This window comes from Cyprinus carpio, chromosome A8 (genome assembly GCF_018340385.1).
Source record: "Cyprinus carpio isolate SPL01 chromosome A8, ASM1834038v1, whole genome shotgun sequence".
Classification (NCBI taxonomy): domain Eukaryota; kingdom Metazoa; phylum Chordata; class Actinopteri; order Cypriniformes; family Cyprinidae; genus Cyprinus; species Cyprinus carpio.
The window spans coordinates 5,289,976-5,414,048 of NC_056579.1; the positions used below are offsets into that span (position 1 = coordinate 5,289,976).

Sequence of the window (124,073 nt, forward strand, 5' to 3'; positions counted from 1 at the left end):
AAATACTGTATCCCACAATGCAATGCGCTTGACCTGACCTTCTATTTCAAGTGTGATGAACAACCCTGGTGTCACGTAAGATCCTAACCAAACAGAATCCCATCCGCTTTACTAACAAAACTTTTTATAGATACTCTATATTCAGTGCCTAATTGGAAATTATTAAAAAGTACATATCATTTTATAGTAGTGATGCAAAATTGGTGCAGTTGATCATGTTCCTTTGTGCTTTCAGTTAGCAAGTTTAAAGTGCTAACAGGTTGGGAAACGCTCTGACAAAATGCTCTAAAAACTTAATAGTTAATAGCAACGATGATCTGAGTGAATTATTCAGTCATGTGATTCCAGGTATGACTTTAAGCGTGCATTTTCCAGGAATAAATGTGATTTTCATCAGTTTTTGTGTATGTTTTCTTATCAAATGAAAAAATTATATATATAATTTGGTGAAATGTAGTGCATTTGTGAAATTGTACAGGTTTTTTTTTTTCTTAATTTGCTTTAAAAATGCATGGATGGAAACCCAGCTCATGTGGGATACATATCATGGTCTGAAATGTTTACAGAACAATAATGCCTTCTGTTTTCACTTACTATTTTTGATAAACAGCAGGCATTATTCAGTATATATAGAGCTAGTATTGCATTCCAAACACAGCCAATGACTTCCTCTTTTTGTGAATACAGGAAACACAAGGTCGAGAGGATGAGAGGTCAGTGCAGGATGGGCCATTTTGATGATATACTACAGCTACCTTGAGGTCCTTTTAGCCGCTAAATAGACTGTACAATAAACCAACATAAAAGCACCCGATTAAGGATTCAATGGCAGACTCATACATCCATTTGTGCACATAACACAATGATATACATGCACACATTTGCCCACACTGCCGGCTCGGCAAAGGTGTTCCATAAAAAAAAAAAAAAAATTCCCTGACAACCTTGGGTTTATTTCCCAGCGGTCAGATTATCTCCTGGCCGTTTCTGCTAAGGTTGAGACTGCAGAATCCTCCGGCAGCCTCGCGGCTCTGTGAACAGCACAGGTGCAGGGGAAAATATCTGGCTGTATTTATTTTCATTTGCCTTTGCACTTGCTGCTAAATATCTCAGCCGGCCGGAAACGGTGCCAGGCTACTGGTTTAAACACCCGCATGTAAAAGTACATCAGGAGGGAGACAATTCCTGCTAGACCAGACATGGATTACTGCAGTCGAAGCCACAGGCACAAATACTGTGTGGTGTTTTGAACAAATGGGATGTAAAACTAAATCTTTACATTATAAGGAGAAAACATGATTTCTTGTGTATAAGACTTGCTGCCATGATACTAGACATAATAACTAGGGTTAGACATGAAGAGAAGGCCAGAGGCAAAAATACCACAGGAAGTCACCATTAAAATGAACAACTGACAATGAATTACAATTGTTGTGACAATTGAGTTCCTGTTTTTTAATTATTAAATATCACTGGTAACAGCAACAACGTGAAAATGTGTGTTAAAAAAGTGATTATAATGAAATAGTTTACATAAAATGGATACAATATATAGAATATTGTTAAATAAATAAATAAATAAATACCCCTTAAATAAATAAAAAATGGGGGGAGGGGGGGAATACAAAAAAATAAAAGTATTTGACAAAAATGGATGTTACTGTAAATATTTATATAGTTAGAAAATCAACCAGTCAATCAATAAATCAAAGCATGCATGACCCTAAAAATCTTAATCTTAATTTTTTAAGGCAAATAAATGCCCCTAAATAAGTTTCAGCTTTTTTTTAAATGATTAAATATTACTGGTAAATGATACAGTATATATATTATTTAAATAAATAAATACCCCTTAAATTATAAATGACGCATAAATTTTAAGTATTTGAGAGTATATATTTTATATGGCAAAAAAATAAATAAATATGCAAGCATGCTCCTAGAAATGTATGAAAAAGAAATGGCCCTAAATATGTGTCAGAGATTTTTTTAATGATTAAATATTACTGGCAAATGACACAGTATGTATTTTACAGGGAAATAATTAAATATCATTGAAAATGTTTTCCTATGGGCAAATATTGTTCTTTTTGGAAATTTTCATTTCTAACAGCGGTTGCTAACCATTGGTAAAGTGCTCTGAAAGGTTGCCAAGCTAAAGAATAAAGTAAAAGACACAAGTCTCTATGATACTATGGCTCTTCTTTTATAAGCAGAATGATTTAAAGAAACTAGAATATAACAAAACTCTATAATTTTGACTCAGGAGTCAAAACAACTGACTCGACTTGCAGCCAACTAGGGACAGGAAGCACTAAAGACTCATGGGTGATTTCCGTACAGCTTGAGAGAAGCGGCTTGCCGTCTCTTTTCTCCTGCCAAAACAAACAAGCCATTGCGAGGGGAGATATGGAGCAATTACCCAGCCTCCTCCTGTATTCTCTACACCACATTACAGCAGGTAGACCAACACTCTGAAAACCACTGTACATAATCACCAAAACAGGCCTTTCAGAGACCATTTACAGAGAGCTAACCCTAACCTGAATATTTAATAATAGAAAGAATAATTCCTTCAACACCAATTCAGCATATTAGACTGATTTCTGAAGGATCGTGGAGACTGGAGTAACGATACTGAAAATTCAGCTTTGCATCACAGGAATAAATTATATTTTAGCAGTAAATTTAAAAACAGAGAGAAATGATGCAAACCGTAATCCAGACAAATCTTAAACTTCCGGCTGTGTTCGGCTGTCTAACTCTGATGAGGAAATTTCAGTTTTCCCTGGAACATGAGCTAAAGCCATTCACGCTTCCTCCACATCTCCTGTTTATGCAGGAACAAACAATACATATATGAAACCATAACTACCAGCCTCTAAGCGAGTCTCTGCCTAACACCGACCAGATTCATGCACAACCCATTTAGCATTTCATCCTGACACAATGTTTGCGAGAAAACAAACATTACGATTTCCCCACATCTCTGTTTATTGTGATCTGTGGTCAATTATGAAGGCCATATGGATGAGGGAACGTTTCTGTAATATCATATAATCTCCATCAACAAACAGAGCTGCTTATTATCAGCACGATCACAAGTGCCGTATTCTGTTTATTAACAACGGACAATCCCAAGACTATCATCCAAAAACTCGAATTCAATCTCCGGATGTATCCCTGTTTCCAAACAGTTTGATCTGGAGCGGGGCTTCGAGAGGTATATCAGGACATGTTTAGACACGAACTCCCGTAAATAATCCAAAACAGGACGGCTCCCACAGGGTTGACCCCTGCTCCTTCATTCCGATAGGAGAATGGATGCGATCACATTTATATTCTCCAGCTGGGTCCTGGAACGGCGAACGCACACAAAACCGTAGCATATTTTCCTCCCTTCTACCTCATTTTAATTATGATGTCTGCTGAGAAAGAGCCAAGTCAGCTTCTCAGAGTGATTTCATCGGTCTCACATCTAAAATAATTCCTTTAATTCTCTCAATGAACAGTGACTTAAAGCCATCACGAATAAAAGTTCCTCATGATGACCTAATACAGGGCACGTATCAGGCCGGGAGGCTGCTGAGTAATATTAAACTTTAATGCCGACTGGGTATCTCTCTCTTTCTCTTTTCATACACAGCTTGAACTATTTACAAATGACTCCACCCTCTCACTTTGGCTCCCTCGAGATTCAATGTGCATATATGGGCCGAAATGTTAGCTATGAACGAGTCAAGCTGTTGTTTGAGGGAAAAAAAAAAAACCATAGTAACTTCTGTGCAGAACCATCAAAAACTCACCAGTGGGCATATTATTCTTTAAACATCCCCAGCTGTCACCTGTTCCGGGCTGTATGACTGAGTCATAAGGTGGTGCTTTTATTATGGCATTGTTGGTGATTTGTGTACGTGTTGGAATGAAGGAGAAAGTCCTTTCTTTAGGTTGCAGTATATGTGCAAAACATCATACTGTTGAGATCCAGTTAAACAGCTGAAAGTCGTGACATTTGCCAAGTATGGTAACCCATACTCGGAATTGGTGCTCTGCATTTAACCCATCCAAGTGCACACACACAGCAGTGAGAAGTGAACACAACGTGAACACACACTCGGAGCAGTGGGCAGCTGTATCCAGCGCCCGGGGAGCAACTGGGGGTTCAGTGCCTTGCTCAAGGACACTTCAGCCATGGGTATTACTGACCATTAGGCCACAGCTGCCCACAGCAGCTAATTGGTTAAGTAAGGGATAATGTACATCCAGACATGTGTTATCACAGAATAACCCCGACAGGGTGATCAGGACCCCAACGCGATTCTGCGATAACAACCGGCTGGATGTACATTATCCCACTTATTACACGGCTACTTGCCACATAAGTAAATAATTAGACACGAAATAATGATTTGAGTTGAAATATTTGGAAGCAAAGCTTCCGTGAACACAGTAGTTGCGAGCAAGCGGCAAGTTCAAACTAGACGGATATTTAAGGGATAAGGTGCAGTCAAACCACTTATTACAAAACATTTCACCCCATAAATAATTATGGCGATAAAAGATTTAAGACTAAAATGTTTTAAAATCTTGCCAGTTTGTTAGTTAGATCTTATAATCCATTACAGCGTACAAAACAAACTTAGCAAAATGGCAGCAGCTGCGTTTGTATGAAACAAGAAAGCGAGTCCGCGATACCAGGATAACATCATTAAATAATTGTGCACAATTTTAATTAAAGTTTTGATATTCTATTAGCTAAACAAATTCAAAGCTTCCACCAAGAAAAAACAGTTCCTAGCAAGAGTATATCGTCGACTTAAGTTACCCGGCTGAGCCTGTGTTATTAGTTTTTACAGGTTGTTATCGAGGGATAACATACCTCGGAATGTTGCGACGGACCAATCAGAATCAAGCAAGGAAACGCTGTATTGCTGCTGTTCCATAAGCGCCACCTGCTGTCAGAGAGTGATTTTGCGTTCTCATTAAGCCCATCTGCTGTTTTTGTCTCGTTCAGATGTTTTATGTAGCATAATTTCACGAAGTTAAAGTCAGACCATTCTGTTTCTGCTTCAAATTTTTAAATTATACAATCTAATTTAGATTAAAAACTGCTCATGCTGCATGTATGCAGCATCTTTGTTTGGATCATGATTAAAATCCAGTGGTTGCCTCTAACTGAATGAAAGGGCACAGGCAAAGCCTTAGTTTGTTTAATATGAAGAGATTTCTTTTATTTGGGTTTTTTATTTGGGTTGTTTTCAGTATTTTGTCCAAGCAATCATAAAAGGACATTTTTTCATTTATAATTTGTCTAAAATATCATTTTGTAAAAAACAAAACAAAAAAAAAAACAAGAGAAAATCGTATCATTAAATCAGTACCATGAACTGTATTGAATAATGAGTTGAGGTGAGAAAGACAAGATGAGGGAGGAAGATTTTCTTTAGAAAGTAAATACAAAAGCTCCTGATTGGCAATATTTCCATCACAGGAATAAATTACTTTTCAAATAGAAAACAGTGATTTTAAATTGTAATAATATTTCAGAATATTACTGTTTTGACTGTATTTCTAACCAAATAAAAGCAGCCATGGTGAGAATGAGAGATTTCTTTTAGAAATTGTAATGACCCCAAACATTTGAATGTATACATAAAACATTAACACATAGAACAATGTCTTCTGCCACTCTAAATCTAGTTAAAAATGTGAAAAAGCTAGTCAAAAAATTGACAAATCCCTAGCTTTTACATCAACATGAAATCAAAATTGTGCATTAAGAAGCTAAAGGGGGCATTCTTCTTCATAAGTCTACATTATTTTTTAACAAAAAAAAAAAATCATATAAAAAACATTAAAAAAACAAAAACAAAAAAACTTTCCAAATTGGCTGACTTCAGCAGTCCCTCTTACAAGTTCAAGTCCAACCATCTATCAGAGAAAACTATGCATGATTATGCAAGAAGCATAATCACCGCACATGATCACTAGTAAAATTATACTGCAGTCATGTGGTGTCAGAATAATCAGAAAAATAATTCCAAAATTTAGCAAATTCAAGTCAGAAAGCTCTGTTGATACAAATCTAACACATATTTAGAGTAACGTTAGTGTCCATGTTGTTTTCACATTTCGACTTAAAACACCACTCGGGAAATGAGAGCATCCGAGGAGCGCGTGAATGTAGCAATCACACTCTGATGGCAGCAGGTAGCCTACCGTTAGCTAGCTACATTACAACGTGCTTAAATTAAACTGCCTTAAGCTAAACTCCCCTTGTAATGACTTGCAATGAGAAGCGTTTTTTAAACCTGTTGTCCAACAAAAGAGAACATTATGACATGTTTTTCCTCCTCAACATCAGTCAGATAACATCCCTTTGTGATCTGATGTGGCTTCTTATCAGAGAATGAGGCAGAAAATATATTATATACTTTAATAAAGGCTATATCAATTAGCAATGGATTATAAATATACTTCATTATTATGAAAATACTTGAGATGGCTTGAAGAACACAGATAAACCATATATTGTCACAGTCAAGTGTTTATTATCTTTATGTTTCATCATTCAAAATGTTTCTATCTTCTTTTTTTCAGTCACAGAGATGCTGGATGCTTTTGTCCATATTAGGGATTTCCTTGAGCATCATGAGATCTATTACTTCTGTGATGCATATGTGGAGTTTCTGAATGAATGAAACTGATATTACATGTGTTTATAGCGCTCAATAACGGCCTCTCCATCCTATTTTGGGTAAAAATAGGAAACTATATTTTATTCCAATAAAAAAAGTCGTTCTTTAATGTCATCCACCATAAAAAATAAAATAAAATAAAAATACCCAACCCTAAATGCAGGTTGCACATGCTGTTGACTTTGAACTGATGTAGTACAGCATCACTGATGGACTGGAAGAATTTGATAACGGATAAGTCAGTCAATGCAGTCAATTATAACCAAACTCACTTGTCAACATCTTCACCATTTCACAATGACTTCCCAATCAACCAACACCAAGAACAAACCAAAAGCCCAGCCAGTGACAAGAGCTCCATAAAACTGGTTAGTTCTTACCTTCTTCAGGTGGCCACTGCGAGTCCCCACGAACACCACTGAATGATCTCCATAAGTGTACGCGGCCACGGACGCCATACCATCAGTGCGGTCGTCAAACAGAGGATTGCCCTCAATGACCCTCAGTCCTCCGAGAGGCTGGTTCAGAACCAGGCCACAGAAATCATCGCCAATCTGCTTAGGCTATAGGATGAAACGAGAAACAATGAAGCAAGTCAAGTCACCTTTATTTATATAGAGCTTTATACAATGCAGATTGTGTCAGAGCAGCTTTAAAGTGTTAAACAGGAAAATAGTGTTTCAATAATGCAAGAAGACAATAAAAAATAGTCAATTTTCCAGTTAAAGTCAGTTCATTGTTGATTCAGTGATGTCATCGTCCAGCTCAGTTCGGTTCTCTAAGCATAGAAGCACAATTCGTTAATATTCATAAGATTGTTTTCTGTTCATGTTTTAGGCCTAAAGAAAGTCATGTGTAAAAATAGACACTGTGGTCCAAAAGTCTGAGGCTACACTGAAAATATAATTTAAATAAAAGTAAATTAATAAATAATTTTTTAATAAAAAAAAAAAAAAAAAAAAAAAGAATAAGTAAAAACAAAAAAAAAAAAAAAAAAAAAAAAAAAAAAGTAAAACAAAAACAAAATATTTTATTTGTATTATTTGTGATTTAAATTGTGAAGGGAATTCCTCTTTTGCTGTGATATAAGCCAGACTTTGGATGCTTTCACTTCGAAATCAAGATCTCAGTGTCACGTTTTACAAGAAAAGATAATTGTCTGTTATGCTTATATCTATAAACTTTTCACTTTTTAAGACTAAAACAAAAGTTTGATTCATTGTTATGCTTAATTAAAAAGCACAACAACAATAAAACTGTAGGCTATAATGAGAAACTCGTTTATTAACAAAAACTATTAAGATCAGGCATAGCTCCATATGCTATTATATGCACAGACTAATAAATTACAGAATGTTTAGCAAACAGTAAGGAAATCAAATAAATAAAAAACAAACAAACAACAACAACAAAAAATAATAAAGAAAGCCTCCATGGCATAACGTGAGATAAACAGCAAAGATAACAAGCTTTTTGAAAACAAAAAGAAAAGTGAAACTAAACTGGCTGTCGCTGACAGGACTTGCATGTTTTTTGTTTGTTTGTTTGTTTGTTTTTCCACAAGAATACCAACAGGTTCACCTTCTCTGGTTTATGAAGCGGTCTTTTATTTTATTTTAGTGTGAAATCCAAATCCGCCGTCTTCCATCATTTCCTCAAAATCTGAACTTGCACGTTCTCCAAAAAAATTAAAATAAAAAATTGAACAATGCGACCATTTTGGTTGCTGTCTACTGTATATGCTGATGTTTGCAGTGTGCAGCTGTGACTGGAACAACAGCATTACGAAAAACAAAATATACTGAAATTTTGAATGAATTGGCCAAGAAAGCTCGCTCTGCGCTCCCTAATAATTATAAAGCTGTCATTAATTTCAGTTTATCACGATCTTATTCAACAAAAATCTGTTATAATCAATGAGTTTATGATCAACAGTTTAGGGATAGTGAATATTAGGGGTTTTTAGAGAATGTATTTTGGGAATGGTTTGGAATGTTGTTTTATTAAATGCATATTCTGAGAAAACGAAAGGGTTGTTTGACCTTGCATGCATGTAAACCTATTATAGAAGACTCCCAAAACAATACTACGAATCTTAGAAATGCCATAATAGGGGCACTTTAAGATCATAAAATATCGAAGCTAAAAGTTTTCATAAAGCAGTTATGGTGGCCACATCAGTAGCGCTAGAGGGCTCAAGCCTCTGTATAGAGACGCTAAAAAAAGTCTAAATTAAATTTAGCATTTATATACACGTTAAAAAACAAGCTTTATATAATTTTTCTGATTTTTAATGAAATAAGAATTTTGAATAATGAAAATTATTTTGTATCTGCTTATTTTATTCAAAAGTGTTTCAACCATTAAAGAAGATTTAACCGCATTTTCCGTATTTCATTTCTGGGTTAAAAAATGAAAAACGAATGGACGCAAAAGTACAGGGACCAATGATACGGTTGGCAAATCTGTTGAAGTGATTTAAAACAAAAACAAAACACCACCAAAAACACCCCCCAACAAAACAAAACAAAAAACAAAACAAAACAAAACAAAACAAAAACACCCCCCAACAAAACAAAACAAAACAAAACAAAACAGCTGTCTCATTAATATAAAATAATTACTTGTTGGTGCTTTGAAGACCCTCAACAACCAATGCTGAGTAGCCAGCATTATGTCATTGTTTAATAACATTTTCTGATATCTTTGGGACATTAAGTTCTATCAGAATGCATAAAGTAAAAATTAATTTGTGCAGCGATTTAAAGTTAAACACTTAAATGTATTTATATATCACAAAAATAAAAATACATCCACATAAGCAAACAAATACCCTGAAGACCTGACAATAGCTTTCTCCAGTTGTTGTCAAATCACAGCATCTCAGACAGGAAGTGCCAGCTAATAGATCAGACAGGGAAGAGCCACCCAAACAGAGACTGCAAAAGTGAGCCCATGGGGATCAGACCAGGAGCCGACGTGCACCGACCGGTGAGACATGACATCATCCTGCAATCTACCTCACTGTCAGTGCTTTATCACTTTAGATGTGCTCTCTCTTGAAAAAGGCACCATTTACCCTCTGAGTGTCTCTGAAAAGCATTATTTCAGCTGATTTTAATGGCTGTCCACTGACACAAAGGAGAGAAAAAAATACAAGAAAATCATGTCATTTCTCCTCAAGGAAATGTCAGAAGAGTTATTCAAAAATCAATTGCGCTAACTAACATCTGCAACATATCAACCGGCCGAGTGATGATGTCATCGAGCACCAAACCTAGTCCCCCAGGTTCATCCTGGAGGTGAACTATTGACTCATTACCAAGTTCACGGAGCTCGATGGAAACCACAAAGCTATTTAATCTCACTTCCTCTGGACCATGGCATCCAACGGCACATAAAAAACCTCTGTTAAGTGCAACGAGAGGTCAGCTTAGCCTGAGGATGAATGACATCAGCTCGAACAGCAAGACGTTTCACATCGGTAATGACAAATATGAAGGTGCAACAGCAACAGCTGAATTTTTTTGGCACCTTCCACCCAAATTCTTTGAGGCGATGGGGTGTCTTGAGAGCATGCCGTTGAATGATGATTGAGAAGGTGATGTTGGCTGGTGGAACGGCTTGTTTTTGTGCATACATATGAAGGCTAAATGTATTAAACGAAGCATGAGCTTGCGGCAGACATGCATGCTCTCATTATAAAGGCGGAGGGCCATTGCTGTGCATGAGAAAGAGCTAATAATACCCCGCCAGCCACGGCCCTGGAATCAGGAGCAGATTTGCATCAGTCATGGGGAACCCTGTTGTTGCTCATAAAAACAACCACAGCCACTCCCCCAAAAGGAACGAGGTCATCGGCACTCTCCATCTTCGCCCCATCTGTTCTAGCTGGGCCGCGAGGTGTTGGGCTATTGTTCCCAGCGCAATTGCAGCCACGGACACAAATTGTCCTTTCGTCTGTTTGTCCTCCAGGCAAATAAGAAGGAAAAACAAACTCTCCTGGTTTGCTAATACTTTCTGTTATTTTTTTGAGGGGGAAAACATTACTACTGTAACACGACGTCAGCTTCCGTTTACAAGCACAGAGTCACTAAATAACTACCAGACAACTAACATATCAAACAACATGCAGCAAAATGATTCAATATGTACACTAGGGTTGGTTCTAAACCAAAATTTTGGCTTCAGTACCTCAATACAAACTTTTTTATTGTTTTTATTATATCAGTATCGTCGCCTTCGATAATGAACGCAATATTGCAAAGCTTGTCAGTGATCTACAGCTGTCTATTAAATGCCGCTCCATTTGAAAGCAGGTGATGGTGATTTAGCGGTAATCAGGGAACCGGCTTTACTGACGAAATGCACGTGGCAATCGCATGCAATATATCGCCCAGCCCTACATGTAAATATACCGTTTTTGTACCATGGTACTTTTTGTCAACAACTCCACTGTATGCTAATTAGCTACAAAATTACAGTTTGCTTAACCCCTAAGAAATGAACAATACCTAACCCTTGGACAGAGTTGATGTTAACACACTTTTTAAGGTATTTGCAAATTTGCAAGCCTATAACTAGCTTCAAGGCAGATACATAACATAAAATCATGAGTGTGATTTGTCACTGCACACTGAATTACAGGAGACAAATATTAAAGATTCATAAATAAAGCATCAAGGGTTTCCAGAGGCAGACCATGTATGGTACACTTGAATGGTTCAGAGGCGTATTGATTTTGATGTCTAGCCATCACCTTCTTCATCTCTCACATAATAAGCTATTGCTTCCCACCCTGTCTGGTTTGAATAGATTTTTCATCAAAGATACATTACATCAGATTAAGATGTGTAATCATGTTAGACAGTTTCCCCTACACAGGCATTCCTGAAAAGTCTGCAACATGTCACAATTAGGTCAATGGGAATCATGTACAGTATAGCATCCACAAATTAGTTTTTCAGGATCAACAAAAGAAAAAAACAGAAAACAGACTGAAGGTCTATGATTATGTGAGCACAGAAAGCTGCAGGTACCTGTTGTGACATAAATCCACATTTTAAAAACATGATTTAAACAAGGAGGACATGTGTCCGGATCAACATTGCAATCAACCAATAAGATGAAGTAAGGGGCTTTAAAAACACCATAATTTGCCTCTTGGATATGTATAAGCTAATAGGTAGTGTGTAGAGATGCACCAATGTTACAATTCCGGGAATATCAATAACCAATAAATAGCCAATAATGTGAATCTATACTACTTTGTCAGGGGAAAAAAAGAAAATATTTTTTTCAAAGTAAAGAACGACTTAATAATCTATTGCATATGCAAAAAATATTTCTGCTGAAAATCCACTATAAAAAAGCATACTGTTTAAATTAGACACTTACACGCACTCTTAAAGGTGAAGTGCATGTCAAGAGATGGTGGACTCAAATAGTTATATCCTTGCCATAATCTACTGATGTTCCTTTAAAGGGGTCATGAACTGCCTTTTTTATTATTTTGCACTGTTCTCTGAGGTCCACTTATAATGTTATCAACATTTTTTGATTTTGTTTTTTTTTAATTTGTAATTTTTTGTGTTTTTTATAATGTTATAAAGAGTTTTAGATCAAAAAACATCATATTTTCAGGTAAATGCCCACTGCTATGATTGGCTAACAATTGTGTATGTTTTACAGCCTTCACAGACGGATGCTGCTGTGGTTTAGGTTAAAAATGCATAAATACCCAGTACATATCAAACGATTTGTAATAACAGATAACACAATAGTCACCACAAAATAAAAAAAGTTATTCACATTTGTTTGGTCCCACTTTACGGTCGGATCCACTATAATCGGCACAGCAACGTATTTTAGTTTCAGTCTTTCTGAAAAACCTGCATCAAATTGTGCCTTGTTTATAAACGAATCTGTGGTAAAATGAAGTAAATAAAGGAACAAGTTCTTACTGATGCAGTCTGGATCTTCATTAAAAATATCATCCACTCTTTCCTAATGTTGGGATCAGAAGGAAGGCAATGCAAAGACTGTTTCCACAACTTAGCACTGTATAGTGTCTTGTTGTCTCTGGAGCATCTTAATCGTTTGGTTTCTGCGTAGAGCTGCATTTGCATCGCTCGTTAATTACATGCGTGAATTGGTGGGCGGGGCTAAACAGACAGCGACGTAGAAGCAGGTGTTGATCTTCTGTGGAGGCGGTGTTTAGCTACTCTATTACATCATAAAGTTGCACATTCCACAACCTGCCGTTTTGGCAAATTGGCTTCAATATAAGCTATTTTTAGACTAACAAGAAAGTTTTGAGTTCTGAAACTTACAGCATGTTTTTATAGTACAATGACCTCTTATATGGCAAAAGATTTAGGGAATTTTTAATTTCTCAGTACAGGACCCCTTTAAATTAGCGCTAGATATCAGAAAAAAAACTTTTAAAATGGGCTGAAACCATTAAATATCCAATATAAGCTGATATAAATGAATTAATTAAAAACATATATATATAGCATATTATCATGGTGATGATTTGTCCATTGGGGCTTGGCCTATGATTGTTTGAAAAGAGTGTGATTGTTCCATAAGATAGTTGATAAAATAATGTTGATCCATGAACATGTCCTTTTCCAAGTTGGTCCTATTTCAAGATAAACTTAATTTTTTGATGCTGAAATAACATTCATGTCAAGTCTACATACCCCTAACTTAACCCCAAAAACCAGAAGGGAATAATAAGTTGATGAGAATAATAACATTGCTGTTGTTTATAACAAACACCAAAACAACCCTAACCGTAACCCTGAGCTTACACCTAAAATGTGGTTGGTAGATCAAGGATTTTGATCTACTTGGCAAAATCGTGATCACAAATGCTTGAAATAAAACAGATTTAGAGTGAAAATTAATTGAAAGACTTACCGTATTAATACAAAGCAGTTCCTTGTTGAGCAACCATGGCAGAGACAGCTTTCCTTCCCCGCGGTAACATGACTTGATCCTCTCTCGCATGGCCAGGTTGATCTGGTGCAGCGTGAAGAGGCACAGCACTGTTTCTCTCGGTGGGTTAGCCCTGTTCTTCTGACCCTGGGAAAAGATCACAAACAGGACATCCTCGTCCTCAGAAAGGCCGAGAGCCTGGGCCAGAATCTTCCCAGGACGGTGCTTGTAGGCAGCTTGGACAAGTCGATATTCCACCCCATCCTTGGTGCACCCAAGTGGGAACTCGACATAGGAGTAGAACTCTGTGTCATTGGAGCACATGCGGACAATTTTTGAGGTAAAGAACTTCTCGCCCGTCGCGTCCACCTGGGTGAGCTGGGTATCCAGTTGCAAAGTGAGAAAATAGATGTACGTGCGGCTGGAGAACCCATAAACGTAGTAGATGTCAAATGTGGGATATTGAGACAGGGTATCTGAAGGTATCTTGATTTGAGAGGACACAAACTCATCTTGGTAAACCAAGCTGAACATTTCCATTTTCTCCTCATCCGCCACCAGTTTACGGCTGGACAGGGTTGGGAAATACTCGGATTTGCCATCAATGGCGGCGCCGATGAAGAGGCGGCTGTCACCTTTCTTTTTCTTCTTCAAGTCTCCTTCGTCATCACCCACCACAACTCCAGCCATCCCATCTGGCTCTTTGGCTCCCGAGAGGTAGTGTTCTTTACGGTGTTGTGGTTCACCAAGCTTGAAGAGATCTTCCAGCCGCAGGAACTGGCACACGCCCTGCCAGATACTTCCACAAGCCACCAGACGGTTGCCAGCATAATCAACCAGCAGCAATTTGTTGACGTTGTCTGTGGATTCCAGTTTCTGCTTGCATGGTCGTACGTTGGGGGGCGGGTAGCACTTGGCGTTGTCCTCCACGGGACCCGTCTGGTGCGAGCGCAGTTCGGTCAGATTGGCGGAGAGTTTGTAGACTCTGTTTATTGCGCCGACGAATACCTCGCCAGTCTTGCGGTGCACAGTGAGGTGCGTAAGGCTCGTATCTTTAACCCTGAAGCTCCCAGAGACTTCAGGAGGTTCAGTAGGTGTCATGGGAAATGCCATGTTGGTCCCGGTCAAAACAGAGACAGAAAATACCAGCAGCCACAAGGACCTCATGATTCCAGACCTTCTAAATTGGAGGGGGAATGAGACGAAGCTCTTCCCTTAAGCGTATTCCAGGCTTTTTCTTCTTTTGCTGTCTCAGTGGTTCATGTCTACAATGAACGAGAGAGAAACAAGGAAAAAAATTAGTTCATCTGAAAATGGATTATGCAGGCAAAGCAATGTCTTATCTTTAAAAGTTTAATTGCATTAAAGGGGTCATCATACTTTACTATTTCAATACCCCCCCCCCCCACCAAGGCAATAATTTTGCAAAGAAAAACAGTCATAATTTAGTTTCTTAACCCACACTCTGACCCTTATAATCAGAGCCCATTTCTTGCCAGTTTGTAATAGAGTTTGCACTGCTTCATCCTTCAATAACAACCTCTTTCTAATTCTGCAATACTTATCAGCATCACAAATCCATCAAGAAACTGTTGATCATGCATCTAGTAGCAATACTACTTGTTTGCAATGCTGAGATTCTTTGGAAAGATATGCAAAGCAGCTAGTGCCATATAAAGCCATAAACAAGTTTGGCAGATTTTCTCGCATTTTACTGAGGATCCCTGAAGCTCAAACAATAAAGCACCAACAGCGCCAAGATCATGGGTTTGATTCCCTGGTAATGCATAAACTTGATAAACTTAAAATAAAATAAAATGCATACCTTGACTGCCATAAAATGCATCCAGTTTCCTTTGTATTACCTCACTGTGATTAATCAGGCCAAGATTCTGAACACTGAATAAATGTTGTTGGTGTGTACAGGTTGATAGCTAAGTGTTGCATATATTTATCCGTCTTGTACACATCCACAAAAGGCACTCTTGCAGATTCTTACCAGAAATGAACCTTTGAGTTCTAGCAAAATGAACTTTGACAATAACAGATTTTAAAACCCAACAATCAGAATTTCAGCACTTCTGCCTGAGACTCAATCCATCCCTGCCTGCTCTCCATTTGGAGGCATTAGTGACTCAGAGTGGACTGTGAGCCAGTGCGTGACAGCTGGGTGAGGGGATTTTGGGGGTATGTATTGATCAAGTGGCTTCTGCTGGTGCCAAGCCTTGTCACTCCCACTCCTTTCACTCAATGGATTGCTAATAAACCTTTATGGTCATTGCGAGCACTAATCCCAAGCGCTTTTGTTAATTAGGAAGCAGCCCTTAACCAGACAGCAAGAACAGGGATGGGAATCGTAAGGAATTTAACGATACTGATTCAAGTGATTCTGTATTTTCAAAAATTCTTTTTGATTTGGAGAAGAAAAGGACAGACAATAAAAACTATTCCACTGCCTCTCAAAGGCCTGTTTTCTAATGATGATTATTTTATACTCCTAAACAATAATGCAGGGTTCCCACACTTTGTGACAAATATATTTCCATGACCTTTTCAAATAATTCTGATTACTGAATAAAAACATTTAAAACCGATTCAATGTTTTACCATTTAATTGAACCAAACCAAATTTTGTGGTTACAATGAGACTGTGGCTTGAAAGTCAGTTTTCCGCAATTAAATATTTTAGAACATAACTAGAACAACTTTCAATGATTTTAGAAACTCCATGGCTTTTCCAGGCCATGAAAATGGAATTTGAAATTTCCTGATATAACCAGGTTTTCCTTGAATAACAGCAAAGAAATAAATGGCATAGTAGCACTTAATAAATGCATTCAAAGAAATGTTTCATATTTTAAAAATCTAAACATATAAACACACAACATGAAATGGTGCACTTTTCAGATGGCAAGAAATTATGAATCTCTCACACTCCGTCCAGAGCTGTTAACTGAATGCCACGAAAATCATTCGCTTTTATTTCAAATAAAAAAGGAACTAGTTCTGAATAAGAACCTTTCTCAATTTTTAAACCGGAGCAAGACGCAAGATCACAGAGAGAAGACAGAAAGGACACAAAAAACGCAGCGAGAGGTTATAGCACCATTTCATTCACTCTTGGAAAATTTAACACAAGCGGTTTGCAGATCAAACACATCGGTCGTTTGTTCAATCACTGCTTCCCCCCACTGGGCACAACAGCAGGAATGAAAGAGGTCTGCATGGCTCCTGTTGTCTGTCTCCCTTTCTTTCTATCTTTCTCTCTTTCCAAAGAGAAGGGAAGGGAAGGGTCGGGAAGGGCCACATTAAGCACACACGGGCGGAATAAGGCTTCACTTCAACCACAACCTAAGCACTACAGTTTTTCTGCATCTGGCAGGACTAAGGAGTCGTGCTTCAATTTGTCTCTGGAAACAAATGTGCTCAAGCTACTGCCACAACATTTTTATTCAATAATACATCACAATATTCAATTATGTCTATACTGAACAGCTACTTCAGATATTTGTATGAGTACTCTGACTATATTTGTGTGTTCAGTTGATGAAAAAGCAGGTATAAAATCACATAAATGATACATTTCAAACACAAATAATGTGTCGGCAGGCTTCAAACCTAAAAACTAATTTAAAAAGTGCATACAAATCACATTTTCAGGAGCATAATTAAATAGTGCACATGAAAACGAAGTATTAACAACACAGCCACTCATTAAATCAACTGAAATCTCCATGGTAAAAAAAAAAAAAAAACAAACAGAAAAAAGATTCCTGTAATTTAACGCTGCGAACAACCTGGAAAAAAATCACTGCAGACTTCAGGTTCCTAAAATCCGAAATCCTTGCTCATTGTGTTATAATGACGTATCGTAATACATTCCCTGATTTGCAGGAGAAGCTATTGAACAGCAATCACAGTAATTTCATTAGCACAGTAGAAGCCGGCTGGTCCCAGTGAAAAAGCTGAATGCCTAAGCAGAACGTTTTAACCCAGGAAAGACAGACAGAGAGAGATAGTCACACAAGCGTCAGGGGGTATCTGTTCAGATCTAAGCATTACTGTACTTGTCAATAGCAAATTAGGCTGATCTGACAGTTTTTATAGTGTTTCTAGCTGTTTTCATACCGGTAAACACACGATGGGTGGCCACGGAGCTCTGCAAATGCTAAATAATATCAAAATTAAATAATTTGCACTAAATTTCCCGTCAAAACAGAGAATAGATAAAGCACACAGATACAAGTCGACGAAAGCATTCGCGTCCATCAGTACATTAAAGCAGGGCTATTCAATTAGTTTCAATTGAGGGCCAGATTATCAAATTGAAAATTGGAAGGGGGCTGGGTAGAGGCGGTCACCCCAATGTTTTTTTTTGGGGGGGGGATTGATTAGCCTTTTTTTAATCGATTGATAGCACTAATGTTAACCTTTCAATGATGTTATTGTTGGTATAATATGTTTATTTTACAGCTGAATATGCTTTATGTTATTTATGTTATCATAATTTCACACTGAACCGCCAAATTAATGAAGAAACAACTTAAAGATAGTATATTTTAAATATGGCATATTTTTACTAAGTAGGATACTGTTAATGAAGGCCAGTATCATTGATACCAATAATGTTACTGATATCTCTATTAAATTCATTTTGCCTCAATTTTAGTCAATAATTATAGCCTTTCAACATTACAATATAATTGAAAGCCATTATTTTTAACACTTAACAGGCTCTGAAAAATGACAACTTTAAATTTTGACACACATTCGCTTTTCTCCAGGCATTTTACAGTCATCTAGGACTCATTTAAGACCGTGTTTATGAGGTAACTCGCCTTAACCACACATTTTCACATAATTGTGTGTGTTTTTGTCTGCTGAAGCGGCTCAGCAGCGTATGTGGAAAGTCGAACAAAACTCCATTTGACAATCAACTTTGTCCAGTCTCGGTGCTATATCTCGCTAGAAGATATGACGAATAGAACCGTCATTATACTCATTTAAACTAGAGTTCTGGATATCTCATAATCCCCTCACATAAGCGCTTGTAAGTGAGTGTCTTCCTTTTCTTTTTCGGTTGTGAAACAACGGCCCAGGCCGGTGTTGCCACCTTGTGGACAAACTAATTAGAGCAAAAACAATTTGAGGCGTGTGTGTGCCTCTTCTCTCGGATTGGGCCCACGGGCCGCCAACTGAATAGCCCTGCACTATTCTAGTGTCTATGCACCGACAGAGTTGGCAAATCTGCAACGACCCAAAACAAATATTTATTCGAGAAGGTGACAGACAGTTCGGGCGTTGTGCAATTTCTCAAGCTCGTCAATATTTTTGACAAACGCCCCCCTGTGACCTTTCTGCCCATCCTCAACTGTAAACAAGAAGCTGGGTTGAATCCTGATGAGACGAGCAGTGCTGAGCCCATAAAACCAACCACATCACATGCCAGTACATGTTTGCGTGTGTGTGTGTGTGTGTGTGCGTGTGTTTTAAAGCACCAAGGTGAAATGGACTCATCTATTAGCCTTGTTTTTCAACTAATTTTAGCTCACTGCTGCCCCTTTTCATCACTGGTGAATTAACACATCAATCAGTTTGGTCACTTGCTGGAAAAATAATGGACAGTTTCAGATTGAGGCTTCGAGTCCAACAGCACGGTTGAAACTCAGTGAAAGCAGGCAGAGAGGGTCACGATGGTTTTGTGCGATATGAAAGCTCGTGGTTTGTGGTTCAGAAAAGAATCACACGATCATCTGACACGCTACAGTCGGGGTGAATCAAGTGCCGTGAACTATCAATAACACCGAAAAGGTTCATTTATTTCCCTTCGCAGGGAAAACCTGAAACAAAACAAGTTCTGAAGCCTGTCTGCTGTGATTTGACGCATGCACTAAATGATTTTAAACAACACAGGCAGGTAATAACCCATAAAAATATTTACCATGGAAATCACAGTCTCTGTCTAAACAACATAAAAAATTACCAATGGACAAAAAATATATTGATGCAAGAATATAAAATTGGAGTAAGGGGACTCCAGAAAGATACATGGGGTCCGTGAAGAAAATTCATTAAAAATTACTTATGGGGAATATAAAAAATTACCAATGAGCTATAAAAAACTACTCTCTCTATATATATATATATATATATATATATATATATATATATATATATATATATATATATATATATATATATATGTTGTTTTTTACTATGCTTTTACAGTAGCAGCAATTGACTATGCTACTTTAGTGGAAAACATGTTCACCATGGTAAATCTTTGTATGGGAGAAAATTGATAAACTTACCAAAAATGATTACACAGAGAGAGAAAGAGAAATAGATCTAATCAAGGACTCACAACAGCATCCTCTTCTCCTCACTTCTCTAAAGAGGGTCAACAGCTCTTGATTAGAACAAAGACAATGGGGGGGGGAATCAAAATTGCTCTTTTCACAGGATTGGACTCATAATATCACACATGGATGAATTCACACTGAGACCCATCAGGCCGACAGGAAGCGTAAATATCTCAAATAAACTTCATAATGCTGCTGCCTCATCCGATTTAATCATCGTGACTGTGGTAATCAGGGGTGTCTGCTGAATCATAAATGCATAAACATAAATCTGTTATTCTTCCTTTTCTTTTTTTTTTTTAAATGGAAAAGAAGACGAGGAGAAAAAAGTTACATAAACATAGGACGCGCATGGGAAAATGCAAATGTATACAACGATCTGTAAAGCTATACATTAAACAATAAGTAATTTAATTTTAATAAGTAATAATTAATTAATTAATAAACTCAACTGCAAAACAAAACGCTGTTGACTCTGATAGAGTTATATGCAATGATATAGAAATAATCATTATATTGATTTCTAAATCCACTTTTTGTCTTGTCTATTCAATGCTTTCTTCTGCCAGAGTAACAATGTCTTTGAATGATCTTCATTTAGAGGGCTTTTCTCAGCAAATATTGATATATGTGATTAATCGTGATTTAATTTGACAAATTAACTGGCTTATCATGTAATTAGCTCAATTAGGGTTTTTAATTTATTGATAACCCAAATATAAAATAAAACCATTGTCAGAAATGGTTTCATACTAATGCAAACTGTTTAAACATTCTTCACATGCCTCTTTTTCTCTACAAAAAATATTGTTTCAAATAAAAAAAAAGAGCAAAGTAAAATAAAACCCAAGTCATTTGATATAACTGAGAGAGTATGAGGCAAATATCATCTGCTGTATCTGTTGGCAAGACGCTGCTTTGGCTATAAGAGGCTCTGTCCTCGAGTGACCACAATATTGAGTCAACAAAGGGCCGAACTCTCAATCCCCAAAAAATTCAGCATCTTATATATAGTGCGCTTCTCTTCTGAGGGTCATGACCCTGAGCTTTATGAGCTCTCAGGGTAACAAAAGGCGGCTGAGGAACCTCAACATGTCCTCCGATTCTTTCCTCTTTTTGTTGTTTTAGTTTCGAGTCTCATACCTTCTCTTTCACTCCTAAATGATTGCAGGGGGGGGGGGGAAAGAATAGCAAACACAATGAAATTAATTTGGTGTTGAAACAATATTCACTAGAATATTTCACAAATAATTACAAAGAAACTACTCTGATAATCTCTGCAACAATCTTTAAAACATTCTTACAGTGTATTTGTAGCACTAATGATATGATAAAGATGCAATGGTAAATAAAACTAAATTTACTGACTTACTAACCAAAGTCAAAACCGCTCAACTTCAAATTTCTATGATATTATGGTCCCTAAATATGACTCGGGTCACTCATTTGACTGCCAGGCACAAAACAAAGATACAAAAAGTTATAGACTTTATTAAGTGTAGGAAATATTACATTTTGAATGAAAAAGAGGCTGTGATAGACAGGATGTTCAATACTCTTTGCCACATCTAATAATTTAAGACATTTTTTACAGATTTTGTGTCACAAGAAAAGTCACATTCTTAAAAAAAACATTCAGGTACACAACAATAAAACCCATTTAAACAAGTCTCAGTCTCATTTTCCTTCACAAAATATTAAATATTGCATCTATATGACTAGGCACACTGTAAATTAAACTTAAAAACTTAAATTTGTAAGTATAATAAAACAGGTTGGTCAACTTCAATTATATCAAAGTGACTTTAAATAATTAGTTGGAATTGGTTAAATTTGATGAGCTGAAGTAATGAAAACCCCTCTTTCCATGACTTATTGGCTAAACAATTTTTTACATTAACAAAACTTGAACCACTGACTAGTCACCCAACACAAAAACATTAGGAATGCAATTTGAATCTGACATAAATTATTCATATTTAGAAGTAAATTACTACTCACACCAACACTACAATCAGAATCCATATACTTTATACATAATACTTTAGTTCTTCCCGTGGTCACCACAAGCTAATACGATCTCCACACCACTACTAATCAAAGACCAGGACGTTTACACTGTCTTTAGCATTTCGAATTAGACATTTAAACCTTAATCCAATATGACAAGACAAATCCAGCAGCCTAAACCACTGGGAAGGCAGCAGGCAGAGAGAAAGAGAGCGAGAGGGTTTGGGAACAGACAGTAGCTATTGTTCAGTGATTAGCACCAGCCCTGACTCCACATGGCAGTTGTACTCATGGCTTACTCACAGGATGAGAGCACAACGCTGCCGTTTTATTCTACACTCAAGGATATACGAAGCCGCTCGTTGACATCACAAGGCCAGAGTACGCAGGACAGTAACCTTGCTCTGAGGCGAGCCAATCACAGCACAAATTTACAGTTGAGATTTATCCTCAGGTGCTCGGCCGGCGGTAATCAAACAGACAACTAAATAGCATGTGCCCTGACAAAAGGGTTCAGGGGGCGACAGTCGCTGTGTTGATATAGAGATGATCACAGCCAGGACAAGGTCAGCAGAACTGTGCTTCAATTGATGAGAACGGGTTATTCATAAACCAGCACTGATCTCATCAACACAACATCATCTAATGATGCAGCAAGAAAAAAACACTAGTACTTAAGGCTGAAACACATTCAGCAGTCTTGCTTTTAATTCAACGGGCGTTCGTTTCAGTCCTGGGGGGTGAAACATGTGGCCTATAATTCATCTACACATGTACGTGACCAAAAATGCCAGGTAACTTGTGATGCTTAACGGTTCTACGTACTAGAGCCATAAAAGCAGACAGTTGTCTCCCTGCTTCCAAACAACTTTCTTTTTTTACATCAATGGCCAATTTGTCGGTTAATGCACTGATCGAATTTATTTATGGAGGTATTTCCAGAACAAATCAATCCATTTAGGTTCGCTACACTGCAGTTTCATCTATCCTAAAGAAAATTTCATTTCACATAGGAGCCAATCGAGCAAAACGCACCGAATCTATATGGAATCTCTATTATTGTTCAGTCTCCAAACAAATCAGATTACAAAATAAAATACAAAACTACTGGAAATACATAAATATTGACTGATTATGTGTATATCTATCTATATAAAATATTGTATAAATAGAGAGAGAGACATAAACACATACATAAAATGTATATATTTGTACATATAAACTATATCTATCCATCTATATACACACAAATATGTTATATATATATAAATAGGTAAAAATATAAAAAAAACACAAATATATTATAAAATAATATATATATATATATATATATATATATATATATATATATATATATATATATATATATATATACACACACACACACATATATATATATATGCATTATAAAATAAATTACATAAAAAAATAAAAAGTATAATAATAATGTATGCAATTATTATTATTATTTACAATGTTACAACTTAAATTCCATATTAAATATAAGTTTTATGTTTAGCGTTGGATGTAATTGTATGCATTTTTTTTTTCTCATGCAGATTGTAATTTCCCCCAAACGCATATACTGCGATATATATAGTGAGAGATGGAGAAAGATTGGAGATTTAGAGATTTGTTTTCTGTTTTAGGGGTAAAAAGCGTTTTGCTCGGTTCCCCTTCTCCACGGCACCGAACATCCTCCAGCGGAGCTCGTTCTAATCTCAGACCGGGTGAGAGCATCCCTGAGCCGGCTTCTGCAAGCAGCCACAGCCCCTCTCCTCTCCACCCATGCATGGATTAAACTGGCACTCAATGAACAGACCTTGTACAATCAACTGCATCTTATCGCGGGGATCTCAACGCATCAATTACCCATGCAAGGAAATAAACAAAACCAATGAGCAAATTAAGCAATACACTTGATTTAACTTTAGGCTTTAATGGGAGGAACAACATTTGGGTAATTTAGGAAACGAGATTTTTTAGTCATGTGACTGTTACAGATGTAACAGACAAACAGATTGATTTCACATTTTCCGTGTATCTACTAAAATCGGTTTGTCTTAATTAACTAAAGCAATGCTATTTTCTTGAATTATGACCCCTGATTGTGGTCTGTGAGGTTTATGCAAAGCAACTTTCCATCTGAAATGTCAATATGCATGTGTTAGATCCATGCACAACCACCAACAGACAAGACTGGAAAAAATATCCATTGTGTATTGACTACTAAAAAACAGTCAAGTCATTTCAATGCATTTTTTAATGCACAACACAAAAGCACGGATATTTTACCCCCTTTTCGCTAAACACTGCTTTTAATGCCCCCTTTGTTCTTGCTGGCTTTATTGACCACATCCATCAGGATCATTTCCACACAGCAGTTTAACTATCTATCCTCTCATCTACGAGATCGTGTTGTTCTTTTTGTTTTTTTGTGGAAAAAGAAGCATGCGTTACATCTCCAGATCATGCATTCACAATTTCGCTACAATAAAGCCATGCATCAGAATGAATCATTCATCACTCGTACCTGTGTTCAAAGTGCAACAGTTACATCCACAGTTGGGTTTTGTAGAGCCTCTCGGTGCTTATCGCGGACAGATTCGGAGATATCGCTTTATTGTCCTGTGCAAAACGCCCGTATGAAACCGTAAATGCGCTCAACGCGTAGATGGCATGGTATTCTCCAGTCCGTACCTCAAGAAAGCGTCGCGCTTTACTATAGAAGCGTGGACTCGCAGCTATCGCTTTAAAATGGAGCGTACCATTCGTATGGTAGGGGAGAGGCTAGACTCGTATGTAACGCGTATATGTTTTGCGGGGACTTAGTATAACTCAGACACACAATGATTGAGTTTAATATTTATTTTCATCTTAAGACAGAGCGGAATATCTTATCATAGTTTAAGAACCGCACAAAAGTTTTTACAATGTTGTTGTCAATCATCCCTGTCATATTGAATGGCATCATCCCGCCCTTCATCTAGGATTCTCTAGCAACCCAGATGTTGAGTAGACTGTAAAAACAGACGGATGGGTCTGGATTACAACAATTAAGGTCATAATGCTGGGAGATGAGAAATTGGTTCCATCTTTTTGCTAATAAATACAGACTAATCATTTAATCTTCCAGTCAACAAAAATTAATGCATCACCCAAAAAGGAAGATACCACCGTGAGGACATTAATTTAAGTTCCCCCTTCTATTCTTATGAAATCAAATTTGGACTTTTGTGGTTTTTAGTCAATGTTTATTCGTTTTAAAGTAATCTATATGCTAGTGTTCTCCTAAAAGTTGACCAAATATTTTATGCGTTTATGCATATTCTTTCTCTTATGGGAAAACGAACCGAAACTATTGATTAATGTCACACTTACCAGCGAATGCAAAAGTATTTAAACAAATGCGATCCAGAATGAAAACGTTCTTCTTTTTAATGGCACAAAACATCGTCTAACAATATATTTCTATTTTTGTGTCTGTGCCCATAAGACAACTATTTTGTTTCTGTCTAAAATATGCTAAATATGTCGTAAGCAGTGAAATTCAAGTAATGCATTCTTTAAAATGTAAAATATATTTAGTTTCAGCCTTCATATGGTAAAATATATAAAATATAATTTAAAAAAATATACAAAACAAATGGCCAAAATATATTGGTAGAAATATATTTATGTAAATATATCTTAGCCTTTTCTATTTATTTATTTATTTATTGTATATTTGAATATATATATATATATATATATATATATATATATATATATATATATATATATATATATATATAGATATATATATATATATACATGTGGTGTGTTTTGTGATTTATATATATATATATATATATATATATATATATATATATATATATATGGAAAATTTAAATAATAAGAATACTTAAGAATAATAAGAATAAGATTAAATGGAGAGCAAATTGAAACTCCTGCTTAAGTCTTCTGCATCTCAGTTGTTTCTACTGAGAAAAAGAACACTGTGTAATCTCACAAGTATCCTCTACAGTTTCAAAAGAGCTTAATACTGTCTCAAACTGTGCTCAGATTTGCCAATTTGCGATCAGAAGTTCAACAATGAACAATATGAGCCTATAAAGCCAAATGATCTGAGTTGTGTGAAAATGTGTTTTTTAAGACTTGCATCTGAGACGAATTTGATACCTCAATGAAGCATAACGGAGATCTCCAACAAGCCTCCTGAGCTATAAAAAAGCATCATCTGAGTATTAAAACATTCTTCTGGGAGCTCCTCACTAGGTCAGAAGTGTTCAAGCATCAGATTTGCTCTTTGATCTTCTATAACACTTTGATTTTGCAAGTAAAATGTTTCACAGAGGTCACACGGCAGAGGTCAAATGATATTTACGCTAAGCAAATGCATTCTGGATGTTTTATGATGTGGTTCAGAGTGTAATTTTTTGAATTATTTGTGCAGGAGATGCTACCAGGCAGCAGATCTGTCCTTTGCTATTTGCTTTTAATGAAGTTTGATGTAATCTTCGAGCAAATAGCCACGCAATCCTGTTATTCAAATCATGTGGCCCATTAAATGGCTGTTTAGGGAAAATGACACTCCACAGTAAACAAACACCAAAATTGCCTCATGTAAACACAGCAAATCTACAAATCCATGCCTATGGCATTTCAATCATAAGAGCTAATAGTCTTTAGAATGACTTCACTAATATGCGTTTTACAACCTCTGACTCTGGAAGGGAAATTTCAAGTAGTTTCCAGGAAAATAAGTCTCAAATCTCAGATGCAAAGACAAAGTTTAAATCTAATCCTAACTAATAAGTAAAGTCCAGTTAGTGTCTAAACTCTGAAACTAACAATATCCCAAAATAACCCGACGGCAGTTGGTTGGGATGGTAACGTTTGACTATCCTGCTCTACCCCTCCTTCTGCTCCTGTGATCCAGGCAGTGTTTGTGCTTGGCATGTTCTGCCCAACCCTGTTCTTTTCCTCTGTAATTGTGAGCATCTGTAATTGAAGCCACTTGATCCCAGCAGGCCGTAGTCATCGGTTCTCCAACCGCATCGGGATTTTGGAGGATGGTGCTGCTTGGTGCCATCGTGCACATGCAGTGGCCCAACAAGACGGGTTGGAAAATGCATGAAAAAGGAGAAGTATGTGGGAGGAAACTAACTTCCAGGGCCGATGAAAAAGTGTGGTTTGTCCTTGCAAACCTCATCAGAGCAAAACACTGTTACAGCATGACATTGCATGGATGCGTTGACGTTGGTTTCATTGTGAAATCAGATTTATAAACAGGTTTTTATCTACTAAGAGTGTCACTCATGTGATTCAGGTTCCCAAGTTTAGTCATGTTGAGTGACTGGTTTTCCCTGGAAAAAAGAACCTTTTTTCATGGAAAAGTACACAAGATATGCTTAAAATCAAACTCTGAAATTTATCAATCATGTGATTCAGGTTCCCATGTTCAATCTGATTCCACTTGGAAAAAAGAAGCGTTTTTCATGGAAAAGTACACAAGATAAGTTTAAAATCAAACTCTGAAATATATCAATCTTGTGATTCGGGTTCCCAAGTTCAATGATGGTGAGTTGTGACTGGTTTTGCTTAGAAAAGTGTGTGTGTTAAATAAGTTAGTTAAATATGTCTGAATTAAATCTAGGTAGTGCGTTGTGATTTAACATGTAATATGTTTTTTCTGGTATATACTTATTTTGACTTGCAGCTAACAAATGACAAACATAGCACAGCGAAGTTTGATTTGACACAGAGCTTGTGACATAGACAGCAAAAAAGCATATCTCTCCCTTTTAAAAGATTAAAGGAATTGTTCAACCAAAAAATACATTTTGCTGAAAAATTACTCTCTGGCCCTTCAAGAAAAAATAAAAACATCACAATAATCCATAAGTAATCCTCACTACACCATTCCATCAATTAATGTATTGTGAAGTGAAAAGCTCATCATCGAGACGTTTTTATCATCAAGCTATTGTTTCAGGCTAAAAATGCAAGTCCTCTATCCATAATATTGCTTTCTCCAGGGAACAAGTCATCGCGTCTGAATCAGGAGAGAAATATGCACAGATTACGCACTGTTTACAAGAAAAACAGTCCAAAACAGTTCTAATACGTCAGTGGATTTTGGAGGACAACAGGAGACTTTATTACATGTGGATTATTGTAATGTTTTTATCAGCTGCTTGGACTCTCATTCTGACGGCACCCATTCACTGCAGAGGAACTATAGGTGAGCAAGTGATGTAATGTTAAATTTCTCTAAATCTCTTCTAAAGAAGAAACAAATTCTTCTATATATTGGATGGCCTGAGGGTGAGTACATTTTCATTTTTGGGTGAACTATTCCTTTGATAACCCTTCTTATTTTGCCATCCTGACTACATATGATTACCCAGATATATTTTTATTACTTGCATTCAACATTGATTTAGCACAACCACCTACTGTTCTGAAAGATACCGCACATCATTTATGCACTTAACAGACACTTTTATCCAAAGCGATCAAATCAAATCATCAAAGTGACCACATCAAGTGAATGCATTTATGCACTTAAACACCTTGTAATGTTGCTTTAGTTAATGCTAAAACTATTTAGTCATCTTAAAGAGGGCTGCTTAGCTTAGCTAAACATTTTTTTTCCAAAAACATTAAAACATTTTAATTATTCCAAACGTGTGACCATATAAATGCCATATGAATACCATGTGAATAACCATATAAAAAAATTAAGTTCTATGAAGATCTTAACACTTTTTGACAGAACAACTTTTGTGATGGTTAATATATAAATGAAAATTAACTGAGAACTGGATATGGTAATTATCATGGTACATGCATGTCTGTTTATTCTTTAGACAAATTAAGAATAAAAAATCAGCAAAAGTGCATCATTTATCAGAATATATGCAAACAACAGCCCTGATGCGTGATCTTTAACCTCTTGTACCCCTCACTGCCCCCTGGTGGCTGGAGGAGCTCTGTCAACAGAAAACCTGCAGGTTATTTTATAATCTGTCTGGTAGAACCATGAAAACCATACAGCTGCAACACACAGACAGGCTCATGTGATTGCTATGAGAACGTAAATTTAAACATAGACCACAAAAGAAGTTGAATCAGCGATGCAACAGAGAGAGAGTCATGCAACACTTTCTTTCTTTTATCTCTTAATTGAATGTTGCGGGTTCAGTTCCAAAACCAGCATATGTGGCATAATGTCAATTACTTTTGTTTCGACCCACAGTCTTCTTAATCAAAAATTTTGAGAAAAAGTAAACGGGTCCAGGCAATCAAGCATTTAAAAGCACAAATCTGAAGCTCATATTTTGATCAAAGCACATATTAGTTTTTACAAGACTACATGCATTTCAGTATGGCATGCAAACAAACAAACAAGGTTAGTATCAAGGTACTCTGCATGTAATGTCTTGCTCTTCCTATGAAATGTCTTTTTAATTTCATCTAAAATCACTTAGATAATACTAACTATTGACAAATTAGCTAGTTAGGCTTTGTTAGGTTGCATTCATATATATAGTTTAACTGCTATAATAATACACATTTAGCCCATTTTTAGATGGTTTATTTTTGGTTCAAACTCAGATTTCATGTTTAAACACCATCCCCTTCTACTTATATTCTGTTGCCTCTCTTTAAAAATATACTTTTGTTTAAGTGCTCTCCACTTTTACCACTTAAGCTGATTCACTGAATTGCTGGAAAACTCAGCACAAAACTCAGCAGCAGAAGGTTTCGCTGGAGCTCATAAAGCAAGTGTAAATGGCGCAACGTTTTTGGAACACACACCCGTCCGTGGCGAAGCCCCATGTGAAAATTGATGCCTACATCCTTGTAATTTGCAGAAGTCACCATAAAAAGTGAGCAGCATGCATGACAATGGCTCTCTCTCATTTTACTGCTGGGCACTCGGGCCCCCTGACAGGGCCTGCTTTTCACCCCGAACCGCTCCGTTCGGCTTTTCTCTTTTCTCTTATATATTTGGCATCTGTAATCTACTGCAGCTGTTAGTCAAATTACGTGTGCACTTTGGAGGGTCTGAACCACAGAAGCCCCCCTCCCCGAAAGGTTGGGAAGGAACTGGCTGGATTCTGATGAGGGATCTTATTAAAGTGCCAGCAGTAGTCCTTCATTTGCCCCTGTCACAGTAAAGCAGTTTATTTCACCCCTTTCATCTAGCGCTGCACACTCACTTGAAAGTTATTTCCTTGTGCCATATGTGTAAACAGAAGACAACCTGCCACAGATAATTAAAGAGAGACTTTTACAGTGGAAATGAGATTTTTACATGAAATAAAAATGAACAGTGTTTGTCTGTATAGAAAGGCTTGAGTGTAGTTGTTAGTTGAAGGTTGCTAATGTGTTACAAAGTGGTTGCGAATGGGTCAAAAAAGGCAATTCCATCTTAAATTCTGGTTTTTGATATGACTTTGTTCATATTTTATCATCCACCAGATGAAAATCGTCATTTTGATCACCACACCTCTCCTTAAAAAGATAAATAAATTTTAGCACAGACGTTACAAGTTACAATTTTAAATAGAATATTTAAGAGTTTGGGGATTGTTAGATTTTAATAATAATGTGTAAGATATGCAGCAGTGTTATTTTAGTATCATTAATATGCTATTTTTTTTGTTAAATGCAATTTTATTATTATTTGTTAAATTAGATTTTAAATATATTTTTGTCGAATTAGATTTTATTTTTAGATGTCCTGTTTTTATTTAAATTTTATTTAACGTTTTGATAATTTTGTTGTGTACTTTTGTTATTTTTATTATTAGTTTTAATTTAGTTAAGGTTTTCATTCATTTTTTATTTATTTATTTATTCATTTTATTTTATATTTTTATTTCTTTTAGTATTTCAAGTTAAACTAAATGAAAAAAAGAAATGTCACGTTGGGAACTAGCTGAAATAAAATAAATAATTAAAGTTTTAGTAATTTTGTTGTGTGTTTCTTTTATTGTTTTATTTTTCTTAATATGTCTATTTACCTCTTATTATTTTTATTTACAATTTTTTTTATATTATTGGTTTTATTTTTTTCCATGTGCCTATATATATATATATATATATATCTATATATAGATATATATTAGTATATAGAATATCTAGTATATATATATATATATATATATATATATATGTATGTATGTATGTATGTTTATGTTATGTATAGTTATGTATAGTTTTGGGTTATTTTTGTATTATTTTTATTTATTAATTTTAGTTATTTTAGTAGTACTTCTTTTTGGTTTAGTTAAGATAATAACCCAGATGCAGTCAGACATTTTGTTGGACGGCGTGTTCTTGCTGTTTTATTATGCTGTAGTTTTCATGTGGCATTTCATGGCTTTTTGCCATCCTGCGGAAAACATTTGTAAAACTTCAAAGTGGAGCTCAAACAGTTGCCAAGCAACAATTCTTTTTGTACAGTACCCCAACAGCAGGTTGCACAGCGTTGTTGTCAGTGGGGTAGTCCTGTGGGAATTACTGGAGCTCAGTATTCAACAGAATATTGGGAAGAGAAAATCTCAAATCCACGTTTCAATAGTGATCATGATCATTAGGCTCCACACTGAAGTATTTATCGCATTACACAGGGTAATGTGTGGTTTACACATAGATTTTGGACAAAGTACTATGGTAATACTATGTTTTTTCAACACTACTATGATGTCAATATCCTTTAAAGCCCATTGGAGTGCTATTTAAATAACACAGGAATGTGTGTACCACAGTACACTATAAAAACAAAAGAAAAATAAATATTGCAGCACATTTGACAAGAGAATATTTCAGTCAATTTAGTGTGTTATATGCACTTTCTTTGTAATTTGTGAAATTTACTAGCAATTTCTGTGAATATTGTTTCAAAGTAAAAGTTAAAAAAATGATTGATTACAGTGTAATCCAAAATGTCATGTTTAATTCAATGTTACTTGCAGCTTCTTTATACTTAACTGTGAAATTTACTATCAGTTTCTGAGTGGAAATTGTTTCTACACCAAATTTCTTTCAGTATATATAGCTATCAAAAAACGTGCTTTCCATGTTCAATTATTATTCATTCATTTAAATAAATAGATTAAATTAATTTCATGTTTGTTTTTTTTGACAGTTTTCATTATCAAAGATTTTAGGTTAAAACTCATACAAGAAAGTGGGTATTTATGGTGCTTTCTTTTCATCATTATAATCACCTTTTTTCTTTTTTGTGGTTCACTCAAATAGCCTGCGGTGTGACAAATGAATTTTTTAAAAGAACAATTATTCCATGTGGTCTTTTAGTTAATTAACATGAGCTCCTAAAACCTGCAGGCATAATAATTGCAGACAAATTAGAAAAATGTTTTAGATGGAGTTTGAAATGTCATGTCAAACACTCATGTATAAAAGCATCATAATATTACTGTATTTACAATCACAGCACATTTTTGTAAGAGAAAAAAAGCTGGAAACTCACCTGGAAGAGAACTGCTGGCAAGTCAATTTTTACAAAAAAAAGTGCATTTTGAGTGATTTTGCCCAGTAAACTAGAGCTCCGCACTCCTTGAATTCAGCTCACGTCACACGTCTTTTCAATAACTTGTCCACCTGCTATGAGACAGATATTAGCTGAAAGCAGACACATAATATCCTTCTAGTCACAGATTTGGAACAACTGTTTTATGTGGGCTTTCCTATGCCCTTGTTAATTAAAACACATGCTGAAAATTACCTGTCACCTAGCAACGACGTGGAAGTCTATATTCAACAGAGTGAAAATGAATAATCACACAGTTAAGAGGGCCGTCATGGGGGAGTATGGGAAATCAGCCCATGTGACACGGGGAGAAATGATACGTCAGCCACCATCACTAAATCTAACAGTGTCACAGGTGATGTGTCTGCAACAGCAAGCATGCCAAAATAAGTATTGGCAAGTGCAGCACATCGAAAATCAGTGGAACACGCTGCACAGTGTACACAGTGTCAGCAGAACAAAGTCCAGCTATCGATTCCAACACTTACTGTAAAATAAGAACAGACACATCTATCTATCTATCTATCTATCTATCTATCTATCTATCTATCTATCTATCTATCTATCTATCTATCTATCTATCTATCTATCTATCTATCTATCTATCTATCTATCTATCTATCTATCTATCTATCATACAGGCTTGCATATTTTATATGTATGTATTTATGTATGTATGTATGTATATTATGCACATACAAACACATTGTGTCTGTGTGTATAAAGCAACAAAATGCACAACACAATTATATAATGTCAACACAGATTTATATACGTATGCACACACATTTATAGACAATTTATATTTGCATCCATGTAAAATCATTTTCAGAGGTGGTCACGGCTTTAATGAGATGCATTTGTTCTTCTTGTTTTAAAGGGGTTATGATGTGCATATTTTTATGTTTTTTTTTGGTGTTTTTTGAAAGTTTTTATAATATTTTTTTTTTAATTTTTCTATATATATATATTGGTGGGGGGGTGCTTTTTTTGTGACGTCACACAGACAGGCATCTGAGATCGGCTCGATCTGAGAAATGGTTAAGACTTTGGCAGATATATATATAAAAAAACACCTTTCATCGTTATAGGGTGGTTGTGTACACATACTGCCAACACACATTTCAGTTCAAACAACATGTAAAAGTGCATGTAACATCTGATGACCCCTTTTAACTCAACTTTTCTTTCCTTCAGATCAGCCTGTTCCAGTCACACGTTGTCGATTAAGCAGGAGACTGTGTGAGTGTGAACATGGAATACACAAATCGTTTGCACGTTTATCAGTGTGGATGAGTACAGATGCCCTTCCCTGGAGACGTGGACATCTGTACCGGAGAGAGTGAGAGCTGGCAGTGCCAGGGCCTGGCATCCCTTCCCTCGAGTCTGGATTGAAACAAGCTGCTGCTGGAGCTGACTGAAGGACTGCTTAAAGATAACTGAAAGCTTTTTATTAGTAGTTGTCGCTAAAGAAAGCATTACTATTACCGTCACTCATAATTAGTGATATAAACAAATCCTGAACTTGAATTATTAAAGTTCAGCTTGTAACTCATCCTGCATTATTTGTGCTACAGACATGAATGAAACCTCAAATCATGCTGCTTATTGAGAAGAGATTAATTTTCTAAGCGATATCATATTCACAATTTATGCTTGGAGGATGGTAAATCAGGAGAAAAAAATATTACACAGACTTACATTGAAGAAGAAAGCCGAGCCGTATCTATAGAAACCAGAATATAATGCATGGCTATTTTCAGGCAAAACACTGAAATGTCCTTAAATCAAGATGCATTTAGCAAAACTGCATGGGATATTATGGCTTGTTTTCAGTGAATGTTATCTTACATAAAGTTTATTTTCTTATGTGGCACTGGAAGATTCATATCATAAAAGTGAAACAAGAATAAAAAACTCTTCCAATGCAAGATATATTTTCTGAAGACAAACCATATCACTTCACACAGTTTTGCTTATCAGGTCAATTCATACTGTTTAAAAAAGATGGTTAGATATTTTACCTGGAAAACAAGACAGTATAATATGAATATGTTTTTTTCTGTGTACAAGAGTGTGCCATTTTGCCTTGTGCCATAAGCAACTACTAGGAAGACCCTAGAAACCACCTAGCAATGCCCTAGCAACTACCTAGCACTTGCCTAGCAACCCCAGAATACCCTAGCAACTACCTAGCAATTGCCTAGCAACCCCCAAAATGCCCTAGCAACTACCTGGCTACCAATCAGAACACCTTAGCAACTAATAGCAACCACCTAACAATGCTCTTGCAACTTCTTAGAACACCATAGCAACAACATAGTAATGGCAGCGACAGTACATTACGACAGCGACTTTTCCTTTCCTTCAGAAAAAACAAAATTGTTAATTTAGATCTATTATTGACTGTTACTGAGATGTTCACACTAGGTTTGTCTCTACTAAATGCTTGTTGCACTTGTATTCTGTTCCATTTGTGCATTTCTGCTGCTTTACGAATTTCAAAACCAATTCTCGTATGTATTATTGTCAGCTAGCAGTTGAAATGGGTACTATAGTCCAAATTCAAAATATTGAGGAGAGTTGTTTCTCCCGGCCCCTCCTTCTCACATTCGACTCACTTCTATGGCTGCAATATGGTGTATTTTCTGCCAACTGACAACCCGGGGTGCCGAAATACTATAGAGTAAAGTGGCAGTGGGCGGAATCACACAGACCAAAACAAAAACAGACATTCAGACACGGAACGCACAAAGTAGAATTAGTGTAATTTCATAACTGTCTGTAACCCCCCACCCCCACCCCCCTCGCCCACTCCAAAAAATGTTCAACTTTTCAAGTGGCAATGCAGGTGTCAGCCAATCAGATCGCATTTCTGCAAATACCCAAGTGCAGACGCTAGTCAATCACATTCGTGCAAGAGTTACAATAATCGAGTGGTGTGCTTACAGTACAAACATACTTTTTCTGGTGACGACACGCACTGTATGCAGTCCCTCACATTCACGTAAAAAAAAAAGTATACTTAGGGCTTTAACACAGTCAGCACCTTTAAATAATCGACCAATTGGCAATTGTGCAAATAATTGCTTTAATCAGCCAATACCGTATATCGGCTGGCACATCGATGGAACCCTAATTGTGATAGGAGAAAACATTTGAACATTAAAAAATTACCACCTTTCAGCTCATTTCGTGCTACATCACAGAATTCGTGCTCAGATACAGGGGTAACGATATTGACGGTTGACGGTGTGTGATTATGTCGAGTGTGTTGCCAGTATACATCACACAGCTTTCCCCCAGGCCCCGAACAGTGAGACAAGAACCGAATGAGTTTAGAGATCTCAGCATCAACACCAGCTGCTGTTCCCAGAAACACACACATACACACTCTCTCATGCCTGTGGTCTCTCTTCCAACCATTCAGCCAACCCCCAGAGCTCAGCCCACGCCACGCCGCACTCAAGCTCACGCTCACCACCGGCTGCCCTCCCTCTGTGCACGAAGAGAGACAGACGAGTAGGTTGGCTGCGCAGTATGCAGCTCACGGTCCCAGGGGGAGTATAATCTGTAGTTAACCACAGGTCTGAATATTCTCCCTACAGCCCCTCATAGAAGCATTTCACATGCTTGAAGCAGACACACACTTCAGCCCTGCATGAGGAACCAGCGTGAGAGATGCATTTAATTTTAAACTTGTTGAAAATATGATACTTTAATAATCTATTCTTAGCACAGTTCCATTAATGTGTATTAGAAAAACAAACATGCAGAACGCTTCCCTAAGGAAAAGGTTATTGCTCAGAGGTTGTGCATTCTTACCTAAGGACACTTAAGGGAGTTCTCAATTATGTCTCTTTTAAGTATTTTGTCTCATGTGGTTCTCCTCAAATTCCTTGGGAGAAATAAAAATAGATATGATTAAGACAAATATTGACATGCACAACTATATTTAAGCAATATCACATGGACAGGAAATCACACAATTGTTTATTTAAAATGCGTTATAAAATACTAAATAAAGATTTCATTTTAGTTTGTGTTTGTGTGTATTACTTTTTAAAAGTAATTTATTTTACATACGCAAAATCAATAATAAGACAAAATACATATTAAGATTGTAGCAATATCACATGGACAGAAAATGTTATTTATAATAAATACAACAAATAATTTATAATTAATTAAAATTAATTACTTTGAATTAATTACCTATTTATTTATTGTATGTAATAGAAAATATTATAATAAATGATTTAAACAAATATTGACAAACATAACTATTTTACTATTTTTTTTATAAAAAAAAATTAAAGTTTTTTTGTGTGTTTAAGTACACACACACACACACACACACACACACACACACACACACACACACACACACACACACACACACATATATATAATAGAAATTATACATGTAATATCATATTTTCTCATTACTTACATATATACAGCACATAGTATGTGTGTGTGACAAAAATATATCAAGACTATTTAATCATATAGACAGAAATTTTATTTAATAAATAAATAATTTATAATGAATTGTACTGAATGTTATCTTTAGTCCATAAAATATTCCATAATGATTATATTGTATTTCAAATAAAATTATACATATTATAAAAACAATCAACTTTGAGACACATGGAGATTACTGGTGTTTATTGCTGGAGAAAAATCATGACACATCAAAAGCCTCAACTTTCACAGTTTATCTTAATGCCAGCTAGGAATAACAATAGAGATATTAAAGAAAGTGTTCAGCAACTTGATCCGCCCTGATGAAGGGAAGTGTAAACAGAAGTTTCTAATGACACAAGTTCCTATTATTTTTATGCACTATAAGCATTCATGAATGATATGAATGGGTGTTATGCAGTCCATTTGGAGCATCAAATTAGATCGGTGATTCATTATAGAACAGTTTCGTGCAGCAAACACTACAAAAGGATATGCACACTAATGAATATGTAGACAGCAAAACACATCCCGACCTGTGGTAAATGAAGCAATATTCTGGCCCAAGCAAGCGGAAATTTGAGTGAGTCAGACACAAAAGCAAATGATGTCAGAGAAATCCGACAGGGCAGTTAAGACAAAGGCAGCCATAATTAAACAGGAAGTGCCTGCACGGGATTCTCCTGTGCTGCTGTAAAGCCTCCTTTTTAGTCCTGGAATACATCAGCAATCTTAAAAAGCCTGAAAAAGCCACATGGTGCATATATGTTGAGCGATGAGATTGTCATGTGTAGCTTTGCAGCGCTGGAGCTTTATGACAGATGCCTGCGAGTCCATTCATTATCTGGGTTTCATTACAGTTATTGAACTTTCGCTTCCATGTGTCAGAGCTGAACTACTGGGCCTTAAATCCTGCGAGGTTCTTAATCAAAACCAGCCTGAACCTCCTCTCTGCCTGTCTTACAGCAAAAATGTCATCTCTTCTCCAAACTTGCACCCTTCATCTCTATCTCCCTCTCCCCCTCGCTTCAGTGCTGCTCCTCTCTCTCTAATGCGCCTCCTCTTTCAGTCTTGGCCCTCGAACTTCTGGAAAAATGCACCCCCCTGAAGCGGCGCTCTCTAATCTGAGTCCAAAAGAAGTCATCAAAAACCCCGTGGTTGACTCGTTTCCCTCCCTCTCCTCAAACTCTCCAGTACCTCGGCGAGCACAGTCACCAGGAATGAAGCGAATAGATACAGTATGTGCACAATATAGAGCAGAATTAGACTTATATAGTGTTACGGGGAGGTTAAACAAGACTTGCTCAACTCCATTTATCAATATTTATTGAAGGGGGCATATAATAGGAAACAGGATACTCATTGCTGTGGTGAAATAAAGGCCAGTACATGGAAGCTTTGCTCAGCAAGTGCAATGATGCCTGCTACTGCTTCAGCTCAGTCATTAATGCAAATATTTTAATGCATGTAAGTTTCACTTCATATTGTAGCTAATGAAATGAAATATTTATTTCACTATAAAATTCATTGGATTTCATTTAAAAAAATATTTGAGAAATGCAAGTAAAATAGGTAAATGGCAAATAGCACTTAAATTATATATATATATATATATATATATAGATATATATATCTATATATTATCTTATATATATATTTATTTATTTAACTGTTCTTTTCCATCAGGTCAAAAGTTTGGAAGAAAGTTTTTTTTTTTTTTTTTTTTTTTTTTTATTTACTGCTTTTGAAAGATGGCTCTTGTCGTCTTCTGCATGTATTTGATCAAAAAACAAACAAACAAACAATAAATAAATAAATAAATAATATACAGTAAAAACTATTATTATTATTACTTTATTGTCACCTTTATATTAACTTAAAAGAACGGTTTTGTATTTGAATATATTTTAAAATATTTATTTCTGTGACTGCCTTCAGTGTCACTTAAATCATTCTAATATGATTTATGATAATAATAATAATATATTGTATACACACACACAAAACCAACTTCATTTTATTCAAAACCATTGACATTTATAAACACATTTCTTTATTTATTAAATACAGTTTTTTAAAAAGCTCTATTTGTTGTTGATTTATTTTATCTGCATATTACAAATAGTGGATTTATTTACATGAAAACCCATTTAAATTTAAAAAATGAATATAATTTTATTAACTAGAATGATAAAAAAAAATATTGTCCTCCCCTGCAAACAATATTTTAATTTTAATTAAAATTTTAATAATACATACAGAGAGAGAAAGAGAGAGAGAGCACAATTACAAACATCTCATGTTAATGTCTTTTCATGTGCATGTTTTTATAATGAGCTGATTTTCACTTATTTATGATAATGATTTATGATAAACACGTGTATATTCTTGTACTACTCCTCTCTTTAAGTCACTTTTGATAAAAGCATTTCTAAATGTATGCGAATATGGATTAATCAATAGAAGTCAAAGTTAAAAACCAGATTGACAATCAAAAAATGTTCACCAAGAAAAAAAAAAAAAAAAGTTGTCCGCTACTGTAATTCAGTGGGATAAATGGATTAGTCTCCATGGTGACGGCAGGCGGGAGTTGTAGTATGGAGGTATCGCAGTCTTCACCCAAACAGATGGGCGGTGAGACGGCAGGGAGCAGATCAATATCCATGTGCTCTACTGAACACAGGCCTCCCTTGTCTGCTGGAGCCAAACCAGCCTGAGGGCCGCCATGGCCTCCCTTCTCTCTCGCTCACTCACTCTCTGTCTTCCCTCAGAACTGACCGTTTTCTCACTGCGGACACTTACTGAAAGAGATACTTATGATCCCGAGGTCATGGAGGGACTAGAGGACACTAAACGCTTTCTAATAATTAATAATCTAACAGATGACTGTGAAGCCATCTTGAAACAACAATGAAAGAACCTCACAGAGTGTTAACTGACTTGCCTTCATGGGAGCTGGTGAATGTACCAACTGTTCTGGATGCGCTAAGCTTCGACACAGACTGTGACAGTAGGCTAAAATTACAATAATAAACAGTGAAAGGAATATTCTGGCGGTTTAAGTGCATTTACATGTACAACAAACAGAAAACATGCAGAGTAAAAAGGGGTTAAAGGGCAAAAATCTACATATTTATACTAGATAAAATAAAGTATTGCACTGGAATGAACATTAAAACCCACACTAGTGCATACTATATACAATATAGAACTACTATACTATACAATGCTATATACACACTTTATAACTAAATAAATAAAAAGATAACAGTAACTTTTAAATAAATAACTAGTAGTAGGCTATTTAATAAATGTTTACAAATGAATGCATATACGTATGATAAAAGAATATTGTATTTAACCAATGCATATGCCTATATAATAAAATATTATATTTTAATATAATAATAAAATATTAAATTATGTTCTTTAGAACTAATTATTAAAGAATCCTGAAAAAAAAGAAATCATGGTTTCCACAAAAATATTAAGCAACTCTTTTTAACATTGTTCATAATAATACATGTTTCTTGAGCAGCAAATCAGCATATTAGAATGATTTCAAAAGGATCATGTGACACCGAAGACTGGAGTAATGATGCTGAAAATTCAGCTTTGACATCACAGGAATAAATTATATTTTAAAGTATATTTTACTCTATTTTATCATACTTATGTAAGAAAATCTTACCAACCCCAACTTCTGAATACTAATGTATATACAGTATAATTAGACAAAAATATGGCTTTAAAAAAATTGGATCTAAAAGTATGCACTACTCCTCATCTTGCACACTAGATTCAGATTCAAACAAGTTCTGCTGGCATGACTGTTGTACACTATATAGAACTGATACTATGCAAATTGGGATGCTGCCAGAAACTGTGATTGTACTGTAGAATTACAATAATAATTCTCTCCAACCATAACGTCTGAACCGCTCTGCAGCTATCTGTGGATAAGGGAGATTTTATGGTAAGATGGTTTGTTCACTGGGATGCTTGTGTGCTACTGTGGGGGCGTTCTTGGAGAGATCATCTATGAGATGTTGCTGTGAGATTGCTCCAGGCCTGGGTTGAAAAGCCATGGCAGAAGGTCATTAGAATCTGGTTTCACATTAGCATGTGCTGAATGGGATTACCCAGCCAGAGGAGCTCAGAGGAGACCAACACACACACACACACACACACACACATGCATACTTACCCTACAGGCTTTACTGCTAACAGAGCAGCCATTAGCAGAACACTAGCAAACAGCCTCTCTCCTGTGTCTGTCTGTTGCTGTTTCATTGTTATTTTTTTTCCTATGAGTTTCCATCCGTCTGTGTGTCCTTAGACTCCTCTATCGGGCTCTTTCTCTGTCTCATCACACTCATAAACACACGTATGCACACACACACACACACACACACACACACACACACACACACACACACACACACACACACACACACACACACACACACACACAGACAGAGAGAGTTGGAGCAAGGCTGGAGTCAAAATATTCACTGCATGACTACAAATGGAGTCTCTGTTGACTGCAACACCTTTGGAGAAGAACTCCCTCAGGCTAAAAACACATCTACAGGGATTTTTTTGATATAATAATCATGTTGTTTTTGTTTTGGACAGTTCTTGTACAATCACAGCAATGATCAAAGGCCTATTACAAAGTTCACAATAATGTGATGGTTAAAAAAGAAATTAATTTCCCCATATTTTATACATATTAAAAATATTTATTTTTCATTTTCATTACATATCATCATGTGTTTGTGTGCACGTGAAAATGTATGTAAGGAAAATACATATTGCAAGTCACTTTGGATAAAACGTCTGCTAAATGAATGTAAAAGTAAATGTATACTAAATAATGAACAATTTTTAATATCATATTAATATATGATTATTAATAATATTTCATTATTATTATTATTTATGTATGTGTGTGTGTGTGTGTGTACACATATATGTGTGGGTGTTTATATGTATGTATATTAAATAAAAATGTATAAGTGTTTTTACATGTAGCATCTGGTCCAGTAACACCCTTCAAGGTTGTTACAAATTCCATTCAGATTCAACCCATATTATAATTTTAGCACAGCTGGAATGCTATACGGACTAATCAGCATCCAGGACCAGAACTATCTGTTTTAGAAGAATTCATCAGTGTCATCATGTGACTAAGTCTTTATGCCTCAGCCACATTAAACAGTCAGTCTTAACCAGGCGATGCATGTTTGATTTGGTGTAAAGAGCAGTAGAGAGCATCTCACAGCATTCTGCATGATATTCCTGTTACCATCCTGCAAGAATGATTCATCATCAAAAACACGCATCCAGGAACGCTGCCAACAGGCCGAGCATCTGGGAAAACGTGCTCCCTGCTTTAAGCACAACTTAAGTTTCCATTGATTTTCATGAGGGAAATAAAATCGCACTGGAGTTTAGAGGGCACATTTTATGGTCTTATCACTGGAACAGCACACAAAGTCATGTAATAAGATGTTCTTATGGCTAAATTCATAAATGACATGTAGCATCAATATTTATGCACATGTTATATTGTCTGTAAATGACTTTATTTTATGACCTGAGTGATCTTTATTTCTGGGGAGTAACATGAAGAGAAACAACACCTCAACACTGCCCTCTACTGACAAACACATCACATCACAACCACACGCCAGCTTTCCAGTTAAAGAGGTGGGGGGAGGGGTCGTATAGTGAGAAATCACATTTCCCTGATGGTTTAAAAACAAAACGGTTTAATGTACTATAAAAACACTGAAAAGTCAATTTACTGAAACTTAATGGCAACTTACTAATGTCAGATGAAGATATTAGAACAGATCACTACTCACATTTACATTGTAAACATCTATTAGGTGAAATTGGCGAATAAAAATGTGAATAACATAAGTGGACTAGAATGATTACAAAAACATTAAATGACCCCTTTAAATCACATGCATTCTTACATCAGTGTGCACTGAAATGTTTCAAAATTGCATTTTTGTAATTATTTTGAAATTATTTGCCACGCAAATACATCAATAAACTACATTACTGTACATAATCATAAACAGCTTCAGTAATTAAATCAGTAATATAAACAAAACTACCAGTGGAACCTCTGAAGGAAATAAATAAAGCTCTATTATTACCCGGTGTACTGGAACAGGCTATAGTACTGTAGGTTGGGTTATTTTTTATTTTTTATTTTTTTTTTGCAGTTTCATCTTTCTGCACGACTCCATTCAGCCGGTGGATCTCGAGGGCCTTTTGGTTTCTTTATGCGACAGTTAAAACCTAAATACAAATACAGACAATGTATAAAATCACCAGCGGAACTGAGAAACACAAAATAACAGAGCACAGGCCACAATGAATTAATATCAATCAGGACTGCATACATGTCTGCTTTTTAATTGAATTAATATCAATCAGGACTGCATACATGTCTGCTTTTTAATTGAATTAATATCAATCAGGACTGCTTTTTTTTTTTTGACACATTTTTACAAGAATGATGTTGCATTCTTCAGAACCTGGTTGCCAAGGCAATGTGACCGCTATGATGCTGTTTCTTGTGTGTTGTCAGGGTGTTATTTTATTCTGTAATTATTAACTCATCCTCACATGGTTCAAAACTCCCAAGACTTTCTTTCTTCTATGGAACAGAGATTTAGATATTTGGACGACAGTTATTTTCTAATAAATGACATCTCAAAGTAGCATGATATTTGTTCCACAGAACAAAGAAAGTCATACGGGTTTGAAAAGACATTGTTGGGTGAGCAAATGCTTGACTACTGAAGATTAAAGGTCTGTTTAAACCTCTAACTGTAAATATGAGCAATAATAGAAGTGATGTTTGCCTTTGCCGGATATGGGTGATGTTGAGGCGAAGAAACCACAATGACTTTTTGTGCTTGTAAGTCTGTGTGGTCCAAAAAGCTCAGTTAGATCAGTTTATCTATTGTAAGACAGCAGTTTATTTATTTTGATTTACTAAATGACAAGTTAGCAATTTACATGTGCACAGTTAGATTGATTTAGGCAGTCGTTCAACTTTTAGACAAACTAGAAAATGTAATAGCAATGCAGTTTGTTTTCCAAAGACTCATCAAAAACCCATCCAAACCTAAATGTTTATATGCTCAGTACTCTTGTTGTGTACAGAATTAAGATTTAGTGTGCATATGGCGTTACTCACCCAGGCCACCCGGGGCAAATGGGCTGCTGGTGTCCCTGACAACGCTAGACACATATTCATAATCATCATCTGTAGAAGATTGGCTCTCAGCTGCGAAAACATGTTTAACAACTTAAAAGCTCAGAGTAAGAGAGTGAAACCATCACTTGATCTTGTACTGCTTCCTGTTTACTGCTAGATAGTGTTTCACACATATTTGGTTGATAAGGAGTCTCTGGGGAAGTGAAGTAACTCCTGAATCACTAACAACACACCTTACTCTTTATGGACTGTATTTGAGTGCATTTATAGGTAGGTTATGGACATAATATAAAGTCATCCAACATCAGCATTGTGGGTTAAAATTTGCATATACCTATAAGGCAGATGCTCAAGGTCAGATTTCTGTTAACCATTGTATGCATAATAGTTTTTAATCAATCAATTAATTATTATTATTTTGTACTTTTTTTTGAGAATTATTAATTATTAAAATTATTAATAATAAATTTTTTTATGTGATGTTGTTGCAGAAAAAAAATTTTAATATTAACAAATAGCATAAAATAAACAAAATACATAATAAATAAATAATATAATTTGTTAATAAATTAAATCAGCTAAATAGTTACATGCATTTTTATTTTTTTATTATTTTAAAACTTTTTTTAATGTTCTTTTTACCTTCACTACTACATTTTAAAATGCCTGTGATGTGACCATTTTTAAAAGCACAAATAATAGACTTAATAGACAGTTAATAGTTCATAAATCACGTGCTGTGCTGTCAAATGATTAACTGCGATTAATCGCATCCAAAATAAAAGTTTTTGTTTACATAATATATGTATGTGAACTGTTTATTTATTATGTATATAATATATATGTACATAAATACACACACATACAGGTTATATTTTGAAAATATTTACATGTATATACATTTATATATTTGTATTATTATATTATATATAAACATATTTAATATATAAACATAACATATTTTTCTTAAATATATACATGCATGTGTTTGTATTTATATATACATAATAAATATAAACAGTACACTCACCTTATTTTGGATGCAATTAATCGCGATTAATCTTTTGACAGCACTAGTCATAACTATAGAAAAATAAGGATAATTTTTTTTTTATGTCAATCCCCCATTTTAATCATTTAAATGATGTGTAAATTCACACAGAAAAATCATTTTCCAGATCAGCTTGCATAAGAAATAAAACAGGTAACTGCACACTTACCTCTACTTGGGGATCGTGAAAGCAGACTCTGTGGCCAAGGAAAACACATTTCACTTAATTAGTTTTAATGAAGATCTTTGCAGATTGTAATCTGTGATTATCAGGGTTAAAAAAGTTTACATATAAAAATAGATTTTTACAGCAAATATTCAATCTATCAGGTTATTTTACTAAATGCACTGCCTGTAAGTGTGTGCTAAAGCTTGTTATCTTGTGAGTGTGATCTCAGCTAGAAGCCTCATATCACAGGAAGAGGCTGAATGTGATGTGAAACACAAACAAGAAAGTAATATGACACATCTCCAAGTGAGCAGACACGAATTACAGGCCAATAACTGCATATAAGTGCATCATATACGATTAATATGTACAGTACTTAGCATGAAAACCAAATGAACCCATCTGTCAAGCAAAAATGACTGCAAACATCTTATTACCAAGAGATCATTTACCTGCGAATCTCTATTCACAGACCTCAACTCCCCTGAGAAAAAAATAAAATAAAAAAAGATTTATTAAGAATGTATCATTAAAAATGTGTAATATTTATTATATTTTATGTTGTATGTTTTTGCATGTTTTTGTATGTTTTTGTATTGTTACAGTTATATCCAAGTATAGAAAATTACAAATTATAATTTATTTTTCTCTAAAACAATTTATTCATTTAAATTTGTTTAAATGAAGTATGCGCTCCGATTAAAAAAAAAAATACTTCCTCTTATCCCAATTTAAATATTAAAATGCAAACATAAAGCCATTCATTGGTATGTATCTGACGTGTAAACATGAGTGCGCTTTAAAAAACATCTAACCTTTTGCCTGAACAAATGGCGTGCATTTGGAGGCGGGACTATCTTTTGGTTGACCAATAGCAGACGGGGGAAGTTTATGATACCAGCTTGAAAACACTGGCTATGTTTGAAAAGGAAAACTAGCTTACTATTCAGTATGCACTGTATGGTGCCAACTATTTCCTTTTGGTGGCACCCCACTGGCATAAAAATGACACACTTCACCTGTTTGGACTCTGCCCATACTTATAAAGATCTACAGTGAAAAAAAAAAAAGAGATATGGAAATACAAGCTTTAAATAACGGAACCTTTAACAGATTAACACCAGACGAAAGGGTCTGAACACCCTGGTGATCACATGACAGAGAAGAACAGAGTCATGAGAGGATAGTGAAAGCAGCAAGCAGAAGTTTCCTAAAACAAGCAAGTTCCCATTCACTGAAGTGATCTTCCTTTTCGTGCGCAACTAAAGTCATGATTTTGCATTTTGTGTCTACTTTTATTTTCAGTACAGCAGACTTTATCCTAGCAGACTTCAGTTAGGGTTTTTAGGGTTCAAATTATACCAATCTATGTTTTTTTTATGTACCTGACTGAAACATTATAACCAGTCTTAGAGGGGAAAAAAATAAAATAAAAATAAAAAATTAGACGACTAAGACTAGTGTAAGCATTTTATGCAACTGGCAGTGTTGTTGTTATCTAAGGCTAAAACTGTAAAAAAAAAAATGTTTCTGTAAATATAAATAACACAAAAATTAAATGTATAAATAACAGAGGAAATCTTACATTTAAAAAACTTGGAAAATTAGAAATGTTGCCTTGGCAACTAGCTGAAATCAAATAAGTACTCAGGCTTAGACTGAGCCAGGATTAGGCCATAGTTCAATTAGGATATTTAAATAGTGTGACGAGTGGGGCGGGGCCGAGAGCCGTGGGAACGGAGCGAGGCCGGTGGAGTGATTGGGAAATGAGCGACACCTGCTCCATTCACCGGTCTCGAGTCCCACGGAGGAGATGGAGAAGAGGATACAAAAGAGGACGACGACAGTGAAGGACGAGCGAGGACCAGGCCTGGGTTTTTATTTTGTGGTCTGGTTTTTGTTTGTGCGCGGCAATCGCCCGTGAGGGGCTGTCGCCCTGTTTTGGGTTTATTTTGTAATTAAAGTTTTATTTGAGTGTTCGCCGGTTCCTGCCTCCTTCTTCCCGTAATTATGGAGTTTTTATATTGTTACAAATAGCTTTTACAGAAAAAAAATAAAAAGTACTGTGTGCATCTTGAGACAAATCATTGACAATTACATATTTTAAGATATGTCAATGCAAGTTTCTTTCAGTTAAAACAGCTCAGACATGTGTTTTAGTCTGGGACTAGGCTTAAGCCTTGTCTGTGAAACCAGGGTAAAAGTACTAAAAATTGTTTGAAAGTGTAAAAATAAATTAAAGCTAAATAAAAAAAAAGTATATATATTTTTTAAAAATGACTAAAACTTTAAATATTAATAGATACTACAGTAATAAATAAATAATACTAAACAAACACTGGATAAGCGTTGTTGCTACGTGGTTATTTACTGGCTACTGAATTTTTAACTCATTGTATCATTCGCCATTTAAAAAAATCTAAATGTCCTTTACCTGGCAATAGCTCATAACCATCATGATCTGTCTTTTTGGGTGCCAGTCCTCCTCTCTGATTGGCTGTTGTTGATCTGTCATAACCCGGTGAGGTGGGAGAGGGCAGGACTGACATGGGCCTGTTTTTAGGTTTGACTGCACTGTAGACTGCATTGTTATTGCTTTTCTCTAAATCAGCGTTGTCATAGTGATGGACAGTGATTGAATGAGGGGCAGAAGCAGGAGGCTGTAGTTTGGACTTGTTGACCACTGCATAAGTGTCATTCATCCTGGTCTGAGGAAGAGGATGAGAAAGCCTGGGCTTAAGAGGTGGATTTCTGAAACCAAACACAGACAAATACATATTTATTTACAAGTTATTTGTATTTTATTTTAGCAAATTATCTGACATATTTTATCCAGCATTAAATATAATTTGAAGATTTTAATCAGATTTTAAAATCAATATATATCATTAATTCAGTTTATATTAATTTTTACATAATATAAAGCAGCATAAAGTACACTTTTTAGAAGCAGTATGTGATCATTATCTGGAGGACTGTGGCTCAGTGGTAGAGCATTGTGTTAGCAGCACAAAAGGTTGTGGGTTCGATTCCCAGGGAGCACATGTTAGATAAAAAAATGTATAGCCTGAATGCACTGTAAGTCGCTTTGGATAAAAGCGTCTGCTAAATGCATAAATGTAAATAAATGTAAATGTAGGACAATAAAATGTACAAAAACCCCTTAAAGGAAGCACCAGGGACTTTTATAAAACATTTTCTTTTACTTGGATCAGCAAGAAAGCACCCTAGCAACACAGAAGAGAGTTGTGCGCAAACAAGCACCCACAGAAAACACAAGAATCCATACTTACAATTATCCACATTATTATCTACATTGGTGCATAGGACAAAAACGAGTATATGATCAAGACATGAGATCACTAGCTTGTCAATTACATTGCTAGTAAGCCAAATAGCCAATGGGTATTAGTGACAATGTTGATTGTATTAGATTACACAGTGACGTAAGATCTCACAGTAGCTCATTCACAGAAAATGGAAAGTTTACCTTCCACATTTTGCTCTGGGCAGCTTGACTACATTGGTGCTTTGTGAGACCACATCTACAGCAACGTCTAATGACTGTGTGTCACATTTGCATTCAGTGTTTCTTATGAAAAATGCTACTGACCCAAGGGGAACTGCAATGGCAGAACACGGCGACTTATAAATGATTAAATTGCTTGTTTGTTCTGTATAATCTGAGCCTTAGCGGAAACCGCATTCATCTTCAGATCAATCATCATTACAAAAATCACATTCATCTGTATGCAAAGCAGAAATGTCACCATGAACAAGTGCCTGTGCAGAGAAATGCGTATCCAGCTATACGTCGATGTCTCACAAGATCAACTCACATTAACTCTGGTTACATGTGGGATGAGAAAAGTTCAAATTGCTCCCTGTGGTGTGCAAGACAGAACCGACAATAACAGCTTGTAAGCGTCTTAGCGGAGTCCACCTGCGTGACGCACAGTGCCGTAGTTAGCAGATTTGCATATTTGTCCATCCAAAATTGGCCTCTGGTTGTGTTGCCACCGCTGGTTTTAATCACAGACACCGCAAACAGGGTTAGAAATGTGGAAATGAGGGTCTTTGTGGTCTTACCGTGTTCTAGGGGGTACGCTGATGCTGCTTAATGATCCTGATTTTAGTGAAGTCTTCGGTGAAACCGCATTGATGTAGAGAGAGGCTGAAGTCTTGTGTTTCCAATACAAAAAAAAAACAAACAAACTATGAAATAAGTACAAAGTGTGAAAGAGCAGCTACACAGAGCGTCTGTGTTCAACTGTTGAAAGATGCTCGAACATTTGCATAGAGGAAGCACACAGCAAGTGTGTTTCCTGCTAAACTGCTTTTTTAAAGCTCACGGTTCAATGTCTTGAGGAAGTAAAACATGATGTGATGTAAAAAACAAGAGATGTGGTGGCAGAGTAAATGTATTTTAAACAAAACACTCAGAGGAAACTTTAGATACTGTTTCTTCTTAGATGTCAACAAATGGAAAGTGTTCTTTTGTCACAAAGAACATCCACCATCTAAACATCAGTCAATGTACCAACAAGCACTGAAATATTAGTACGTCATCCACCACAAGAACATTAGGTAATAGTTGGGTGCATAGCAAAAATGTCCCACTTTTCTGTTATTAGATATTTTGCAAACTATCCTAGTGACTGTTGCATAGGCGGAAGCTGTCGGGGCCCTAAAAGGGCAAAAAACTCCATAAAAAAGTAGTCCAACAAATCATGGGCTGTATACCAAGTCTATGATAGCTCAATATGAGGGGTTTCACATCACTCAAGTGCTGTATTTGAATGTCTTTGAATGCAAATTTCAGCACTATGTCAGAGAGGAAGGTTATCAGTGAATAGCAACTTGAATTTCAGTGTGTTCCTCACTAAAAGCTGACATCTTTAGATGGATTTGAAAATAGAGCACAAGTCATATGGACTACTTTTACAGTCTGGAGCTTGACAGCATCACTTTGGTACAGAAATGAGTGGAACAAACAATTGATCTCCTTTTGTGTTCAGAAAATGATACAGATTTTGACTGACTTGAGAGTAAGTAAATGATGACAAAAAATTGATTCAGTTACACTATTATTCAAAGGTTTGGGTTCTGTAAGAGTTTTTTAAAGTCTCTTATGCTCAGCAAAACTTCTTTATTTTTTTTTTTCAGTGTTTTTTTTATTTCTTTTTTCTTGTTTTTTTTCTTCTAGAAGTTTTTTTGAAACATCTGAGCAACCGTATGAAAGACAAATGCATACTGCTCCTGAGAAGATTAACAAAAACGTAGCCCTTGACATCAGGAATTCACATGGTATTGTGAAATATGACAGACGGGGCTAAATGGGCCTATATCCATGTGATAAAAACATACAGGCTTTGATTATTTACTTTAAATAGAAGAGGGTTCAATAATAGTTCAAAAATCCATTCTGTAAATCATTTCCATTATATGTGCCATGCAAGAAATCATGTTCTGTATGTTACCTTCGTCTGCACAGCCGAAGGTCTCTGTCTTCTGAGCTCTAACACCAGGTCCAAGACATTAAAATCCTCCTGTATTTGCTGAGAATTAAAGAAAATGTGTTTCATGTGATAACTATGTATGTGTGTGTTATATTAGTATATATGACACATTATGTTGCCTAATTCGAATTTAAAAATCACATGCTTCACTCTCAAGCACTGTGCATATAATTTTGTGTTGGTATGTAAATACCTCTGTCAGTAGTAGATCATTGACATAATCAACAGCACAGATGACCCCCGTTCTACCGCAGCCGGCACTGTAAAGAGAAAGAAGCCGTCACATTTCCATATCATGATATGATCCATCCCCTCCTGAGTCACGGGGGGAATTATGGGCCATATTGTCAGACAGAGCCTCTCTCATGTATATAAAGAGAGGGTAATAATTAGTGAATCTGTGCTGAAGTCTGGAAGTTAACTGGCTTTTCCAGCGCCACATCAGGTGCTGAATATTTAACATGTCTCGCTTCATTTAAATGGTGCCATTAAAATGCATGGAACCAGAGGAACACAGGCCGGTCCCTGCTGCACCCTAACAACATGGACCGACTCGACCTGATGAATTTTCATGGGCAGATGGGTCATTTGTCAGAGGCACAGAAAAACACAGAGACGGCTGTGTGTGTGATACAGACCTGCAGTGGATCACTACCGGATCCGTCTGGTTGCCCTGTTTTTGGCGAGCCAGCTCCATCATACCCAGAATGCCATCCGGCATGTCTGGAATTCCGTGATCCGGCCAGGCAGTATACTGGAAATGAGACACTTCACGAGTTTCCTGGAAAGATGTGGAAAGATGGCAATGTTGACCTCTCAATGGATTACCGTTTCTTCAACAAATTACAATGCTTAATTAAAATGAACTAAAATGGGAAACATCACACACTGAAATGGTAATGGTGGTTCTTTGTTTGGAACCGTGTCAGAGTTAACAGTGTTTTACAAGACGCTCAAAATGAAGAACACTGCAGTTTTGTGGTTTGTCAGATTTTCCTTAAAAACACAAATAGAAACGCTCTTAAAGGAACAGTTCACCCCAAATATATATATATATATATATATATATATATATGTGTGTGTGTGTGTGTGTGTGTGTGTGTGTATAAATTCCTCTATGTGTTTGTGTTTATATATAAATACACACACACACACACAATTATTTTGTTTTGAATAAATTAATACTTTTATTACTCAAGTATGCATTTAACTGAACAAAAGTGCCAGTCAACACTTTGCTACAAAAAGTTTTTCAAATAAACTGTTCTTTTTATCTTTCTATTTAAAAATGAATCCTATTCTGTCTATATGTATCACGATTTACACAAAAATATTAAGCAGCACAATTATTTTCAACACTGATAATAATAAATTTAATGGAAGTAATGGCTGTTGAAAATTTTGCTTTGCCATCAGAGGAATAAATTACATTTAAAAATATATTCATATCGTTGATCTGTGTTATTGTTTCAAGTGCTTTTTTATGTAAAAAACAGCTTTGCCATTAACTATTTCACAATATTACTGCATTTTTGATCAAATAAATGCATCCTTGGTGAGCATAAGAAATCATTATTTATTTATTTATATGATTTGTATATATATATTCAAAACAAACATATGTTATTATGTCCAGTTTATATCATATTCTACTAATGACACACTAGGGACACCACTTACATCATAATATTTTACCACCAACGTCCGAACAATGACTTCCTCATTTGGTCGTGACTCTTCAAACTAAAGAAAAAATAACAGTAATCAGGAGAGCTTCCTCTTTTGGGGACTTGCAACTGCACAAAATACACTTTGCATCAAACCGCTGAAAAAACTGACAAAACTTTCACGAGGCGTGGAGATAACATCAAAAGGAACTGTTGTGTAAGATTAATATCCTGTACCTAAGAACGAACTGAATTATAAACCATCTTCTTTGTTGAGGAGCACAGAAACACTTACAGTTGAGATGGTAAAGGGACCAAAAATTGATGCATCTGTGGTCGACGCCCAGTAGACTTCACATTTTTTCTAAAGAACAGAGAGGTTGTTAAAACAGTAAATGGCAAGAAAATGACAGGCATATGAAACAGAACAACTAAGGAAATATAAAGATTACCTTTCCCATCTCTACCTCTCTACAAGCCATGATTATGACCTAACAAAAAGAACAGACCAAAAACTAAATCAATTCTAAACAGATAATAGATAATTCAATGAAGAGATACTGCATAATTATAGAAAAATAAAAAGTGTATAAGGAGCTCACCTTAACATTGTGTTGCCAAATCATGCGCCAGAAATCAACCACAGTACTGCTCAAAGGGCCTTGGGTGGCGATATATGTCCTGTTCAGTCCCTAGTGGGAAAAAAAAGAAAAAATAAATATTATTCTTTTACACATCTACTATGCTTCAAAAATATCTGGAAAAAACTGTATGACTTATTTTTAGAGTTCTACGATTTTGTGGTCACATATTATTAAATCTGTCACAATTTTAAAAAAAAAAGTGCATGATGCCCTTGATAAGAAGTTAAAAATGCTGCAGTACCTTGATGAAGTTGGCATTGATATAATCAGACTCATATTCAGATGTGGTTGGAGCTAGACAGACTCTGGTCTGATCATCTGGAATGCATAAAACATAATACATATTTTTCCCCTCATCAGTGTGAGTAACTCATTTATCAGGCAACACATTGTGCAGACTCAATTATGAAATATAACGACATGTTATTGCCATTGCAATACTAAAAAACATTGTACTGTAACTATAGGAGGCATGTTTTGATAGATGTGACAGTAAACTGAAAATGATGTGACAGAGAATCATGTAAAATAACTTCTGTGCACTATTCTGTGTCATACTGAGAGAAACTGTGAGTCATAAATATTTCAAAGCTGATGAGATCTGAGCCTGAAAATCCTGATATCAAAGTATGCAACATTCTAACACAAAATGTGTTAGTCTTAGAAGCATCAGTAAGAATGGCTTGCAAATGATACATGAAAAACACCATATGCCATTGTTTTTCCGCAAAAGATTTGAATTTATATCTGTCATGGAGTTATATTGCAGCAGATATGATTGCTTAAAACTTAATACAATTTTGCAGTTTGTTAAAAAATATTTATTTTTGACAAATTAAAAAAGTGCTACTAAAAATATAGTCCTTATTTATATGTCTAATTAACATATTTCCTTTACAAAAGTCATGTCATAGTGTCATATTACAGTTTTGCTCAGTATAAAAGCAAAATAAAAGCAAATAAATAAATAAACAAGCTGACTGGGTCGGCAGAAAATTCTTGTTGTTAGGCCTTTTCATGCAAAATTATGCTTGCTGCTTTTTTGACTACATATCAATATTAACATTAACTACATTAAATATATAAAAACTATATTAAATATATGTCTCACTGCATGCCTGTTTGAATTGCAATGAATTGTAAATATTAACCTAAAACGTTGAAACAATAAAGGTCATGATCATGTTATTTGTTAACACATATTTCTTAAAACAATTGTATGAAGAGAACTGCATTGAGGTACGAGGCTACGTACAGGGCAGAATATCCCTATAGCGGTTTTTCTTCACATTTTCTTTGATTTCTCCTACGGCAGTGGACAGGCCATGATCCTCTTTGAGTGATGCACTTCTCTGCCGTATCAACTGAAAAAGGAAAGAGAAAACACACTGGTAACAGATTTTTTTTTTTTTTTTAAACATGACCAAATCCCTCTCATTTTAGTAGAATGTTAATTGATTGCACCATCTGACCACAAGGTGGTGTCCTTTTACTTGTTTGCATTGCTGTTCAGCATTTCTAGGATCCTAAAGTTTTTTTTTTTTAATTACAGATATAGTTTATACTCTTTTATAACACTTGCTTTTAAATTGTTTATTTGTATTATTATTTAAAAGTAATTATTTAGTTTAACTGTATACATTTAATTATAGTCCTCACCAAACCCTAAACATCCCCAGTGGTAACCCACTTGAAATATTAACCTAACTTGTTTCAGTATTTTCTATATGTGTTCTAGGAAAGAACAACTTGTGTCTGTGCAAAACTTCAGTTTATTAGCGGCAGCGCTTAACGTCTGATGTGTGATCCACTTTAAGATGTGTAGTAAACAGTAAAACAGGTGCACTACAAATGAGTGTTTATTAGTAGGCCTATGTTAATGAATTTTAATATAATTTGGAAACAAATACCAGTTTACAAGGTCCAGGAGCACAACTAACTGTTTTTTTTTTCATAGCTAAATAGGTTCATAAATGGAGATTGCTGACACTGCCTCACACACTCAAGTTCACGTTAGGTCGTATACGTTTAAATCAATAAGATGGAAAGTCTTTTCATCTGTTTGTTTGATGTTTAAGTCCGGTCTCCTCTCTTGGAATTGAATTGGCTAAGGTGGCGCCGTCACAAAAAATAGGGTCCTAGAAATGCAGTCCTAAAACTGCAGCCTCGGGTATTGCAGGAATGTAGTATTGTGCATAAAAGCCTTAAAAAAGTGTCTTTGTTTTTTGAGGGAGGATGTGGTTTATGAAACACTCAAGATCAAACCTCAATAAACACAACATTTTTCAACCATGATCAGCATACTGAAATTTTACTACATTTATGCATTTAGAAGGTTTTTTTTTTTTTTTTTTTTTTTTTTTTAATGCAAAAGTGATTTGCATTGCCTTCAAAGTATATGTTTGACTCATTAATGGGAATCAATCCCTTGACTTACGCATTGTTAGCATCATGCTGTACTGTAACAGGAAAGCCTTCAATTCTTTTCAGACAAACAAACAGGTTATAAATATCTGTAAATAGAGACAGCTACATTTTCATGACCTATAACTGCTCTCTGTTTTACTTCCATTCTCTAAAAGCAGAAGAGATCAGCACACATGCACTATTTTCAACGACATGCTCTCGGTTAGGTCTCCTCCAGTGAAGCCACAGAGCATCACAACCCATTACTGCCCCTTTCACCAAATGCTCTACAGTCTCAAGTGTTTTTTTTTTTTTTTCTTCTCCCACACAGGCTTCAACTTCTGTCTCAGAATGCTGCCCGTAGTTAATAACTGAGAAACTAAATGAGGAACTGTAGATAATGCTGGTCATAAATGTCCTCTTACTTTTACTCATGTAGTCAAATGAGTAAAAAAGCAACAGATGCTTCTGTAAAACCTTGGTCTAACTGTATATACAGGATGATGCTCTGGCTCTGATCCCACCAGTTTACAAAAATATGTTCTTTCAAAAATGTGTTCTTACAAAAAATAAATGTTTTTATTAAGTTATGAAAACATTATTTCTGATCAGTGTTGGGTGTAATGCTTTACCAAGTAATTAACTACTGTAAATGAATTACTTTTCCCTTGAGAAAGTGAAGGGAATACTCTTTTTTGTAATTTAATTACAGTTACTTCTGATGTAATGTAATTGCATCAAATACTGTGCAGACTATAGAACAATTCTATATAAAAAAAATAATGATTTAACATCAAAATTCAACAACTCATGTTAAAATATATGTTTTTAATGTAACCTTGTCCCTTTAAATACTTTGGTCAGTTCAAGAATAATTTATGCAATTTTATAATATTTATTTAAAAGAATTAAAAAAGCAGTTTCATGTCTATCTTTGTATTGTTTAACTGGTCGAGGTTGATATGGGATTTAGAAAGTAATTAATAAGTAACAGAATACTTTTTAAGAGTGAGTAATCTAATTACACTGTTGAATTAGTAGCTAATAAATTACTTTTCTAGAGTAACTTAACAGTCTTGGTTTTTAACACAGTTTTATAACACAGTTTTTAATATATATATATATATATATATATATATATATATACTATATATATATATATATATATATATATATATATATATTATATATACATTTTTTTTTCTTTTTTTTTTTCTTTTTTTTTTAAATATTTTATTTCTTTGTGTGAACGTTCATGAAAACATTAAGGGGTTGTTACTTTGAATGATCCCTGAACGTTGTGAAACAAATGGAAGAACGTCCAAATAAAATGTTTCAGAAAAAGACATTCCATGAATGATGTAGAAATAAAATTTATCGTGCTATTGTTTTCAGAACATTGTTAAAGACCACATCATTTTGAATGTGCAGACTATTAACATTACTGGAAGAACACTTGTTCATCGATTTTTCGAAACACTTGTCAGAACATTTGGAGAGTGTTCCCTATTTAAGTGTCAGAAACGAAAAAGCTTGAATGGAATCAGCAGTGAGATCTTTCACCTCAGTTTACAGTTGCTCATGCAGTTGTCGTGTGACCTGCAGGAACAACTCGTTTGCAAACACAAATGCAAATAAGCAGTTTGTTAAAAACACTTTAGAATAATTCTCACTATAATAAAATTAGTAACAATAAGATTAAAAAATGCACATTCATGTAGTTGGAAATATATTTGGCATATATTTTAAAATACACAAAAACATACTGTGATAGTACCAAGATACAGGGCTACTGGTGATACAGTATATGATGGTAATTCCAAGGAACTTTTATTACCATATAAACCATGGTATTTACATGATAGGCCAAGGTACTTCGAAGAATACCATAATACTGCCGTCATGAAAAAAACATGGCATTACCATGTCTAAAAACCATGGTAATGCCACGACACAGTGGTGGTGGAACTAAGCCATATTCATTTATCATGGTTTTTAAATAGGCTAATACTCTATGGTACTTCACTTACAAAGTACCCAAAAGTGCCACAGTAATACTATATTTGTGACATGTACAATCTAAAAATAATATGGCATTTTTAGAAGTACCTGAGAGTGATGACTATGTCCAAATATATAACATTATAATGACTATAATGTCCAAAAACATGGTAATACTATGGTATAGTGTGTCATCTTATTTGAACTGATATGATCTGTTAAATAACATTATATTTAATTAAAAAGAACGTGTAAAAGTTTAGGTCTTACGCTGAACTCGGTGGAGATGAGCTGGTCTCCAGTGCTGTCGCGGTCGGACAGGCAGCGGACCCGCTCCACGAACCTCAACAGGTGCGCTTCCATCACCATATAATCACGCTCTCCAGCATCTTACTCCGGCATTTTCTTGATACTCGACTCCTTGTACAGTCTTAACTATTAATATACGATCGTTTGCAGGAGAACTGCTCTGTTTCCGTGTTTGTAAGGTTATCCAGGCAGCAAAACTGAGACAGGGAAGTTTCCCCCGCTGATATTTTTGTTGGTCACCTTCGTGCACGGCGGTATGTCAATCATCTGCTGTCGCCACGCCTATTTTATCATTCCAGCCAATCCGCTGTCAGAACCTTACCTGTAGATGTGGGGAGGAACTACACTCTCGTTCACCTCGGGCTAGTCTTGTGAACATTAACTATATTTCCCATCAGCCTTTGTGGCAGCAGAAAAACGCTACAATAAAAACTGATAAGTCATCGATTACAGTCACACAATGCTACAATAAAAACTGATATAAATTTTGCGCTCCATTGTGTTGCATTGGTGCTAAAACATTCCTGTAGGCTATATATAGGAAAGGGGGAAAAGAAAGAAATATGTCCAACCACCACAACCACTTGAACGCACCTCATGTCACAATTACTATTTGCAAATTTGTAAAAACCAAGCAGGAACTTCCCACATATTGAAAACATTGCACTCAACCCAGTAGGCTACAGATCCGCATTTTGTTGTAGATCGAATATCATTTAGACAGAAACAAACCCAAAACTTGCCCTGCAGCAATTCAACAACATTTTCTGCAAAATAAATAAATAAAATAAAATAAATTAATAATTTTTTTTTTTTTTTTTTTTTCACATGTAATAATTTTGAGATTCAGTAAAATATTTTTAGCAGTTTGATTGTATTACACTTCACTAGCAGCAATGGTATTTTGGCATTGTGTTTAGCCTACTATGGTAAATATTTCATATAGGTTATGCTTATCTGGGAGTTTATGTGAATCATAGTAATTTTTTGTACTATACTTTTTTTTTTTTTTTTGACTTTGCACATTATTTTGACACCACTTTAGCATTCAGTCAGTTTCATGTCCCACTTTAACCTCCTCTAAATCAGCACTGCCAAAGACCAGTTAGAAAAATGTTTTTCAGCAAGAGATGAAGCATCATATTCATCCTATTACATCTCTCTGATCCCTAGGCATCATGTGATTACCTCTGGGATTCCAGACTGAGTAATGGAGAGCCACAGAGATCCATTGTTTGACATCAATAGAACGAGTGTTTTCACCCTTAGAAAAAAAAAAAAAAAAAAAAAACACCAAGTCTTGCTTTGAGGGAAATGAGAAACAGACAACATGCAAAGGAACAACAATAGAGGAAGCTGAGAGTTTCAACCTGAGGACACCTTAATAGAGGATACTGGTAAGTTTCCATCTAGCTTGGTCCAGGCAAACCTCAGCGGACAGAAAAAGGACCCCTTGGCAGGTTGTGTTGTGGATGTCCCAGGTCTGACTTATAGGAATGAAGATATAATGTCAGAGAGTTGGAGGCAACACAGGAAGCATGTGTTTGTGCTGAGCGAGGCAGGTAAGCCCATCTACTCACACTATGGCAACGAGGAGGCCCTCTCCTCCACCATGGGTGTCATGATGGCGCTGGTCTCCTTTGTCCAGGCTGGAGCTGACATGGTTCAATCAATTTTTTTTTTCAGGTTAGATCCTCTTCATTTAGGTTTTTTAAACTGTCTGATAGCGGACTTTTTTTTTTTTTTTATAAAATAAAGGTTATTTGCAGCAACTTAGTTTAATAACAACAACAAAAGGAAATGACTGAAGAACAAAAGAGCTTAAAAAAAGTTTAGGTTGTAAATTACTTTGAAACTTTCTTTGAAAGTAATAAAGGGTGGCTTTTGCTTCTTTGAATATATGGTTAGTGTTAAAGTTCATATGTAAATGGAAATTTAGTGTATAAACAAGTTCACAAGAGTTATATTTAACATATTTGAAATTTACAGTATTTTTTTCTTTCTTGGACAACATAAAATATTTTATTTAATCTTATATAAATTATATAAAATATTTAAGCGATTAAGACATTTAATCTCTTGAATACTGTATACTGTGGGATGCATTAAATTGATCAAAAATTATAGTAAAGACTTTTACAAACAAATTTTTTTTTTTCAAATAAATAGTGTTCTTTTGAACTTTCTAATCATCAAAGATTCCTGACAAAAATGCATCACAGATTCCACAAAAATATTAAGCAACTGTTTTCAACATTGATAATAGTAATAAATGTATCTTGATCACCAGATCAGCATATTAGAATGATTTCTAACAAATCTTGTGATACAGAAAACTAATGGCTGCTGGAAATTCACCCACACATCACAGAAAATTACATGTTAAAATATATAAATATTATATTTTATATAAACTCATGTGAAAAAACTTATGTCAACACAGAAAAGATTACATGGAATCTTTACATTCTGCATGTAATTAGGGTCTGTACATATATAAATTATTTTTGACCCGTTTTCAGTTTTGAAAAATTTTAAATTAAACATTTTTATATATATAATAATGACAGACAACAGCTAATATTACTCTGTTCTTTCCCTCTGTTTCCCTCAGATGAGCATACGGTGGTCTTTTTGCAGAAGGGTCCACTGGTGTTTGTATCTGTTTCTGCCACTCACCAGTCTGAGCAGCAGCTGCGCAGCGAGCTCCTCCATGTTTATCATCAGATAGTCAGCATGCTCATGCAGGCCAGCATAAACCGCATCTTTGAGCGCCAGAAGAACTTTGACCTGGCGCGTCTGCTGTTTGGTTCTGGACGGACTTCTCGGTGTCATGGATTCTGATCCTGGCTTCATGCTGTCAGCAGTCCAAAGCCTGCCTCTGCCATCCTCTTCCAGAGACGCTCTCAGTCACATCCCCGAATCTGGTCTTCTCTTTTCTCATTGCCAACAACTGACTTGTCTCCATTGTTCAGGAGAAGATGGTTTTGGAAGATGCTAGACTAAAACCCAATGACCTTCATCTCCTTTTGATCAGGGCCTCCTCTGCTTTTCAGGCTGGAGAGACATGGACGCCCATCTGCCTGCCTCTGTTCAATCAAGACTGCTACTTTTATGCTTATGTGGCATATCTAGACCCTCCTGAATGTACTTTATGCCTTGTTCTTCTTTCTACAGATAAAGAAGCATTTTAGGCCATGGCAGAGTGCAAAAAGAGAATCCCAGAATACCGTGCAGTGTGTGGCAAACACTCAGTTGTACATTGTTGTTGATATCAGTGTAGCTAATCTTATGCACTTCCTGTACAAACCCTCAAAAGTGCTAGACCACCATCGCAAGCTCCCTCAGTTCACATGGTGAGTAGCTTACAGAGCTGCATTCAATTGTCAATATGAAATCAAAATAGACCATTTACTTCTTAATACATGTTCATGGATTTATTGTGCACAATTCATCATCGAAATTAAAAAAATGTTAGCCTTCATTGACTTCCATGAAAATGTAATAACTTGATCGGCCTCTGAAATTATTTTCACTAGGCCTCATGGACAGAAAATATTAGGTTAACAATAGCAAAATTAAATAATGTAAATTAATTATATTTAATTTCAAACGTATTTATTGCCAGTTAACATAAATTAATTAAAGCCTATGACAATAATAAAAAATAAGAGTAGAATCCTGGTCAAAAAGTCTTCTTAGGAGCAGGGAGTATTCAGATCTGACATTTACACAAATTATCAGTGCTTTGACTCTTTTATCCGAATCAATGGTTCTTTTTGTCATCAGAAACACCAGATGGCTCTCAAGTCCTGATAAATGATGGCCTATAAGCCAGGATTTCCATATTCTGTGAAAGATTAGCCATGAATTCTGCAACAGTAAACACTTGATTTGGCTAATCACATGGCTGAAATGTTTCAGACCCTGAGCGGACACAGATGTGAGGTGCCTTTTATGCAAAAATGCAAGCAAATAAGGCTAACTGGATGATTAGATTGAAGCATCAAAGACCACATGTGTGGAAACAGTCTGTGGTTTAAACTGTCTCCAACTGACTGACACTGAGTTTTTTTTTTTTTTATCGCATTGACAGTCTATGTATGTTTTCATAAGACACATCTCAGCCACTGTAATAATGTAGGTGGTGACCAGATCACATTAGTGAATAATGGCTGTGTTGTAATCAACGATACACACTATAAGCATGCTAAATGATGCCATTTTCTTATGTCTCTTCACTCAGCCCAGAGATGGAGGTGGCATACAGAAGCCAGGAAGAGAGGATACGCCTGCTGGATCTGTTTCACAACATGCACTATCGCATCCTCAGTACATCACGGCCTCTTAAACTCAATTATATTCTGCAGGCAAAGAAACTCTCCTAGCATGGGTATGTTTTCAGAATCAAGACAACTTCAATAGATCAGGATGTTCTGAGTTTAAAAAGATCAACAAGAAATCAGAGTTGACCATTGCTCAAGAAGAAATAAAAAAATAATAAGCAGCACAATTGTTTTCAACATTGATAATAATAAGAAATGTTTCTTGAACGGCAGATCAGTATATAAGAATGATTTCTGAAGGATCTAAAGACTGATGCTGAAAATTCAGCTTTACCATCAGAGGATTAAATTGCATTTTAAAATACATTAAAATAGAAAAGAGTTATTTTAAATCACAATAATATTTCACAATACTGTTTTTACTGTATTTTTGATCAAATAAATGCAGCCTTGGTGAGCAAGAGACTTCTTTCAAAAACATGTTACCAATCCCAAACTTTTAAATGGTAGTGTACAGTATATGTAATATTTACATTATATACTGTACGTATTTTCTAAACTGTCCCTTTTGCTCTACAGGTCTCTAGCAAGTTTGAGATGTACACCTGCTTTACTAAACTTGTCACAAAGAAATCAGCTGTCAGTGAAGTCAATAAACTGCTGCGATGGATCCTCCCAAAATACTGTATGTCTTCTTCGTTTGTGGGCTTGGTGTGTTTCCTTAATTCAGTTAAAGTTCTCAAATTCATGTTAATTTTTCAGTTCAACTTTTCATGCATTGAAGAATTACACATACTACTTTTCAAAAGTTTGCCAGCGATTAAATTTTTGATGTTTTGGAAGAAGTCTCTTCTGCTCACCAAAACTGCATTTATTTGCTCAATAATACAATAAAAACTTTAATATTGTGAAATATTATTACAATTTAAAAAAACAGTTTTCTATGGTTTTTTTTTTATATTTTAATATTTTATTTATTCCTGTGATGTCAAAGCTGAAGCCATTACTCGTTTTTCAGTGTCACATGATCCTTCAGAAATCATTCTGATACGCTGATTTGCTGTTCAAGAAACATTTTTTATTATCAATGTTGAAAACAGATGTGGTGCTTAAAATTCTTGCTTTTTTGTGGAAAGCATTTATTTGAAATAGAAATTTAAACATAAAAACATGAAATTATTGTTGTTACTTTTTTATATGTTGTTTGTTTTGCGAAGATACTTAACAACTATTAAAAAAAATGTTCAAAAACAACATGGATTTTCATGCATGTCACTTTAAATCATATCACAGAAGTATTGACTGGTAACTGCTTGTAAAAAAGGCTAACTCGTGTGACTCATGTGAGTTACTGATGTTTATTCTACAGATACAGTAAAGTTAATAGACTTATAAACCGTATCAGAGTATCATGTGTTTTTTATCTGTTCCTACAACAGTAAGCAGTCATTTATGATTTCGTCTTCATTTTCAGTCCCAACCATAAAAATGTCAACCTGTCACACAAAATGTTAAGAAGTAGTCAGGATTTTAGATAATATAACTAGGTCACATTAGAACACTAGAAAATTGCTATTGCTTTTAATACATATGCGATATGAATGGTTTTTTTTGTCACCATTGATTGTCTGTGCTGAAAAAAAAGAGCATAAAATCATTCCTGTAGTCTCAATTCACACATCTAAGTGAATGCTGGATCTGTATCTGTACCTAATTTTTGACCAATCACAAAGGGGCCCCCAGGTGTCGTCTAGCTCACTAGTCAGGTTTTTGAGCCACAGCCCATGCTATCAGTCACAACCTACTGAATACATTGTGTTAGTGCGCCATCTACAGGACAGGTGTAGACATCACTCATGGAGGGGGTTCTGTCAGCAAGCCAAAGCGTTTAGATGGGCGACATCAGAAAGCTGCAGCTTTAACCTTCATCTTACTTATCAGAATGACAGTTAATTTGCCAATACAAGGCTGACAGCAAACACAGTAGTAGCAGATAGAGAGAGTTTGTATTCTGCCAGCAGTGTTTTGCTGTAGTGACGATGGCGCAAGCACTGTCAGAAGAGGAGTTCCACCGAATGCAGGTACAAATCTTTTCATTTGTGCTATATCTGATACAGCATGTGATGCACATACGAGATCGTTAACGTGTTTATAAGTAATCTGGGTTGAGAATATGTGCAAACGGGTCTGTTTTATGGGTGAAGTTGAGGATCTGAGCGGATTGGGACTCTGTTAGCTGTAGCCATTAGCCTGCAAGCTAACTGTTATGAAGCCGAAAATGTATTTTAATAGACAATTACGATATTTTTATTTAGTGTATGTAATCGTTTAGCTAACAAAATGACTGTTCGTCGAAATGACATTGAATACAGTCTCTATTTGACGCTTTTGTGACATAATAAATATGTGTTTAGCCTGTTAGCACGCTAACCTGTAATTACAGAACATTAGCACCGTTAGTTTCTACACAATTGAAGGGTTTGTAACTTCGGTTGTATATTTACTTCTTTAGACGTATTTCGTTTGAATGTTAGGCTATTAAACATCACATCGCTCTTGTTTTGCTCTAGCATCATCTTGTTTACAACTCCAGAAGCATCTAATATTCAGTTTCATAGCAACCAGACTCTTTAATTAAACGTTTCCATTACGTAAACAAACTCTTAAGACATTGTAAACCACTGTTTTAACAATGTTAAACAATGTAATAAATGCTTTTATTATGATTTGTTGTCTAGGTGGTCGTTATCCCTGATTTACAATAATCTAAATATATTAAATACCTCCTTACCACAAATATAACTTGTATAATATGTTTTGCTCTATGAATTTCTCTTTTAATGTGTGTGTCGACAGGCTCAGCTTTTGGAGCTGAGAACACAGAACTACCAACTATCTGATGAGCTGCGGAAAAATACAGCAGGTGAGTTGAGAATGTAAACCTAAACCTTTACTTATTCAAAACACTGGCCAACTTGTTTTTATCAGTAATGCAGCAGATTGTAATTTGTTGTTGTTAAAAGTCAGATGTACCTGTATATATATATATATATATATATATATATATATATATATATATATATATATATATATATATATATATATTATTATTTTTTTTTCACATTTTTTTATTTTTGGATATAGTATCTGTTGAATTTTGAAGATTTAATTCTGTCAAAAAGTTGTGAGAGTAGCTCTCTTATTGGTAGCTGAGAGCATGATCAAATTTATTAAATGATTTAATAATTGAACACGCATTGGGGGAAGCTATATAAAGATGTTCTAACTCTGTCTGTCAAATTTGAGTTGTCTGAGGGCCTGGGTCCGGTGTTTTGTCGATTTGTCCTACGCTGTCAGATTTTCCTACCTCCCATTAAAACAGTAGGTAGTACAATTCGACAACGAAAAATGCTGTTGATAAAATTATGGTTTATTAACATCTACACATACCATAACCCTAAACCTACCCTTAGAGTAATGCAAATAGAGTAATTATGTGTTATATTCGCGGTTGAATCTAGAAGCAATAGATTTACATGAAACCACCAATAAATATATTTTTTCTACCTATTCGATTGTTTTATTAAAGTCTATACCTACCCCAACCCTAAACCTACCCTTACAGTGATGCAGATACATTAAATATTGTTGTTTAGCATGAGAAAAAGGACGCGATATTGCTGTGCGCATGCGCAGTAAACACTGGTAGGAAAATCTGACGGGTAGGATAAAATGTCAGGACACCGGTTGCACCAGTTGTGTGTAATCAGAACGTAGTGTAGTTCAAGCATCAATGGGCATTAAGTTATAATGTATGAACATATAAATATCAAATTTGTTGTGAAAACGTGACCTAATATATTAAAGGAAATATTTGCAGAAGCTTTAAATACATCAAAGAGTTCATGTTTTGCTCATACACCTCAAACCTTATAGAGTTTAAAATTTAAACAAATAAAATTCGTTTAAAACAAAACTCTAAATTGTATGATTTGAAATAAAATATTAAAAATTAAAATATATATTTAAATGCATGTCACGTGATAAGTGAATCACGAACATGTTGTTCAATTATTGACACATTAACTTCAAAATAAAGATTTTACTTTAAAGGGTTTGGGAATCCCCGCTTTAGATATTTATAATGTTGGAAATTTTAACATAATGTTACTTCTTCAGAAATAATCATGGAAATGTGATTATTTATTTATTAATATTTTGTCCCTGATTAATTTTCTGTGCTGTTCCTGGATACATACGAAGTGGAGTTATGGAATAAAAATATAGCAGAATATCATAATTATGGAAGCAACTTAAAGTATAAAAATGCAAAAACAAAACAGCAACTTTAAAGTGTATGGGAACTTTTCAGCGCTACTCATCGTCTGCAGTTTTGAAATCTACTTATTGGTCAGTAATGGTAGATGTTATATTAAGCAACACAGCATCTTAAGACATTGTGAATGACTTGGCAATCCTACCCTTTTTATCAGTAAACATTCAGAGAAAACTCAATAATTTCAAGTATGCAGGCTATTACGTTGACTTGTATTGTTTTATATAGTCCTGCTAATTATTAACAAAATGCATTGGCAGTTTCTGCTTGTGCAGCTGTCTGTCAAATGTGACAAATGCACGTATTTGTGTTTTATTGCATAAAGTGAGTTTAGTACATAGTTTTTTTTCTAGTTATGTTGTAACTTTATTTATTCTGTGTTACAGAGCTCAACAGTGTCCGTCAGAAGACCTCAAACCTGGAGAAAGACTATGTCAAAGCACAGAAGGTAGTGGCTTTCCTTGGTTTTTCAGCAGGTCATTGCCATGAGCTAGAGGTCAATCTTTAATGCAGGCCTTGTGCATTTGCTTTGTGTGCTGTTTTCTTGCCTTCTCTTTTAATGGGCTGTGAGTAATTGACTGTTCTGGTGTGTTCCAGTTTTTTTTTTCTTCTAGTGTTTCTTTTTCTTACTTTCCTACAGTGAACTAGACAGTTTGCATGCATTGCAACACAAAGTCACTAGTCTCGTACTGGTCATGTTGTAAGTGTTGCAAACGTAATGATCAAAATGTAAGACAATACATTGTGTCCATGACTCAGCATTGCCAAATCACTCTTAAGTATGCATAGGTACAATGAAGCAGTTTGCTAAAAGTGGTGTTTAAATGTTTTTGTTTGTTCGTGATAGTTTTGCACAGTTCATCTTTAAAGGAATAGTTCAACCAAAAACTATTCACCCTCAGGCCATCTAAGATGTAGATGAGTTTGTTCATCTGAACAGATTTGGAGAGATTTATCTTTACATCACTTGCACGCTAATGGATCCTCTGAATGGGTGCCGTCATAATGAGAGTCCAAACAGCTGAAAAAACATCACAGTAATCCACATGACTCCAGTCCATCAATTAACATCTTGAGAAGTGAAAAGCTGTGTGTTTGTAAGAAACAAATCTATCATAAAGATGTTTTAACTTTAAACTGTTGCTCATATAGAAGTCCTTTATCCATAATGCTTTCTCCAGTGAAAATGTGATCTTGTCTGAATCAGGAGAGAAATATGTGCAGACCAAGCACCGTTTACAAGAAAAATCAGTCCAAAACACCAATATGTCGTTGGATTTTAATGTGAGAGTACAACAGGGGACTGGAGTTGTGTGGATTGTTTGTGGATTATTGTGATGGTTTTTATCAGTTGTTTGGACTCTCATTCGGACGGCACCCATTCGCTGCAGAGGATCCAGTGGCGAGCAAGTGATGCAATGCTAAATTATTTCAAATCTGTTCTGATGAAGAAACGAAATCCCTTGGTTGTATTTTAGGATCGATTCTATTTTAGTTAACAATTTAGTTTAGATAATGTTTTCTTTTTCATTTTCACCCTCAGGCTTTGAACAAGAGCAAGAAAGCACAGGTGAGATTTCTTCTTATATCAGTATTTGATTTTTGACGTTAGTTGAATATGAATAAAACAAAATGATACCCTGAGTGTTTTGGGAAAACTCTCTGTCTTCTAACCATGCTGTTTTATTCTCTTATTTTTAGGAGGTAGATGCCTTACTTAATGAGAATAAAATGCTTCAGGGCAAGTTACACAGTCAGGAAGATGACTTCAGACTGCAGAACAGCACCCTCATGCAAGAGCTGTCCAAGGTGCTGAGCCCACACACAATATTTAACTCCTGTCATGACCATGAGCATTTGGACCAGGTAGCTTTATAGACAACCATACTAGAAACAAATTGCTCACACTCACAGAATCTACATCAGTAATTTATAACTAGAACCTCATTTGCCTCACACAGTAGTCACATTTCTTCAATTTAGACAACATTACATCTGAAATGGCAGACAGTTTCCATGGAAGAATCAATATACATTACTCCAGTATTCAGTGTCACATGATTCTTCAGAAATCATTTTAATATGCTGATTTGGTGCTTAAGGAACATTTATTATCAATGCTGAAATCAGTTGTGTTACCTAATATTTTTGTGGAAACTGATATAGTTTTTAAATGGATGAATAGAAAATTCATAAGAACAGCTTTTGTTTGAAATAGAAATCTTTAGTTACATTATAAAAGTGTTTACTGTCACTTTTGATCAATTTAATGCATCCTTGCTGAATAAAAGTATTTATTTCTTTAAACCAAAATTATAAATCTTACTGATCTGAGACTCTGAGCAGTAGTGTTTATATTTTTATCAAAAGGCACATTACAGAGATGACAGTCCCCACCTTTGTACCCATTGTGTGTTGAGATTTTACATTATTTTTCTGTTTTCTGATGGGTTGCTGTGTGTTGGTGCAGTTATGTTCTCAGATCGAGCAGTTAGAATTAGAGAATCGGAGACTGAGGGAGGGTCAAGGGCTGGAAGGACCCGCCTCTAGCCCCGCCTCCGGTCCAGTGGATGCTGAGCTCCTGCGTCTACAGGCTGAAAACTCCGCCCTGCAGAAGAAATTGAAAGGTGAGAGAAGCTCATGCATAAAGTCCTCATCTGTTTTTCCTCACAAACATTTTAGGATAAGAATTAAAGGGATAGTTTACTATCCCTTTAAGAAATGTGTTTAATTATAGTATTTTTTATGCGTTATGCAGATGTTAATAATGGAAAAGCAGCAGCACTCATAGACGGATCGGCCGGCACTAATGGAGTCCAATCAGATGCCAGTGGTCACAGTGACAACCCTTCAGCCCCAGGAAATGATCAGATTGATCAGGTAACAGATCATGGGTTTTAGTCTCACAAGGGTTGGGATGCTGTACCAAACAGTGGAGGTTTAGAGTGAAAGAACCAATAAAATGAAATGTCTGCTGGGATAATAATTACACCATGTGCAGGAAAACCAGAACTCTCAGATGACAATCGATGAAGCCATCGACACTACAAATGAGTGTGATTGTCATGCATCTCCTGGTGTACTGTATGTGAATAGTTTGGAACAGCCGGCTATTCTTAAGCAACTCTAAAAATAAAGTTTCAGTCAAAGAAGACAAGTTAGTTTACTCAGAGTATCCTAACAGTAAAGTTTCAGTGTAAATCAATTATTCAGCTATGCAGTGCTGCACTCTTTATCTGGAGGGGTTTGCTGGAGTTCTCAGAGGTCATGTTTAATGCAGGGGCTACAGGTGATGGGTGAACTGTGGCCAGACACAGCAGAGACACCACAGAGACATCAGCTTTTTCTGTGAGATCAGCCCAGTAAAGGGAATGCAAGGACAGTGAACTGGTGTCTAGTATTTGACCACCACACACCATTCATTAGTATTACCAAATTTGATCAAATGAGGGCTGCAGCTAATCAGTAGTTTTTTGTATAGTTTATATCTATAGAAAAATATTAATGGACTTAAATGGGGTCGATTTGTTTCCATATGCATAAAGTCCGCTTTCATAAAGTGCTTTCCTTTCAACATCCACTGATTTCTGTGTTTTATTTGTGGAGTTGCTTTGTAGAAACTAAACCCTGTTATAAAGAGTTCATTTCGTTATGTGTATATATTTATGGCCTCCTTCTGTGTTCTCTAGGCTGAAGTGCAAAGCGTTAAACTAGAACAGCGAGATAATGAGCTGAGCGGTGAGTACATCTTTTTGACAACTTCCTTTTAAAGTTGTGACCTTATCAAACGTACTGAATAGTTAACTGAGTAGAACCAGGGAAGGTGTTCTGGATCTTCATATAGCAGCACAATGGTCTGACTTTGACTGAGCATCAGTTGAACACTTCTCAAACTCAAGATATTTTAGGGGTGTGTGCATTAATATCTGTTAACGCTGGGTTTCAGAGGTGGCATTAAAGCTTCAAACGGAAATGGAGGAGAAATGCTTACTGAGGGAACAACTCCAGACACTAGAGGTAAAAACATCAGTTTTGCCCTCTGAATACACAGAACAGCAGGAAACAGACAAAAGGACAAAATGCTAGGATTCATGAGTGTGTATTTTTACCCTCGCCGTGGGTGTTAATTTTGGACACTTTCATTCTTACTTTGCTCCATAGAATACTTTCATGTCTATGATTAAAATAGCATTTTGCAGGTTTAAATATTCAAAATGTTTTCTAGAATGAATAGATCATTTTAGAAAGTCTCTTATTAAAAATAACTATTTTTAATTTTGATACATCTCAATTACTACATTAAATATTGTATGTTCAGTTAATTTATTCATTTCATTTTGGATTCTGATTGATTCACTTTTTTAAAGATCAGATTGTATATTCTTTTTCTATTATTATGTTTATCCATATTTTAGTCCCCATACAAAAGACTTTTCTTGTTGTAATGTATTTCTTTTTATTTTCAGATGTCTAAGCAGGCAGAAATCACAAAACTACAAGAAGAAAATGCTAAAGTAAGTGTCATTTGTCTGTTTCATTTCAGCATGTGTGCTCAATGATAAAAATGCCAGTGATAATGTCTTTTTTTTTTCTCTCCATTTATTAGTTGTCCGATAAGTTGAAGAAAAAACAAGAGAGGTAATTTGCTTTTATGCTTTTTTTCATTTTATATGTTCAGCACTTTCATATTACAGTGATGGTTAACTTAAAAATGAAAATTAAATAATTATTTACTCACCCTGGTGGTCGATGTTCCATTTGAACACATAACCTCCTCAAGCACAAGATAAATGACTTTCAATCCTCCATTTAACTCGAGTCCTCTTTCTCTGTACAGTGGCTCTCAGCCAATCAGAACTCTCTGTGTGATTACATCACCTTTTAGTGTTCCATTCTGGATGCTGTGCTAACTCAGCTGTGGCCTAGCGACAGTCTCTGTGTCAGTGTAATGAGTCTGAACGTGAACTTGTTGTGCTGGCACTGGCTATAGACTGCTGTATCAGCACGACTGCCTCCGATCCGCATCCCTCTGGTCAACTCGGGGCCTGTTTTCCCTGATCACGAGATGTTGACGGTTATTTATCACTGCTGTGTGTGTTTTTTTTTTTTTTTAAGGGCCAATGAGGATTCAAGTCTCTTTATGCTTCTCTTACAGCTTCCAGCGGCTACAAGTTGAGAAAGAAGCACTTTACAATGACAGCAGGTGAGAAAGACAAATCCAGCAGAGCAGTTAATTTGCGATAAAGCTCAAAAGGGACTTTTTTAGGAGCCTGGGTTCTGGAAATGCATTTCCCATTTATTTTCTCAACAAAGTGTTAAAGAATAAGGCTTGAACCTAAAGGTGAATTACAGTGTTTTAATATTTCATTCGAAATGAAAAACAAAGGAAAGTTAAGATATTCTATTAGTTATGCAAGAACAAAATACTCACTCATGAATCTGATTGGTGAATTTTGAATCAGGACTGTTGATGGTGTACTTGAATTTAGTATGATGTATGATACCTCCGAATTTTGTAAATTTCAGTGGCAATTTGCTACAATCCCACTTAAATTTAAACTAATCTGCTTTGGATAAAAGCATCTGCAAAATAAATGTTAGTCTGACTCTAGTTCTCTGTTACTCCGGATCATACATATTTGTATCCGTTAAAGGAGTAGTCCACCCAAAAATACCTCAGCTCACCCTCACCTTCACCCTTTGGTCATCCAAGATGTAGATGAGTTTGGTTCTTCATTGGTGAGATTTGAAGAAATGTAGCATTACATCACATGCTCACCAGTGGATCCTCTGCAGTGAATGGGTGCCGTCAGAATGAGAGTCCAAACAGCTGATAAAAACACCACAGTAATCCACACCACTCCAATCCATCAATTAATGTCTTGTGAGATTAAAATCTGAGTCTTTATATGTAACAAATATGGCATTTTTACTTATAGATCCCAATTCTATATTAAATCTGTTCCCATGATGTCATTTACACTCCCCTGTAATGTTTTTCCTACTGAATTTGCCGTTTTATTTTGGTATTCATTTTGTGATGCCTGGGAATAGACCCTACCACACATTAGTCATACCAAACCCCTCATAGCATATGATGCATTTGTTTTCACAGGACTAAAATTGATGAGATCCAACAGAGGAAAGAGGAGGAGCTCAAATCCATAAATCTTCGTGTGCAGAAATTGCAGACAGATTTAATGTCCGCCAACCAGGTGAGATCCGCTCAGGCCCACCCTGCCAAACTCCCTAATATTAAAGCCCATTTGTTGCACATCTCAGGGGGCGATCGATGGATGGCCACTAAGGGAGGATGATGATAAACATTTGCAAACCCTTGAGAGTGGGCTAAAGACTGCAGTCAGTGCTTCAGGATCAGACTCTGGCACTGAGGCACATCTGCAGAGATTAATGGACCGTAGACACACTGCTGCATCCATCACTGCCATACTAAAAATGCATTGAATCTTCCTGCCTGTTGGTTTGTGTGTGTGTTTCAGAACGTTGCTGAACTGAAGGAGCAGTTGCAGAGTAAACAGAAAGAGCATGAGATGGCCATCCATGCGCTTAAAGATCAGGTAGTGCACAAGATTGGCTAAAAATGTGAAATATTCATTTCTGAGATGACTGCTGGATGCCAGTCACTAAATTAGACAAATTAGTGTAGTGTGGTCATGCAACCACATTTGAAATGTTTTAATCTTGCATACTGCGTAATATACAGTACATAGCTAGTGTTCCATTGCAAACATTGTCAGAGGCACTAATAGCAAGAATACAGAAGATGAATAGTTGGTTAAAATGTTCATTTAGCATTTCTTTTTAATGTTTATTCCACCACAGATGGTCGTTAGTGCATCTCCAGAGAATTAATCTGCAATCTTCACATCTGCTGGTTCGCTGTTTACTAACAGGTTTATAAATGAAAGAAAGCAGGCAATTAATCTGCATAAATTGAGTGTGATTTTAATGATAATAGGTCCTACAGATTCAATTAAATAAACCTTAATAGGCTCTTGTGGGTGTTGTTGTTAGCATGGAACACAATTAAGTTTTTATTGTTCTTCTTAAAAAAAAATCAAATAATGAAAACTGGACTATTTTTTAAATGGCAAGATGTAGTTATATGCTTCTTGAGTTGTTTTGGTTTTCAGCTTTGTTTTAAAATGTAGTTTAGCTTTGCTTAGAAAGCCTTTTACAGTTCAACCAGATTCTCATTTACTCACCATTATTTTATTCCAAACCTGTATGACTTTCTTTCTTTTGTGGAACTCGACAGGAGAAGTTTGTCCTGGGTGTTTTTCTCGATACAGTGAAAGTGAATGGGGACAGATGTTATTGAGCTCCAAAAAATGACAAAACGGCATCATAAATCTAGTTCATAGGACTTTTGCACTATATTCCAAATCTCCTGGAGTCGTATGATAACTTTGTGAGAGAAACCGACTGAATTTCATGTGGTCAAAGTGATATTCATTGATAATTTTCCCCTCAGGTGTAGCTTTCAAACATCACTCGCATTTTTGCATATTCGCACATGGCTTTTTGTTTTGAGCTACTTTAATCTTGCAGTGCACCGCATGAATAGCAATACATTTTTTGCAGCCTTGTTTTTAATTTAACATGACTTAAAGTGATCAATTATGAATATATATATGCATTTTTTGGAGCATCACTTTCATTGTACTGAAGCATAAACATTCTTCAAAGTGTTTTTTGTTTTAAGAAAGTTTCTTAAACTAAGTCAGGTTTTGAGCAACATGAGGGTGAGTAAATAGCGACCGAATATTCATTTTTGGCTTAACTATCCCTTTAATATGAACCGGAAGACACAGCAGTCTTTCTGCTGATCGCAAACTCTTTGTGCTTAAGGAGAAGTTCATGAAGTTTAGAATTATCTAGAGAGCAGCCTGTTTAATTGGCCGTTTATGGATGATGGTGCTCAGGATCAGCTGAGTAATTAAGGATTAGTGGGGCTCACTGCAGGTGGCTTAGGGGCACACGCGCTCCGCCGGGTCCCTGAGGAAAGGGCTGTTCTTGTACTGCCGTCGGCCCTACTGCAGGTCCTGCCACCACAAATGCCTTTCACTTCCACCGCGAGGTGACAAATCTTAATTAAGCAGCTGCCTCTAATGAGCAGCAAGCAGATAAGGATGAAGAACTTCCCTGTTCTGTTTTTCTATTCAGAACTGCTTGACTGGGTCTCTTATGTTTGATGTGGATTTTCTAACTCGGCCTGTTGTCTCTCTCTTCTTTTCACTTGTTTTGGGCGTTCTTTCTTTATTATCTCTTGCTCTTGTTCATCCCTTGGGCTTCATTCTTCTTATGTTCATCTTCTCCAACACTTCCTCTACAATCCCACATTGCCCCTGGACATGTCTTTATTCATCAATCACATCTCCTCCTTTCTCTGTACATGTTCCCTTCCTTATATCCTTTTTGCTTATCTGTATTTTTTCTTTCATATTTTTTTTTTCAAAATGTTGATATTTTGAACATTTTATTATTTTTATGTCATTCATTTTTTCACATTGTTTTTCTTTATTTCAATCTTTTTTTGTATTTTTCTTTCTTAAATTATTTTTTGCTTTTCTTCCTCATTTGTTCTTTATTTGTTATTTTCTTTTTTTTTCATACTTTTGTTGTCCTCCTTGCTTTTTTATGTTCTGTATTTTTTCCTTTCATATTGTTATTTTATAAAAAAAATTCTAAATGTTTATTTTTTCTGTTTTTGTCTAATTTTTTTAAACACACACATTCAACATTTTCATATTTTTAATATTTTATACTTCATTTCATTCATTAATTTTATTTATCTTTTTTTCTTTTTGGTTAATTTCTTCTATTCACTCGTTGTTTATTCTTTTGCTCCTTCATTTGGTGTTGTTTTTTTCTTTTTTGTCTTGCTTTCTGTCTCTGTCTCTGTCTCTGTCTCCTGGTCTTGTGGGGTGGTTTTGTGTTTGGGCGGAGCTGCAGGTAGCGTGTCAGAGTGCGGTCAGTCAGGAGCAGGTGGAGGGCATGCTGAGTGAGAATGATGCTCTCAGGACAAATCTAGCAGCCCTAGAACAGGTATTTGACCATGATGCAGCATCACGACCTTTATCAACCCCAGTTCCGGCATCATCTTCACTCGAGTCCCTCTCTGGTCTAACACACATGATCTTTGTACCATTAACTGTTCATACACGCATACTAATGTCACTTTTATCAACTTTATTGCCATTGCCTATATTACTAATAAACACTGGAATGAACAAGGAATGAAAAATTATTCTCAGTTCACAACAATTTGTTTGATGCCATATACTTTCTTCTTTGAAAAATGTCAGTATCTAAAAGGAATTGTATGGAGGTTCCTAAAGTTACATTGTTTGGTTTTAAAATCTTGTTTTGTGATTTTCTAATCGCATTGAGATTGGTGTCTTTAATACAAGTATGGCTTTGTAATATGTATGTATTAAATAAGAGACTAAAGCCTATTTTAAGAACACTCCAAGGCTGCATAAGGTTCATTTGCTACAGCACTTTAATCCTGATTTACGTTTTAAGAAATTTCAGTTGTTAATATATTTGTCTATGTATGTATTTGTTTAGCCATATTTTTTTGTGTGTATGTATGTTCACACCTACATTTATACATAAATATGTGTTGCATCATGCATGAACATTTATATTTAGCTTGAATGGGTACATACATGTTGATATTTTATTGAGCACTGTGCTGAATTGCATTTCTCAGCTTCTTCTTTTGTCTTGCATATACACCAAATTCAGATTGAATAAGACTTAATTCAGTTCTTTGTTGTTTGTGTTTTATTTTGTGTTTGTTTTTTTGTTTTCCAAACAGTGAAGACTCAGGAACTGAATTTAATGAGAGAGCAAAATCTGACACTAAATGCAGAGCTTCAGCAGAAACGTACAGAGCAGGAGAGCTTCCTGGCGCAGAGAGATGATCTCAACTCACAGCTACAGGTATTTTGGCACCTGTTAACTTTGAGAACAAAACTGAAAGCATATGGAACATATTCAACTTTTTTAATTATTCCTAAATAAAATGCTTTATCCAGTGTCACTGGACATAGGAATCATATTATACTATAATATTATTTGTCAGTATTAATTTTTTATGCCCTCAGCAGAAAAGTCAGATTGTTTTTGAGAAAATCCTTTGATGCTAAAACTATATATATAAAAAAGGTTTTTGGTTTAAAGCTTTTTCTTTTTTTTTTAAATCAAAAACATAATTACTTCAATACTTTTATTACTTCAGCAGTTAAAAGTATTTTTAATGTTTTTAATATAGCTAAGTAATATATATTTTAGAATTAGTATTCAGATCAATCATAAAAATGATTTGACGACTTCTTGCTGATCAGGAGTCAAACCGAGCGAATAGTCGACTACTGGAGCAGCTCACTGAACTTGGTCTGGAGAAGGACAAGCTACAGCAGGAGTTAGAGGAGGCCAGAAAGGTGATGACACACACAAACCGTCTTTTTACCTTCTGATCCTTTCACAATTCAGTCAATTCCCACTGCAGCAGGTGAAAGTAGTTGGAAGTTGGGTACACTCACTATCTCTGTCTTCATTTAAGCTGCTTTAGTGAGTCAGTTCACACCGCTCGTTCTTCCATCAGTTAATGCTCTGATCTTTTGACCATCATAATGACTTTATTAATGTAATCGGATTTAGACACAAATGAGCTCCGTAAGATTCACCTTTGGAGTTCTTTTGTACAAGTTTTATTTTTTTCTTCCATCTAGTGATGCTAGTCAATGTTTCTTGCACCAAAACCAATTTTTAAAGTTTTAAACTGTTTTAAAGTGCCCCTATTATGGATTTTTGAAAATTACCTTTCATGCAGTGTGTAAAACATCCTGCAAAGTTTTACAACTGAAAGTGCACCGTGTATAAAGTTATTGTCTCTCAAAAGAAAGAGTTGACTCTGAATCATTGAAACGAGTCGTTTTTAAAACGTTAAAACGTAAGCCGTCATGGTGACGTCAACATGAAACATTAGCATATTACCCGCACACTCGTTGGTCTTTTCGCGTTGGTCTGAATGAAAATGCAAATTCATTCTTTGCCACTAGGTCTGGTTGCTTCTAGGTGCTCTAGGTGCCGCTTTTGGTCCCTGGTAACGCTGTACACAAAGCAGCACTGCGTTTACAAACGCTGCTTTATCAGGCATTACAGGCATGATGAAATGAAAATGAGACCAATCGACCAATCACCGCAGATAAGCGTCACGCAAAGGAGGGGTTTGGAAAAATGAATCGTTGAGGGAGTCATTGATCAAGAAAGGTGAAAATAAATGCATATTGTAAGACAATGAAAGTGTTCATGTCGACTGTTGTTGGGGACTCCCAAAACCAAAATATGAACCTTTCATAACCAATAATGGGGCACTTACATGAACATTTTCCACCGTCGTTCTGACCGTTTGAATTAAACAGGCTGTTTTTGCTACAGCAATGTAGATCATCCTGATATAACACGCTTTTTATACCTTTTAAATCTGCATCAAATTCAGCACAAAATAATAAAATAAATTAAAATATTTTACGGTTTAAAAAAAAAATCTAGACATTACAGTAATGAAAGTAAAATCAGCTTAATCTTGAAAATAATATCACAGTAAATAAAGAGTTTGTCTGTGGCATTCCTTGGTATATAAATTCAATTATGGAGATTTCTATTAATCTAAATACATGTAATTTAAATAAGTTTAAAAAAAATATGTGTGAAAAATATGATACAGTCTTGATAATGATTGGAGCTTTGATATTGCAGCATTTTATTTAAAACTAAATACCACACTGATAAGAAAGTGAATGCTATCTTTATTTTCTCAGACTGCAGATAAGCGTAAGGTCATGCTGGATGAACTGGCCATTGAGATGGCGCAGGAAAAGTCTAGGCACAAAGAGGAACTCGGCGATGTGCGCTTGCAGCATGAGAAGGGAGTGCTGAGCATCAGGGCCCGCTATGAGAAGGAGCTCCGTGGCCTCCATGAGGAGAAGAACCGCACGGAAGAGGAGATCCGCTCACAGCTACGAGATGAGAGAGTAAGGAACCTTTGTGGGCCGGTAACTGAAAGCTTGTAGGTTGAGACACAAACATTCAACAAAGCACTTAACCTCAGGTTTCTCCAGGTGGATTGTGTCTATACAAAGTGTACTTTGGGCAAAAACGATCTGCTAAATTTCTATTTACAGTTGTGTTTCTTTTTTTTGTCAGGCTCGTACCAAAGAGCTGGAGGGTCTTCAGCCGTATGTGGAGGAGTTGAAAGCTCAGGTTCAATCTATGGAGGGGACAAAGGGCTGGTTTGAGCGCAGGCTCAAGGAAGCAGAGGTGCCGTGTGTTCACAATCATCTCTCGCTGCAAAGCACTGGCAGAGATGGAAACTGTCTTTTGTTGTTTGCATCTGGCTACATCAGTATCATTCTGACCACATGATGTCAGTGTTGTTTTTGCCATTACTGTTTTGCAGACTTTAAAATTCCAAATGGTGAAGAGCATTTACAGTGGATTTATTGTTATATTTCAATTTCTTATTAAAGTAAATCATAAAAGAAATTGAATCATTAAAGTAACTTCACTAAAATGCTCTTCTTTTCACCGTTTGAAGATTTTATAGTTTGTAGCTTTAAAGTTTGAAATATAAAAGTAAAATACAAATTTCAAACTTAAAAGTTATAGACTTTGAAGTTATAGACTTTTTTCAAAACTGTCAAATGGTATAAAGAATTTTAGTGGATTCACTTTTATATTTCAAACTAAAAAATATTGCATTCATCTTAAAAATGTCACTCTTGGATGTCTGGGTGATTTATACTTGATATTGGTGTCATTTGTTTGTGTTGTGAGCAGGAGATCATGGAAAAGAACAAACTGGACCATGCAGAAGAGATCCAGCGGGTACAGAAAGACCACACACTTCAGCTGGAGGTAAACTTTTGGATGTGATCATAAAAACACATTTGGTGTTTGACAGCACTTAACGGAGTACAGTCAGCTAAAGCAGATGAAGTAATGAGCGGTAAAGCTATATTTAGCAGATCTTGTCTTTATAACACATTTGTTGTCTTCATAAATATTCAAGTCTCAGAAACGCATCAGAACTCTGTCACGTCTCACTGAGTTGATGGATGATGGCTTGACATAGAATTTTACTTAATGAGCTTAAAAGACAGTTTGAAATGCATGAAACATGTCTGTAGGTGCTCAAAAGTTAAGAATTTCTCAATGAGGTCATGGAAACCCAAGGTTAAATCTTATTTAATTACTTGTATTTCCAATAACGCGGCTGGAATACATTTGATTGTATTTAATTTGAGATTCTACTGACCTGAAACACCAGTAATGTCCTACGGCCAGTCCATCTCTGGCATGACTTGACTGATTTGATTAGATCATACCGTTTAATATTATTTTTACCATGCCTGCACAGCCTTGGTTATGTCAGCACAAAAGAATATTTATTTCTGAAGCAGAGGAAGTTGTTTTGATGAAAGTTTATTTTCTAACTTTTCTTTTATGCTGATAGATATATTTTAGTGTTTTTAACAAAACACAGAATATATGTGTGTACACACACACACGAACACACGTTTACATAGCTATCTAAAGCGGACATTACATAGACTTCTGTTCTTTTATATACAGATAGTTATACACTTTTTAACCTAAACCCACCCCTACCCCTAACCCTACCCCTCACAGAAAACTTTCAGCATTTTTACAATTTTACTTTATTTTTATACCAGTATATTTATTTTTATACCATCCCCAAATCAAGATTTTTGGCGATTTTGTCAGGTTTTGCTCCCTTTTGGATACAAATTTGTCCCCAAAATATGGTTTAGTAGGTACACACACACACACAAATGAAAATATTTAGACTTTTCAAGTCTGACAAATCTGTATATTAAACAAAATAGTAAAGAATTTGTTCTGTCCAGAACTTATCCATTTTGAATGAATGAACACACATTCCTGCTGTTTCTCAGGCTAAAGCTGTAGAGGTGGAGACAGTTAAACAGCAAGTGATGGAGATGCAGAAAGAGAGAGAAGAACTCAACAACACAATCAGCAAACTCAAACAGGTGTGTGAACAGAATGTATTCATTTGTAGCGCTCTGCCGGTCTCCTAGGGGCTCTGCTGGAGCTTTTGTTCATCAGCGTGATGAGAACTATGTGTTTTTAAGATGCTAAATAAGGCACGACTCAGATGGAGGATATTATGGGGGTGTGCTCACTGGAGCTCACCAGTAATTTCAAATGTGACTCAAGAACGATGCATGACTCAACAGTAGGATGACATAGTTCTTTGTGTGAGCATCTGCTGCCGGCAGCTCCTGTGGGATGTTCAGTTTTCAGAGCTGCAAAATTGGTGTTTCCTGGTCTGATCTTAGAATGGTTTATTAGGACTTACCTTTGTTCTCATGTTTCTTGTGTCATGGTTCTTATTGTATACTAATACTAAAATTTAAAGCATTGTACACGACATCATACACTACTCCACTTTTTGTGGGTCAGTAAGATAATTTTTTTTTTTTTAAAGAAATTACTACTTTTGTTCAGCAAGTATGCATTCAGTTGATTTATAATGTTACAAAAGATTTCAATTTCAAATAAATGCTTTTCTTTATAACTTTCAATTCATCAAGTAATCTTGGAAAAAAATGTATCATGGTTTCCACAGAAATATTAATCAGCACAACTATTTTGAAAAATAGGAAATGTTTCTTGAGTAACAAATCAGTACATTAGAATGCTTTCTGAAGGATCACGTGACACTGAAGACTGGAGTAATTAGGGCCCTATCCGGTCATAAAAACAGAATTCACAGTTAAACGCGGAATGTCATGGAATTTGTCAAATTTTGAATGAATTAATCAAAAGTAGGTCATTACACTTAAATCAAATCGTGATGTGGACTAGTATCTGTAAATATTAAGCCGCAAGAGTCAATTTAAATATGAATCCTGCATGTTCTGCGTGTCTCTGTTAATGAATGGTGCAGACGCGCGGTTTCATCTACTACAAACATACTGAAGCGCGTGTGACGTTCGCGGTGATTTTAGCATCTGCCGTCTCACTAAATAGGGACGTGAACAACATCTCCAGAACTGCTCTAAGAGTCACTTTATGAGCATTTGACCATTTGATTTGCGTAAAATTAGCATCATATCACATACACAGAACTGTAAAGGTATTCAGGGCAACCCGTCAAAATAAAAGTCTGGTTTGATTTGAAAACATTTGGCCTATTACTATTTTTCAGTAGAATGTACATAACCTACTACTACTAAAATGAAACAAACATAATAATTTTTTTTTAAAGAATAATCACACAACATTTCTTCCATGTTTTAATTTTAATAGTAAATCCCCTTTGTTTGCCAAAAAAATAAAGTTTGCTTAGCTTTCAATAATTAAAAGATAAATAAAATAAACGTTTTAAGCCTTCATTTGATAACCAGAAAAATTTAAATACACAACACAGAAAAGTATAGGCTACTTTAAGAAAGAAATTAATAAATTAAGTTGTTTTATGCATTCAAATAATTAGACATGCTAAAAATTTGGCAAAACAATTTGGTCAAAAAATATGGTGAGAAAAAAATAAAACATTTCATAGGGCCCTAAACATGTCATTTTTGTTAAACTTTTATTTGTTAAAGTTTCATGATTTTAATTAATTGGTTTTTTTTTTTACTTTTTATATTTTATTTTAAATTTTATAAAGGTGTAATTTTTTTTTAAAACAGAAAAAACTGAATCCAGAAAAATTTAAATCGAAAAAATGGGATTTGCATAAAAATAAAACGAAATTTAGGAAAATATAATGCTGAAAATTCAGCTTTGCATCACTGGAATGAATTACATTTTAATATATATTAAAATGGGAAATGGTTATTTTAAATTGTAATAAGGTTTTACAATATTACTGTTTTTAATGTACTTTTGAAATAAATGTAGCCTTGAGACTCAAAAACATTTAAAAAAATCTTACTGAACCTAAACTTTTGAGTGGTAATGTATATTTATAAATAATAAATATGAGCTAAAATAGTTAATAGGATAATAATAATTCTAAAATAAATATGAAATATTGAAAACATGAATTGCAGAACATTATTTCTGCAATAGAGGTTCCACTGTAAATGCATTTAAATGCCTTTTTTTATTTGATATTTTTCTTCAGTTGTGATGTCTTAAATAATAATTTGACAGTAGTTTTAAAGTAAAGATGGATTTGATGAACTATAATGACCTTTGTGTGTGTATTTCAGGAGATTAAAGATACAGTTGATGGACAGAGAATCCTGGAGAAAAAAGGTAGTTCAGCGGTAAGTAGGCAATCCAGCCAGGAGAAAGGGATGAGTCAGGGCTTTCCCTTTCTCCATTTCCCAGAAAGTGAATTAAAATAGTCCCAGGCGAAGGGCAGGACACCTCTCTGTCCTACAGACCTGAAACCAGACCTCCCATTGACGAGGGTCGATCAGCTTTCATTAACGCTGTAGCTGTTTCATCAATAGAATCTCGTTTGACAGTTCATTGATTGTCTGTGTGTGTGTGTGTGTGTGTGTTTCCAGCTCCAGAAGCTGTCCATACTTTTATCGCAATATAGTTTTTCTATGGCATTGTTAATTAGGCACACTGTTTATTAGGTCACAAATGCAGTCCCTCTGGGAAGTTCCTTCCTACTTGAAGCGATTTTAGCCACAAAATGGATGAAATTTCATATATCATTGTCTTCCCCTCTTTTTCTCCTTCAGACAAAAAAAACAAAAGGATTTTGTAGTGCTACTGCGGCAAAATTGGAGAACAGGATATTTAGTTGATGGTGTCGGTGTATATATATATATATATATATATATATATATATATATATATATATATATATATATATATATTTATTTTGGTTTGCAATTTTATGTAATGATATTTAGACATTTATTTTTTTAAAGGGATAGTTCACCCAAAAGTAAACCTCTGCCATTATTTACTCCAGGTAGGGGGGGAATCTTTAGTCACCTCACCTCACGATCCGATCCGATTCCGATTCTGGGTGTCACGATCCGATTCCAGAATGATTCTTGATCTACTCACCCCTCAACCCCCCCATTAATTAATTAGTTTACCGACTTGAGAATCTTAAAATCCTTACATTTACACATCCTTACATAAGTATTTAAGTACTTTTAAAAATAATTACAAATTGAAAAAATAAAAATAATTAAAACAGTTGAATGTTAAGAATTTTATTAAACTAATATAACTTCAAAACATAACTTACTAACGTTAATTATAATATATTAATTTATCTGTCTAATCATGTCTAAAAATATAATAATTATGCCTACCAAGCTCTGATAATGTATGGAATATAATATTAACAGACTATCCAAATGTTAATAAGACAATAGGCCTAGACCTTTAGAAGCACGGATATGTCTGTCACTTTAATGGTATGGTTCACACAAAAATGAAATTAGTCATAATTTACCCAGGTTGTTCTAAACCTGCATAAAGTTCTTCATTCTGTTAATCACAAAAGAAGATACTTTGAATAATGTCTCTCAACTACACAGTTGATGGTTGTAGCATCCATAGTAAGGTAAACCCCCCCCCCCCCCAAAAAAATCTTCTTTTATGTTCAACAGAAGAAAGAAATTATTACAGGTTTAGAACAACTTTTGGGTGTGTAAACAAAATTTTCATTTTTGGGTGAACTGTCCCTTTAAGTCAGACATTCCACCGTGAACATCTGCAATGCCTCTCTGCAAACTGTTTAGTTACCCATATTCTTCAAAATATCTTGTGTTTAGCAGAAGAAAGAAATTCATATAAGTTTGAAACAACTTGGGTGGGCTATCCCTTTAAGTGTGGTTTAAGTGTCCAAATACTTTTGGGGCCACTGTGTATACGGCCTGCTAAATGTCCTTCAAATGAAATGTCCATCAGATGTCCAAATAATGGCTGTCATGTTATGTCTGCAGCTGAAAGACTTGAAGAGGCAGCTCCATCTGGAGAGAAAAAGAGCCGATAAACTCCAGGAGCGGCTGCAGGAAATCCTAACCAACACTAAGACCCGCACAGGTGAACACTTTCTCCCTTACATGTTATACTTAAGATTTTGAGACCTACCCCTCCATCATCATATAAAGCATTTGTAAGTACATGGAATAGGGCTTTTTAGAGCTGTCAGTGCCCTCTCAGGTGATTTAAATTGCGATTGGCTCTGCGTTTGCTACTTCATCGCACATATGGGTGTGCTGTGAATGAAAAATTTAAAGCAGGTAAGTAAATATGTGGCACTGCACATAAATAAGGCAGCAGATGGCTCCGCCCCCACTGCAAACTGCTACAATTGATACAAACCCGAAGCATGTTCTTACCACCTGAAGAGAATTCCAAACAGCCCATGCGCTTTGTTCTTGCATCAGGTTCCTGTGGGATGTTAAGCAGTTCACTTTCCTGCGTCGGCTCATTGGCTATAAATAGTTTTTCCAATAAGGCAAATTACATTAATGTAGTTTTTCTTTCACATTACTGTGGTTTTATTTCATATTGTCGAGGTTTTTGGCTCACTTTTCACAATCCGATAAATTACTTTCTCTTGCCCCATTTCTTTTCTTCACTGAACATATTATTTGAAATACTGTAAATACAGGTTGTAAACACATTTTTCGATGACTTGAACTGCCCTTTGACTTTTTATATGATTTCAGGTCAATTTTATTTGTATAGTGATTTTCACAATACACAATGACGTCACAGAAAATGAGTCATTTTATAGTCATTTTGTATTATTTATTTTAGACCAAGTACGAATAATAAAAAAAAAATCTTTAAAAAATAAAAAAAGGAATATCTGTTTGGAACACATTTTTCATTTTCATTTTTCAGTTTTATTTGTATAGTGCTTTTCGCAATGCACGTTGACATAACAGAAAACGTCTTTCTAAAATTTAATTAAAAAAAACTTTTTTGCTTTGAAACTTGTAATTTTCACAGGTCATGAATGCAAGACGATGGTGTTTATAATCAGATTTTAATGTTTGGACCACATAAGCGACTCAGATTTCCAATGGTCGAACACTGGCTCAAAATCAATAAATAGTGTCCCAACTTAATAGATATTTTTGGGTGCATTCATGTATTTGTTCCTTAAAAACTCTAACTCCTGTGGGGACAGACCCCACACAAAACAAGGAGGGAGTGGTGGGTGCTGTAAATATTTGATGGAGCCCCTCTAAAAATGTGCTACAGATCCGTGCATTTGCGATCTGTAAACTGTTGGCTGTGCCAGGGCACTCCTCTTTTGAGCCATTTATAATTTAAAGTATACTAAATGTTTAATGGTTGCTCTACAGAAAGTTTAGAATCAGACATTTTAAAGTAGGGAGCTTTATTTTTGTCAAATGTCCGGGAGGGTCCGAAAGTCCACACATGCTCGCTCACACACACACACACACACACATACTTACTCAGAGAGATTTTAGCATATGTTTTGGTTCACTGGCCCGAAATGTGGGTGGGAGAAGGTAACAATTTTGCACTATACATTTAGAGTTGTGTCATTGTTGTGTTCTATTTATAATTTTCTTTTTTTTAAAAGCAGTATTTATAGATCTGTTCCAGTGCTTAGTGAGCTTGCTACTACCTAAATAAACTATCTTCTAAGGCAGCATCTCAATGGAAATGGAAACTACAAAAGATACTCGACTCTCAGTTGATTCCAATGGACTAACAATGTCATACTCTGAAAACATATAGCACACAAATAATGGGTAAAATAGCCAGCTTTTAATTAGACTATTTATGGATACTTTTTGGTATTGAATAGTATAACAGTATATTTGTTTATTACGTATTATTGATTTTTTTTCCCTCAAGTTTTTCTCAGTCTGTAAACCAAGGTATCTCAGAACTTTCCTTTTGAAACAGCCTTTGTGTTAACACAACATCGACATCTTAAAATGCTGTCTAAGTAGGCAGCTTACTAGTTTTTGGAACAGAGCTTATATATATGCACCGTTCAAATGTTTGGGGTCAGTAAGATTTTTTTAAATATTTTGGAAAGAAGTCTCTTATGTTCACAAAGTCTCCATTTATATTATATAAAATACAGTAAAAACTACTGTAATATTGTGAAATGTTATTTCAGTTTAAATTAATATTTACTCTTTATTTACTTTTTAATATATTTTAAAATGTGTTTTATTCCTGTGATGGTAAAGCTAAATTTTCAGCATCATTACTCCAGTCACATGATCCTTTGGAAATCATTATAATATGATTTGTTGCTCAAGCAGGAAAAAAAAATATTTAATGAAAAGAAAGTTCAAAAGAACAGCATTTATTTAAAATAAAAATCTGTAAATTTGTAACATTATGAATGAAATAAATTATTCTTATATACTGATTTGCTGCTGAAGAAACATTTCTTTTTATTATCAGTGTTTAAAATAGTGCTGCTTAATATTTTTGTGGAAACTAATTATATGTTTTTTTTTTCCAGTTTTTTTAATAGAAAATTCAAAATTAACAGCATTTATTTGAAATAATGATTTGTAATTATAAATGTTTTTGCTGTCTCTTTTGATCCATTTAATTTGTTCTTGTTGAATTAAAGTATTAATCTTACTCAACCCAAACTTTTGAACATTAGTGTATTCCATACAATTAAATGTTCATTAAAATGGATGGCGTGTAACTTTTGTGAATTGTTTACTTTGTAGATTCTCTGTCCGTGAGTGCAGGTATTAATGGATGACGTTTTGCTAAGTAGCCTGTATGTTAGCATGCTTAGCTCTAGTATAGATTACTCAGTAGTGATTCCTTGTTTGTTGACTTACGTACTCTCTGTAGATTGCAAATGCAGTTGTGTTATTATTTCTGCCTACTAATAGTTGCCTTGCAGTAACTAGTTGTTGATCATAATAGCGGTTACCTGTTTCTGGAAACCTTCTGTATCTTGGTCTGGACAGTATTTCAGGAGTTGCCATAAACTTGAAACACACTTAATATTAAGTGCTTCAAAATAACTCATTAACATATAGTTTAAAGCAACTTGCCAAACTTTCATATGTATGTGCTGTTTAGTGAATTTGTGACCAGTTTTTTTCAGTATTTCTTATTGTTTTATACTTACTAGCATATGTTAAAAATTGCTGCATGTATTTCGGGGCATTTCATGTAGTTGAGTTGCGGTAATCCATTACCATATTCTAGCACACCTACAGCACTTAGTGATTTATGCTCTTAAAATATTCCTCTTTTTGCGTCATGTATATATTTGCAGGTCTGGAAGAGCTGATGTTGTCTGAGATCAGTTCGCCGAGCCGTACGCAGCAGACGGGTGACAGCAGTAGCATCTCCTCCTTCAGCTACAGAGAGATCATGAAAGACGGGGCTTCGGCTCCCAGCACCAATAAGGTAGAGCCGCCCACTAGGGGCCAATGACCCTTGTAAATACTATCGCCACAGTTGACACTTCCTTTTCTCTGGCTCCCAGGAGCATTTCCGAACCTCCAGAAGCTTTTAATAAATTAGAGAATGCCCGTGCTCGCAACATTGACATTAAAGATGCAGTGTTAGACTTTGCACACCAAAACGCGCGGCGAGCACAAAAGATTCGGTAGAGTTTTTGTTTGTCAGTTTTGGTATGTGAAGTTCTTTAAATGTAAAGTAGTGATTAGATGTACAATTAGCAGTGCTTATATAGGCAAACTAAGAATTGTTCTTACAACAATTTTGTTGAGCCTATACTGTTAAATAAAATAAGTAGAGCGGAGCCTATAATAGATGTTTGTGTATTGTTATATGACTCAACCCATAGGCGGAAATCCCGGGGGGTGTTGGGGGGGACAGGACCCCCCCCCCATCTGAGGGGTTGTCCCCCCTAAAAATATGATTAAAAATCATGCTGTGTATTGTAAATACTAATGTTTAATACTTTAAATAATGGTGTAAGTAGTAAAACAACAAATGCAAATGGGGCAAAAGTGCGTTCTAAGTTTAGAAACATTTTGAGTCTCCCCCTCCCTTGCCTCACAGTGCTTTGGTCTAAATGCCTGCTTTCCCTTTCACATCACACATACACAAGTCCGGTGAGAGAGAACAAAGTCAATAGTTGTGGAACTCCAGTAAGTAAGGCTATCAAGGCTATTTTATTCACTTAAACATCGGATGGAAAATGTTAGTGGTTTTGAAACCATGACATTTTCAAATCGCGGTATACCTTGAAACCAGGAATCGGCCCATGCCTACATGCAAGTCATCCCTCAACATTTGTGCTACAGACATGAATGGTGCATCAATCATAAATCATCAACTTTCAAATGCATTTATCAAAGCACAGACTCCCATTTTATGCCATCAATTTGAAAAATAATGCATATCAGGCATGTTTAAGATATGTTAAAGGAGAATTGTCATCAACCTTCAGTAAGGAAACTAAATTTTTTTAAGCCAGAGGGAAAATGAGACTCATGGGATGAAAATAGTGCACGCAGGGGACGGCGGGAATCTCTGGAACGAGTCGACTTTCATTTGATTGGATCGTCTCCAGCTCCTTGAAATGCCCTGAAACAAACTAAGGGACAGAATAGGACCACCACACGTATAAAGCTGGCGGAATTTCTTCCTGTGACTTTCATCTGACCTTACATGACTCTGTGTTAAATTACAGAAGTCTCAAAGGGGTAGTTTACACAAAACTTTTTTTTTTTTTTCCAAAAATGAAAATACCTAATCTTGTTCTAAACCTACATGACCTTCAGTGTTATTTTAGTATTACTTATATACTGTTATAGTATTTATTACTATTTGGAATTAGTTTTGTTTTATTATTTTCAATAATAAATATAATTTCAATATGATTTTAAGTTTAGTTATTTTAAGTTTTAGGTATGTGCTTTTATCATATTTTTATTTTTTAGCTTTAATTTATATATATATATTTCAATTTTAGTTTTTAGTAATGTTAGTACAATAGTTCTGCACTTTTGGTTCTTTAGTACTATTTTTAGCTTTAGAACTTGAACATAAATTAGTTTCAGTTTGTTGTTAAGGCACATTTCTAATTTTCCTTTTAAGTCTTAATTTTTTTTAAAATTTAATTTCAGCTTTATTTCAATTATCCAAAATTATTTTTAATAGTTTAGTTTACAATAGTGTACAATCAGCATTTCTTTAAGTAAAAAAGATGTTTCAGTCAAGTTTTGTTTCTCTTTCTATAGTCCAACACCAGCAGCCCTCAGTCCCAGCGTCCTGCTGACCTTTCGGACGACGAGGTCAGTGAGCTCTTCCAGAGGCTCGCCGAGGTTCAGCAGGAGAAGTGGATGCTGGAGGAGAAGGTATGATGTTTTAACCTTCATTGTAGACTTATGTTACTAGGAAAAGTTGAACTCTCATGGAAAAGCCCAGGTTTGCAGTACTGCACCAAACCTTCACCCGGCCAGTTCTGCTGTGTGCTCCATAGGGGGCTGTAAGTGCTGAATTGTGTCTTTGGATCATGAAATATGCATGCAGATATTGATGTTTCCATATTTTAATCGATCGGTCTTGTTTAGGAACTATTGGAATGGAAATATGTAGTTAGGACTTTGACAAGTTATATCACCCTTTCTGCTTCATAGAGACGTAATACTGTAAACGCAAACATGCCAGTGCCAGATTTAACAAAATGTCTTTTAGGAAGTTTTTTTTTTTTTTTTTTTACTTTTTTTTTTTTTGATGCATGTTTATTTAAATTAAATTAGTTTTATGTAATTTTTTTTTTTTTTACTTTTATTTTAATTTGTTATTTTAAATTATAATAATATTTCACAATATTACTGTTTTTACTGTACTTTGGATCAAATAAATGCAGCCGTGCTGAGCAGAAGAGATTTTTTATATAGCTGAAATAATGTTAAATTAAATAGACTAACATTATTGTGATATGAAATTAAAGAGCCTTTTCTAAAGATAAAACCAATCACATTGGCAGTGATCACAGTGTTCACACCCGTGTGCTTCTGTATCAGTTTATAACACTTTTGTGTGCTTGTTGCGTGTGGCAGTTTATTGCAGATCTTATCTTTGTGCTCTCTGTTCAGGTGAAACACTTGGAGGTCAGCTGCTCCTCAATGGCCGATGACATCTGTAAAAAGAGTGCTATTATTGAGACGTACGTCATGGACAGCCGAAGAGGTGAGTGGCTTTCTCTCTCTCCCTCTTTGTCATTCTTCACAGCCTCAGACGTGCTTGTTTTCTGAAAGCACCTGATGTGTAGGTTTACAGATGAGGTCAGGTGATTGATGATACTGATTGTGCTTTTATTCTAAGGAGTATCAAACATGTGGTTGTCACTTTGTTATGTCCGTGTGGGGAAAAAAACCTAAGCTATTCAATAATACAGATTTGTTTAAAATAAAGGACTGCTTAGACGGATGCAGAGAAATTTCATAATTTTCATCTTTTATTGTACAGTGTGTATTTATTTATTTTATGTTCTATTTTTATATATGCACTCATACTTGCATAATCTCCTGGTAAATGTTTTATTGGTCCTATTTATAACGCTACTGTCTGTACAGTTCTTAGGTATTCTTTAAAAAAGCACTTTGCAGCTGAAAATAATACACTTTTTTTATGTGTTTTATTTCTGTGTTGCTTTTGATGGATTTGAATTGAACAATGTCTTGTCTATACTTTAAGTGAAAATTGTCACCAAGAACATGAGTCTCTTTCTATCTAGTTGCAGTATTTTTTTGCTTTAGTGATTTCTAAAATCATTTGGTGAGAATATCATTAGTGGGGTTCCTTTGTATTCATGAATCATGATTAATCAATAATTAACTGTGTTCTGGCAGTTGAATAAGAGAGTGCTAACATTAATAGCAAGATATGAGGAAGCATTTTTTCATAAATACAGTCTTGGGGTATATTTCTCAACAACAATACCTGGATTTCATACAAGATCCATCGAGGCAGAGCAAAAGTTTGCTTGCTACAGACACAAATTTCAACATATTTTGTTTTATTTGGTTACCAAGGTTTTTTTCATGCAAGTTTGTTTTTTGTTATATTTATATTTTATTTCAGCTTTATTTGAGTTAACGAATATTACTTTTCATATTTTTTATTTTAGTTGTAGTTCGCAATAACATTGAGGATGGTTGTACTATTTTTTCTGTAAACAACTGAGGGACAATTTTAAATAATTTTCTGTAATAATCAGTCGGTTCCCTTAAATTCGTCTTTATTGTCATAGATGTTGCACAGGAAGTTATCTATAAACTCTTCGGTAGCACTTTATTTTACAGTCCTGTTCCTCATGTACATACTATGTACTTATTATAGTAATTACAATAACTATGTAATAACTAGGTACTAACTTTAAACCTACCCCTAAACCTAACCCTAACCCATGTAGTTACCTTGTATTACCAGAACTTTCTTAGATAAATACACTGTAAGTACACTATAAGTACATGTAAGTACACGTACTGTAAAATAAAGTGCAACCAACTCTTCTTTCTATAAACTCTCTTTAGCACTCCTTCTTTGTGAAATTCTAATAAAAGTCACTTTTCCAGCGGACTGAACACATTCCTGACACATCATGACCCGTTTTTAAAATTTGGAACCATCCGGAGCAGCTTTTGACAGCTTGGTTTGCTTGTGTGCATGAAAACAGTCAAACTCAATAATATTGGCAGGGATTCTCTTATAGAAGTTTGGGCTAAAGCACTGGATTTCTGCACTCAAACTCACACAGATCTTGTAAAAAAAAAAAAAAAAAAAAAATTCAGTCCCCTGAGAAAATAGCACTGGTACTTTTCAACTGACATAGAGCCTCAACTGGAAGCCCATCAACAGAAACTTTAGATTTATGTAAAAGTTATACTTCTAGTTGTTTTATATTTGTATATTTTAGGAGTAGTTGTTAAATACTTCTTAAATGTTTTTTCTTTGTAACACTTAACAATAAGTTTAAGTTTGTTAACTATGCATTAGGTATCATGAGCTAACAATGAATAATACTTCTTACTATTACTATCTTAATGTTATTGTTTTTATATACTCAAACATTTCAGCATTTAATTTCATATAAATTAGCATTAGCCAGTGTATTATGAACAAACATAAATTAGCAATAAAAATAATGTTTATAAATGAACACTGAGCTTGTTGAAAAGTGTTACCTGTAATGAAATCTGATTGAAAAACTTGAGTAGTCCATACTGTTTTTCAGCAGCATGAGCACAGTAGCTGAATACTAAATAAGCATGAATGTAGGTGGGTCATATGTTAATGAGCTCGAGGTTGTGACATCATAGCCGTGAAGATTTCTGAACTAAACGGGCAGAATTTTAATTAAGCTACTGGTCTATCTCTGTTTCTAAATGGATAAATACATAAAATTGGTGTACATAAAGACTGCATTTGCTCATCAGCATCCTGCAACAACATAAAGAGATTGTGGTTATCATTTCAAACTTTTTTTTTTTTTTTCTCATTTAAAGCAAGGCATCTCTTGTGTTTCACTGCGAACAGAGTGGAGGTGGTAATGTTGCATCTTCCTGTCTTTCTCCCCATGTGTTCTCCTGTTTTAATTTCATGACTGACTGATTTAACATTTAATGGCAGTCTCGATTCCATTAAGGCTGGTGTTGTCTAATTGTAAATATTGTGCTATAAAAGTTTAAGATCTCTGCTCCTTTGGGGTGTTGGGATAGCTCACAAAACAGGTGTGTTTATATAAAGACCCTTTTTCTGCCCATTACAAGATATCTGTAGAGAGGTGAGATTTGTTTGGTAAAAATGTTTTGTTTAGTATTAATATCAATACAAACTTTGAAAGAATACGATGTAGGCTATGTTCCCATATTCCATTTATACTCTTCACCTCAGCCCAATGTGCTCTTTAATGTGGCAGCAAGTCTCCTGTTTATCCGTTTCCATCTGGTTCAGGTCTTACGAGGTTAGTCTTTCTGAAAAGCATAGGAAACAAACCATTTTCTCCTACAATAAGGATAGTCCCAGGGGAGCTGTAATAATGGGGATGTGGAGACTCCATAGGAAAAAATGAAGAAAGGACGCAGAAGGTAGCAGCATTAGATGAGAGCTGACATTAGCAGGATGTAAATGATTCAGAATGCCGACATGCCTCAGTGAACCCAACACTCATCCTCAATAATGCAGCAGAAAGACTGAGCACTCCTCGTGTCTCCTCTCCTCCATCCTCTCTCCCCTCCCTCTTGCTTTATACTTACCCAAGTGCGGCTCGCCATAAATTCATGCCAGTGATATAACGAATAAAACAGTGCGACATTTTATCTCAGACGTAGCCTTTTGAGTCAGTAGCGGTTTCCGTTGTCACCAGTGTGTTGAGGAAATGGCAAGTCAGGAAGCACCTCAGATAAGCCAGATGTATGCCACCTTGGGGGTATTGTTGACCCTTCACTTGCCAGAACTTTCTACAGTATTCTTCCATTCAAAGTGGAGACTGTATAGAAGATGCTGTGGATTAACATTTGGCTTGCGTAACACATTGTGTAAAGTAGTCCCACAAACATGGAAAGGCATCTGCCGTATTTCAAGGCACATGTTCCCGGTAATGCAACCCCAGTAAAATTAAAGGGGAAGTCGTGGCCTAATGGTTAGAGAGTCTGACTCCCAATCGAAGGGTTGTGAGTTCGAGTCTCGGGCCGGCAGGAATTGTGGGTGGGGGGAGTGCATGTACAGTTCTCTCTCCACCTTCAATACCATGACTTAGGTGCACCTTGAGCAAAATCGAACCCCCACTGCTCCCCGGGCGCCGCAGCATAAAAATGGCTGCCCACTGCTCTGCTCCGGGTGTGTGTTCACAGTGTGTGTGTGTGTTCACTGCTCTGTGTGTGTGCACTTCGGATGGGTTAAATGCAGAGCACGAATTCTGAGTATGGGTCACCATACTTGGCTGAATGTCACGTCACTTTCTGGCACATTACAAATTTCTGGCACATTACTGGTTAGGTATTTGTTGTGTTTGTTGGTGAATGTTGCAGGTATTGAGAAGCAGGTGAAAATTACTTTTTGTTTATGTTGTTGCCAATTTGTTGAGGAAATGGCAAGTCAAGGATGGCTCATACAGTATGTATGCCACCTTGGGGGTATTGTTGACCCTTCACTTCCCAAAATATACCGCCACATTCTCCCCTTCAATGTGGGGAAGGCATAGGAGAAACTGCGGATTGTAAAAGGCACAACAGTGTACGGCATTGTGCAGATCAACTGTGGAAATGCCTCGGCTGTATTTCAGGCACATATTCCTAGCAGTGCAACCCCAGGATCATCCAGTATTCGTTAGGACAAATGTTGAAAATGTCAGCCGTTAAGCAGCGGTAGGCAATTATAAATGAATGTTTCTCTGTAGAGCTTGGCATGTGTGTGATGTAAGACAGCTGTAGGATGGTTTATTTGCACAGCCTCCACTAATCAGCCATTCAGCAACATGCCGCAGTCGCGTGTGCACAGCCTTCGCTCCGCCTAAGTGCTGCTGGAAGAAGTCAGCTGGGGTGAGACGCTGCTGTAGTCTGGAAACCCTCTGCCTGCCTACTTGTACCTTGTTTTAGGCCTCTACTGAAGCGTGAAGTAAACTAACCTTTCAGTGTACTCCAGCCTCACCCTGCTGCATCATTTAAGGAAGAAACTATCCTTATCGTGTGCCCTATAGCAGAACAGAATTATTTTTCTTCCTTCTACAAGCAAATTTGGTCCATGTTAGAGCGAATTACACCACCGGAAGTGGGTGCTAATGGACACTCTACTTGCTGAGGTTGCAAGAACAACTATGAGAAGAACAGATCATCGATATCCACACAGATCCCTCGAAAGAAGGAGGGACATCTGTAACTGGGAATAACTCATGGCTGCAAACAGGAAGAATCCTTGTTGTCGAGATGAAATTGCCTGTTTGCCCCCGGCAGTGGTTTCAGTTAAGTGCCGTGTCTCCTGTGAGAGATGGCTGAAAGGTTGCAGCCGCTGTACAGGATCTGCCAGTTTGATTGATTCAGGACTGCTGACTCCTGAGGAGATTCCCAATGAGGCTTGCTAAAAAGTGACCAGTGTTTCTCTGGGGTTCACATGGTAATTGTATGCTTGTTTACAGCATATTTACAGCGATATCATTGACTTGATTGCAAAAGATTGCACAGATACTATTTAAACTGAACTGAGCTGCATGATGACATCACTGAATTCAGTGATGAACTGCCTTTAACTGTCATTTTACATTATTGACACACTGTTTTCCTAATTAATGTTGTTCAGTTGCTTTGACACAATCTGTTTTGTTTAAAGCGCTATATAAATAAAGGTGACCTGACTTGACTTGTTGCTATCTTGAAACTTGCATTGGTGCTTCAAAGCCTGAAGAGGACATTCTTCAAGGCCAAGCTCTTACTCCACTATTAAGTACCACAGTTGAGCGGAATTCAGAGTTGACTAATTGGCTCCCTTCACGTTCATGAGGTAGAATTTCAATTAAATTTCCCTTGCCCATATCCAAAGGAAGTTGCAGTTCAAATCAGTTCTATCTATTGATCTATCTGTCTGTCTGTAGTTCTGTTTATCATTGTGTCTATCAGTCTGTCTGTTGGTCTATCTGTCGTTCAGTCTTGTCTGTCTGTCTCTGTGTATCTATCCATCAGTCATTCTAGCTATCGTTCTGTCTGCTTACCTATCTATCTATCATTCTATAATTTTATCTGTCTGTGTTATCTATTGGTAAGTCCCCTTTAATTTCAAGACTTTTAAAGCTTTTTTAAAAATGATTTCAACATTTAAACATTTCTTGTCCAATTCCTTTCAAATCTGACTATAGTTTCCTTTGAATTTCAGGTCATTTTCATCCTACTTCCCAGCTTTTAAAGTTGCAATTCTGCATCCTGATTGGTACCTAAATTAAAATTCACAGTCTGTAACTGTACTGGAATTTAAAAGGCATTTTCAATTCAGTTCTTTATGGTGCACAACCCTGCCAAGTCCTGCAGGTTTTGACCTCAGCACTGTTCTGACGTAGTTCAGCTGAGCGTGTGATCAGGGATCCCCCGAGTCGTGAGTCAGGAACATCTGCGAGCCTTCAGTGTACTTTCCATTCCGCGTCTTCATTTGCTTCCCTGACTTGGCTTCTTAGGTTCACATCCCCCGCTGGTCCTGCAGCAGAACTGTGTCTGCGAGAGCGCCTGGCGCCATTCCACACCTTTGAAAGCCATTGACCCAGCATTTTCCAGCCATTAGAGCAGGGAGTCCTCTTTGTAAATCTCCTTTATCAAAGCGTCTCCATAGAATGCTTGCCCCTATGCTCCAGCAAATTAGAATTAATGACACTGATCAATATGGAAGAAATACTGGTCACAGACAGGTGTGCGTTTTACCATTTACAATGTCATTAGCACAAACATTGATGTAGCCATCGAAGGATTTGCTGGTTTAGATCCCTAAAGAGTCAGATGCATTAACTTCAGCGTGAGTTATTCATACTGGGAGGGAATTATGCCATGGTGAAAGGAGACACTGCAACATCACAAGATGAAGCCTGTGATTTCTCTACTGTAGATGTTAATAGAATTCTAATGAAGCAATGCATTGGTTGTAATGGGCAATTTGGCTGCTGTGCTAAGCAGGGGATATTGGAAAAGGACACAAGTTTGGGAAAAAAAAAATCTTCGGTTGTATGACATCTATTTGCATATTTTACGCATCAGAGTTATTATAGTTTTATTTTATTGTTTTTTTTTAGTAATTTGTCCTTTCAATTTAGTGTAGTTTTTATTTTGATTTTACATTGTTTGTTTTTAATTGCCTAGTTTCTTTATTTAGTTTTTGTTGTAGAATGTTAAATTGTTGTGCTAAATGGTGTCATTTTAAAGCGTTTAATACCATAAAATATTTCACCGCAGTCTAATGTTATTGCTGTCCAGTGGCATTTCCTTGTTTTATGCAGGCGGGTTGTAACGGTCTTTAGTTATATAAGGAACCATATATAAAACCCTAAAATTAATTTGTGGCCATTTTTGTTGGGTTCAGAGTCATGAAAATATGTAGCTTTAAGTTAATTTCAGTTTTTCCTATTAATATTAGTTTTCATTTTAATTTTAATTGTTTTTGTTATTTTGATTCAAAGATGATTTGTTCGTTTTTAAATTATATGTTTTTGTTAACCATAACATGCACCAATACTGTATCCATTTGAAGTTTTAAAGCTTCAAATATTCACCGGCCATATTGTTCATTCTATGCTTCTGTGGTAAGCTGACAAGGTTAATTATCTTATAGTCCAGATAAAAAGCAAAGACTGCACTTTGCACCTTGTGGTGTTTACTGTCAGGCTTCAGGGGCGAGGCAAATGTCATTCATGGCCTTCAACCCTTAATGCCATGCATTCAAAGGTTGAACAGGCCTCTAGGGGGGTGAAGTTAACATCTCAATTAGCAACGGTGCATCACGTTCTACTTCATTTTCGTAGCTCTGGGCTATGGCATCGGCTCAACGCGACCAGCAATGCTTGTGTGCTGCGCTAATGTTGAACGCGTGTGAGGCTCTTCTGTTAGCCACACATATACACTATTCTTGTGCCGATCTAATATGGTTAAAGAGGCGTGAGATTGCTAGTGCTCAGATTGATATACTGTGATGTATAACCGTGACATGGCCTGCCATGAGAACAGGTCATAGTCACTTAAGCAACTTAATGTTTTAAAAATCCAGGTTACTGTGCATTGCTTCATGAAGCATATATAATCTGTTCTTTTTCATGACTAAAGTAATTTTTTTCTATACCCACTGTAGTTTCTTTATTTTCGTTTTTTTCCTTTCTTTTTTTTTTTAAACCTCTTGCTTAGTTTTAGTTTGATTCTTCAACAAAATTGTGCTTCTGTCAATGGCATCATTGCAGTCCGAACCACTTACTACCGCATAAATATATTTCTATTTTATTTTATTTTTTCTTATACATTTTTATTTTATTCATACAGCATCAATTTAAAATTATTATTTTTTTTTATTCATACATCATACCGCATCAATTAAAAAAATTCTTATACATTTTTGTTTTCTTAATTTATATTTTTTGTTTTATAGACCTTATATTTCTTTTGAAATTTAAGGTTAAAGTTTAAATCTACTTATTTGTACCAACTTAGTATTTGTACTTTTGGTATTTGTACTGTTTTGAAAATTATATGATGTTTAAAAAATAGATTAATTTTTAAAATGTTATTTTAACAGTATATCAGTTTCATCAGATCTTTTTTAGTTGATTTAGTTTTAGTATTTGTTGTTTAAAAAATAGATTAATTTATACCCCCCCCCACCCCCCATGTCATTTATAGTTTTAGTATTTGTGCGTTGAATTTCTTTACAATATATTTTATACCCCCCCCTATTTTAATTTATGTTTTTCATTTTTTTATTTTTTTTGTTATGTTATTTTTGTTGTTAATATATATATTTTTTGTAATTCACATTTTTTATTGTTCTGTTTATATATTACTTTGTTTAAATTAGTTTTATTTTTAAGTTAACAAATATGTGTTCATTTAGTAACACTGACTATAGCCCAATGTCTTTTTTTAAATAATAAAACATGTTTTCACAGAGATTTTATTGGAAACTGCATTTAAACACCCGCAGGAAGTGGCACATTTCCCATGTGTTCCATCATCAGACCACAGGTGTAAGAGGTTATTTGACAGCATCGTTTAGGGACATACTGCTGAGCTGACCTTGAATGTCTCCACGCACACAGATGAAGTGAAAACCGAGAAAGAAGCATCCCAATCGAACTTATTGCTTTTGCCCTTGACACGCAGAGGCTGGCCAGCTCGATTCCCCGGACTCCCTCAGAGGGAAAAACACCACTAAACTATCTGACAGTTCACTAGGAACCTGACAACATCTTAGTAGCCTGGCTTTAAGCAGGCAACCCAGTATCTCAGCACTTCTGCTCTCTTGCCTCCATTAATCATCAGTTAAGCAACATCTTCAATTTTTTAACACACAACCTTGTCTAGTTACAACCCAACACCAATGTCCCCTGCTTACGGTCACTTCCGTGGTTGCGTGTTACTGTCATGACCCTTGTCGACAGACATTGTTATGCTGCCTTTAATTTGACTCCATCCTTACTGTCATTCTCTCTACTTTAACCAGGGTTTGAATTTCCTTGAAGCTAGAATTCATTCTCGATGGCTCTCATGAATGTGCAGCGTTGTTTATTTGCCAGCTTTAAGACATGCACAGCTTTTCGTCAAAACTGCGGATGATTGCACTCGAGGTGCTCGTAAATGTTGTGGCGTGCGAGGCAAGAGCCATTCGAAATGCTTTCCTCCAAACGCAAGCGCTCTGTATTCACTCAGCAGACACTAATGACCCACTGATAGAGATCATCTTTATTCATGGATGTTGAAGCATTACTGGAGAAAACATGGTTAAAAAACACAGTGATAGAATTTGTGCCATCACTAAAATTGCACCTATTTCCTCTCTCTTTCTCTCAGATGTATCCGGAGGAGGTGTGGTGGCCCATGGTGCTCAGGGTGAACGTGGCAGTTTGAGTTCTGTGTTGAGGGACTTTGTAAAACCTGGAGACGAGAACCTGCGTGAGATGAACAAAAAGCTGCAGAACATGCTGGAAGAGCAACTGACAAAGAACATGCACCTACAGAAGGTAAAGAGGGGGAAGGCCAGCCATTTGGGGTGGGAAAGATAAGCTTTTATGGTCAAGGTCAGGTAAGGTTAGCAATAAAACCTTCTTTTGAAAGACAGTAATAAAGCCACATGGAATCCGTGCCCATAGAGCTTCAAGAAAGCTTAGTAGATATCAGAATTTGAACATCACAGCAAAATAAAAAAAAGGCAGAATCATTTAACATACAGCATCGATTGAAATTTTTATGTAAATAAATTATTTTTTATTATTTTTTAATTGTTATTAATATAGTCTCTTATGCTCACCAAGGCTGCATTTATTTAATCAGAAATACAGTAATGGTAATGTTGTGAAATATTATTGCAATTTAAAATATTTTTTTTCAATATTGTACAATTTAATTCCTCTTATTTTAATTTTTTTTTTTTGTAATTTTTAATTTGTTATTTTATCTTAATTTATTGTTTTTGTTTCATAAACTTAATATTTCTTTTAAAATGTGAGGGTAAAGTGTAAAAATATTTGTATTTTGTACCTACTTGCTGTTCATACTTTTTGTATCTACCATTTTGAAAAGCAAATGTTGTTAAAGAAAAAGATCAAATGTAAATATCTTGTTGCAATACTCCGTTTTAATACTCCGCAGAATTTTACTAATTCTACAAATCAGTGCAAGTGCAAAAAGCCAAGATCCTTGGCATACCTTTTGATTTGAAAAAAAGTGAGACTTGCATTTGATGCTTCATGGAGAATAAAGAGCTGAACCGTGTTGAGCAATGAGTCATTCAGGTGAGTAAAGGTGAAGTGACCATGAGTTTTCCACCTGCTAGAGGAACAGGTGACTGCAGTTGCTTTGACAGTGTGACCGGCAGACTGTGTGATCACACATTTGTGATGTGTCTGTGTAGGTGGCTTGCTGTCATACGGTCTTGAGACTCCACTGAGAGGTCTTATTCATCAGCAACCAGAGGGTGGGCGTGTTGTTAATGCTAAAACGTTTCTAGGAGCAGGAATAGAAAGTGCATGTCAGGCAGCCTGCAGGGTGATGCGTTTGATGGGATTACACCATCACACAGATTGACTAATGACATTTAACCTCTCACACCCCTCTTGATATTTCCAGAGCCGCACATCACTAATGGGTGGTTTGTTCCTGTAGTGAAGCCATGTGTTGGTTTGTTTGAATTATATTAAAAACTATAATTATGTGCTATAATATTACAGTCTTTTATACTCACCAAGCTGCATTTATTTGATTAAAAAAAAAAAACGGTAAAAACGGTAATATTGTGAAATATTATTACAACTTAAAAAACTGTTTTCTATTTGAATATAATTTAGAATGTATTTTGTTTCTGTGATGCAAAGCTGAATTTTTAGCAGCCATTACTTCAGTCTTTGTCACAGTACTTCAGAAATCATTCAAATATGATGATTTGCTGCTCAGTTATGATTAATTATCCAGGGTTTGTACCAGGTGCTTAAAGTGCTTGAGGTACTTGAATTTGACTTTTTGAAATTTAAGTCCTGGAAAACCCTTGAAAACAGCCATATTTTTGAGAAGGTACTTGAAAAGTACTTGAATTTTTAAAGGGCAGTATATATGAAATATGTGTTATTTTTTCCCTCAATAAAACAATCTTTTTATGCAAAATTAATGATGCAGTGAGTCTGATATAAATACAGAGCCATTTCGCCTGGCTTTTAGCAGTGCACGAGATCTCGCAATATTACTCCTTGAGGTGAAAATGGTCTTGCGATATTAGTATAAGTTGTGTTTGTGGTAAAACCTTTGATAGTGCTTGCATTATATTGTTCAGTCTTTTATTGCATGTGCTGTTTGTTTGGGTTTCATTTGGGAACGCATAAGAAGTCTGACGCGTTTTGTGTTGTAGTGTTGGGCGATATGGTCATTTTTCACGTCAGCCCGTGAGATCGACGATACACGATATTATCGTGCATGGGTGGAGCAAGAGAGAGACTCTTTGTTCTTGTCATAGGATAACTATTTGTTTTTTTAAACTGCGCAGGTGCGCGAGAGAGAGCCTATGGAATCACCAATAATCAAAAAAATATACTTTCAAATATACTGATAAACTAACGTTAAATATAAAAATACTGTATTTAAAACAGCTAGTTCATATATAGTCGGATGCAACTGTCATATCGCGCATCTTGTGACAAATTTGCCGCATCTGCGCAGGGAAGTTATCATTCTAAATGTTCTGCAAAATAAGTCAATGGTTAAAATCAATAGTAGATTTCATTTAAAGTCCAACAGTTTAACACTAATATTGGACATAAACGAACACGTTAAATATAAAGTATTAAAAACAGGTAAGTTCATATATTTGGAGTAAAGTTCAATTGAACTGATGCATCAGTCATACAGCACTCCGGACTGTGCGCCCCATGACGATCCCGACGCACCGCCACAGAAACAAGAATGAGATGTGTTCTAACATAACTGTGGCATTAAAATCAGTTAGTGAGGGCTCGTTTAAAATATTGTACATATATAGGCTGTTCAGATTACTTGTTAAAGTGCAATGAAATACCTTATATCTGCAGACGATGTATGTCTGTTTGTGGATGGAGACTTCTTCACCGGCTATAGGCTATAATCCTAATTTGCGCGCGCACGTGTGTGTGTGAAATGCGGTGCTGAAGTGAAATAGCTGGACAGTTTGATAGCCGAATTATAATAGGCCGCCTAATAAAAATAATAATAATAATTATTATTATTATTTTTTTTTATTTAATTAATTGTATAGTGGGATTAGTATAGTATCTTATTGTCTATCGACAGAGACATCTGCTGTGGTATTTCTGACTATTGTCGATACACAATACTATCGTCTATCGGCACAACCCTACTGTGTTGTGCTGTTGTTATTTTTTAGTGTTGTGGGGATCTTCTTCTTATCTGCTGGTGGGGGAAGATATTTTTTTTCCATATACTGTGAGTTTGTGTTCATCTAGAAAAAAAGTGCATGTTATCTTACTAGATTTGTAATGTGAATCATTTATAAACCTATGCCAACACAGGAGAATTCATCAACGTATTTCTAAGTATGCGATTTGTTGTATGTCGTGATTTCAAAATAAAAGTTCAAACCCTGGCTCTGAGTTTGCAGGTGGCCAAATATTTAAATTACATGGATTTAAACGTCATTGAATCATGCTGTAAAGTGAAGCATGGCCAGGCTGTTGGTGCTCTCTGTAGTTATTTGTTACAATACATAATTAACTTAAGTTGGTTATGTTCATATTTTGTGTAGGCATATTACATTATGTAGTCCTATTTTATCAGGGTTGTTCAATAAAACAATGTAATTACTTGATTTTGATACTTTATTTGAACCAGTTATTATCGTCTTGTCGTTAGTTTATATATAAATAGTCACACTAAAGCCTGTTTTTCACTTAGGTCTATTTATATATTTCTAAGAAATATCAGATTGCTCAATTGTCAAAATAATCAGTAGCTTACTTGATTACCAAAACAATTATTAGTTACAGCCCTAGATTAGTTTAAATATTTAAAAATACAACTGCATTGTTTTGATTTGTGTGATTAAAAGACAAATATTTTGTCATTATAAAAAAAATCTTATATCTCGTGAGCTAAGTGTATTGTCACACACCCTAGTGTTGATAAGTGGTGATATAACTCACAATTTCCCAAGTGTATGATACAGCTTTCATTCAGGTCAATCATATTCATGAAAAAAAAATCATTTTGAATAAGGAAAGCGATAACTTTGCACTGCACTTTATTTGTGCCATTTAGTTTTATTAGTTTATAAGAATTTGAAAGATAATAACAACATAGTTTGATAAGTAAGATCTCTGATTTTAGTCCTTGAAAACCAAAAAAGTAGTGCTTGAAAAGTCATTGAAAGTCACGAACCCTGATTATCATTGGTGCTGATTTATTAATATTGGATTATATTATTATCCATGTAGAATAATTTTTCAGCTTACTTTTTCAGGATTCATTGTTGAATAGAAAGTTCAAAAGAACAGCATTTATTTGAAATAGAATTTTTATAACATTATAAATGCTTTTGATCAATTTAACGCATCCTTGCTGAAAAGTTTTTTTTTTTTTTTAACGTTACACTAGATGTTTGAATTGTAGTGTATTATGGTTTTCACAAAAACATTAAGCAGCGAAAACTATTTTCAACATTTATAAGAAGAAATGTTTCTTGAGCACCAAATCAGCATAATGAATTCTAAAGGATCACATGACACTGAACACTGAGGTAACAGCTGGTGAAAATTCACCTTTGCCAGCTAAAATGCATACATGTATGTTATGTAATATTTTTGGCTGGTAACTAAACCCAAAAATGTCTTAAAGATTACACAACCATCTAGTAAAGTATATTCTTGTATAATCCAGTGATTTAAATGTACATAACATATGAAAAGTGCTCCATTTCATTATTCTGTTTATATGGAACTGGATGGATGCAAACCAGAAGACTATTCATATCAAATTAATAAGTCTGGAATCACTGCAGCTTCGTGTTATGTAAGTCTTGAGTTAAAAACAAAAGATTCACAACAGTAATACATTTGATTGGATGCGCAACGTTCAGAGATGTTATATGCACACCTGCCACTTCACATTCATTACAATCTTTATTAATGCACCAATGTGTGATGCATGGTGCTCTGTTTTGTGTTTTTTGATTGTGTATTTAATGATTGGTGGTTTGTGTTTGTGTGGGTGTGGGGGACGGTCTGGATGTTGGTGGAGGGCATCTTGTGTGTGTGTTGGTGCCCAGGGGGAGTTGTAGGTTACAAAAACACCCTGCCGTAACCTTGGCAAAGACAAACGATGCAAACTAAGACCAAGATGGGGTGACGATCCCTCTGCAAAGCTTGTCCATAACTAAGAACAGAAAGTTCCCTGCAACACAAACTTTTTAAATTGATCCACAAATATCTTGAGAAACGTATGAAGGATTAAATATGGTCAGCTTTAGACCTGGTCAAGTTTGCAGTTTACAGATAGTTCCGACTTTTAAATCTGTTTGATTGAGCCACTTTTGAGGCTGTTATATGCACCTGTATACACTCACACTCAGCTTTAGTTGGAAGAGGAATAGTTTTATTTGATTATTATCATTACTAAATGTAGTTATTTTGTAGTGGTGCTTCATAGCTAAAAGCCTTAACAATGATATCATTATGATAATTGAATTTTTATTCATCTTCATGCTTTGGATTACATGCACTTAAACGTGTTGAATGCTGCAGTTTGTGTTGTTGTGGATGGTGTTCAATACAGCAACATTGTGAAAAACGATCCTGCAGGCTGCTGCAGCAGTGAGCGCTCATGATGTGTCTAACTCATTAACAGCCGATTAAGCGTTCATTTTTCTTGCAGGCGAGATGAGAAAAATCTGAATCTACAGCAGTTCAAGGCATGCTTGAAAACTTCCTGTTTTTCTCTCTCTGAATGTCCATCTCTGTCTCTCATGTTGATAATCGAAAATTGGCAAAGAGGCGGGACGTGGGTGGAGCTTGTTGCTGAAACCACACCCACCTAGTGCGATGGTGGTGACAGCAGCGACAATCCACCTGTCACTCAAGTGGCCACGCCCTTAATTATGCAGAACTTTAAGGCTTAATATAATTTAAACGGATGAGTTATAAAAAAAAAATTCACCCCCCTCACAGTTGTCACGAAGGGAAAAATTAGTTGTAAGTTCCACGCACTTGGCCCAAGGAAGGTATCCAGTGCTGGCTGAAGGTTTCTTGCGTGTTCGGTCTTTTCAGAGTGCAAAGATATTCAATTTAAATTCAGTTCTAATCTGACTCCATTTAATGATCTAATCTGACTCCATTTTAGTATGACCTCGAATTTAGGTTGTTTGTCTGTCTCTAATTATTATTATTCTCACATTTGATTATTCTATTTATTCTTTAATATTATTGTACTCGTTCATTCGGGTGCTCATGTCCCTCAAAGATATCGCTTTGGCCTTAGCGTATCTTACGGTCACATTCTGTCACAGTCTTGGTTATTAGACAGAGGTTATTGGCTAATACTTTAGATGGCCGCTCCTATGCTTGCTCATTCTAAAAGTACTTTTAATTAGCCCCCATATATTTGTACACACTTGAATAAAGCAACATTATTTCTAGTCAGAGGTCACGACCACTACTATAGATATAAGCCGACCAACATTACTTTCCCTGATAGTAGTTTTGGTATGGTCATGCCATGGTTTCTCCATGTACACTTAGCTAGAGTAATATTACAGTAAACAGAGGTTAGGCTCACCCTATTTAGGTTGGTCGAACAACATCCAGTTGACCTAAATGGAAATTCCCTGTAAGCCCTTACAATCTAAGTACACTTGAACTAATACCAAGTGTTAGCCGGATGTCTAAAGATACAATTGGTGTGCCCTATGCTCCATCAACTGCATTTTAGTCCGTTACTAACCTGACGCAGGAAATGCGATAACAAGGATACAGCGTAATCTACTAGAGTCAATAATTACAGAGTAAAACAGAATAGAATCAAATGTAACAATTTATTATCAGTCAGGTAAATATGTATTATGCCAATTCAAGTTATCAAATCAATACAAGACATCAAATTCTCAAGGATAAATCTAAGAGTAAAGGATGCATACCTGACTTCAGGAAAATACATAGTATGGAGTGCATAGACACAAACCACACTACTGGCTTTCTGGCTACAGAATCTCCCTAAACCTCTTGCAACATTTCTTTAAGTACCTCAGACCAAGACAAACATCCCCCGAGATGGAGACAGGAACTAACAATTGGAATTTGCATTAAGCCAGGTCCTAGACCTAGGTGGCTCAATGGGAACAGAAGGTAATTTACATGGAAGACCCAGGGGAAGGGCACTCCCATTACAGTAAGCAAAATATGTCTTAACTCTTAGGATCTGAATTATCTTTTAGTCTACTTTTGTAAGAATTGAGACCATTGTACCAGTTGCACTGAGACATTTCAAATGATACCAGACATGACTGTTAGTTCACTTGCATTGAAATTTTCATGTAATCATTTTGAGCAGACAGTAGAAGGAAGGATGGGTGAAGGGATTTAAAATGAAACAAATGGGGAGAAGGGAAAGAGCTCTCCTGCACCCCCACTCTGTCTCGAAGATGGCTGTGTATGTTTCTCTGGAGATCAGTATCTGAGGTTCTTTTATCCTTACATAGATATATAGACCAAAACCACTTTTTGTAACAGGCTGTAAACATATTTCTTTTCTGCTGTAAAGTTGGGCATTTTACCATGGGGGCAGGGGTCTATGAAATTGACTCCCTTTTGGAGCCTCTTGTGGCCAGTCGATGAATTGCAGTTTAAGCACTAATTTATATATATTTAATAATATTTGTTGTTATATTTCTGCACATTTTGGGGTGAATTTCTCTCGACGTCTCTCTCTCTAATCCAGCGAGCAACTACCTCATGAATATTAACTAGCAGTTGGGGCCGCCAGCCCAGAAACAAACAGCCCACTTAATATTTGATGGCTTTTTTGCTTTAGAGTTGAGTACACGGTGCATGCAACGCTGCCTCTGCTGTTGTGTGTGTGAGTGTGTGTTTGTTTATGAGTGAATGAGAGTATAATACCATGTGAGATTGCAGCTGAACTCGGGCCTGACTGCCTAATGGGTCCTTTGTACCTTTCTTCTTTTTAAAATCCACAAAGTTTAGCAGGAGGGCGGAACTGTAAATAAACATTTACAGTATGCATCTGCCCCACATTTTCAACAGTAAAACTGTGAACTTCATAAGAATCATATTTAAATTCTTGGTTTGTCTTGCAGGATCTGGAAGTTTTGTCTCAGGAGATCGTGCGTTTGAGTAAAGACGCCACCCCTGCAGTAAACTCCAAAGCCACGGGATAAAACTGGACACCGTCCACCTGATGATTCAGTACCCTTCTCTTTCTCTCCTCTCTTCACGGCTACCAGGAGGAAACTACATTCATCTCGTACAAAGACCTCCAGCAATCTCCAGATGTACCAGGAGCACAGATGGACAAAACAGATTGAGTTCATCTGCATTTACATACTACTGAATGTAATGTAACACTTTATATGTTTTTTTGTCTGTGATGGGAAAGTACAGTTAGAAAAGGGTCGGTTGAGCGAACCCTGGCTGCTTGAGATCCGTGAACTGAGTGCACAGGACGATGGCTTGGCCTCGGTGGTCAAAACAGGACCGTTCTACCTACCACTAATTCCCCTGTTCAGGAAGTCGTATGTCTAACGTTGGCGTCCTCAAACTGCTATCACTGTTGTATTGCCTGTTTTGTATATTTGATCCGCTAAAGACACTTATTGTGTGTGTGAATGCGTGTCTGTGAGGCGTAGAATGGGGTGTATTTGTTCGTGCCAGAAAACCCAAAAATCATGTCTACATCTTTACAGTATGCTGCTCGTATCTGAAAGAAAATGGCTAAAATCTCAAGTTCTGCAGTTCATTATATAAAAAAAATTCAGGAAGTTTTCCAGCGAGAGAGGGAGAACATGCATTTAATTGCTGCGATAATTATCCAAGCATTTTTGTGGGGCTCTCAAAATGTTCCCGTGAAGGAAAGCGGCTCCCTGGACTCCCCTCGTTAAGCAGCAATCTCTCCGCATCTTAACGACTCAATTTGACACCTCTCTGTCTGTCTCAGAACTGACGGCGCTGTTGGGGAACGGACCAATTTTTCACAGGGCACACTTAACTCCCATGAGAAGCTAGCCGCCTGTTTTAGTGTCTAACACCAGTTTGTTTTGTGCGCGTTGATGTCCTGTCATTTTCTTTGAATGTTGCAACATGATTCCGCTTTTATGCATTCAGCTTTTGTGAACATTTTAAATTCTGATGCATACAGAAATATTTTATTTGGAGAATGCAAAGTTAATTTAATCGTGGGGTCATGTGACTGATATTTTGCTGTTGGTCCTCAGACTCTCTTCATGTTTTTTCTGTGTAATTGCTTGCACTGATGTCAAGCACCATCCATTCTGTCTTGATTTTTCCAGTCATTTACCAACAAACTACAGCTCTTAGTCAGAGAAGACACCATATTTCATTTAACGCAACTGAGTTGGCGATATATCGGCCAAATTTACATTCACGTCGATTTAAATATGGCATATGCTCCATTGATCATTTTAGATGCAATGAATATTGACCAATTATTTGTTTAGATCCTTCTGATTGCACAACAGAACATAGAAGATTGAACATTTTAGTCACATGAGATAATGGATTCAGTGTCCACCTTATTTGTCAACGGTTCTGTATTAAATTAGAGAAACATATGTATAATCACTTTGGCAAAGTTGTTTTATGATTTTGTGAGTTGTGAACGATTAGCATTCTATTTCAAATCTTTAAGCTTTAATACGACACTGGTTTGTTACCATGTTCTTGGCACATGAGCGTGACATTCGTGCATGGTGTTTACCAGTCAAATCCCTGTTTCTGGCTTCTTTAGGAAAGCTTGACTAATGCTTTTCCTTATTCCTTTCGTTTATACTGTACAGAAGTTGTATAACAATATTCTTTCATTTCCACCATTGAGGAAACTGACATATTAAGATTCACTTGGACAATTGCACTCAAAAGAATGAAGGATGTTTGCCTTTGAAGCGCAGTTATCTTTTTTTTTGCCAAGCCAGCTCTTCTTTAATTAAGATCATATTTTAATCATCACTAACTACATGTAAGCAGACTCTGTTATTAATGTCCTGTCTCCCACTACATCTGTATGGCTAATATTATTTATGTGCATTTCATTGTCATTTTCAGACACCCATAACTTGCAGTGATAATAAAGAATGGCTGGAAAAACAATGTCTGAGTGTCGTATTTTCTATACTTTGTTTACAATGTACATTTTATGTATTTGACAGATGCTTTTTATTGTATACTACTATTTTTTTTCAGCACAGGTGTGCCCTGAGAATCAAAACAAAACTACCTTGGCGTTACTATGACATGCTGTACCAACTGAGCTAGTGGAACCACAAATCGTACATCGCAAAGGTTTTTCTTTCTTGAAATGTAGTGGTTTTGTTTAAGAGAAGTGCCTTATATTTTACTTATACACTCTAAAAAGTAAAGGTTCCAAAAGGGTTTTTACAGTGATGCCATAGAAGATCATTTGAGTGACTAATTCTTAAAAGAACCATTGTTTTCTTTGTGTCAAGAACATTAATGTAAAGAACCTTTATTTCATTATAAAGAACCTTTTGTGCAATCAAAAGGTTCATTGGATGTTAAAAGGCACTGAAGGCACTGCCACTGAAGAACCTTTATTTTTAAAAAGCAGAATTCACACAAAAAAAAAAAAAAATGAAGAAAATTCTGTTATTGTTTGCTCACTGTCATGTTGTTCCAAACCAGTATGACTTATTTTCTTCTGTGGAACACAGACAAAGATTTATATAACAATGCTTTTATTCAATGACAGTCAACAGAATCCAAAAACAACTTTGGATCACATTGACTTGTATGGACATTTTATTTTATTTTTCCACGAAAGAAAGTCATACAGGTTTGGAACGATAAATGCTAGTTCCTTCCCAGGTCTGTGGGCTAAACACACAAGCGTCTATTTTTCACTGAGTGTTTGTCTAATAGATTTGTTAATCTGTCCTCTGAGCACAAAAGGTGTTTACCGCACTCAATAATGCCTGTAAGAACCGTGTAAACAAATGACATGAATCACTGAGCAGTGTTTAATTTGAGCTATTTAAATACTATTGTCATCTTTGTCTTCGTCACTGTTCAGTAAGTGTGATCTCTAATCAATACTAAAAGCTAAGGAGCTCCACTGCTTTGCATTGAGTTTCATCCTTATAATGACCAAAGGCCCTCATTAAATAGACAATCCAAGAAGACTTGAAAGGTTTTAAGGTCCAAAGCATATCAGCTGGTCACTGGGGTTCCTCAGGGATCAGTTCTTGGACCCCTCCTGTTCTCCATATACACTACAACACTGTGACCCATCATACAGGCACATGGTTTCTCCTACCATTGCTATGCTGATGACACACAGCTCTATTTTTCATTTCAACCAGATGATCCAACAGTAGCTGCATGGCGGATATCTCAGCATGGATAAAATAATGCCACCTACAGCTCAACCTGGCAAAGACTGAGCTTCTCGTCTTCCCTGCCACTCCGACTCTACAGCATGATTTTACCATCCAGCTAGATTCATCAACAATTACCCCATCATGTTTAGTCAGAAATTTTGGTGTAATCTGTGATGGCCAGCTGACTTTCAAAGACCACATTGCATAAACGGCTCAATCTTGGATTTTGCATTGCACAACATCAGAAAGGTCAGCCCCTTCCTTAACGGAGCATGTGCCACAACTTCTTGTCCAGGCCCTTGTCATTTCTAGGCTGGACTACTGCAATGCTCTTTTGGCTGAACTTCCATCATGTTTGATCAAACCTCTACAAACGATTCAGTATGCAGCAGGACAACTCATCTTCTATGAGCCTAAAAGAGCCCATGTTACACCTCTCTTTATCTCCCTGCACCGGCTACCAGCTGTGGCTCAAATCAAGTTCAAGACATTGATGCTTACATATAGAACAGCCACAGGATCAGCACCCTCCTACTTCCACACATTCTTACAAATCTACATCCCCTCCAGAAATCAAGATCTACAAGTGTCGCGCCTCGTGGTACCATCACAGTGAGGCACAAAATCACTTTTCCGAACATTTTCGTTCACCATTCCTGGCTGCTGGACTGATCTTCCCACCCCATCCGGAATGCTGAATCCCTGACAGTTTTCAAGCAACAGCTGAAAACTCATCTCTTTCGTCAAAATTTGACTGCAACATTTGAGCCACACTTATTTATACAGTTATTTATGAGATCATACAATGCATAATAAGGTTAATTACAAGGCATAATTAATGCATTAAGAATACTTTTGTAATGCATTATATCTAAATGCAAAATATAAAGTTTACGCGGAAGCTTCAGTGAATCTGAGTAATTTTCTATCTGGCCAGGCTGGGTGGTATTTGCTTCCATGTAGCGTGTTAAAATAATTGAATGTACAGCTATCATTGGATTATCCTTTACGAAATTAATGCAAATATGATACAGCTCTTCCTCTGCCAAAGTCAATTGTGAAGTGTTTAATTAAATTTAATAGCACAAAATGCGATGGAATTATTCCAGGTCATGGAAACTCATGTTTATGTTTAACACTTGTGTTCTTAACAGGGCATTAGTGGACAGATTGATTTTAAATCAATACCTAATAAAGAAAGGAATTATTTGGGACATAAAAATATAGGACTTAATCATTTCAGTGGTTGCTCATCATTAGTTGCAGATTTAATGTGTCCAAGGGGCTCTTCAGCGTCTTAAGTGAAATGATTAAAGCATTGATTTGTAATCAACACACCTACACCTCAGTATATAACACTACGTCATGGTTAAAGCTCTCCTGTGAGCTCCAACTTGTGTAGGTCTACATTTGACTGGTTTATCATTACAGGTGACTAGGGATATTCTGCACTGATTGGAGTTGCTTTAGTTGGAGTTTAGTTGGAGTTTGTTGTTTGTAACTATGGAGGGTCAGGCAGCTGTAAATTCGAAGCCTTAGAAAGATCGAAATCACTGTTGTAACTGCAGTCTGCTTTTGTGTCTTTTCCTGCAGTATTTTAGCCGTGAACCCATGTATTGACATCAGAGTTGTAGAAATTGAACTCAGGGACTGTCAAGATGGAAAAGTTTGGAGAATTACTTCCAAGGGTGTTGGAAAAAACACCCAATTCTGATGCTCCCATGATGCTTCTGGTAAGTGGTTTTCCAACAGTCAATGAAATGCTTCTTCTCTCTTCCTAATCACTCCTCCTACTGAGGGTCAGTTTGATTTTTAACAACTTGAAAGCAGTGTCGGGGGTAACACATTACAGGTAATGCGAGGTTATGTAATCAGATTACTTTTTTCAAGTAACTAGTAAAGTAATGCATTAATTTAAATTATAAGTTTTTGGTTTTTGTAATTAGTTACTTTTTAGGAGTAATGTGCACTGTAAAAAAAGTCAGTAAAATATACAGCAAAACACCGTCAAATTCCAACGGTAATGGAACGTAAAACCAAAAACTTCCTTTTACTGTATTAAATAGATTGAATAACCGTTAATTGTGAGACTGGATAAAACTTTGTTTTTTACTGTAATAAAATGTTGAAATTATAAATATTTTTCTGTGAAAACAAATAAATATGCATACATTTTACAATTAAATATTGTAATGTTGAAAATGTCTGAAAACCTTAGATTTTACGGTATTATTTGAGTAAAAACTACATCTTTTGGGGTTGTGCACATTGGAATTCACAGTATAAATCTGTAGATTTTTAAGCAAACAAAACATTCATTTTTACAGAAGCAAGATGTTAAAAAATAGGGTCCACCGTAATAATACAACCAGTAAATACAATTTAAAAAAAGCAAATATCAGCAGTAAAAGACAATAAAATATATAGTATTTTTTATTTTAAAATTCAGATACTGATATACAGATTAAAAGTTAGGCCTGCAGTATATCATTGTTAACCTTCTGATAAAAAAAAAAACAACAGCAAAAGAAGAAGTTTAAAATAAAGTTCATGGTTGTGAATAAAATTGATTTCAATAATCTTTTTTAATTATTAATTTAAAACAACTTTATGTTATGTTTCACGCCATATTATCAGACCACCTTAGGTGGGTCCGCCTTAAATTTTTAGTTTTGTGTGATCGCTGTTGATTGGTTTGCTGGTAAACTGTGTACAGACGTTTTACGTTCGAATTGCAGAGAAAAAATGTTTTCTGGTAGCAACATTGTGCAGTATGAGCGAACCATTTCACCAAAAAAAGGGGAAGCAAGGCAAGACGTGACTTCTGATCAAACCTCCTCCTAAAGAAAGAAAGAGCGACATCACATTGTGTGATGACGTCACCTGAAAAGAAATGCGCCGCTGCTGAGCTGTGTGCCGCGCGCTTTTTTTTTCTTGCAGGAGACTTGTTGGCTTCGCTAACGGACGCAGTTTTGAACTCGTATTAGCGCCATTTATAGCTGCTTGGACCAGCATCTTCGGAATTTGTAGACATTTTGACAACTTACAATTAATTCGAGGTGAGGTGAGTTCATGCAACTTCAAGTTATCTCTGTTATAAAAACCCACCAGCCCAGCATTTATAGATAATTTTAGGAGTTCGTTTTTTATGAGTGAGGTTGTGAATTTAGTTAGAGTTTAAACTATTTGAATTTTGTATTGCCCTAATTAGCAAACAAATTAAGTGTTGCACTGAACTGTTAACATTGAAATTTAAACCGCACTGTCTGTTACAAACATTACTTGACTTTAACTGTTATTATAGCATTTTGTAGCTGTAAGGTTCTGCAAAATTGATGTCACAAGCTTATGTGCTTGATTACTTATGTAAAGTCATACTTTAAAAATGATGCACTGCATTTCTTGTCATTTATTCATTGAATATATTTGCAATATATTTGACTAGCAGCAAGTGTGTCGAGGTCAAAATATGTTCAAGACAATAAAAATGTCAGTGAAGGACATCTGAGATTTTGTTGCAGTGGTTTTCTGATGCATGTGTTTAAGGTTTAAGGGTCTCTTTCAAGGTTAGTAAAGTAAACAGATTCTAGAAGATATTTTACACATTTCTCTGTTGTCTCTAAATCTTATTTTGTCTTTATTATGATTAAAAGGGTTTGTTTTGTTCCTGCCCTTTTCAGACACTGAATTTGAGCAGAAACCATAAGGATACTCAAAGGACCTGTGACTCTCAGGAAATGGTGAGATTTCAGGTCATAATCTTTTTTTTTTTTTTTTTTTTTTTTTCATTAAATTAATTTTCCTTTGTCCCTTTACAATATTGCTGTTTTGTTTTTGTAAACATCATCAAATGAGAGTGACAGGTGAAACCGTTTCAAGACAATGGCAGGAAAAGCATGCTGAAGATTGAATCAAACCTTGGCTGGAAATATTTGGTATGTGTTTTACCGTAAATCAATTTGTTGAAAAACATTCAGCTACACTGCAATACAGGGAAACTTGTTTTGCACTTATTTTCTTGTTACTTTAATTTCTTGTCTCATTATTTTTGTCAGTTATTATTATTTATGGTGTATGCCCTTTCTGAATGCAGAAGGGATCTAGCCAGTCCACAATGAAAGCTTCGTTGCCCCCCTGTGAGTCTTCTGGCAGAAATGATGGCGCCTGTATTCTTTGGTTTCCCTAAACATCACATCGTGTTTATACGAGGCTCTTCAATTAAGTCTGCACCCAAAGATTCAATAAGAGGTAAGCAGTGGTATTATTCAAGTTTTGCAAAAGAAAGATGGACAGGAGACACTAATCTTAATCAGCCGAGCTCAGGTTCATGTCCAGGTGAGCAGTTTCATACGATGAAGGAAACTGATGCTATAAAATGTAGATTGAATGATAGGTCTCATCACCATGCATTCAGTCATTAACTTCAAGTTCTATGATAAATCAATAGGAAACTTAAATACAATGTTTTCCAACAAATTATGATTGTGATTAGGGCTGCGTTGTCAATGTACATAAGTAGATTTAAAGGATTAGTTAACTTTAAAAAAAACTTTTGCTGATAATTTACTCACCCCCATGTTATCCAAGATGTCCATGTCTTTCTTTCTTCAGTCGAAAAGAAATTAAGGTTTTTGATGAAAACATTCCAGGATTTTTCCCTATATTATGGTCTCCAATGGGACCCAAAACGGTTCAAGGTCCAAATGACAGTTTCAGTGCAGCTTCAAAGGGCTTTAAACGATACCAGACGATGAATAAGGGTCTTATCTAGCGAAACGATCGCTCACTTCAAAAATAAATAAAAAAGTTTAAGTTTTATAAGCACAAATGCTCGCCTTGGTCTGTTCTGTGATGCACGTTCGTGATGTCACGTAATACGCAATTACGTTTAAAAGGTCACGCTTGAAAAATTTCTGTCCTGAAGAACATTTTCTTTTAGGCTTTTTAATATTAAAGCACCCAGGATACACACACGAAATGGGCATTTTAAACGATAAACTGACACAAATACATTTGAATATGTGGTGTATATGGTCCTCCTTCCGCACATTTGTAAACACGTCAACTTGACCTTTTCAACGTAATTGCGTATTACGTGACGTCACTAACACGCATCACAGAACAGAGCAAGGCGAGCATTTGTGCTTATAAAACTTAAACTTTTTATTTATTTTTGAAGTGTGCGATCGTTTCGCTAGATAAGACCCTTATTCATCGTCTGGTATCGTTTAAAGCCCTTTGAAGCTGCACTGAAACTGTCATTTGGACCTTAGAGCGTTTGGGTTCCATTGGGTGGGATGGTGTAGGTTAAGGTGCTGGAATGTTTTCATCAAAAACCTTAATTTGTTTTCGACTGAAGAAAAAGAAAGACATGGACATCTTGGATGACATGGGGGTGAGTAAATTATCGGCAAAAGTTTTTTTAAAAGTGAACTAATCCTTTAAGAACTGCATACTTTACACCTAAGAAATCATTTATCATTAGATCTGTTTTTTGACAGCACGTTTTGTTCATTTCTGTGCATTTTGCTCAAGCACTGATCAAACTTTTGAAACTGTCAATTTTTTTTTTGCTGCAGAGGGGATCCTGCCAGTCCAAAGTGAACTCCTGATGGACATTGAAGTACTCCTGCAGAGCTTGTATCTTCGACACCATGCGCATTAGAAACTCCACTGAGTGCTTTCCTTCACCAAGGCAGGACCCAGTGACTCATTACTGTTGATCGGTCAGGGGCAGGTCATTTTTTTGTTTCATGTTTATTAATTTCTCCATGGATTACCAGCCATATATATGGAAACATGCTGTATTCTCAAGATCTATGCTGTTTGGTAGGAATAGAGAAAATGATATGTTTAGTCTGTTTTCAAATGGTATGTCAAATTTTCTCATTGTTTATCAGTAATATTCACTACGTTGGTTATATATGAGCATCTTTAGATTTTTCTATATTTAGCGGTTGCAAATGTAAAATGTACGGTAAACTATTTATGTTCCTCATATTGTACTGTATTTTTAGCAGTAAAATACCGGCAGCTGTGGTTGCCAGGAATTTACCGTAAAATGTATCTGGTCAAAATAAAATGCTGTAATTTGTTATACAATTTCACTGTGTTTTTTACTGTCAAAGGTTTTAATAAGGTTTAACATATTTCTGTTATTTTTTACACAGTTATTTACCATAATAGGGTCTATCCTATTACTGTTAAATTAACAACAAATTACTGTATATATTATTATATTTATAACTTTTTTTTACTGCAAATATCCGTAAAAAGCTATGGAAAGTTGCATTTTTTACATAAAATTACTGTATAATTGACAACTATATTTGTTTTTTTCTACCATGATTTTCGTAAAAAAAAATACGTTGTCTACTGTAAAATTTAGGGTTACAAAACCAGTATACCGTATTGTCTTTTACAGATTCCACATTTTTTTCACGGTATATTCCTGGCAACCACAGCTGCCGGTATTTTACCGTAAATTTGACAGTTTTTTTTTAACAGTGTGACAGTGTAATGCTTTACTTTCAATAGTAACTTTCCCCAACACTGCTTGAAACATTGTTTAAATATTTATTTCTTCTTGAAATTTTGTGACTTTTTCGATCTAGGGTAAAAAAAAATGAACATAACCTAGAGTTAATAAAGACATAAACATAACATAAACCCAAGGTTAAGCTGTTTTGAGCATCAAAATGGAAAATAACAAAGGATAACAAATAACAAATTGTCTTGCTATGCTTGCAAGTTTTTGTTTCCATATTTGCATTTGAGGATATTGATCAGAGCATTCAATCTATCCAGAAAGAGTTGTACTGTATTCCAATGTTCTCAAAATATTTTGCCTGCGCATTTCCACAGTTAGAAAGCAAATAGATCTCATTGCTTCTATCCTCTAGGAAAGGTTCTAGGTGCACGTATCGCTCAGATGTATTTAAAACCCAGATGATATGACCCTGGATTGGGACTCAGGTTGATATCCTTAACAGATACACAGCAAAAAAAAATTGCTCAGACTGAAGTAGGACAGACCATCAAAGATTAACTCGAAGTGAAGCTTATGAAATATTGAATGTGAGCACCAAACGGGGTAGTTAAACGGGTTACGTAAATATTGTGAAACACTGCAGATCCCAGATGTGTTGTAAGGAGCAGTTGGCTGGGACTGCACCAAAAAATGCAGGACACTTCTCACGGGTATGCACACTTCACTGCCCCAGCATTTTTTTTTTTTTTTTTTAAGCATTATAGGAGCAAATCCAATGTTTTTTTTTTTTTTTTTTTTTCAGATGTGATAACTATTAGATATATTATAAACTATTATCTAGCATAAAATTGATCTAGCATGAAAATTAGCTAGTTTGAAACAAATCAAATACATCTTTAAAATCATCCTATAATAATCTGTTGAATTGCTGTTCAATTAATCATACAGTAGTTTTAATTCATAAATATATATTTTTTAATTTAGTTCACTTTTTTTCAGACTCAAAGGTCCATATCACACACACAAAAGACAAAAAGCACATATGTATATATATTTGGTGCAAAACCTAAAAATACAGGTTTATTATAGTTAACTAAAATACAATTAGAAATACAATTTTCATTACATGAAATTAAATAAATGTTGACTGAAATAAAAAAATAACTTTTTTTCCGATAGTTGCCAAAGCAACATTTTATATTTTAATTCCATTTAACTTGACACTAAAATAACTGAAATAAAATAAAATAAAATAAAATATGTAAAAGACTACAAATTAAACACACAACAAAATAACTAAAACTTTAGCTAAAATTAAAATGAAAAACAGAAAACATAAAAATTAAAATTATTCTCGGTTGCTAAAATAACACTGATTTAGACAATTTTTGCTAACAGTGTTGCAAACCTCATATAATATGAATAGAAAATAAAACCACTCATGCAAAATTTTATTGTTCCTCCCAGAGTTGATTATCAACATTTTCTGAAGTTGAAGCACTTCCTTTTATCAACCCATTGTTAAAAATATATATTTTTCTAAGAGTTTCAGGCACTGTTTTACACTCTATTTATGGAAATTATAAGTACAGTTTTTGTGCTCTATTGAATATTAACAACATCATTTATAAATTAGTCTCCCTCAAGCAAATGATCATTATGTTTGCTGTTTTTTTTCCCCCTTTTTTATGTTGAATTGTGATAGGAATAACACATCTGTTTTCCCTTGTGTTCAAAAGATCTCTTGTGGACTCGTTAAATTACTTTTCCTAATGATAAGATTAAGAATATGAAGTAAACATAATGAGTGTAATCTGGTAATGAAAAATTGACTTTTATAAAGATGAGTTCTTATGTGTGTGTGTTTTCCCTCTTTCCTTTTTTCCACCCCTGAGAATGAAAGTATCTTAAGGTGAACTCAAGTTTCGACAGAGTTCAGCTGGTGAAAGAAATCGACAAATTCAGATGTTAAGGCTAATTGAACTGACACTCCTGCAACCTTTGAAATCTGTTTTTAATTAAAGGCAGCATGCTGAGGTGCCTGGTCTTAAACTTTCATAATTACACTGCTGCAGACACCGTCTCCATGTAAGATTTAGATAGCGGCCTTCAATGCACCATCAGCTAACTGCATCTCATTTCTCATTGCAGCCCAGTCCTTCACTGCTGCTTCACTCATTCAAAGCTTGTGAGTAATTATTGATATTAGTTGTTTTGATATGCTAACTCTTGCCAAGAATGTTTTACACATTTGTAGCATTTTTTCCCCCCTGAAGGCCACTTATAATCTCAGTCAAAGTTTTTGCACCAAAAACAGTCATAATTTTGTTTTACGTGACAATTTTCCACCCACTCTGACCCTTAAAGTCAGCTTTCACAGCTAAATTTTACTTGCATAATCTGATGTATTTCTGAACCGGATATTCAATGAAGCAGAAATGTAGGACGAGATTTGATTTTCTGGAATTGATGTGATGATGAATGGCATTTCACACATTTTTGAGAGGATTTGGAGGCTGAAGATTATGTTCATTCTCTTGATATATTATTTTGTATTATATGATTGTAAATAATTATATATCTTATTGTGATTCATATGTTTGGTTTGTTTGTATTGATTCATTTTATATATATATATATAATATAGATATATATATATATATACTATATATATATATATATATATATATATATATATATACATAAACTAATACATGTTTTTATATACTGTATTCTATATATATATATATATATTATATATATATATATATATATATATATATATATATATATAATATATATAATTGTGTTATCAAAACAACTTATATATTTTAATTAGTTTTTTCTGCATTAACAACAATAATTTCTTTTAAACAGTAAATATGGCTAATTGTGAATTTCAAAATCAAGAAGCAAGACCTTCATGATATGGCCCTTTAAAATAACCTGTGACTGTGTACCTGCCTTAAAAAGAGCAGACTGACATATGGAACGACTTTCTGACCAACACAAGTTTCACAAAAGCCTTTTCGTCCATATCTGATGACAAACAGCAGCAGAGAACTGTAGTGTAGTGCTGGGCGTTTGGAGAGAATGAATAAAATGGCCTGCAGCGTATGCGATTCCCCTCGTGTCGTGCAGGACTGATGTGCTTCAGATTGTGCTGCATAAGCTCAAATGTCCCTGACCGTCTCGCCCTCACACGATGCTGTGCTGTTCCGCTGCCCATGTGGCCACTCTGGGGTTAATATTTCATGACTGAAAGATTATTTTTAGATTTCTGCTGTGAGTACATTTCAGCATGTTAGCTATATTGATTACCTCTTTGACCAAGTACATATAATGTAATTTAAAACTGAGATGCTGATTGGACAGTGTTCTGTCTGTTCTATATTGTCAATAGAGTCATAAAGATGCATTTTTGTTTTGTTTTTCATTTTAATCTATTACAGTCTGATAATGCATTGCATGCAATAATTTAAACTTCCAAAATAAGTTTATTTAATCCATTTTTACATTAATACTTGTAATTGTATTAAATGCATGTACAGAAATACAGATCCAGAGAGACTCAAACTTATTGGAAATCGATGCAAGTACCATATTTTTAATATAGGATCATCTGTCCATGTGGTTTAGTATTTTAGAAAAATTTATTCTGGATGTACTGGACCACTGGACTAGGTATTATTAAATACAATATATTTGTTTTGTTTTGTTTTGTTTTGTTTTGTTTTGTTTTGTTTTGTTTTGTTTTGTTTTGTTTTGTTTTGTTTTGTTTTGTTTTGTGAGCCAGACAGGGAACTGTTCAGAAAAATGTACTGAAAACAATTGCTATTTTTCATTTGCAATATTGTTTAATATAGTGGCTCCAAAATGACACTCTTCAGCTTTAAGGAGCTGGTGGAAGGTCTCAGATGACTTCAGCACTTGTTGGCCATGAGCAGATGTGTAATACAATGCAAACAGACGGTATCAATGGATTGATGAAGAAAAATGGTGACAATCATTCGCTTGTCCTCAGCCTGTCAAAACGAAATATAACTCAATTATTTCTTGTCAACAGATGAGAAATGTTGAACGTGACTTCAGAGTGGAATGGAGCCCTACTTTCACACTGAATGCTCAAAAAAATAATGTGTGTTGTGCCAGCTAAGATCTGCTGGTGCGTGTGTTATGCTGAAATGTGTGAACAGATCTGTCACAAGCTGTTGCTGGAGAATGTGTCACAGCAGAAAGACTGAATATGACAAAATGTCACTTGATTCAGCAGTTGTTTTTGACATCTTCCTCATGATGGTCATCTTTCATTATGAGTTATGTAATGTTACACAACCTGGTGATTTATGATTGAAATCTATATATTTGTTGAGACTACTAGTCCTGGTATTCCCCTCACATTGAGCACTTGTAGTTAGTCATTGAGTAACTACGTATGTAACTACACTGTAACATGAAGACTGTAATGTCAGTTGTGACCTAATATCCTTCACCTAATACTAAGCTTGTACAGGACTTGATTTTCTTAAAGGGACAGTTCATGCCAAATGTAAATTCATGTCATTCCAAACATCTTTTTTTTTTTTTTTTTTTTTCTTCAGTTGTATTATGTTTTTTTATATACTGTTGTTTAGTTTTTTGTTGTTGGTATTAAAGAAAAAAAAATGTTTTTTTATGATTTATTAGTTTAAATATGTTTAATTTTTTCTGATCGAAAATACAATAAAAACACAAAATATTGTGAAATATTATTACAAGTTAAAATACTGTTTTTCTGTCTGAATATATTTTAAAATGCAATTTATTCCTGTGATGCAAAGCAGAAATTATTAAATATTTTTATATTAAATATTTATTAAATTGTTATATCTGTTTTAATGTATTTATTTTCATTTATTTTTCTTAATTGTTTTTTTATACATATTTAAAAGTGTAAATCATATTTTTTTTTTTTTGTAGAGCAGCAGTTCATAAAACATGAATTGAATTGAATTTTTCATGTTCTAAATTTCAGTCACTTTAATTTAATTTTAATAAAATTTTTATGCTTGGAATTTTGGTCTTCTTAATTTTAATTGAACTATTTTTTATGTTTTGAATTTGTCTTTTTAATTTAATTTTAATTTAATTTTAAATCATTTGAAATTCTTACATTTCAGATTTAATTTTTTATTTGAAATTATTTTTTTAATTTTAATTTAATTGAATTTAATTTTTGCTTTTAAGAAAAAGTGCCTGATTTCTTTATTTTATGAAGTAATATTCAGCAGTTCATAGACCATGTCTGTCAAGCTCAAAAAGACCAAACAATTCTTAAAAAAAAAAATCTGCTATTGTGTTCTAGTGAAAAATAACCCCATACGTGTTTGACATGATTAAAATAAATGATAAGTAAATGATGAACTGTGAATTTGAACTGTGCCCTAACCATTTACACTTTCAGAAATTCAGAACACTTACTCCCTGAACTTTAAGCGGTGGTGTTCTCCACCATGTGGACGTGACGTAACCCTGATGCTATTTTAAAACATGTCCGATTCAAAGCGTCTCTAGTCTCCTTTGAAAAGACACAACAGAGATGGGAGAGGAAGAGCAGAGGCAAAGAAAGGTGAGAGAGCCTGAGAGATTGGAGTCTATAGTCACTAGTTTTAAAAATTTACTAGTTTCTGGATTCCATTTTGCTGCTGTCTATAAATAGCTTTTTCTCTCAGCTTTACAAAGCAAGCTAACAACATAGGACATCTGTACGAGAGGACCATGTCTGTATCTCATCTCTGCACTCCCATTAAAGTATTAAACCACACTACTACACATGTTAATCTTTTCCTGGACAAAGTGAGATCAGATCCCTTCCAGACATTCATTATCTACTGTAGTTCATTTCCTTCTTTGAGTTGTGCTAAACATGCTTGCCAGAGGTTCATAATTACGCCTGCATCATTTTTTAATGACACTGTGAGTAGTGAATAAACCCTACTGTGATGTTGTGGAGAACTGGAAGCTGAAGGGATAGTTTATCTGAAAAGGAAGATTCTGTCATCATTTACTCATCCTCATGATTTAGTTTCTGTTGAAGACAC

At 35.4% G+C, this 124,073-nt stretch overlaps 3 protein-coding genes, 1 long non-coding RNA gene and 1 pseudogene across 6 annotated transcripts in view; 3 read left to right on the top strand and 2 right to left on the bottom strand.

Moving 5' to 3' along the window:
• Positions 1-24,754, bottom strand: part of LOC109088697 (plexin A3) — a 165,412-nt gene extending 140,658 nt beyond the window's left edge. For both annotated transcript variants that reach the window (XM_042761750.1, XM_042761749.1), the window contains exons 1-3: positions 24,549-24,754; positions 13,626-14,908; positions 7,079-7,261 (exon numbers count right to left, since the gene is read on the bottom strand). In XM_042761750.1, the coding sequence (XP_042617684.1) occupies positions 7,079-7,261; positions 13,626-14,810 (1,368 nt within the window). In that variant the 5' untranslated portion in view covers positions 14,811-14,908; positions 24,549-24,754. The remainder of the gene's footprint in view (positions 1-7,078; positions 7,262-13,625; positions 14,909-24,548) is intronic.
• A 17,856-nt stretch (positions 24,755-42,610) lies between these two features.
• On the bottom strand, positions 42,611-58,480 carry LOC109095308 (tyrosine-protein phosphatase non-receptor type 18-like). The gene is made up of 17 exons (XM_042763015.1): positions 58,032-58,480; positions 54,610-54,718; positions 53,596-53,672; positions 53,313-53,402; positions 53,163-53,201; positions 53,006-53,074; positions 52,724-52,786; positions 51,682-51,824; positions 51,237-51,303; positions 51,005-51,082; positions 50,730-50,783; positions 49,614-49,771; positions 47,959-48,275; positions 45,977-46,008; positions 45,525-45,552; positions 44,284-44,373; positions 42,611-43,376 (listed from the first exon to the last, which is right to left on the bottom strand). Exons 1-17 carry the CDS (start codon positions 58,128-58,130, stop codon positions 43,303-43,305), a joined length of 1,587 nt encoding a protein of 528 aa, XP_042618949.1. The 5' UTR covers positions 58,131-58,480; the 3' UTR covers positions 42,611-43,302.
• A 785-nt stretch (positions 58,481-59,265) lies between these two features.
• On the top strand, positions 59,266-63,303 carry LOC109094887 (annotated as a pseudogene).
• Positions 63,304-64,165: 862 nt separating this feature from the next.
• Positions 64,166-110,253, top strand: LOC109094886 (GRIP1-associated protein 1). 2 transcript variants are annotated; one of them, XM_019108573.2, is made up of 28 exons: positions 64,166-64,437; positions 65,213-65,279; positions 67,079-67,140; positions 68,236-68,262; positions 68,394-68,501; positions 69,163-69,319; positions 69,451-69,572; positions 70,382-70,430; positions 70,639-70,709; positions 71,159-71,206; positions 71,299-71,330; positions 71,848-71,895; positions 72,808-72,907; positions 73,193-73,270; positions 75,669-75,761; positions 76,530-76,664; positions 77,069-77,164; positions 78,548-78,760; positions 78,933-79,046; positions 79,566-79,643; positions 80,705-80,800; positions 82,994-83,050; positions 84,704-84,803; positions 88,012-88,145; positions 89,951-90,067; positions 90,812-90,905; positions 100,241-100,410; positions 108,231-110,253. In XM_019108573.2, exons 1-28 carry the CDS (start codon positions 64,396-64,398, stop codon positions 108,309-108,311), a joined length of 2,589 nt encoding a protein of 862 aa, XP_018964118.2. In that variant the 5' UTR covers positions 64,166-64,395; the 3' UTR covers positions 108,312-110,253. The 2 variants fall into 2 exon arrangements, with proteins under 2 accessions (XP_018964118.2, XP_042617685.1); XM_042761751.1 differs by lacking the exon at positions 75,669-75,761.
• A 5,091-nt stretch (positions 110,254-115,344) lies between these two features.
• LOC122145902 lies at positions 115,345-117,605 on the top strand. Its single transcript, XR_006160625.1, has 3 exons — positions 115,345-115,438; positions 115,597-115,751; positions 117,083-117,605. It is a non-coding gene; the product is annotated as an uncharacterized LOC122145902 (long non-coding RNA).
• Positions 117,606-124,073: the final 6,468 nt, after the last annotated feature.

Excerpts from the sequence above, each read along its gene's own strand:
- LOC109095308 (XM_042763015.1), bottom strand. The coding sequence starts at position 58,130 with ATGGTGATGGAAGCGCACCTGTTGAGGTTCGTGGAGCGGGTCCGCTGC. Across the intron at positions 51,825-52,723 it reads TGGTGGTAAAATATTATGAT|GAAACTCGTGAAGTGTCTCA; the intron begins GTAAGTGGTGTC and ends ACATCTTTCCAG. Across the intron at positions 50,784-51,004 it reads CTTCGGCTGTGCAGACGAAG|GAGCAGTATGCATTTGTCTT; the intron begins GTAACATACAGA and ends TAATCTTCTCAG.
- LOC109094886 (XM_019108573.2), top strand. The coding sequence starts at position 64,396 with ATGGCGCAAGCACTGTCAGAAGAGGAGTTCCACCGAATGCAG. Across the intron at positions 69,573-70,381 it reads GAAATGATCAGATTGATCAG|GCTGAAGTGCAAAGCGTTAA; the intron begins GTAACAGATCAT and ends TGTGTTCTCTAG. Across the intron at positions 77,165-78,547 it reads AGTTAGAGGAGGCCAGAAAG|ACTGCAGATAAGCGTAAGGT; the intron begins GTGATGACACAC and ends TTATTTTCTCAG.